At 32.0% G+C, this 142,913-nt stretch overlaps 16 protein-coding genes, 1 long non-coding RNA gene and 2 pseudogenes across 21 annotated transcripts in view; 7 read left to right on the top strand and 12 right to left on the bottom strand.

Annotated features, from left to right (window-relative positions):
- Positions 1–1,888, top strand: part of LOC124819725 (small nuclear ribonucleoprotein SmD1b) — a 2,448-nt gene extending 560 nt beyond the window's left edge. Inside the window, exons 4-5 of the mRNA XM_047291292.2 lie at positions 1,193–1,384; positions 1,498–1,888. Coding sequence (XP_047147248.1) covers positions 1,193–1,384; positions 1,498–1,559 — 254 coding nt within the window. The 3' untranslated portion in view covers positions 1,560–1,888. The remainder of the gene's footprint in view (positions 1–1,192; positions 1,385–1,497) is intronic.
- A 672-nt stretch (positions 1,889–2,560) lies between these two features.
- Positions 2,561–3,360, bottom strand: LOC124819724 (triphosphate tunnel metalloenzyme 3 pseudogene; annotated as a pseudogene).
- Positions 3,361–8,438: 5,078 nt separating this feature from the next.
- Positions 8,439–9,112, bottom strand: LOC124819728 (glutaredoxin-C1-like). The gene has a single exon (XM_047291296.2). The coding sequence runs from the start codon at positions 9,070–9,072 to the stop codon at positions 8,671–8,673; it is 402 nt and encodes a 133-aa protein (XP_047147252.1). The 5' UTR covers positions 9,073–9,112; the 3' UTR covers positions 8,439–8,670.
- A 2,490-nt stretch (positions 9,113–11,602) lies between these two features.
- LOC124819720 (uncharacterized) lies at positions 11,603–12,741 on the top strand. Its single transcript, XM_047291283.2, has one exon. The coding sequence runs from the start codon at positions 11,719–11,721 to the stop codon at positions 12,598–12,600; it is 882 nt and encodes a 293-aa protein (XP_047147239.2). The 5' UTR covers positions 11,603–11,718; the 3' UTR covers positions 12,601–12,741.
- A 1,056-nt stretch (positions 12,742–13,797) lies between these two features.
- Positions 13,798–15,099, top strand: LOC124819722 (uncharacterized). Its single transcript, XM_047291287.2, has one exon. The coding sequence runs from the start codon at positions 13,883–13,885 to the stop codon at positions 14,813–14,815; it is 933 nt and encodes a 310-aa protein (XP_047147243.2). The 5' UTR covers positions 13,798–13,882; the 3' UTR covers positions 14,816–15,099.
- A 1,457-nt stretch (positions 15,100–16,556) lies between these two features.
- On the bottom strand, positions 16,557–20,235 carry LOC124819730 (catalytic/ hydrolase). Of its 2 annotated transcripts, none has more exons than XM_088111502.1 (10): positions 19,925–20,235; positions 19,719–19,787; positions 19,382–19,479; positions 18,578–18,677; positions 18,445–18,498; positions 17,887–17,964; positions 17,643–17,740; positions 17,514–17,571; positions 17,054–17,175; positions 16,557–16,910 (listed from the first exon to the last, which is right to left on the bottom strand). In XM_088111502.1, the coding sequence occupies exons 1-10, from the start codon at positions 20,111–20,113 to the stop codon at positions 16,748–16,750; spliced, it is 1,029 nt and encodes a 342-aa protein (XP_087967628.1). In that variant the 5' UTR covers positions 20,114–20,235; the 3' UTR covers positions 16,557–16,747. The 2 variants fall into 2 exon arrangements, with proteins under 2 accessions (XP_087967628.1, XP_047147254.1); XM_047291298.2 differs by having other exon boundaries at positions 19,400–19,479; positions 19,925–20,225.
- Positions 20,236–21,460: 1,225 nt separating this feature from the next.
- LOC124819731 (ACT domain-containing protein ACR4-like) lies at positions 21,461–24,385 on the bottom strand. Its single transcript, XM_047291299.2, has 7 exons — positions 24,127–24,385; positions 23,977–24,022; positions 23,774–23,888; positions 23,600–23,667; positions 22,497–23,096; positions 22,151–22,255; positions 21,461–22,062 (listed from the first exon to the last, which is right to left on the bottom strand). The coding sequence occupies exons 1-7, from the start codon at positions 24,198–24,200 to the stop codon at positions 21,718–21,720; spliced, it is 1,353 nt and encodes a 450-aa protein (XP_047147255.1). The 5' UTR covers positions 24,201–24,385; the 3' UTR covers positions 21,461–21,717.
- An 11,504-nt stretch (positions 24,386–35,889) lies between these two features.
- LOC124819721 (glucose-6-phosphate 1-dehydrogenase, chloroplastic-like) lies at positions 35,890–40,559 on the bottom strand. The gene is made up of 10 exons (XM_047291284.2): positions 40,157–40,559; positions 39,183–39,415; positions 39,018–39,112; positions 38,820–38,934; positions 37,927–38,132; positions 37,701–37,850; positions 37,496–37,616; positions 37,173–37,402; positions 36,863–37,063; positions 35,890–36,553 (listed from the first exon to the last, which is right to left on the bottom strand). The coding sequence occupies exons 1-10, from the start codon at positions 40,359–40,361 to the stop codon at positions 36,298–36,300; spliced, it is 1,812 nt and encodes a 603-aa protein (XP_047147240.1). The 5' UTR covers positions 40,362–40,559; the 3' UTR covers positions 35,890–36,297.
- A 2,449-nt stretch (positions 40,560–43,008) lies between these two features.
- On the bottom strand, positions 43,009–46,000 carry LOC124819726 (Gap junction beta-4 protein). The gene is made up of 4 exons (XM_047291294.2): positions 45,184–46,000; positions 44,451–44,691; positions 43,704–43,821; positions 43,009–43,508 (listed from the first exon to the last, which is right to left on the bottom strand). Exons 1-4 carry the CDS (start codon positions 45,801–45,803, stop codon positions 43,417–43,419), a joined length of 1,071 nt encoding a protein of 356 aa, XP_047147250.1. The 5' UTR covers positions 45,804–46,000; the 3' UTR covers positions 43,009–43,416.
- Positions 46,001–61,574: 15,574 nt separating this feature from the next.
- On the bottom strand, positions 61,575–64,686 carry LOC148199265 (uncharacterized). Its single transcript, XR_015785793.1, has 2 exons — positions 63,884–64,686; positions 61,575–61,785 (listed from the first exon to the last, which is right to left on the bottom strand). It is a non-coding gene; the product is annotated as an uncharacterized LOC148199265 (long non-coding RNA).
- A 1,520-nt stretch (positions 64,687–66,206) lies between these two features.
- LOC124829836 (protein LAZY 1-like) lies at positions 66,207–69,572 on the bottom strand. 2 transcript variants are annotated; one of them, XM_047303413.2, is made up of 5 exons: positions 68,533–69,572; positions 68,395–68,461; positions 67,043–67,848; positions 66,631–66,823; positions 66,207–66,468 (listed from the first exon to the last, which is right to left on the bottom strand). In XM_047303413.2, exons 1-5 carry the CDS (start codon positions 68,536–68,538, stop codon positions 66,449–66,451), a joined length of 1,092 nt encoding a protein of 363 aa, XP_047159369.1. In that variant the 5' UTR covers positions 68,539–69,572; the 3' UTR covers positions 66,207–66,448. The 2 variants fall into 2 exon arrangements, with proteins under 2 accessions (XP_047159369.1, XP_047159368.1); XM_047303412.2 differs by having other exon boundaries at positions 67,043–67,872; positions 68,533–69,571.
- Positions 69,573–75,751: 6,179 nt separating this feature from the next.
- Positions 75,752–82,279, bottom strand: DPL1 (dihydrosphingosine phosphate lyase). Its single transcript, XM_047303407.2, has 15 exons — positions 81,987–82,279; positions 81,803–81,848; positions 80,824–80,975; positions 80,628–80,687; positions 79,848–80,072; positions 79,629–79,770; positions 79,501–79,551; positions 79,317–79,408; positions 78,674–78,800; positions 77,426–77,441; positions 77,057–77,164; positions 76,881–76,935; positions 76,643–76,789; positions 76,242–76,320; positions 75,752–76,029 (listed from the first exon to the last, which is right to left on the bottom strand). The coding sequence occupies exons 1-15, from the start codon at positions 82,181–82,183 to the stop codon at positions 75,907–75,909; spliced, it is 1,620 nt and encodes a 539-aa protein (XP_047159363.2). The 5' UTR covers positions 82,184–82,279; the 3' UTR covers positions 75,752–75,906.
- Positions 82,280–92,569: 10,290 nt separating this feature from the next.
- TIF3H1 (translation initiation factor 3 subunit H1) lies at positions 92,570–97,547 on the top strand. Its single transcript, XM_047303406.2, has 12 exons — positions 92,570–92,718; positions 92,821–92,900; positions 93,218–93,334; positions 93,436–93,539; positions 93,679–93,745; positions 94,459–94,592; positions 94,669–94,717; positions 94,956–95,027; positions 95,109–95,210; positions 95,286–95,353; positions 96,956–97,108; positions 97,265–97,547. The coding sequence occupies exons 1-12, from the start codon at positions 92,709–92,711 to the stop codon at positions 97,320–97,322; spliced, it is 1,014 nt and encodes a 337-aa protein (XP_047159362.1). The 5' UTR covers positions 92,570–92,708; the 3' UTR covers positions 97,323–97,547.
- Positions 97,548–98,064: 517 nt separating this feature from the next.
- LOC124829831 (Leucine-rich receptor-like protein kinase family protein) lies at positions 98,065–101,660 on the bottom strand. Its single transcript, XM_047303403.2, has 2 exons — positions 99,827–101,660; positions 98,065–99,741 (listed from the first exon to the last, which is right to left on the bottom strand). Exons 1-2 carry the CDS (start codon positions 101,371–101,373, stop codon positions 98,265–98,267), a joined length of 3,024 nt encoding a protein of 1,007 aa, XP_047159359.1. The 5' UTR covers positions 101,374–101,660; the 3' UTR covers positions 98,065–98,264.
- A 6,832-nt stretch (positions 101,661–108,492) lies between these two features.
- Positions 108,493–113,601, bottom strand: LOC148199264 (putative WD repeat-containing protein C2A9.03; annotated as a pseudogene). The gene is made up of 8 exons (XR_015786164.1): positions 113,467–113,601; positions 113,150–113,317; positions 112,911–112,997; positions 112,343–112,477; positions 111,901–112,011; positions 110,658–110,927; positions 109,677–109,770; positions 108,493–109,297 (listed from the first exon to the last, which is right to left on the bottom strand). The product of XR_015786164.1 is annotated as a putative WD repeat-containing protein C2A9.03 (transcript).
- A 7,611-nt stretch (positions 113,602–121,212) lies between these two features.
- LOC148199263 (auxin-induced protein PCNT115-like) lies at positions 121,213–123,441 on the top strand. Its single transcript, XM_088113512.1, has 5 exons — positions 121,213–121,540; positions 121,930–122,133; positions 122,356–122,528; positions 122,646–122,748; positions 122,860–123,441. Exons 1-5 carry the CDS (start codon positions 121,328–121,330, stop codon positions 123,193–123,195), a joined length of 1,029 nt encoding a protein of 342 aa, XP_087969638.1. The 5' UTR covers positions 121,213–121,327; the 3' UTR covers positions 123,196–123,441.
- A 352-nt stretch (positions 123,442–123,793) lies between these two features.
- LOC124830907 (putative xyloglucan galactosyltransferase GT15) lies at positions 123,794–125,562 on the bottom strand. The gene has a single exon (XM_047304773.2). The coding sequence runs from the start codon at positions 125,560–125,562 to the stop codon at positions 123,955–123,957; it is 1,608 nt and encodes a 535-aa protein (XP_047160729.2). The 3' UTR covers positions 123,794–123,954.
- Positions 125,563–131,843: 6,281 nt separating this feature from the next.
- Positions 131,844–133,301, top strand: LOC124830909 (CRIB domain-containing protein RIC4-like). Of its 2 annotated transcripts, none has more exons than XM_047304774.2 (3): positions 131,844–132,146; positions 132,258–132,395; positions 132,866–133,301. In XM_047304774.2, exons 1-3 carry the CDS (start codon positions 132,026–132,028, stop codon positions 133,114–133,116), a joined length of 510 nt encoding a protein of 169 aa, XP_047160730.2. In that variant the 5' UTR covers positions 131,844–132,025; the 3' UTR covers positions 133,117–133,301. The 2 variants fall into 2 exon arrangements, with proteins under 2 accessions (XP_047160730.2, XP_047160731.2); XM_047304775.2 differs by having other exon boundaries at positions 131,846–132,146; positions 132,261–132,395.
- A 1,832-nt stretch (positions 133,302–135,133) lies between these two features.
- LOC124830905 (chitinase-like protein 1) lies at positions 135,134–138,434 on the top strand. The gene is made up of 3 exons (XM_047304770.2): positions 135,134–135,663; positions 136,550–136,709; positions 137,733–138,434. The coding sequence occupies exons 1-3, from the start codon at positions 135,264–135,266 to the stop codon at positions 138,145–138,147; spliced, it is 975 nt and encodes a 324-aa protein (XP_047160726.1). The 5' UTR covers positions 135,134–135,263; the 3' UTR covers positions 138,148–138,434.
- The last annotated feature ends 4,479 nt before the right edge of the window (positions 138,435–142,913 follow it).

The following is a 142,913-nucleotide window of genomic DNA, read 5'->3' as shown; positions in this document are numbered from 1 at the left end:
TGCAGTGTACTAGGGTTGCACAGTCATTTACTAATAACATAAATTTTACTACTGAACTAGACTTCCTGACTCACTTGTGTACTAGAAGTGTAGAACCATTTGCAAACAACATACTAGAGTTGGATTGGAAGAGGGGGTTTGTTAGTTTCTAATTTGACTGTGAGGCATTTAATTATTTGCTCGGGTTCTCTGCTCTTTAGGTGATTGATTACTGATTGGATTGTACTCTTTCAAACCTGTTTGTCCACCTTCACTTTATTTCACTACCTTCGGCTTTTTCAGATTTTGATTCATTGAGTTAGACGAGGTAGAAAATTTTAGTGCATTTTCTTCGGTCTGGTACTGAGATGACCCTCTTATAGGGTTGGGTGGGAGATTTTTCTTAGCCTGTAAGTGGAGAGGACTGGGAATTTGGTTTCGTTCATTTTTGGCTGAATAATTACTTATGTTTCCTGTACAGAGTAGTTGATTGTGTGGTTAATTCGGAGTATAATTTAGACTGTGATATGTTGTGTTGGATGATAACATGAGAAACTGCAATTCCTTCTGGTACGGTGGTTTGACAGATGTTGCCTCTGGGGCTTGGATGATGGTTGTTTCTTGTATTAAGTCCTTTTTGTTTTTGGAATAATTGCGGGGAAATGATCCTGTTGTGGAAAATCTCGAGCCTTCAATCACCTGTCTTCTAAGCATAATTCTCACTCCCAAATTTATCTTTTCAGGGGGCTCTGTATATTCTTGGAATTTGCATTTTGGAGAAACTTTTCGGATAGTGAAACTAATAAACTAGGCTTACCTTGTGCTTTTAGTTGATTATAGTGATCTCTTCCTCAATTCAGACTGGAGAGAGTTTGAATCTTTTTCAAGTAGTAACAAGTGTCCTATGACATTTCAATTGTCTGATTTAAATTAATGCATCCTCTTCCGTTAAATTTTGTACTTGGTACCCATCTTATTGAGTTTGATCCAGTCACAAGGATGTGATATTCGGCATGTCATGAATAAGCGTCTCCCTTCACCTCCTTTTGTAGATAATAAGTGAACATGAAGTACATCGTTTATGAATTTTGGGTGTAGCGAGTTTTTCTACTTAAAGTACATATCTTGCTTCTTCCTGGTATAACTCCACAAATAGTTGTCTCTTGCCCAAAAATAGAACTTTGAGATACTGATTTTAAGACTTTTGCAACAGGTGTTGATATCAGTATGAACACTCATTTGAAAACAGTTAAACTAACACTGAAAGGGAAAAATCCAGTGACTCTGGATCATCTCAGTGTAAGGGGTAACAACATACGATACTATATTCTTCCTGACAGCTTGAATCTCGAAACCTTGCTTGTGGAAGAGACACCTAAGATCAAACCCAAGAAGCCAACTGCCGGTAATTTCTGTAGTTTGACTACAAATTTTTCATCCATACTCAGTACATTCTAATTATTTCTTGCCGGGTTCCTCCGGTTTTAATGTTAGCATATTTTTTTATTACTCTTCCAGGGAAACCTTTGGGCCGAGGACGAGGAAGGGGCCGTGGACGTGGACGTGGTCGTGGCCGTTGAGTTCTGTTCTCTAAAACTGTGGCAAGATTTTCTGGGTGTTTTCAGGAACTTCTGAAGAGCGTAATTATAAAGCTGTTTCTTCTCTTTTCTTGCAATGTTCTAGTGTACAATCATCTTCATGCTTAAACTGATGTAACCTGAATTAGCTATTGCCTTATAGTTGTTAGTATGGAATCCTCCATTCAGCAGTATGAAAAATTGCTCATGATGGTTATACATAACACAGTAAATAGGCCAACGAGTTGCCTTATGAGGTTTGAACTAAATGATCGATTTCCCGATGACAGATTCTTAATGTTTATTTAAATGTATGAATGATATTTGTGAGATGTCTTAGTGTTTGCTTGCTTCCATCGTCATACTGTCACATCCGTTGCAAGTTAGTCATGTAAATTTATTTAATAAACCAGGGATATACTAGTTGGATGCACTTGCTATTTGCACTTTGGGGCAGTCAGAGGATACCCGTTGAAGCTCTTTGAGACATTAGCAATTCTGGATATTTACTCTACTCCTGCAGTACTTTGAAATGTAGTATTTTAAAGTACTAAATCAATGCAGAGATTCTATTTCACTATACCATGCAGGCTCCTATCTGTTTTTACCTATAAGCTTGGAAAGAGATACATGCCTTCCTTTTCAGTAAAATCTGGATTTCAATTTACAATTGTGGTTGTGCGCGTGATTCACACAGAAACCTGCCACCGAAATTGTTAATTTGTGCCCTTAGTTTTTACTGCAGAAAATGGCATTAAGTCATGTTCCTTTGGAACACGCTTAATATTCTTGTGCCTCTATCATCTACAATCTTGTAAATATTATAAGTCACAGGTTCATGGCTTATGCTTATTGTAGGATTGGGTTACCTATTGAATTGCCTTCTATGGTCAGATTCCAAATAAGAGTGTAAAGAGTGTGCTTTTAACTTTGGTAAACACTAAATAGTTTTGTACGAAATAAAGAGCATTGTAATCTAGTTAATAGACCGCATTTGCACGAAGTAAAGAACAACGCCTTGCATTCAACAATAATAATTGCTAACGAGGTTTCTCAAAATTCTGGCAGCTTCCTGGACTGAAAATAAGCAAATTTCGAAACTTTAGAATAAGAATAACTGATCCCATTTTCTTGAAGAAACTCGAGTAGTTTCTTGTGTGACTCTGGATCAGCACTCACATTCCAACTCGTAGCTGGTCCCAAAATCATAGTTGGTTTCATCCAGTTCCAGTTTCAACCCTTCCCATTCATGCACAGCCCTCACATTCCTAAACCCACCTAAGCACACCACTCCATTTTCTCCAAGACCGTACTCATCCCTTACCCTCTTGATCACCGTGGAAGAATCCACTGATAAGAGCCTCCATGGTTCAGCAATGCATGCACGCCCAAGTGCAGGGTCAAATGGCTCTTCATGTTCCTCCATGCGGCTGATTCCGGCCGAGATCACTGGCTTGGCCTTCAAGGAGAGGACGCACCCTTCCAGGTTGTAGAAGCGGATTCGGAGAACGGCGAGGTTGGAAGTGAGTTCCTTGTTTGTGCCATCGAAGAAGATGTTTTCTTGGATTAAGGTTTTGGTGTGGAAAGGAGCAAGTAGGTTGGAGAGTTTTTGGTGAGTGGCTGAGTCTGGGAGACGAAGCTTGATCTCTACTTCCATATTCACCTTTTCAAAGTGCTCCAGATGAAGAATCAATCATTGTGCCATGCATACCACTGGTGTTCATGTTCCGCTTTTTTCTGCCTCAAGAAATGGATAAGAATTAGAACGTGGTGATTTTGAGTCATGATATACGTATATGCTCCCCTCCCACCTAGTTTTTTTTCGATAATATTATGTAATTGTAATGATATGAACCCCAAATATTTTAATAAATTTATTATAAAAATATATCAAATGACAGGGTGATAGAAAATACCGGACAGATATTTTATTGCCCTTTATATTATAATATTACTTATATTTATTATAATTTATTTTCAGTTTTAATATGTTATTTCTTAGCTAACTGCTGAAAATTCAAGTGGCCAAAGGTATTACACCATGAACTGTGACCAAACTACCTCAAATAATCATAGCATGCTATAAAAAGATCACATCACAGGTAAATTTTGTTAAAATCTGAGCCATTTTACAAAGTCCCACACCGGCTGAGTCAATTGCATAAGTCCCACATCGACTTCACAATCTGAGATAAGGTGCAGTTTATTTACCTTTTGGGACTAATGGGAATTTTAACCTTGTTTCCTTGGTCTGGTTTAACAGAGAAAAGGACTTTGCTGAAAGACATAGTATGTTAGCTTTATACAGAATTGAGAGGGATGGTCAAACTCAAGAGACTGATTTCATCTGTACTGTTCTAATGCTCATAAGTTTTTATTTTTTTTCAAATTAAAGTAATTTTTTTTTATTTCCCACTAAATTTAAATTTTATATAAATATTATACTGATATTTTTATTAAAATTTATATTTTTATTATATATATATATATATATATATATATATATATTAAACCAACTCTAACTATATTATTACAACAAATTATAGGGTTATAGTTGGTTTAAAAATAAAATAAAAATATTTCTTTTAATTTTAAACTAATTTTAACTCTATTTTTTTAACCAAGTCTAAACCTATTTCCTAATTCTATTTTGTTTATAAGTAGAAAAAAAGTCAAACATAAATTTAATAATTATGTTCTAATAATATAGTTAGAGTTAATTTGAAAATGATTTTAAAAATATTTAATAAAAATGTAAATTTTAATAAAAAATCAACATAATATATATATATATATATATATATATATATATATATATATTAAATTTGATCTTAAAAGATGAATTAAAAAAATGGATTGAATTGAATAAAGTTAATGAAATTTGAGACTGAATTGAATATAAAAGAGTGATATGTGACATTAACTTTAACATGTGACATTGACATAACACTCTTGTTGCAAGTGACACGATGTCTTGACTTGACACGTGCACTATTTTTTTAAAATTAAAAAATAATTAAAAAAATTTAGAAGAAAATAACAAAAACATCATGAACTGACATGTAACATATCTTGCTTACATGTTATTAACTATTTAAATGGAGTTACAAAAAAACTAAGTTGAATAAAATTAACAAAAATTGAAATTTCACATTTCGTTACTTGTATGTGCTTGGGCCACTTACCCTAGTCATTTATTAATTTTGGAGTAATCTCAATTTTCTCATGTTAATCGTGGATTATTATATCTAATTAATCTCATTGATGTAAATATGTCTCAGCTAAACATGTCTTAATCAAATACATGTCGACTTAGTAGACCAGACATGTATTCGGTCATAAACAAGTCATGTACCGCTATGGGAAATTGAAATAAAAGATATGTTTCCTTTAAGCGAGAAAGAAAAAGTGGTAGTAAAACCTAATTTCTCTTTAGGATCATAATATGTTAACAAATTTTTTTAACAATAGACTATGTGTCGCTGTTTTATTGGTTTGTATATTTGAAACAGACCAATTACGAATTACCATATAAATGGTTGTAAAAAATTATAAAAAATATTGTTAAAAAAACATGTTTCTTTTCTTTAAAATGTTTCTTATGTATAATTTTATTTTTCTCGTTCAATACTATGTCGTTTCACCGACAATAATCACATATAAACCATCAATTAAATAGTTTAAAAGTAAGTAAGTAAAAAATGAATTAATGTATTATATTTGTTTCTACAAACATATCCTTGGTATCATTAATAAAAAAATTTGTATAAAAGAGAGAAAACTAAAAATATATAGTTTTATATAAATTAAAATTAATTTTTGTACAAAAATTTAGAAATGATATAAGGAATTATTTGTAACTTAATTGATGAATAAAACAAATTCAACTTGTAAAATTACCACTTTTATTTTTCTCGCATAGAAAAAACTTGGTAGAAATTGATCTAAATATCTTAAATTTCAATTTAAAAAAAAAACTTGATTAATATATTCCCGTTGCATAAATCCAATATAATATATTTTATTATTCGTGACGCTTTAACATTTGATAGACCACACTAAGCTCAAAACAGTATATAGCTCTTCCAAAAGACTTTAGTGTGAATCATTACCTGCCCCCTCAATATCAGCTAAAAGTTATTTATATTAAGAAAATCTGAATACGTCAACCTCTCTCTCTCTCTCTCTCTCTCTCTCTCTATATATATATATATATATATATATATATATATATATATATATATATTGCTAGTATTAAATAAATTACTAGTATTATTTTTATTCAAAAAAACTAAACTTATAAATATTTTTAAATAGTACAAAATATCATTCAGTAGAGTATCATGCAGTATGAAAATATTCTTAAAAATCCATACGCAAATTATGTCAGAGATCTGATACTGATAACTAATAATTTATCTCTGAATGCTGATATTTAATAATAACTATTATTATGATTAATCTATATTAGCTAATATGTGTGTATATATATATATATATATATACATATATATATATACATATATATATATACATATATATATATACATATATATATATATACATATATATATATATACATATATATATATATAATGGCTATATTCTGATAATTTTTGAGGCCATTTGTTGTGTTGTGGAGAGAGAAAAAATGTTGAATGGCAGAGAAAAAATGGCGATTCTTGTGCTTTCTCTTTTCTTCAATCTTCTAATGGTTTGTTTCTGCTTCATTCTAATGATCCATTTCATAATGGAATTTGCAGCTGTGATGCATAACAGAGCTCGAAAACAGCAAGAAGTTCTGTGGGCAGCATTTATCATTGCTCTTTTCTTAATATTTTCCTTTGCTTTTGTTGTCTTTGCCATTTTTTCTGGTTGTGGTATGCTCTACATAGCTAATAGCAGCATCAAGGTTGCACCTTCACCCTCTCCTCTCGAATCAGAACACCACCCACCCATGGTTTAACACTTTCCATCTTCATCATCAAAACATGCTCATATTACTGTTCTTTACCATATTATATTCAATTATGCAGTTTCAAGATACTACTACGTACCCTAAGCTGCCTGTTATAGTTATATATATATATACTTTATTTTGAAGCAAAAGTAACCATTGCACACTTAATTTTTCTAGGAGTTGAACGATTTCAGATTCGTTTGAAAGCATAAGCTGTATGTTAATATCGTCATTGAAATTGCATGTTTTCTATTCTTTACATTGGAACATTCAAACCTTTAATTTGATACTGATAAATCACGTCATAAATTAACCTCCTTGAAAGGAAAAAGATTGATAGTGAGTATGAATAATGTGCATTTAAATGAACTGTGTTAGAAGATGGACTGTAATTATAACGGGTGTCATTTAGACCTTTTATTTTTCTGGCAAACTAGTTCAAATATTTGTTCATGATATCAATATTATTGTTTTTTAAGATGTAAACTTTTTAATCTAACTCATCCCAATAAAATTAGTAACAAAATTAGTTATAAAGTAAAGTTTATACTTATTTATATATTTTACTTTTAATTTATGTAAAATGTTTAATATAAATTTTTATGAAGTATATATATTTTGAGTGTGAAATATTATTAATGAATTAATAAATTATCTGCAAATAACATCATAAATTCAATAAATAATAAATTTTATTAAAATAAATTCTGGATAATTTTAATACCATATCAATAAATAAGTATTAAATTTAAATTCAGTAAAAACAGTTTGAAAGATAAAATTTATCATCATTTATATAATACAAGTTTATTTTTATCGTTAGTTAACATAAAATTTTCAATAGGATTAATCTACCTGCTTTTGGAGCAAATATTTTTCTTAAAGAAAAAGATGAATAAAACTTACTTTGAAAATAAAGGTTACCTAAATCTAACTAGCAAGTAGACATATATATGTATCCATTAGAGTTTGAATGCGAAAATAGGATTTCAAAGTTGCAAATGCGTGAGGTATAAGTTCTATTTTTGGTAAGGAAAAGAAAATGAAAGAGAAGAGTAACAGAGTGCTATCATAATTCATAAATGCAAAATACGGTCTTGAAGATACAATTTGATGTAGAGAGTCTAAAAATTGTCGAAATATGTCTGCTAAAAAATTGCTGCATTATTTCATGAAGAAAAAATAAAACTTTTTAAGCATGAAAAAGTATGTTTTAAACAGATGACATGACATGATGATTTGTGACATGCATATCGAGCTCAAGATATGATTCTGATACATTGGAGACTGAATATCCCTAGCCTACAAAAATAGTAGCACAAAGTACACAAAAGTAAGCCAAAGTTTATGTGTTTGCTCTAATGAGTGAATGTGGAAGAGTATCCCCAAATATCCGCCATGGACTCAGTCACAGCACAACATATGAAAATATGGTAATAAGATGTTCGAATTTCCTTGACAGGCAACCAAAATCACAAGTTAAAACAAACATCACAGTAATACTATAAAGCAGGTTATTACTCATTGAGCCATGATATCAGCTTATAAAAGACTTTATAAACATAAAAGTATATATTATATACACTCAGAAAGACATATATATTATTATACTTTGTACCGTCAATGATCATAATCTTTTCCCATCAATGAAGCAAAGTTAGATGGATAAAAAATCAGACCATCCACAGATGCTCTTTTCACTTCTTTCTCTGATAATGGTCTCGAAAGAGCAAACATCAAGGTACACTAGGGGAGATACTGTCGCGTGGCCTCAGATAAATTTTCATGTGACATGCACTTAAATTATCGATTAACTTTTCCCATAAATTGAAAGACCAGCTAGAAAACTGGCAAATCTGTCACGAGTTTACATTTATACCAAGATATATATAAAAAAGCTAAAGTCAAGGATAGTGTTTCACTACAACTTCTTGTTCATTTCCATAATCATGTGCTTCTTTATACAAACTACAACACAAACCACAAACTAGAAAAGGCAAATCAAGAAAATTGTTGATTTTCCCTACTTTTCTTGTTCCCTTGCAGGCAATCTTTTAACTAGTAAAAATTCTGATAAAATCTCATGTATGGATATAACAATGTCTTGAGTAATAAGAAACGAAGACAAGACAGTGCTGTTTTGTTTGAGAAGTTTCAAAGCCACAAAGCTCCAGCTTGTTTGAGAAGAGGGACAAGGGTGCCACTGATGTGGAAAGCCAAAACCCTGTCCATGGACCCAACAAGTTTTCCTCCAATGAACACGACAGGAACAACTGCAGCAGTGGTGTTGATTCCATTTCCAAGAAGCCTCATCAGTGCTCTCTCCATGTCTTTTCCTTTGGGGTCTTGGTCAAGCTCGTGAACGGTGGGGTTAACCCCCATGCCACAGAAGAGCCTCTTCATTGCATGGCACATGCAACAGCTACTCATACTGAAAATCACCACAGCACTCTGAGAGGCCAGCCTAACCACTCTCTCCATTTGATCCTCTTCCATGGTCCGAACCCTGATGAGGTAGTTCCATGCAGCAGCAGCAGGCTCCACTTGGTAATGCATTATTCTTGTAAGAAAACGAATCAAGTGTTTGTGGAAGGAACTAAAAGTGCAGTTGGATGAGAAAAGTGGGAAGAGGAAGCATGGTTTTATAAGGGTGGAGGAGGGTTGAAAAAAGTGGAAGAATTGAAGAGGTGTGCTTTATTTGTCTGTTGTTGTCGCAGGGCGTGTCTCTGATTCAGAGGGAGTGTTGTCTGTTGTGTCTACTGTTGTGTGATTTATACCTTCCATGATACATACATTGTAGCCGTAACGCTGCTTGCATTGCTTAGTCGATCGAGGAGAAGAATGCATGCATGTTTGTCACACAGTGTGAGGTGAAAAAAAGCAGTGTTATTGATAGAAACAGACGACAGTAGGCAGAAAAAACCAAAAAGCAAATGGCTAATCTACGTATAGCAGATGTGTGAGCATGTAAAGCCGGATGAATGTTTGTCCAAGATTGAGTGAGACCCAAAGAAAGAGAGAAGGGTGCGTCCTTGTTGTCGACCAAGCAACCTTTTTGGTGTTGTTTCTGACATAAGGCATTAGGTAATAATGTTAGTGTCTACGAGGAGTTTTGTTTTGCATGTATGCGAGGATGATGAGGATGATAGAGATGAGAAAAGAGAGAAGAGTAGGGATAGGAATAGGAGAGAGGGTGTTCACCTAAAGCAGTGACAAAGGTGCAGTTGGTGGTGTTGAAAACACAGTGGAAAAGGAGAGAGGAGAGAAGAGAAGAGAGAAGAAGAAGGCGTGGTGTTTCTTTTCTTTCCACCGCATGCTGTGCTGCTCATTCAGGCGGCGCAACCATGCTGACGTGCCCACGCTTTTTCATCAATTGTCGTTTTGGAATAATGACTGCATGCTTTGGAAATCACACTGCTTTTCTTCTTTTTCTCTCTCTTCTTTCTATTCTCTTCTCTTTCATTTAACACACAATATTATATTCATTTCTTTCTTAGAAATATTAAATTGAAAATACTAAAATAAAATTAAAAACATTATTGTAATATATTTATACGTTATCATTCCATTTCAAAGATTGTGCGACCTTGCCATGAAGTTAACCGAAAGTTTGACCGTTGTTTGCCAGGTCAAAAGGGTTCTCCCAATGTGACATATTGGCAAAAATAAATTATTATTTTAAGGTTTTTCTTATTTCATCTCCATGATTTTTATCTGCAAATTTGTAAATTTTAAAATAACAATTTTCGTCTTGTCAAAGATATTTCTGGGTTTTCTGTTCCAAAAAATTTTCAGAACAGTTTTTCTGGAATTTTCTGAAAAATATGAAAATTATCCCACAAGAAGTTTTTTAGAACATTATTTACAATTCCAGAATGAGCTTTTTGGAAGAGTTCTTTTTTACTTTTTTTTTCTTCTTCTCATATAGTGTACGAGTATGATGACCATGGTGGTGACATGGTACAATGAGAGAGGATATTTTAGTCTTTTTATGTAGAATGTAGTTAGCAATAATGAGGGTGCATAAAGAAAGACCCTGTTTTATAATCTTTTGTTGGGCTAGGTTTAACAGCCCAGTTAAAAGGTGACTTGACAATGTTTGGGCCACATTGTGAAATGGTCCGTTTTCAAAGTTCAGATTAAACTCCAAGAGGAGTAACGATTAACAGTAAGATTGGGCCAAAAATAGATAAAATTTATACTCTTTGCTGATGCATGCAATAAATATATACTCATCAAAGTCACTTGCACTAATTTTAATTAAAAATAGATAAAATTGTACTTATTTTTTAAAGGAATATACTAAATAGTACTCTTATATTTGTTAATTTTAAAATAAAATTATATCTTTAATAAAATAACATCTATTTCCCTTTAATTTTTTATATATACACATATCAGAGAAAGATATTAACCTTCTTAATATTCTTAAGATTTGAAGATATTTTCATTTCTAAACAGTATACTAACTTTGTATTTAGTGTTTGAAAAATATTTATTTATATGTCGTTTTTATTATATTAATTTTTTAAAGTCATTTTTAAAATATTTTTAGATTCCTTTTCTCAATTTTTTATCATGGCAATTTCTATGTTTTTCATTATGAAATAATGTCAATACATGAAATAATGTCAAGAATTTAAAAAGTAAGAAAATGTTAGAAACTAATGTAAAATTTCTAAATTTTCAAAACTAAAAATATTTTTAAATATTAGTAAGTGACATTTTAATCTTTTATTTTTATTTTTGAAATATTATATCGACTAGAACTTAAATAAAAACTTTTAAAAATAACTAGTATGTATTTTTTTTTAAATTACAAACAAAAACTACTTTTTATAAATAAAATATGAAAAATGAATATTATTCTATTAAAACATAAAACAATAAATATTATGTCATTAAAAGTACAATAGAGGTAATTCAAGTAGATAGGAGAGTATAATTAATATTATTTAAAATAAAATAGAAGTAAATAAAGTAAGTGCTATTTTGTGCAAAAGTAAAGATGACCTGTCGGAACACGAAATATTATTCGGGATTGTTCTACTTCTATGGTTATCTAGAAGTTATGGTTCTTCTCCTGAAACTTCTCGAACTTTCATCTTTTCTTCTGTCTTGTCCTTTCTGGTTATAAAATCCGGTTGTATGTTACCTTGTTCATCACAATCGAAAACAAAAACCTGAACATTCTCGAAATTGATGCAGATGAAGAACACCTCTTTCGAAAGAACTCCCTGGGGCGTGGTTGAGCCAAGCTATTACAAAGCACCATCTAAGGTGGTTTCCATTCCTGTTCGCTTCGTGAGTTCAGAGCGCAGCAGAGGCGATTCTGCCATAAAGATTCAAAGGGTATTGAGAGGGTTTCTGGTGAGGAAGACGTTGAAGAAGATCGCGGCCATGAGGGTGGAGTTGGCACGGATTGAGAGCGAGATTCGAGTTGAAGTGGTGAAGAGGGAAGCGAAAGAGAGGGTGAGGGTGATCGAGACCATCATGAACTTGCTTCTCAAGTTGGATTCGATTCGGGTATTGCACTACTCTGGCCTCAGGGAGTACAGAAAGTCTGTTATCAGAAAAGCTATTGCCCTTCAGGAAATGCTTGATCAAATGGGTGTCGCTGATTCTGATGAGGGCGTGAAAATGGAAGAGAAGGAGGAGGAATGTGCTGTGGAAGAATGGAATTGTTTGGTGAAGGAAGAAGAAGAAGAAGAAGATAGTGGAATGGAAAATTTGAGGAATGAGGAAGAGGAGGATGAAGTTGAATGTGAGGAAGGTGAGGAAATTGAAGGTTTGAGGAATGAGGAGGTGCAAGAGAAGGAAAGTGTTTTGGTGAAAGAAGAGGAAGGAGATAGGAAGAAGAAGAAGTTGTTGATGGAGACGATGGTGGAAGACAACCACAAGATGATAGAGATGATGACGCAACTGTTTCAGAGGAATGAGTTGCAGACTTCACTTCTCACCTCTCTATCACAGAGGGTGGAGAAGCTTGAGAGAGCCATGGATTCAGAGAAGTTGAGGAGGAAGAAAAAGAGAAAGACTGATAGAAAAAATAAACAAACTCATCTCAGAAATTGCTTCATCTGAGTTTCAAAAGAATCTTTCTACTTTTGTAATCTTGGTTTCTTTTTGTCTCTTGTAACTGGTTTTTGTTGAAGTTGATGTTCATTGTAATTCAATTTTCCTTCATAGTACCAATAAAGTGTTCTTTTAGGTTAGTTTTGGAAACTCAATTGCCTTCTTATTATCTATGCATTTGCTCTGTTCAAAAGAAATCCATACATACAGAACGATTTGATGCATTTCCAATTTCAATTCCTTCCAGAAATTTTGCCATAGAACTCATGCAGAAGACCTTGACTGAAGCATATGAAATTTGCATTGCAAATAAGAGGAATTTTATGTTGCTTTCAAAATTAAAGACATATATTAACTCTGATTTAAAATTAGAAGGACATTCTCATCTCAAGTTTTATGGTGTCTATAAAATAATATATCTATAGACAGTCAAATCAATTAGATCAAAAAATAAATTTTAATTTCGTAAATTTAATAAAAGATTGAAAAACCAACATTCATTGAAAAAAAAAATCATATTGCAACAAGATCACAAGACACAACATAGATATATTTATTTAAAAATTTCAAAAATAAACAAAATTTGTCAACTATATTTAGAATGCAGGCTCTTCTCATATTTACAAAATGAATAAATATAAAGTTAAATTATGTACACTTAAATTTGGATCATTTTTTTTGGCTCATAGTAATAATAAATAACATAGCTTTTTAGATATATCCAATTTTAAATTACATCGAAAAGAGAATTTAGCACCCTAAATTTTAATTCTTTGTATAAATATATTAAATCTTAATTTTGTCTTAATTCATGTTTAATTTTATCTCATTTACAATAGATATTTTAAACTTTAATTTAATCGATTTACTGTTTTTGTATTTGTCTATACACGCCTATATTTTCATTTTATTCTAATTAATCTTTAAAACTAAGATGGAAACCAGGGAAGTAAATTTTATTTTATTTTATTTCAAAACTAATAAAGAAAAATAAAATTTAGGTTTTCTATAATTACAACATATTAATAATAATTGAAAAAGTGTTATAAAGTGACCAGAAATGATGACGTGGTAGAAGAGGCGAGAAAGTAGAAGAAGAATCCACAGCTATCTAGAAAGAGAGCATAAATGACGCCACGTAAGCAAGCCGTTATTTCTTCCTTTCCTCCTGAAACTTCTGGACCTTTCCTTTCTTGGTCCCATCTTCTGTATAAATATCTTCCTCTGTTACCTTCTTCCTCAAAAACAAAAGCAAAATCCTTAAAATTCTCGAAATCGAACAGGACCCACAATGACGCAGATGAAGAACAGCCCTACTCATTGGAGCAAGGCTGAGCCTGATCATTTCAGAGTACCCTCTAAGGTGGTTTCCATTCCTGTTTACTTCGTGGGTTCAGAGCGCACCAGAACCGATTCTGCCATAAAGATTCAGAGGATGTTGAGAGGGTTCCTTGTGAGGAACGCGATGAAGAAGATCGCTGCAATGAGGGTGGAGTTGGAGCGGATCGAGAGCGGGATTCGAATGGAAGTGCTGAGGAGGGAGCAAAAGGAGAGGGTGAGGGTGATCGAAACCATCATGAACTTGCTTCTTAGACTGGATTCTGTTCGGGTGTTGCACTACTCTGGCCTCCGGGAATGCAGAAAGTCTGTCATAAAAAAAGCTATTGCCGTCCAAGAAATGCTTGACGAAATGTCTGTTCCGGCTTCAGAGAAAGAGGAGGAGGAAGAAGTGAAAAAAGAGAGGGAGGGTGATTGTGGGGTGGGAGAAGATGAAGGTAATGTAATGGAAAGTTTGCAGAATGAGAGTGGGTGCATGGAAGAAGAAAGCATTGAGTTGGAAACAAGTTTGGTTGAGGGAAAAGAGGGTGAAGTTATATGTGACGAGCAAGAGAAAATTGAAGGTTTGAGGAGTGAGGAGGTGGAAGATGGTGAAGAAGGAAAGAGTTTGGTGAAAGAGGAGAAAGGGGATTGTGAAAGAGAGGAAGGAGATGGGAAGAAGATGGAGTTGTTGTTAGAGAAGCTTGTGGAAGACAAGCAGAAAATGATGGAGATGATGGTGCAGCTTTTTCAGAGGAACGAAACACAGACTACACTTCTCACCTCTCTCTCGCAAAGGGTGGAGCAGCTTGAGAGAGCCTTTGTCAGTGAGAAGTTGAGGAGGAAGAAAAAGAGCAAGGCTGATGTCAAAAAGAAGTACTCTTGCCCTAAAAATGGCTTCCACTGACTTGTGCCACCTCTCAGAATGATCTCCATTGTTGTGATTTTGACTTCTTTCTGTCTTCCTCTTGTAACTGTGTTTGTTTTAGAAGTTGATGAGTTACTTTCTCAAGTAATTTTGGAAACTGCATTGTCTTTTATTACACATGAATCTTGATTCTACAATAGAAATCCAAATATGCATACTTACAATTTGGAGGCTTTTGTATTCTTGTCATAGTGTGGAAGAATGTAATTTGATTATTGTGATCAAGCATTTAAAAAGGTTAGGTGTTATGAATTTCAGATAAATTTCATCATGATTGAGCTTCTTTCAAGGTCTTCAGTATGAGTTCTAAAGCAAAATTGCAACAGATATTCCATTGAGCTTTTATACAGTTAAAAATGAGTATCAAAATTTTCTAACAGTGATATCTATCAGGGTAAGTGTGTCGAGATACAAGTGTGTCAATGACTTTGCATATTGAAAGGGTATAATTGATGGAGGAGACCATTTTAACTGTAAACAGAACACCACCACATGATTAAATATATGACAAAATATATTAGTTTTTTAATTTATTTAAACAGTTATTTTTATATTATTTATGTTGAGATACTAATTTTAACACTTTTACAGGTTAGAGTACAAATATTTAATAATTATTTATTTTAATAAATAAGGAATTTGTTTGTTTTCAAAATGATATTTTTATTCAAAACTTATAAGCATAATGATCGATTTTTTATTTATTTAAAAATAAAATACATTAATATGATAAATTAATTCATAATGACTTATAACTGAATCTAAAAATTGAAATACTCAATAATAACATTTTTAAAACCCATTTATATCTCTCGCAATGCTTAATAGTTGAAAAATGGAAAAGTAGGTTATTTTATAAAATGTAAAAAATTCACAATATATAAAATACCACAATAACTGCAGTTTATTAAATAAATAAAATGAAGGAATTGTCTAAATTTTTCCTAAGCTAGGAAAATTTTGGCTAATTTATAGTTATCATGAAGTACAACGTTAAATAAATTTAGTCATAAATAATGTAATGATTAAAATAAACAATACAGTATAAAATAAGAAAAAAAACAATAAATAGGAAGTAAAGTATTTTTATCAATCAGAATAAATTTAAGAGTGAAAAAAATGTATAAATTTTACATGGTGAAATTCATTTTATTTGTATTACTTTTTTTAAGTGTTTAAGAAAAATTATGCAAATAAATCTTAATTCTTTCTAACCACTGAACTTAAGGATTAATGACGTATAACTGTTGTCACTTAATCAGTAATTTTAACTTTCAAAATCTTGTAATTTTATCTTTTTATGTTGACCATACACTTGCCTTAAATATTTAAAAGATAATTTTATCAATCTCAAACTATATATTTATACCAAAAAATGATAAATAGACATGAAATAATTTCCAGTACCTTTTCTCGTATTCTTGTCCCTATCTTATGTAGTAGAGAATCTTCAGAAAGATTAGATCTAGGTGTTCCTAAATGAGAAGCTGAGACATAAATATACATAAATACAATAGATTTAGTATACTCATCATGTTTTTTTATAGTATAAAAAATATACATAAATACACCTAAAAAGAGTTTTTATAGATATAAATTTTCTATTTTGCATTTGTACAACATTAACATTCAAATTCAACACATCATCAGCTTCTGTGGACTATATATGTCATGGCTTTCTGATAAAATGCAGTTGAACCGAGCAAAAGCAACAATTAAGTTATCACCAACAAATGATTTACTTCTACCAGAAAAACCAAATCAATCTCAGTATTACAGTGTATTATAATGTTTGGTAAGACAATTAAAAAAACATAGCTTCAATGCTTTCACAGTTATGATTGATATTCAACATCTGAATTATGATATAACAGTTAAAAACTGTTAATAGAACTCAGAGCATCCCCACTCTCAGTTCTTGAGTGGAGTCAATTGGTTTTGGAAGAGTTGTGTAGCTGTCTTTCCCATGATCCACTCTAAATCTGATAAAGGCAAAGAGATCTCATTGGCAATATGATGCACTGCTTCTTTGGCTCCTTTGTAACCACATTCAGCAACAACAAATGGAAAATCACTGTAACAGCATGATTGGAAAAGAAAGAAAAAAAGTTACTTTGGTTGTTTATGGATAAGATTCTCTTACCCTTTTCCCCATTCTACTGTTTCCTCACTAAGTTGAGTTCTATTTTAGCTGAACACATGTATGATGGAAGTTACCTGCCCCACATTACACGGTTAGCACCAAAGTGAGAGACAACTTGGGATAAGAGAGCAGACAAATCCAGATAAGGAAACTGTCCTCTTGACACTCTGAAAAGGGCACTAAATTTCACATGTACCTGTCATAAATTCAAAATTTAGCATACTCATGCTGGAGGTTTCACTGATAAAGGAAAAAGAAAAAAACAAAAGACTGTCAATTATTTTGACAAAGGACTTCAACAAGTTAAATGAATTTTGATAACATCAATATCTCAGATTTCATCTTTTACCATTTGACTCGTTTAATTGAAAAGAGGATACTGATATTGGCAAAAATAGATTAAGCATCTACAAGAGTTAAAAATTTGTGCTTGTCATGGTCTTCAGCAGTATAGCAAAAGTGAAATTAATGAGAACTTTATGCGTGCTGTGCTTCCTTGAAGTCACGCTGATGAGGAAAGAATCAAACACTTACTTGTGGGAATCTAGACAGATTTAAAAGTTGAGAAAAGACAAGAGCTTCCTCATCATTTCTGCAACATAATATTCATATAAGGGAACTTGTCTGGGTCTTTCAGATTGTAAATATAATAATATGGCTTACATTGGTGGTTTACAAAAGGCCAAATGGTCAAGCAATACTACTGTTGAAGGAAATTCTGTGCACAGTTGCTCAATTTCAGAAATATGCAGACCAAGCCCCTGAAATTATTCAACTCAATGATTCTTAATTTCGTCAACTGCATACATGGAAGTGTCTCAACAACCGTATAAAAGGGTAGCCATACCATAAGCCAGAAGTAGGAATGTCACAGAAAAATTTGCAATACAAGGAAATGAAAAATCACCTTCATACACATGAAGCCCACTGCTACATTGAGTTCTCCAGCCCTTTGGAAAATTGCCTTTCCAACTTTATTTGTCATCTGCATTGTGATTATTCAATTATGATCCCATACAAAGTAAAAAAGATGTAGACTCTTAGTGTAACATATGATGCCACCACCTTTTTAAAAAGCAGAACTAATATTTTAGTAAAAGACCCTATTTACTACAGGTTTACACCTTACAATGATGCGACACTTTCCCTTATTTCTCAAAAGTGAGTCAAATTTAAATACTAAAAAGAATAACATTGAAAGAAACTGCCCCTGTAAGTAAATTTGCTAAACCCAATATTATTCACATCTTCTGTTTCTTGCAGCACATATTTATAGCAATTCTTTTAGGATATTGTTTAATTTCAGGAAAACTTAGGGGAAGTTAGTGTAATTTACTACCACTTCATTAATCTAAGTGAAAGAAATCAAACAATAGAAGAGTAGGGGTGAAAAAAGAATGACTTAATTATGTCTCCAGCCTAAATCATAAACAAGCAGATATGTGAGAGAAATCAGTTTGCATGCCTTTTCTCCGGTTGGCCACAAATACGGATTAAATCGAACAGCACGGTAACCATCCTATCACAGATAAAAAGAAAAATTCAATTGTTTTGTAATAAAATTAACTATCTTGATGAAAAGAAGTAATTTACTAAACCTTCAAAACAAGATCTTCAAATTGCTTAAGCCCACTTCCATCATCAGCTGGATTAGCAAGGCAACAACCAACAAATTTGGTAGGGTATTTCTTCAAAACGCTGTCCAATGAACAGAATGACAAGAGTGGCACAATATAATAACCCTATAAAAGTTAAAACAAAATCCATTACATGGAAGATGCGATTACTACAGTGAAATTAAGTCCTTGTGAAAGTTTTTCCTCCAGTACACTGTTTAACCAGAATACTGTTTGAATAAAAAATAGGGTAATCACAGCTGAGAAGCTCATGTTCATTGATGGATCATTCAGGCATCAACAGATAAACTCATCATGTATTGCTAAGTTCTCCACTTTAAGAAATAAAAACTTTGGATACATGTAGTGAGCATAAACTACTTCTTTGCATTTGGAAAACACCAATCTGCTTTATATCCCATAAATGAATGAATATACACATTTGATAGATCAAGCTTTTAAATTATTAGCTTAAGGAATTTCAAATTATCTTGGAGATCTTTCCTTTTGTTTCACTACTAGAAAAGGGTAGTTCCCTGTTTCTACATAAAGGTCCTTTTATAACAGAATGTCTAATCTTATCAAGCATTGCCATTATTGTGTTATCAGAATTTCTCCCTTTCTTCTACCCTATTTTCCTTTCCTTGGCAATTTTAGCATTGGAAAACACATCATTGCTGAGATCACACTTCCACTACACATTCCATCCTTGGCAATTCAAGCATTGCCATTATTGTGTTATCAAGCATTGTTTAATACGAAAACTCTAAATAACTCAGTTCTTACATCAAACAGGTAACAAACCTTGTGACGTAACTATGATCAAATTTATGATTAATTGGTTGCACAATGAGTGCACCATCTACTCCTGCCTCCTCCATACACTGAAAAAAGTGAGCATCAGCATCAATAATATACACACAAACTCAAATGCAAACACAATCTTTTACAGATGGGGAGCCGATATCACATTCTCAATGAATGAGTCAAAAATTGCAGGAAATACAAGAATAATGCATCTACAAACTGTTTACACAGAAATGTTAAAAAAATATACACACTATTGTCAAGTTAATTGACTCACAGGTAATAATGGGTAGAGAGATAATAAACAAAATCCTACCTGGAGCAAAAAATCAGCATTTCCTTGTAAAGTGGGTTCTTGACCAGGAAAATAAGGGAATCTACTAGCCTTCCTTTTCACAAAAAGAAAAGGTTAATCTCAATTTGGTGAGTGATCATAATAAAAGTCACCAACAACATTAACATTAATTAATAATATAAAAAGGAAAAAGGTGAAGAAATTGTAGTGTGGTGTGTTAATTTTACCTCTTGAGGTGAAGCCCACACGTGGAGATGGGAATCAATGACTTTGGAGGTTGAAGGGGTTTCAGTGAAGGCCATGTTGGTAACTGTAGCACAACAACCCCTTCTGATTCCGAACCTCAACTTTAACCTAGGTTTACTCGAATGTCTCGGACCAAAACCTGAAACCACAGTACTCAACCTCAGCGCCATTTCATGCGAATTATCACTAAGAAAGGTTTTTTTTTTATTATTGTTTCACAATAATCATGAGTAAATACATTATCTTTTTACTTTATTCTCAAAAAAATTGTATCTTTTGTTTTATTTATTGAAAACATGTAAATATAAAAACGACATAATAATAGTGTTTAAACCGAAGGAATATGTTGATTCATAATTGATGTAAACTTATCCTTTTCATACACAGTGTTCAACTTCTATTTGTAATAATAAATCAAAAACTACATAAACAAGAACAAAGAAACATTTTTTGTTTGAGTGAAATGTTAAAAGGGTTTTGTAGAATTTAGATGATGATATAAAGAAAGAGAAACCTTACAAATGTTACACTTTCAGCAAAAGGGAAAGAAAAAAAAACTTTCCTTTTCTTAGCCCCAGGTATAAATTTACATTGACATTTGTACTTTTTTCCCATTTGCAATGGTTTGTGTCAAAATCAAACGCGTTTTATATCTTACGCTTATAGCAGCTAAATAACAAGCATGTCCATGTTCATAAATGAAGAGTTTATGTTGTTTGCAATGAATTTTTCAGCTTAGAAATTTATAACTCTACCTATTATTTGGCTTTGGATTATATGTCAGAACTATAAGGTAAATGAGTGATTGTGGTTGAATCTGGCACACTTTTCCACACGCGTTTGCCAAAAAAGAAAGTGTTGTCTTCCCTTAAACCAGCTTGTGAAGGCCAAGAGAAACGTCTCAATCTAGCAGACACTATTTTGAAACTGCACCACCTCTTTAAGAAGGTACACGACACGTGCTATTACTAGTACATAAATGTGCCACATAGCACCTCTTTTTTCCAGGTTTTTTCTCTCTAACAAATCCCTATGATCTTTGGAGTATTATATGTAAATTGGTGTAGCTGTGTTTAACATGTGACGTGTTCTGGTTACAGAATTTATACATGCATGTTTCAAAATACGTTTTGGATTGAAGATGTGAATGCTACAAAAAATCATGTCATACACGTTCCAATACAATGATCAATTGATGATATATGAATAAACACGACATATGCATTAAATGAAATTATTACCAGTTAAAGTAGAATTAACGTTATAATGTGACTCATAAAGTGAAAACCACGTAAAGTTAATTGTCATAGATAATTCCAAAAAAGATGACAACATATACACGTTCTAAACCTTTTCATTTTATATTCTGGAAATTTTTGTTGTGGTAGAGTTTCAAAAAGGAAAATGTTTCAAAAATATTAATAGTAGGTTTGTGTTTATGTGTATTAACAAAGCTTCTGAGATCAGAAGAATGCAACAAAGGCAGAATATTCTACAATTCAACCAAGAAACATGCCTGAACCAAAACCCTATGAAATCTAATTTCGTTCTCAGAAATTAATATAACAGACATATTAATATACAATTCACTTAGAAACATGTCGAGATTGAACTCTACAATCTGACATCTAATTACAACTTTCACCAAATGTAGAAAAATCTACCACAAAAGCATTGCAATGGGATTAAAAGTAGTCTATCTAGGCTAAACTAAGCTACTGTTTACAATTTAGAACATTGCATATATCTCCTAATTTCTTGAAATACGGTAGGTTCAAGAATAAGACTTCATTAGACCCAAGTTGTAAAGAAACTTCTCAGAGCTTGATCGAAAGAGACCAGACAAAGAGAATTTTCCTCTCTCATGGGGTTGAGGTTTTGAGGAGACATCATCTTTGACCTGCAGTATGGCCAAACCAATCTCTTTTCGAACTGCTTCAATTGTTTCACTCTTAACTGGATTTCCAGTCACATCAGTCACATAGAAAACATTCACAGCTTGAGTGCCCCTGGTTGTAACTTCAGCACGGTTGACTGAAAGGCCATTTTCTCTAAAGATGCGGGTTACATCAGACAGAAGCCCAACCCTGTCCTCCCCACAAAGTTCTAGCTTTATACCCTACAAAATCAAATACAAAATAATTGTATCACTGATCAATATTTGGTAAGAACATGTGAATTAGCACACCAATCACGTGTGGTGGTACCTCAGAAGTTCGTCTCCTAATAGCGGCCTCCAAACAATGAATCACTCTTTGTCTTTCTGCTTCAGAACTGATAGGACAACCATCCACATGCCTTATATAATATTCCTGTAAAAGAAAGCAAAACAAAAACATATCAGTGAAGTTTAATGGTACAGTTAGTACCTCCAGTGATGAATTCCAATGGCAACCACAAACAAAAGCATATTGGTACTATTACCAATATGCATTTGCACTCAAAGTAACATGACATGTAATGTCATTAAAGTATGATAATTATAATTCATGTCTAAGTTGGTAAGATGTACGAGTACTGATCTGGTGTCAATTCCAAGAACATAAAACTAACCTGATATGCCTCTGGTCCTTCGGCAATGACAGTTCCATGGTACACAACATACTGCATGTCTGTGAGGGTGCATACCGTGTCAAACAGTAACTTAGGTCTATCTGGACACCTCAAGTTCACAACAGTATATCCCTTATCTATGCAATCATCAACAGTAACAAGGAGCTTGTTCCTGTCACTTGTTGATCCAGAATCTCCATCGTCTATGTCATAATCACGGTCGGCATACATCAACTGATGCAGCCTCCTATCCTTGTGAGTAGAACCAACAGAAACAGCAGTGTTGGCACTCTTCTTATCTATGTCTCCTTTCAGCACATACAGTAGAAGCTGCTTAATCTTAGCAAGGCGATCCGGGTTGTCGATGGACAATCCTGTCTCCTCATCTGTGATGTAAACAACAGATGCCATTCTTGAATTGTGTGTCCAGACTTCTGCTGCTACCACATTGCATTTGAGGTCTGCAAGAACAGCAAAAACTTCCGAAAGCAACCCTGGCCTGTCTCTTCCGGTTAATTCAATGGTTGTATGTTCTGCTTCAGCTTGAACCCCAACAGATCTTCTCAAGGATCGGAAACTGGAGGCTCTTGGACCCAGCGACTGCAACAAGAAACAGAAATTATCAGACTGAATTGGGTAATTCAGATGGATCCATACAGAGCAATAACATGCAAGAAGAAAATTGCTGATTCAAGTTCCAAAATGAAAGAAAACTAGTTCTTTTTCATTCTAGTTGTTAATTTGATGTGTTGAAAAGAAAGAACATAAACAGAAACATGCATTATTTTCTTTATTGGAGATATGTGCAGACCGAACAATCACTTATTTCAATTCCACAAACTGCCCCTTCACTCAAATAGTTGAATAGCAGATATTTAAGGTCATCAATTCACAAGCTTCAAGCTGAAAGTTTGAAAATTGAGCAGCATAAAGGACTTAAGAAACTACGATAACTCACAATTGAACATAGCTATTAGGGGGATGAAATGAAAAATATCAAACAAACTTAATCCTAATTTTGGAGTCAATTTATACAGGAAATTAAAAATTATAAAATACGTGAAAATAAAAATGGCTTCGGATTAGTTTTACAGATCTACTACCTGTTGAATACGGTCGGCTACATCATCTTGCACAAACTTTTTCCCATTCTGATCAGTGACATGAAAAACTGGGCAGTGACAAAAAACCACATAAAACAATATCACAAGAACTGAAAAAACAATTCACCAGAGCCATGGCAGATAGAAAATTGAGAACTCAGAAGTGAACCGTACCATCCATGAACCATTCTCCATCAGAGGAAATGTAAGCTCTTCTAACACTGAGATTCATGTCAGTGAGAACCTGAACCACCTCCAGCAAACTCCCGCGTCTGTTTGCGCTATCAACCTGCAACAAAACTCACGGAAAATGGTAACACAGAGAGACCCTTTTGCAATGCAGAAAAGACAAGGCCAATGGGAGGTGAATTTAGCACCTTTATCACAGTGTCTGTCCTGCTCGAAACGTTATCCACAGCAACTCTGCAGGGCAGCAAAACACAACATGAAAAACTACTATGCTACATAAACATCTCCCAGCAGTGCAAAGAAGCAAGAAGATGATTAGTGGCGGTAGAGTGGCGAACCTGGGAGGGTTCATTCGAATGACAAGCTTCTCGAATTCATCATGAAGAGGTAGAGGAGATGACCAGCAATCCATTTGGGGTGTGGTGGAAAACAGAACAGAACAGAGTAGAGAGTGGCTTTGTTTGGATAACGGAGAGTGAGTTTGTGTTGTGTCGTGTGTCTGATTTGATTCGTGTGTTGTTGGACTTTGATTGTACCTTGCAATTGGGATGTGTGTTGTGTTTGTGTTTCGTGTTTTGTGTTGTGTTGGGTCTTTGGAATGTGGTCAATTGGTAGAATGGCTCTTAAGCTGGACCAAACGTTCCCTAAGGACACACCACACAACACACTATCACAATTTCTTTTTTCTTCATCTCCTGAATAAATATTTATTATATTATTTAATTCTCAATAAATGTTTAATTACTCACTAAATAAATATATGCCTGTCCAAAAATTAACTTTCACTTTTCCATATTAACAGTAACAATAATTCTCTTTCTTAAAACCTGGGATATCAAAAGATACTTAATTTTGTGTTTTATTATTCATATATTATATTTTCTTACAAATTATGTATAATAAATTTCAAATTTTCTAGCCTTTTTTAAAATTTTCACACGTCACCTTGTTTGGAAAAGTTGAACATAATAATAATTAAATAATAAAATATACTATTGAACTAAAAAGTTATGATATTAATTTAAGAATTTACCTTTTTCTATTCGATTAATTTGAGAAAACTTATGATTTAGGGGAACTGTTTTTAGACCTACTTCCTCAGCTGTATTATTACCTTTTTAGCCTTGGAAAAATTAACTTCTTTTTTCGTTTGGTAAGAATTAACACGTTTGATAAATTGTATTAAATTTTATTAATGATTTTTATATTTTTTCAAGATTATTGGGACTTCATTTTTTAATTATATTTTCCCATATTAGTTGTTATATATTGAATTAAGTAATTACGTTTTGACCAGTAATCATCTTCTGTTCCCGTGGAAGGGAAAATAATTAAAGAATTAGTATATTGAATTTATTACTTTGACCAGAATATTTATTTATTAAGGAAAAAAATTGTAAAACAAATTAATACAGAAACAATTTGACTGAGGACTATAAAGAAGACTGAAGTCAACTGAATATATTTTTTTTAAAACGATCACAAACTAAATTAAAAAAAAATATTGTTACAGTTGCTTATTGAAAAATTAATAATTATTTATTTATTTTTCTTTAGGCTCTATAATTTTTTCTTTGCTTTTTTATCTCTGTAAAAGTTAAATAATTATTTATAGTCCTTATAAAATTAAGAATTTTAGTTTTAGTCCCTGTGAAATAGTTTTTTTGTTGTTTTTCTTCGTCTGTTTTTTTTTAAGTCACCAATTTTGTTCCTAATATCAATTTTAGAAAGAATTAATAGCATATTTTCTTTAATTTATTTTTAAAAGCTTTGTCTAGAAATATAGTAGGCCCCACTTAAATGTCACTTGATTTTTTTTATCACATACATATAACAACGAATTTCACATAATACTAGATATTACAAACAGGACTAAAAACAAATAAAGAAAGAAATTGTAAATATACTCAAGTTACAATTATAACCATCTTATAATTTTTATGATATCAAGTAACAGTTATGATAAATAATAAATTTGCTAGTTTATATACTGATTAATTCAAAATTGATATTAAAATATTTTTTAATCGACTAATTTTGTGTTATGAAATCAAGTATACTACTAAGACAGTATTAAATAGGATTATTTGAAATTTAGAATTTGATTATAATCTTATTCTTAAAAATATTTTAAAATGTAAGAAAAGAGAAATATATTTAAATAACTTTTAAGTATATTAGATTATTAAATATATTAAAAGATATTATAAATATATATATATATATAAAAGATTAAATATATTTTTTTCTCTAAATTAAATTATACATATTTAATTTTGTATTTTTGGAAGTCATGTAAAACATCATTTTTTAATAAATTATACTATAATTTTTTTTTTACTTTAAGCACAAAGTTTATCATAAATTATAATAAAATTATAATATAACTTCTTGGAGGTGATACTTTGTATGATTTTCCCAAAGTGTAATACAAAATATTTTATAATTTAATTTAAGAATAAAATATAACATTTTATAATAATTTAAGGAAAAATAATAATCTTTTAGAAAAGATGTTATGGAGTTGGTGGTGAGTGGTAAAACATGTGAAAGTTGGAATGCATGATAGAATGTCCTTTGTCATAAGAAACCGTTACTGATGAGCTGGCATTTGTAGTGTTAGTTTGAATGAACAAACTGCTTCAACATGAGTTGTCATCCACACTCTATCTTTCTTAGTCAACCCTTCTTTATTACTAATTACCACTCTTTCTCCATTCACATTATTCACCCTAATTAACGTTATAATTAAAAAAAATAATCAACTAATGAAGGACATTATATACACTATTATTCTTTTAAAATTTATACCACTCATTAAAAATATATATTTTTGAATTTTCAAATTTCTAAATTTGGCTCCTTAAAAGAAAAACATGTTGTTATTGTTGTTGATTATGTTTTAATAAATACTTAATAAATTTTTTCCTTTCTTCCTTTTAAAGGACATGAGCAAAAGACACTTTATGCAATTAAGAGGTAAAGCATGTGAATCCTTTCATGTTCTTTGAGTTGAAGTGGCATGTGAATGTATATGTTTTGGTTGTGTAAAAGGAAAATACTAAATGAATCATTCTTTTATTTTATTTTAGTTAATTTTTAGTTTTTTATATCAATGGACCACAGTAGATTTTTTTCATTTCTTTTGTATATTTCGTACGGCAAATACTTTTAACATATAAAGTATATAATTTCAAGTTAGATTATGAATTATTTCGTAAGTAGCTTATAAAAAAAAAAAGGAAAAAACGCGTTTATGATAGAAAATAAAGTTGTAAAATCCTAAACTCCAATTAATGCATGTCTACGGAACAAGGAACCGACAACATAGTTACTCTCAAAGAACGAAGTAAAACATTTACAGTAAATGTGTTGTAAATAAGTGTCACCACAGGGTGGACCTAAGTTCAGTTTTGTCGCACCGCTAACACTAGTATTTATTTTCATGTCTCAAAAATGTTATTTTTTGTTAATAAAATAACTCTTCTATTTTATTTGGCACAATAGCATAGATGCATTGGTTAATTAAAACTTCATACGGCTAGTGCTTCTCCAAACTCTTCTATTTCTATCTCATACATCCATTTTCAACTTATTTAATAATTCAAAAATTAAATTTTTACCATCGTAAAGAAAAATATGACTTTATTAATTGTTTTTAAATAAATGAAAAATAAATAAATACATGAAGTCAATAAACTCACTCTTAAGACGATAAAATATATGTCGTCATCATAAAATGCATACGAGATCGAGGTCAACTTTTTTTTCATAATCTATCTTTCTAATTGTAAATTTAAGTTAAAACTCGTCTTTTATTTAAATCGAATTAGAGAATTATTAGTAAAATTTGATAATATTAATAATAAATACGTATTAAATATAATCAATTTATAACAATATTTCAAACATTTATTTATAATTTTTGAAACGAGTTTCAAATTAACATCAACCTAATTACAGTTCATCTAATAATTATCATACTTGATTTTAATGTAATTTTAGTATTTATCTCCGATTAAGATTAATAATTCGATTTTTTTACAAAATTACGAATAGTATTTTAACATATATATATATATATCCTTTTTACTATCAGTTTACAATGAAAAACATTTGTATGAAAGACAAATTTTGGTACAAAGAAGTTTTAAACTTTAGAATTCTTTACTTAGTGTATGTTATACTTGTTCGTGTTAGAAATTTAAGTCTATGTCTAATACATTGAAAGTGCAAAAATTGAACACTGTATAAAGATTAATATCTATAAATTTATAGTAGAATAAATTTAGATATATTCAATTTCACTTTTATTGGAGTATTCCAAGGATATCTGTGGAGAGAGGTTTGTCATTCATATAGTTTTGATTGGGACAAAAAACAGTGAGCAGCAAAAGTTTGTAATATACGAGGAGTTTGGTGTTATATAATTAACATTGTCAGCTAAAATATGCCAAATAAAATTTAATTAGGAACAAAAATGTCTTATTGCAAAACTCAACAACCAATATCAAATACTCTATAAAAAAAATTACTAGAAAACATCCTGATGCATAAAATAAATAATTATCGTGGATTCGATTCTTTAAGATTAATTATAATAAGAAAAAGATGTATTCCTCTCCATTACATAATATATTTAAAAGAAAAATGTAAGTTGGTGTGAATTAAGCATAAGGGATGGAGCTGCAAAATCATGGCTTTGTCGTAAAGTGTTTTCTTTTTCAGTCCCCATACAAGATTGTGTTTAATATTTAGAATCAGTTAAATCAAGAATCTCTGTTCTTTTTCATAAAAAATGTAACATGATCACGTGGATATGCTTGCCTTTCCTTTTGCTCCCTTCGTTGCTTTCAATCTCTTTTTATCAATCTTTTTATTAGACTTTGTGTTTTATTAGAATTTCCCACAAGAACATTCTGATTTGAGAATATAGCAAGACAAAACGCTTTAGTATTTATTTTGTGAAGTAGATTTTAAATTTAGTCTAATTTATAAAATTAAGTTTAAAATTAATTTTATAAAATTTATGTTTAAGATGAGTTTTGTATTAACTTGTATGTAAATTTATTTTATTTTAATTTTACACCTTATATTTTGTATGGTCATTATAAAATTAGTTGATGGTTAAACATAACATTTTCACACAATTCTCTTCAAATTCAAACATTTCAATTAGAGATAAAAGCAATATATTTCGCAATTCATCACTCTCTCTTCTTTACCTATAAGTTGAAACGAATATCACAAATCTCTAAAATGTATCATTATTGTTTGTGAAGAACTGCAGTCACCAGCAATGATGGAGGCAGAGAAATAGTGGGAGAAGGGTTTCTTTTGTGGGGGAGAAGATGAGTAGCGAAAGAGTTTTCGTGATTTTTGCAATTTAAATAGGCTATTGTCTCAATTCTCCACTAAATCGAGGCAATAAAACCCTTACTATCTTAGCTCTCCACTTAACCGAAGCGTAAACCCCCAGAAAATTTAAAAAATAAAACCGTTATTAACTATATGTCTCGTTTAGCTTTAAACCCGAAGCATAAACAACATTTTGCTTCGGTTGGAAGGCAACCGGTGTTGTAGAGCCTGCGACAAAACGTCTTAAATTAGGGGTTGTCAGTGCATAGAACGTTCTACATACCTTTTGTCAACATCTACTGCCTCGATTGGTCAGAGAATCGAGGTAGTAACCCTATTTCAAAAAGCTTGACAAGTGAAAAGTCCGCTTTGTAGAGGGGTGACAGGGTTTTATGCCTCGGTTGTTCGCAGAACCGAGGTAGTAGCCCTATTTCAAAAAGCCTATCAGTTGAAAAGTCTGTTTGACAAGGTGGGTGAGAAGGTTTCTGCCTCGGTTGTTTACAGGACCGAGACAGTAACCCTCTTTAGACATCAGTTTCTGTATAACCAAGACATATACTTTCACTTAAAGTACGAAAATGTCACCGCATTTTTATACGTTTTGATTTCAGTAAAACCGAGACATATATAGTGCATATATTTTTTACTAGTGGTTAAATGTTAAAAGAAAAATATATAATATATCATATGGCTTTATGTATAAAGCTTGTGAATGACTTGGCGTCATGGTAAACCATGTGTTAATTTTAGGAGTGTTTAAGAAAGTCATAATTTATGTAACATTTTGTAAAGTATATAAGATATAAAGTTTTTTTAAAAGAAAAGTGAAAAGTTTGGGATTTGTTATGGGTATTTTTACTTATGGATATATAATAAAAGGGATGTGAAAGTGAAACCCTAGAAAAAAGTGTGGGAGACAGAGTACTGACAGGTACGGTAAGTAAGTGTATTGCCACATCATTATCTCCTTTTTGTCTCTCTTTACTTTTTTTGTCTGTCTCATCCAATCCAAACCTAGTAGACTCACATGACCTTCCATCGCACATCTCTCTCTAAGATATTTTTATTTTCTCTTCAGATACACGTGACCCATACTATAATTTTTTTTAGTTTTTTTACCTTTTATAAGTTCGGACCAATTTTTACATTTTTTAATAAAACTAAATATATTTTTAATTTTTAAATTTTAATACGAACTTCAAATTTTTCTCTCTTTCAAATTCTTTATACGAATTAATTTTAAAACTTTAACATATATAAATATAATCTTTTTAAACAATTAAATTTTTAACGTATTAGACAAAAATAAATATTGAACCTTTTTTATATGTTTTAACTCAAACATTATTTATATATTTTAACTCAGATATTAATTTAATTTTTCTTAACATAAACAAAATTATCATGTTGAATTAAGAAAGATATATTTATTTATTTTTAAAGTTTAGAAACTAATATTTATTAAAGTTTGCGGATTAAAATTTATAAACTTCGAAATTTTGATAAAGTTTAATTTTTAAACTTTAACATATATAAATATAATCTTTTTAGACAATTAAATTTTTAATGTATCAAATAAACATAAATGAATCGTTGATATATTTAATTTAAAATATTATTCAACATATAAAAAAAATTACATCTTGAATTAGAAATTAGAAAGATTATATTTATTTACTTTTAACATTTGGAAATTAAAATCTATTAAATATTTTAGAACTAAAATTTATCCAAATTTAAAATAAATACAAATCAGAATCTTGAATCTAAATTTAAGAATTATAAACATATTTAACATTTTTAATATTATAATAATTCAGAAAATTAATTTATATTTTTCAGATTGTATAAGTTAAATTGCCTTAAAAAGTGTTTTAACTTTCATCTTAATAAAATATTTGTAAAAAAAGAAAAACATTGTCATCCTTATGTTTCTTCTCTGCTTCTAAACAAGGGAATATTTTCTTGCCTCATCTGTGTTTCTCCCAATTTATCAAACTTTCTCACTTTCTCGTCTCTTTTAAGCCAAACACTGTATTAACAAAATTTGTATCCAATTTAAAATTACTTTTCACATGAATCAAACTATCGAAGTTTCAAAAGTTATCAAATCTCTTTGGTCTGATACTATTCTTTTATTTTTCTTTTAAAATTTATTAAAATTAAAAAATACTCTAACTCTGCAGTTTAACTTCAACACACATCAGTTCTAACAAAAAAAAATAGTAATACGTAATTTAAAAAAAAATGACAGGTTTAATTGACTACAAGTTGAATTAAAAATTAATTTATTCAATTTGGTTCCCTAATAATGTTGCCATAAAAATTTCAATACAATTCGGCCGTTGCGTGTTTATAAATTAAATGAGATGATTCACTAAATTTAAAAATAAAAAACTAGTAACATTTTTTCATTGATGGTGTGTATATATAAAACACTTAATATTTAAATAGTTAACTAATATTAAGACTTCGTATTATTTAAACTGTATTTTTTCAATAATATAAAAATTGGTCAATTCACTTAAACTTGATTCAAACTACTTGATTCATCAATCAAGTTAGCTGAATTAATTCTGACATGGAATGAAAATATCTTCAATATTTTCACTTCAGTATCAGGTTAAAATAATTTTACTTATATTTAATTTTTATAAGTGAAAATATAATTCAATATAATTAATTAAGAGCAACAAATATATTTCTTTTACATTTAAGTTACCTTATCTTATAAAAGATACAAATTTTATCTTTAAGAAATTCTGCATCTTATGCAGATTTTGTATACAAGAGGGAGCATTTCATAATTCTAATTAATCACAAAATATTTCCAACTTTCGAGCTTGATAAGAGATGAATAATCTCATTTACTTGTAATTATTGAGTTTACATGATTTTCCAAATCCCTTGGCAGAATCTGTACACAAATTGGATCAGTGGTATATAACATACACACTTATTCAGACTGAAATCATGTTCAGCTGCTTAGAATTTTTCACTGCTTCTGGTTCTCTTTCTGAAGCACATTAAAATTACCAGATAACTATGACAAATATCTTCAATTCTGGTTTTCTGTAATGAGAGAGAGATAGGCTTAGTTGATGTTGAAAAACTATGCAATTGCTTCATACAGTCTTTCCTCTCAAAAGGGGTTAAGAAGTGAATTTTGATCTTAATTCAATGTTATGTTGACGTAAATCTAATCATATAAGGAATTGATATGACTATATTAAGGGTTTAGATTAATTATGAAACTTAAATTAAAAATTAACATCATTTTAATCCAAAACTTTAAGATTACGAGTAAATAAGTTTTTTTTTTATAAATGATGTTTCATTTCCTCATTTTTATTCACGTGAGACTTAAATTTATATTTGAATTCTTAATACCGTGAAATTTTCAACAAAAGGTTCTAACACATATCCTTCCATCCCTCACTTTCAATCACAGGCTTTCATGGACAATATAGGTATATATATATATATATATATATATATATATATATATATATATATATATATATATATATATAGCTGTTTCAACATGTTCTTAAGAATTGATGCCACCACGCACACTCCAGTAGCTATGTTCAATGCCTATACATTGCAAAAGGATTTCATATTAACACAGAAGATATCATATTAACATTGTCAATTTGTTAGTTTCTGATAAAAGAAACTGTACACAATCTGATGCAGATTAGCTGCGAATAACTGAGCAAAGGACTTCAAATAGCAATGTACAGTATAACAATAACATCAAAAGAAATTGCATTCGTTCATAAACAAAATTGTACAACAAACAAAGGGTTACATGACTCCAGTGAACCTTCTCCTGATAAATCCAACAATAGGAGAGAAAGAATTTTTAAGCTTGAACCATGTTAGAAGATTTGAAATGGCTTTTTAATTACTCAAGAGGCCATCTAAACAAAAATTTGAAAGCAAGATCTGAAATGTCTGTTAGGTGAATTAATCTTGTAATTCAGATTATAAGAAGATAGTAATTTTTAAAATTTTCTGAGTTAACCTTGTTATTGACCACATACTAGGAGGGATTGAAAAGTGACATGAAGCAGTTGCAAAGTTTTTCAACCCCAATCCTACCTGACACTCATTACAGAATGCCAGAAACAGCCTAATTGATGCTATCAGTTCATATCAGTTAACTTGAAGCTGTGGTGAAAAACAAAACCAGATGTAAGTTGTAACCCCTTGTTTCATCATCAATACAATGCAGACATATTTTTTTGCTTTGATGCTTGAGCCATGTGTTAATTAAGAGATAAAATATCAGTTGATCAGACTCAAAAAACTGCCATGATTGATGCATAACTGAAATTCTTAAAGCATTCCCATTTTTCACATCACAATGATGTTGCCATAAAACGGTAATGCTTTAAGAATATTCAGTTATGCATCAAAAAGGGAAGGTGGAGCTGCTCTTTTCTTAGTGAGTGGTGAATAGAACACCGAACAACCAATAACAAGGAAGCAAGAAGTAAAGTGAGAAGAGTGGTGGGAACGAACGAATGAATAAAATTATGAAACTGAGGTTTTTGGCTGAGTCTTTTTATAGACAAGAACCAAAAAGAATGAGAACTGATTTACTTCATTTCACACAGATGCATGCATCAAGAAATTATCAATGCATTGGAGGTGTCAATTAAGTCAACTGAACGTGTAATGGATCTATCGAGGAAGAAGTTTGTCAAAGAAACACAATAATAATGAGATCTGAGCCAAGTCATATGAAAAATGACACTGTCTTTAACCCAAAATCTTAAGACAATAAGTTTATCAGTCTTTATCCTAATACGACGTCTGACTTTCTCATTTCTACTCAACACGAAACTTAGACTTGTACTTTCAGAGTCTTTATCCTTATACGATGTCTAACTTTTTCATTTCTATTCAACACGAAACTTAGACTCATAATTTGATAACGTGAGTTTAGTGTGTTCAATTACCACCAAATCAAATCTCACCCTTCAAAGAGAACCTTCCTGATAAAGTAGTATTTTCCAATGTTTTTCTTCTAGGTCATAGTACATGTGCATGCTCATTCATAGCAAAATGACGTAGTGCAGTGCATGTAGGATGAAAAACTGTGCTGTGTGGGTACTAATGAATTGATTAATCAACAAAGATGCATCATCATGATCATCAAGAAAGGCCATTTGATGCAATGTATCTGAACTTGAGCTTGGATGTGAGAGGGCCACTTAATTACCTTGTGGTTAATTGTGAACAAAGGACAATATCAACCTAGCTGTTATCACTTTCAATCGCTCTTAATTTGTACATTTTTCTGTGATTTTGTAATACTTAAGTGCTGCTTTCTTTTCTTATGTTGGGTCAATTTATAGCACTATAAATTGGCCACCACAGTTTGTAGTGAATGATATATCACATGGGTGGATCGTATACTGATGCAAGGTTTTGTAAACATTTAACAGGAAAAGGGACCACTTATGCAGAAATTAATAGCAGAAAAAATTGTAATCTTTCACAAACCAATGTTAAGGTTAATTTCTTCTGACATCTTTCACTTTATTCCTCACATTACCATTAACATCACATTAATCATTACTTTTTATCATACTCTTAGTTTCATTTAGTTCTTACTTATGTTACACCTTTATCATGAGTGAAAGAGAAATAGTAAAGAAGGTTGTATTAGGAAATGTACATCTTTTTAATGTAAATGATGATATCAATTACATTTATTGATTTTTATATTTTATTTTGGAAAATAAATAGATAAAAAGGGATAAAAGTGTTTGTTGGTTGACTTAAGTATGTTCATACAATTTTTTCAATCTTCTGAATAAATTTGCAGATAAAGTTGAATTGGGTGTGTTTACTAGTGTTCTACTTGTTGCTGGCTTTGGCAATTTTCTTACATGCACAAGAAAAGAAAATAAGAAAAATTAATAAACCCCTTTACAAATTTATGTCAAGTAACGCAGTCTTGTATTTTTTTTTTATGATATAAAAGATTGTTAATGCTTCCTGCACCTCACAATCACTAACTTTACTCCTATAATATTAAGAAAATAGTAAAATAGTCTTTACCACAATACTGCACAGTAACAAAAAGAGAAAAAAATGCAAAAAATAAAGGAAAAGAAGCTCATTCTAAGAAAGTCTTTTAGCATAACATATTTCATGTGTTGCGAAAAGCTTTTTTCAGAACATATTTTTCATGTATGAGTATTTCAAAAAAACTTATTCTGAAAGACATTTTGAGTTTCGGGATTTTTTTTTTTTGAAAATTTCATTCTGGAGAATTTATTTCAAAACACATTTAAGATGTTTCAAAAATTACATTTTGAAAATTTTGTTCCAAAAATTTTATTTCGAAAATCTTGTTCTAAAAATGCTTAAAAAATTGTTCCGAAAAGTTCAGTACATTTTCAAAATGGTTATTTCTGAAAATCACTTTTTTGAAAATGGTTATGGCAAAATTTCAGTACATTTTCTATAAAAAAACAAAAATCAATGTAATAATACTTAAGCATGCATTCAATGGGCCATATTAGTTCCAACTGTTATCTTTTAAATGCATATTTCCTCAGTCAAAGCAATCTGATTTTCTTTATTTAACCAAAAATATTACGTGTAAATATTATTTTCTGTTTATCCACAATTAGTATAGTCAATGTTATATCATTAAAAGCGAAAGTTCAGTCAGATACATGTAAAAAATCAATGATAAATTATAATGCAACACATTGATAAGTATGAAAAATCATCTCTTGTTATGATAACACAATCAAGGTTGCAAGAGAATAGGGTTGGGTTTAATACTAACTTGCTAGCTTTCTTCATTTTCCTCTTCAGAATCAAAATACATCATCACCTAACTATATTGGTAGGCAACTAAATGAAACATTCCCAATAGAACTCTCAAACAATAACAATAACTAAAAAAAAATCAATGATCTAAGAGCTTTATTACTATACTTTGAAACCAGATGCTTTATTGCTTTACATGATTTCAAGTGTGCCTGATATCTGCCTTCACCAGAGAAGTAACCATGCTGCTGAAGGAAAAAGAAAATGCAAGCAAAGCAGAAACCATAAAATAGCATGCATGCGCAATAGCTAACATCTGAGGCTGATTACTTGTGAACAAAATTTGAGAGTTAGCGGTCAATGTCTGAACCAAGGTCACCCCACCGTACGTTGTATCTGGCTGCAAGATAGTGAGCACCAACAGGACCCCTACTACCATAAGGATAGTACTCTGGAATTATCTTCTTCTCTTCTAGTTCCTTCAGTACAGGTGTAAAGAGTGACCAAGCCGCATCCAGTTCATCACTGCGTATGAAGAGTCTTCTTTCTCCTTCAATGGCATCCAACAGTAGCCTCTCATAAGCATCTGGAATCTCCTTTGAATATCTGAAATGAAGTAAAAATGAAAACTACTTTCAAAATCAAAATGATCATATAATATGTCATCCATAGATAGCACTTTACTACTTTCAAAATGTCCAATTTTTTCTATGGAGCAAGAAAAATCCTGCAATTATGGTGGCAGCATTCCACAGGCCCACAAAGATTATATCGACATTAGATCAATGTTGAACACTGCCACCAGTTTAAGAAAGTAAGAAACTAAGAATGAAGTGAATTTGTGAGATGATAATCTAATGAAGAGTGTATTTCAGGGTCCCATAAAGTTGATTTTTTAACAGTAAAAGGAAATACCTTGCTGCATAGTGAAGATTTAGATTACTGCGGTCCAACTTCATTCCCAGACCTGGAACTTTGTTGTTTATCTTCAAATAAATAGCCTCATCAGGCTGAACTCTGATAACAAGTTCATTGGTTGCCCGATCAAGATCTGCTCCAAAATTTCGATTGTACAGATTACCCGGCACATGCCTGAACTGTACCCGTATCTCAGCTCTGAATCCAAAAACAAAATAGCAGTTAAATATATCAAAAGTGGGCGTAGAGGCCTAGAAGTATATACAGATGGCTGACACTATAAAGTAAATTTATTTCCTCCCCTTACCCTTTGCTGTGTAATGCTTTCCCTGCCTTCATCAGAAAAGGTACCCCGTCCCATCTTGCATTATCTATAAAGAGGGCAGCCGCAGCAAATGTTGGAGTTAAGCTGCCTACTGGTACAGTTTTGTCATCAACATAGGCTGGATACGTAACACCTCCTCTTGTGTGGCTCTTATACTGGCCTATAACCACATCCTCAAGTTGCAGGGGTCTCATTGAACGAAGAACTTTGACCTGACATCCATTAGGCAATTGAAAATCAGGTGAAAAAGAAAAATTCACAATTATTTAGAACAACTGAATTCAAGGCATATAACCATTTGAGACCTTTTCATTTCTTATATCCTCTGCATCCAAACTAACAGGAGTTTCCATTGCAAAGAGAGCTAGTATTTGAAGTAAATGATTCTGCATAATGTCTCTTATGATACCATAATGGTCAAAATACCTATACATATAGCACAATGGAAATGGATAAGAATCCCCATCATATGAAAAGAAAATGTGAAAGTTGTGAAGGAACAAAAGTTACCCGCCACGTCCTTCAGTGCCAAAATCTTCCGAGAATATCAACTGTACATTTCTTATATACTGCCTTGACCATAATGGCTCAAAGATGAGATTTGAGAATCGGAGGACAGAAAGATTTTCCACAAGCTCTTTCCCAAGATAGTGGTCAATCCTGTATAATATTTCCCACTTTATAACAAGTACATTACAATCTTAATGTTGAAGATGATTAGTGTTAGTTGGAAAACCTGAAAATTTGATCCTCGGTCAGATACTGCTTGAGTGATTTTGTTAATGCAGCTGAAGATTCAGAATCACGACCAAAAGGCTTTTCAACAATGACCCTGGTCCAACCATTACCAGAAGAAGCCGACAAGCTTGCACATTTTACAGCATCTATAAATATATTAGGAGGAATTGAAAGATAAAACAGGCGATTAGAAGTTCTCCCACCCTACAAAAACAATTTTCATATTCAAAAAGAATGGTTAAAATCTGATTTTAAAAATGTTAAGATTAGCTTCAACTACTCAGACAAAAAGAAATACAATAAGTTCCTTCTTTGTTCGTACATCAAACTTGATGCAGATTAAAATTGCATGTCATAAAAAAACGCACAGAAAAATAATAAGTTCAGATTGGAGAGAAAAAAATTGAAAGATTACAAGCATGTCAAAGAAACAGAATAACCATACAATTAAACGTTGATTCTAATTGAAACATGAACAAATAGGTTTTTTCTTGATGATGTCATCTGTATTGTTATATTTGAAGAATTATAACATCAACGAAATTATGGCCAATTGGTCATGGAGCCAAAAGGAAAATGCCGTAATACAAAGTAGATACCAACTACAGAGATCTACAATAGACATAACCAGTGTACAATAGCTAATGTGTTAAAACTCTTTCTTGTTTTCTTTATTTATTTCCACCCTTTTTTCTCTTCTTCTTTTTTATTTGCTTCTGGGTAAGGGATTTTCCTTTCAAGTTGGAAAATGCATTCAGTCCAGTTATTAAATTTCTACTATTTCAGAAAACTATAATTAAAACAGTGCTCGCTTTTTACAGTAGGAATCCGAATCACATTTAAGCTATAGACTACAACTATATCATATTATCCCCTTTCCAATCCAACTACCTCATGTTCCTTCAGCTTCTTGTCTAGCACTGCAAAGTTTTCCTGAGAATCATATTGACCAGAATGATAGAAACATCTTTTTAGGAATTGCTCCATCTTCTCATTGCAGTTCTCTCTGAAATTTCACAGCATGAATTTCCAAACATTAAATATGTAGCCTAACCATAACCATGATAAACATTAAGATGTAATAATCACCTCTTATCAATTCTACAAGTGAGGGTCCTGCTAACCATATTTCTCAGTTCTGCATCAGTCATCTTACTCCGTGCGTAACCATAGATGGTGAAGTGCTGCCAAAAACCAATGCATTAGCTCAATCCAAACACACAAAAAAATAATACCATCCCATCAAAACCCAACCTTAGGGAGACAATCCTCATAGTAAAGTGCAAAGAGAGCTGGAAATATCTTCTTCTTAGCAAGGTCTCCAGACGCTCCAACAACAGTAATACTAACAGTGGACTCATTTTCATCCTTTTCAAAACCGTCTTCAACTAGAGACTCCTTTGGGGACTTAACAGACAATAATTCAGCATTCAGCTGCTTGTGAGAAGTGCCGTTTTCAACAGGTGTCACGGAAGCAGCTACTGCACCTACATGCAAAAATCACACGCCATGTATGACTAAGGATTTTCCAAAGCATATATCATAAGAATAAATAATACACGCAAAACCAGTGTAATTTTATAAATGGTCATCCAATCACAACCAATCAGACATAGTAAGCTTGGAATAAACCCTCAGTTTCATCCCTAGAGCATTATTCTCTCTCCTAAGTGGCCCCTAAAGAAGGAAAAATATACAAGTGATACTCCAAGCATTATGAATAATGAAAAATAGACCCTCAAGTACTGAAAAATCCACCAAATTGATCACTGAATGTTAGAAAAATATACCAAATTAGTGACTAAACTGGAATATATTTAACACATTAGCAGTTACTTACATAAGTTTCACTACTTTAAGGACAAAGGCTATGATTGGATTCCCATTTGGGGCGCTCCAAATACAGCTTGGTGAATAAACTCAGCATGGATTGAGTACATTCACACACACCAATATGTTGCAAGAAACAAAGTTTCCATAAAAGCAAGACTCGGTTCCTTTCGCAAACTCAACTTTCTTTTATGATTTCAAATTGATTAGTCCGTTAAAGTCATCTAATAACATACTAAACACCCATTTCCAATTCTCTCGTCTCTCCCCGACACATCCCAAATTGCATGTGTACTACAGCATAAAAAGAACGGAAAGGACCCATCAGAAAAAGATTCAAAATTTAAAAGAAACAAACAAAAGGGCACAAGAAGAAGAAAAAGAAGAAGAAGAAGAACCTTCCTGTTGCTGGGTGTGGACCGGAATCTGATACGACGGGGGTTGAGACTTGAGAGAGACCTTAGAAGCAAGAAAGCGATGCGAGAATGTGACGCGTTGAAGGTAAGCGAGGTTAGATGAGAAGGGAGAGGGCTGGAAGGAGGCGGAGGAAGAGGAGGAGGTGGCGAGTGAACGACAATGAGTTGAATAGAGCGAGGTAGCCATGAGGGAATGAAGAATAGGGGAAGAGAATTGAAAAAGAGGGAAATAAGAAGAGAAAGGGTGTGAGTTCGGAGGGTACGAGGGAAGGGCCCTTGAGATCTCCGAAGGGTTGCTTTGGTTGTCCCTTTCCCTTGCTGGGTGGCAGAGGACAATATACGACGGTAAGTGTTTTTGGTCTCTCCGATTTATTAGGTTTCCCTTTTTCTTTCAATTATGTTTGCAAATTGGGTTTTGCCTTTGCATTAATATGTCCCACCGCACTGCACCTAACCAAATTGCCATAAATTTAACTATTTCCAAGTATTTGACTCTTGAAAATATAAAATGATAAAACTATTTTCAATCTTTCTATATTTCAAACTCTTATAGCCCTCGTTCGTACTGCTTCCGTCAAAAGTGGCTCACTTGCGTCGACATATTTATGTGTCAACAACATTAATTTAACAATATTTTTCTCTAAGAAAAAAAACTAAGGTAACTTTTATTTACTGATGCTGTATGTTTTTCTTAATTTAAGAGACTGATTTATTTGGATTCGTCGCTGAATTCTAGTTTTGAAGTTAGTTATTCTAAAGTGTCATTTTTTTTTATTTAAGTTATAAGATACGATTTATATTAAAAGTTTCATATTAAAAAGCGGTAAATAATGATTAATTTTAATAATGTTACCACGATGGATTTAGGATGTGAATATTAATTTTATGTGGTAACGAAAATTCTTTAATCTTTAATCTTTAATTAGAGTTTAATTAGAGTTTGTTTAAGTATGTTATTTAATCGTTACTGTCAATAACTAATTTGAAAGTCTTTATAAACTTCTTTATCAAGATCATATCATCTCATTGAAAAGAACATCTTGAATGGAATAGTGAAGAAAGTGATCTTGGAGGAAGAATAAACTCTATGGTTACTTGATACATCTCGGTCTAAATAGATGATTTCTATCCCTATGCATATATCGCTACCCAACAAGAACAATACTATAACTTATAAAATAAACCCAAATGCATTATACATAAATCTTTCTGAAACTCACTTTGAGTGGTAAAATGAATGTATTATATGTTCGATTTTCCATACTCGTGTTGATATGAACTCAAGTCTCGGGTTCAAGACTCATAATTGTATATTTTAAAATAGTAAACTACAGGCCAATTTTACTAAACCACTGTGTTATGAGAACCAAAAATATAATTAAGGAGAACTATTAATATTCAGTTTTTGATTTGATCTTTAGCTATTCTTCCCTAGATTACTTATTGTATAATATATATATATATATATATAACTTTCCTCTTAAAGATTAAAATAGCGTCATGTTCATTTTTTGATGACGCCCCCAAGAGCAAGTCTTTGACAGTTTTCTCTGCTCCCCTTAACTTTCTTCCTGCATTTCCATGAATTTCTTTTTTCATTTTTTCCTTTCTGGTTTACTGAGTTATTTTTTTACTTTCGAAAATCCTCTTCTTTTTTTCTCACTTTTGAATTATACATTTTAAAAGGTAAAATAACTTTTAAATTATGTAATCTAGAAAAAAAAAATTTAAAAAAAATAGCTTCCGGACTTCTGAATGTTATTTAGTTTCTGAATTACATACCCTATAAAAGTCATTTTTAGTTTTTGAACTATATAATCTAGAAATCACTTTATAAAGGAAAAAAATGATTTCCGAATTTCATGATCTAAAAAAAGATCAAAAAGGGAAAAAAATCATGGGGATGTAGAAAAAAAGTAAGGAGGTGCAGGAAGAAACTGTTAAGTCTATATGCAAACCCAACACATCACGTTTGGACACAACAAATAACGAAGTGACTTTAAACCGTTTTCTTTCTTAGAAAATGTGTTGCTTGAAAGATCTATAATGTTTGCTTAAAAAATGAGGCCAAAAAAATTAAACAAACTTTGTAAAAAGTAGGCTATGTTTAATCCAAAATCACAAATTAAATTATAATTTGACTATATATAATCGACTTGGGATAGAAAAAAATATTTGATCGAATAGAAAAATAGAATAGAATCTTATTCTATGCTGCTTCATTGTTAGACATGCACAAGCAGAGAGAAACGATATTCCCCACTTACCCCACTCCCAAAGGTTTGAATTGCCTCCACATAACTGAGAAATGTCTACAAAACATGACACTGCACTTAGTTGAGGACTTTCCCCCTTAATTCGGTGACTCTGGTGTTTTTTGGCACACAAAATTCTCATACACCATTGCATTCAACAACAGCGAGCAAGGGGAAGAAAGCTTGGGCTCAAAGCCACATTGTGGAAAGATAGTGTACGTAAAAATAAAATTACTATTTTATTTGTTGCGTTAATCCAAATTTGACGTGTTGGGTTTTTGTCTTTTATTGGAATATTTAATTTCAATTCTAAATTTAAAATGACGTAATGTGTACCGGTAGGTGCTTTCCTGGTCTAATTCGTGCTGCGTAAATGTTGGTTCAGATGCATTACTGAGGAACCTTTTCCTGAAACAGCCAATTCCAATAAAAGCTTACTAAAATTGCATTAAGCATATGATTAATCACAGATTTATTAAAAAAACAAACACATCTAAGACCAAGACAGAGAACCAGCTTCTCGCATCTATTAATTTAGGAAAACTTGGTGGATCGCAGAGTAAAAATGACACATGCAGAAGCCCAGAAAAGAAGAAGCCACTTCATTACTGTGATGAAATTCACAGAGATACAACTCAACTATTCCAATTGAACAACACACTACTACCTATCGACGGTATGACCCTCTAATTAACTCAACAACAGGAACAACAAAACAGAAGCCGGTGAAACTAATACAAATATTCTAGGGTTGCTCAAACCGCAGGCAATGGCCTACCTGCTTGTCCAATGTCAAGAGTCAAAGATGATTGATTCTAAAGTCAGTAACAAAATAAATGCTACCCAATGAGGTTCTCCTTTGGGACAAGACATATGAGAACCGCCACAACGCAGAGCAAACACTTTTTGATAGTGGCCCATAAATAGGGTGAAGAAATTCTAATTCTACTCAATCTCTATTCCACAAAATTGCAGGTCGGGAAAACCTCACAGTACCACAGCAACCTTCTCTTGGGAAACAAAGGTGGAAGGATGAGCAATCAGGGGCTCATAGTGGTCAGCTCCAGCACCGCACCAGCCTGTATGTGGAAATTTACTCAGAAATTTCATTACAAAATGACAATAAAGGGAAAGATAATAGAAAATTGTCTCAACCTGCTGGTTAAACAACCTTTGCCCATAATGACAACAAACGGAAAATAAAGAAAACATCACTGCTTAAAGCTTGAACGAAAATGGTCATATCTATTAAAGAATTCTATTTTCTCCAGTACCTGTTCCTTTCATGAAAAGGAAGAATGGAGGTTCGGTAATTCGGCTCCTTGGACGATGTGGAAGGAAGAAAACACAATTTTCTTCCTCGACCATTGCATCTGAACCATGGGCTTGCACCTGAAAATAGTGAACAAATTCAGACGGAAGCATGGTGAATGACAATTGCTCACACATGTATAAAAACTAAACACCGCAAAAAGATGAACACCAATAAAATATCACACGTAAAATATATCAGTAGCAATTGCAATCAACACCCATATAAAAAGAACTCCCGTTCGCAAAAGATTCATAAGAAAAGTTGAAGGCATAATCGAGCCTACAAGGAGAGTTATCAAATTCCAGGATATATCTGCAATTGCAGGCCAAAACTCCAACTACCTAGAGTGGCTCTCGAGGTCCAATCAATCTTCCAATTAGTTCCTAGAATTCAATTGAAGAAAATCTCATATGATAACCTCTAAACAACAAAGTTTATGTAAATCCAATTTATATTTACTCGGTAGAACTGTCACGCAACAACACATAAATTAAGTTCTTATTTACTAAACACTGCAAAGTTAAAACAAGTATGAGTGTAAAAATAGTCGTCAAACAATAATAATGTTTAAACCATAACTTATTCCACCGAAGATAGGGATTGCACAGAGATAACAGAACAACCGGTGAAAAATCCAGAAAAAAATATAAACATACACCAAACACAACTCTAAGCTACGCTGAAAGCTCCTGAAATTGTTACTTACCACATATATCTCTCGCTTGAACTCTGTAGCAAGACATTCAATTGCAATATCGTCACCGAAAGCTGCAGCACGACCCTCTCTATTTTCGTCTACAGATAATAAACCCTCCTCGGTATATTGCAAAGTGATGATATCATACTCATCATCAGGAGAACCAGAGATCAACATGTATTTGGCCCAACTTGGACCATCATTCACGGGAATACATCTCTCTTTGTAAATAGACTCCGCCGCCATTTCTCTTCAAGCAGAAAAAGAACACACAGTAAAGAAACCAACCAAAACCATACGCAACAAACAGCAGTGTGATGAAACTTCCAAGCCCCATTTTCAACACTTTTCATATCAAAATACATTACAAAAACACAGATCTCTTGCGAACATCTCATTTAGCGTGAAAAAGAAATGCAGCTCAAACAAAACAACTTTCATTCTTAATTTCTTTCGTCTTCTATATAATTGTAGCTGTGAATCTTCTAATATAACTATTCTACGCATATTACCTCAACATTTCTCAAACCCTAAAAAACAGAAAACGAATGGATTAGTCCAAAATATCATTAAGTTAAACAATAAAAACAGAGAACAACTCATTCTTGAATTTCTTCTTTTCAACTTAAACAAGTAAAATTCATGTTTATATGAAATCAATGAATGAAACTTCCGGCAAGTCAAGAGGAAAGAAGCAAGCAAATAACAAAACGAAACAAAGAAACTTCAAGCGATTCAATACCTTTGCATGCCGAGGTGAACGAGCTCGTCTATGGCCGAATCAAGAGCAAATCGATCCTCCTTCTTTGCCAGCAACTTCACCTCCTGAACAACATGAATCCCCCAACCATTCTTCAGATCTGGCGAGTACATGTGTCGAATCGCGTCATCGATCGCCTCTCTTTCCACAAAACTCACAGATCGAAGATCCTCCGAGAACCGGTTCACCGTCCGTCGCCGCAGCTCGCGCGGGTCCACCTCCTCGACTCCCATCGCCTTCCGAGACGCCGTGAACAGACAGTTCCCGTCGGCCGACACCTCGCCGCCGTGTGAGAGCCGGAAAACGACGGATCTAAGATGGGAGGACGACGGCGGAGACGATGACGAGTCCTCTACCTCCTCTGGCGGCTTCCAGAGCACGCCTTTGGCGTGGAGCTTCTGGAGGTGGCGCCGCTGCTGCTCTTCCAGACCGACGACATCTTCCCAACCGCCGGCGAAGGTCGCACCACCAACGCTAGCCGGAACGACGAGATCTACGGCTGTAATTGACTCCGATTTGGGATCCCGCCATGGAAGCGCGGCCGGCGGCGAACCTTGGAATGGTTCGGCGACGGTGGTTGAATCACACAAAAGCTTCCCCATTGTGATAGATGAATGTGTGTGGATACAGATTTCTTCTCTTTTTTTATTTTTTTTATGATTATTCGAAAACAAAGAATTTGGGTTTTCTTGTGTCTGTGTTCAACGGGAAGAATTGCAGAAGAGAGAGAGTGGAAGAGAGAGACTAGGGTTAACGGATAGATGGACGGAGCGGGAGAATTAGACACGTGGATCCATGTGAACGTTAACATTATTATGACCTTTAACACCATATAAATATATTCTATTAGTATTTAATAGTATTATTTAATTTTTAAGTTACTATTGCTCTTAATTTATAGAAAATTTATTCCAAGCCATTCTCGAGGTGAAGTTACGATTACAAGAAGAGTATTAACATATTAAATTCTTTCATATATGTTGTATATTAATTATTTTAATACAATTTGGGTTGAATTGATGAGTCATGATAAAATTACAAATAAAAATTAATTATCACGATCTTATATAGAGACAGATAAATTATTTTAAAAGGTATATTATATTATAATGTTATAATATATTGATACATCAAAAAAAATTAAATATGATCATTTGGTTTGCAAATAAAAATATATAAACATTTTTTACACATAATATTATATGTGTGCTTCATTATTTTACATGAGAATTGAAAGAAAAAAATTGGGATTGACATACTTTTATTTTATAAAAATATTCATCCCTTAAAACTTTTTTTTAAACATTTTTTATCATCTCTTTCCATATTTGACTTCATTTCCAACCTCTTTTAAAATTTAGATGCATTGAATTTATATTAGATATTATGTATTTTAAAAACTATTTTTGATGATGTTTGACTGGATTACTAATCTAGTAAATGTGAAATTGGTATATCAATTAAGACCAAATGTTAGTCTTGAAATCAAAGTTGCTCAATTGATCCAAATATTAGTCAATTTTTTTAAATAAGTTTGATTTACTTGTAAATAAATTAGATTCTTTGTAAATAAACGAATTATTTTTTCGATCATAAAATTATAAAAGAAAAAATAGTAAATAGAATACTACACCTATCACATTTTGTAATTTTTAATAAACCTTAATCTACAAGAAAAGTGTGCAGAAGGTGCATAAAAGTATTAATCTTCTTAAAATATTTTAATAAAAAAAATTCGTGTATAACTCTTTTTAATTCTATACTTTAAGAAATAATCTTAGCTCACTGATATTATATTTCTAACACAGACTTTTAAAGATACTTTTTTAGGAGTACCTCATTAATTAGTTAAAAAATGTAATAAGTATATTTATTTAATTTTAATTATTTATTAACTTTAAAGATAACTATTACCATATATTTATAATGTTTTAAAGGAAAAAATAGTTGAAACCTGTTGACAGATATATGATTTTTAATTTAAAATCAAATTCACTTTTTAATATAAAATCATTTAAAGAAAAATAGTTATTCTTTAATTCATTTTAAAATGTTTAAAATTAAAGATAAAATTAATTATACCAAACAAGCTCAAATATTTACTTTTAAATTTTTTAAGATATTTTAAAATGAAATTATTCTATTTTGAAAATATAAAAATAATGATTGAAAAAAAAATGACTTGAAAGTAAAAGAGATAAAATATAATAATGGCATCTTCGTATTTGGGAATGACGTGGTTGTTGAGGAGAGAAATAATTAATTATTAAAAGTATATATATAGGAAGGTTATATGCACAATGCAATATTAACATTGGTGGTCCAAATGCAACGCAAAAGTTAAGAATTTATTATTTATGATTTATGGAATATTCTTATAAAATTCGGACAACTCATTTTTGTCACCTTTCAGCTCCTCCAGCCACAATTTTAACACTACATTCAAACTAATTTTTGTCTTCTCTTTATTTACATTTTATAGAACTATCATCACCATCTCCAGATTAAAAAAAAAACTCTAACTATTATCAATTTTCACTACTTTTTATGACTTAAATATTACAAGTAGAGTATATAACTTTATATAATCTAAAATAACTCTTAACTATGCCTTGGTGAAAATCTTATAGTTAACCAGTTCAAGAAAATGTCATAAAAATGGAAAGGTGAGGAAGAAGGTAATTTTAGAAGAGTTTAAAGTGTATCAATCTATATACTTTTAGTTTCATTAACGAATGGTATTCAATTCTGATTAGGATGTGAGATTAATGTTAACATTTTAGACTTGATGTTCAATTACTTTTTAGTGAGTGATTATATGTATATTTAAATGATATTATTTACAAAAGGTACTTCGATGTCAAAGTCAGTTTCATTAGTTCAACATTTGACAGATAATAATGAATGTAATAATTAATGCATATAACCTACATTCTTACCTTAAACATTTATTTACAAATTTCGTGATGGATTTTTTATTGATGTTGGTCTAATTATGGTTCAATTGTAAATAATCATATTTTAATATTAAATTAATCAATGTTAAGTGTAAAACCCTGTATAATTAGCAATAATAATTCTGTGTTAAATCAAATTAATGCACACTTCAAATCTGTTTTTCCCTCTGCTGTGCACTGAAAAACCGTGTCACATCATACTCTGAAACACGCACCACGTCACACACTCAGTGCATTAAAAACGCACCAAGCGCTGCATGCACGCCTGCCATCTGTCACGTTAGAAGCTTCTAAAAGCTGTAGTGGGATCCAGGTGGCAGTGCGGGAGTGCACGACCGTTTGACGAGGAAGAGAAAATAATTTCTCTGAAAACATTTCACTCCATTCTATGCATTCACCTTCTTCCTCACGAAACCCTGGCCATTTCTCTTCTCCAACTTCTCTCTAAGAACCTTCATCTTCTCTCTACCATTACTCACTTCTTTCAACTCCAATCAACTTTCTGAAACCGTAGAAACGTTCACGGGCCAGTAAGCTTCATTTTGAGCCGAACCTCTTTTGATCCTGTAACCGGTAAGTTTCCAGCCATAACCTAGTTCTGGAATTTCTAGGAACACTGTTTCAGTTGCATGCAAGGATAAAATCTGAGTTTCTGAGTTCTCTTTGGTTAAACCTAGTTGAGGAGCGTAAGAAAGAGCTTGTCGGGTAGAAATTCCTAGTTGGGAAGAATCAAGTTACACTGTTAAACGTTCACTGCTAGACCAGGTAAGGGAAGCTTATATGTTTAATTTATACTGTATGTTATATGTTCTGATTTGTATGTATGAGAAATCTGAAGTTTTAGCTGTTATGGAAGTTTTCTGATATCTGATATGATTTCTGGTTTTGATTGATCTGCTATGAACGAACACTGCTCGTATGTATTATATGATGTTGATTTTGATTTAAATGCATGATTGATCTGATTATGTGTGAATGGAGTATGGTTATTGTATAGTTGGAATGATTAAAATGTTGAAATCTGTATGATGATGATGTTTACAGTGAATTAAATCTGGAATGAAAGTTATGAAGTTTATAAAATTAGAAATCTGGAAAATTCTGTTAAGATTGAAAAATCTGAAATTTCAAATCATCCCTTCTGATAAATGACGCTCGTCACTGTACGGTCTTAGACCGTTCGGTTTTCAGTAAAATAACTTAGATTGGGATTCTTTCATTTGGAAGGAATTCTGCTCGAGAACGAGCGTCCCCAATTGAATTATCTGAGCGTTCGTCTAACTCAGCAGTATTTAAATATTTAAAACTTTATGAATAAGTAACGCTCGGTCTTATACCGAAGCGTTCGTCCTTAATATCGTTCGGCCTTATGTCGAACGTTCGTTCTACAGGGCGTTCGGTCTTATACCGAAGCGTTCGTCCCAAATAGCGCTCGGGTTTTGCCAAGCGTTCGTTCTGATTTATGCTCGGTCATACACCTAGCGTTCGTCCAAAGCAGGGTTTGGTTTTATAACTGAACGCTCGTCCTTATCATTGAATTCTGAGCAAACGTACTTGGCGTTCGTCCAAAGTTAATTATTGAACGTTCGGTCATTGACAGTAAGTGTTGTTTTCTGAATTAAACATACTCTGCTTATTTATCTAAGTTATCCTGTAAGGTATTTTTCCTCTTGATTCCACCTAAATTCTTTGTACTCAAATTTTTCTAAGTATTATTCTGATCTTCTAAACTCAATCCCATTTAAATTATTTAAGTATTCTTAACGTCCGTAAGTGGACAAAAGTTCGTTTCTTTTGGTCAGAAACATGTAGACAAAGGTGCGTTAATAATTTCGTTCTTATTTGATTAAGGAGGCATGTTGTTAATGTTACGAGAATGGAACACTGAATGAAAATGTGAATAAGAGAACTGGTTAATATGGGCGAATGATATTTTGAATAAATTAATGGAAGTGGATTTTAACGAGCGTTCCAAGGAGGAACGTCTCAGATGTGTTGATTGTGAAATTTGGTAAAGTATGAACCTGGATAAGTTAAGCCTCGCGGTCCATCCTGATATTCCGTGATACTCCTCTTCAAGTAGAAGGGGGTAGTCATACGTGGGAATGGCAGGAGGCCCTAGTCCATTGAGTACTTCGGGCAGATAGGGTTAACCTCGAGTGGCAGCTGGGAGATTGATCAGTTACTACACCACTCGGGTGCAAGGACGCTTGTAACTACATGGTTCATACAGTCCGGACGGTCTGTCTTATATATGTATTTCTATGCTTGATAATTGATGAGTTACATGTTATATGTTTGGATTTAACTGTAAACGTATGTGTTGATTGTATAAATTAAATATTATAAGCTTACCCTTGCATTTCCATTGTGTTGTCTTCTGTCCATGTACTTTCGTCTTGTCAAAATGCAATGATCATCCGTTGTGGATGTGAGCAGATGGTGGTGCATCCCTTGAGCAAATGCTGGAAGAAGAAAATTTGAATGAAGCTAATCTGGTGGACGTTGAAGTAAAGGCCGAGCCTTAGAGTGCTCGTTAGAATAGAATTGTAAATGTTAGTGTAGTGTGAACGTTCGGCCAAGTATTTTGAAAGGTCGTTCGTCTTAATCAGCTATCATTCTATTTTGACGTACGTTGTTTTATTTATCTAAGAACGTCTGTTCAAGGTTTTCCCTTGTATGCGCTATGAGCGTTCTTTTGTACTGATGCCGTTTGGTTTTTAATCCTGATTTAATGCAAAGACTGTTTATGTTACTGTTAATTGTAATTAATTCTCAATTATGGTAATTACTGTATTTTGGGATGTTACATTAGTGGTATCAGAGCAGTTTTGTTCTTTTAAGGAACACTGTAGGTTATGAGTGCACTACGTTTTTGCTGTGTGCTTATTATGTGTTAATGAGTTATTGTTTTAACTCTTGAACTTTACTAACGCTCGTTCTTCTCTGATCCAGAGAACTAATGGCGCCTAGACTTCCTCCTCCTCCCCAACCGAATGAGTCCGATACGTCCAGCAACACTAGGTTGTTGGAAACCGTAGTTGAACGGCTGCATCAACAGAACACCACGTTGCTGGAGCAGAACGCCACCCTGATGCAGCAAAACCAAGCTGCTATGCAAGGTTTGGAGGCCTCGCGTGTCAATTCTGAAAACACGCAAAGGCAGTTGATGGAGATCTTGGCTGCAACTAGAGGTGCGCCTGGAGCATCTTCTTCAAACGCTGTTCAACCGAACGCTGAATGGAGTCTAGAGAGTTTCCTCCAGCATCACCCTGCCAAGTTTAGTGGGAAGGGTCTACCGGACGAAGCTGATCAGTGGCTGAGGGATATGGAAAGAATTTTCAACGCCAAGAGATGTCCGGATGAAAACCGCTTGGCGTATACAGAGTACTTGCTAACTGGAGAGGCGAGCCACTGGTGGGCGAGCGTCAGAGCCATTTTAACGGACGCTCACCAGCAGATTACTTGGGAAGTATTTAGAAACAAGTTCTATGAGGAATATTTCCCGGACAGCGTCCGCTTTGCCAAGGAGGTTGAGTTTCTGCAGCTCGTCCAAGGAGGAATGTCAGTTTCTGAATATACAAACAAGTTCAAACACTTGATTCGCTTCAATACAATGGCCACTAGTGAGGAATGGCAGTGCAGAAAATTTGAGAACGGTCTACGCAGTGATCTAAAGGTTGTGATTTCCAGTTTGTGTATCAGAACGTTCCCTGCTATGGTTGAGAGGGCCAAGGTGTTGGAGAAGAACTTGGCAGAGGCGGAACGGCACAAGAAACAGCAAGCAGTAAGGGGGCCGATTGTCTCAAGGGGAAATATGAATCAGAGAGGATCCCCTTACGCTCGTCCAGCAACCAACACGGGTGGATCTCAAGCCTTGGTTCCTGCCGGACAGTCTGGGCAGCAAGGTAGAGTGGTATGTTACAAGTGTGGGGGGCCACATTACCGTTCGTCGTGTCCTCAACTTGTTGGAGAAAAATATTGCACTCGGTGTAGGCGAAATGGCCATCTGGAGAACGAGTGCAACATGGGCGGACGCGCAGTGATGAGACCGTCGAACGCAGGAAGAAATCAGCAAGGAAGGGGTGGTCGAGCCCAAGCTACTGGGCGTGTTTATGCAATCACGGGAGCGGAGGCAGCGAGCTCAGGTACGCTCGTCACTGGTACCTGTTTAGTGCATGGAATACCCTGCTGTGTATTGTTTGATTCTGGGGCGACGCACTCCTTCATCTCGAAGGCGTGTGTTGAAAGGCTGGGAATTGTGGAGAGAGATATGCAGTTCGACTTGGTGGTATCTACACCAGCGGCTGGAGAGCTTAGGACATCTACCGTGTGCATTAGATGTCCTATTGTGGTTGAGGGGCATAGATATAAGGTGAACTTAATCTGTTTACCTTTGAAGGACTTGGAAATAATTCTAGGGATGGATTGGTTGGCTGCCAACCACATTCTCATAGATTGTGGCAAGAAGGAGTTAGTATTTCCTGACGAAGATGAAGAATATGTAGGTGTGACGCTCGGTCAATTAAAAGAAGATATTATGGAGGGCGCGTCTTGCTTCTTGATCATGACGCATGAAGATCAAGAGTTGGGAGATTTGAGGCAAGAACGAACGTCTATTTTGGAAGAGTTTCAGGACGTTTTTCCAGAAGAAATACCTGGGTTGCCTCCTGTTCGGGAAGTTGAATTCACCATTGATTTGGTGACCACGGCAGCCCCTATATCTGTTCAACCATACCGTATGGCGCCTGCAGAGTTGGTTGAACTCAAGAAGCAGATTGAAGAACTTATGGATAAGCAATTCATCAGGCCGAGCGTATCACCCTGGGGAGCGCCTGTGCTCTTAGTGAAGAAGAAGGATGGCAGCTCTCGGTTATGTATAGATTACAGGCAATTGAACAAGCTGACCATCAAGAACAAATACCCGTTGCCAAGGATTGATGATTTGTTGGATCAACTGCATGGGGCAACGGTGTTCTCTAAGATTGATTTGCGTTCGGGATATCACCAAATCAGGGTGAAAGAGGACGACATCCAGAAGACTGCTTTCAGGTCGCGTTATGGACACTACGAGTATGTAGTGATGCCATTTGGAGTAACGAACGCTCCTGCAGTGTTCATGGATTATATGAACCGCATCTTCCGGCCATACTTGGACAAGTTTGTGGTCGTTTTTATAGATGATATTCTCATCTACTCTAAGACACAAGCTGAGCATGAAGAACACTTGAGGGCAGTGCTGAGCGTGCTGAGAGAAAAGGAATTATATGCCAAACTGTCCAAGTGTGAATTTTGGATGAAGGAGGTGCAGTTTTTGGGCCATGTGGTCTCGGCTGAAGGTATTTCAGTGGATCCAGCTAAGGTGCGAGCAGTGCTGGATTGGAAGAGCCCGCGTTCGGTCACGGAAGTGAGGAGTTTTGTTGGTCTTGCGGGTTACTATAGACGTTTCATTGAAGGTTTTTCTAAAATAGTAGCACCGCTGACACAGCTCACAAGGAAGGACAAACCGTTCGCGTGGACTGACTTGTGTGAGGAGCGCTTTCAAGAGTTGAAGAATAAGTTGACGAGCGCTCCAGTTTTAATTATTCCAGACACGTCCAGACCCTTTGAAGTGTACTGTGACGCTTCTCATCAAGGGTTGGGCTGTGTGCTTATGCAAGAGAGAAGAGCAGTAGCGTACGCGTCTCGCCAACTGAAGATTCATGAACGTAATTATCCAACGCACGACCTGGAATTGGCAGCGGTCGTTTTTGCACTGAAGATTTGGAGGCATTATCTATACGGATCCACATTCCAAGTCTTCAGTGATCACAAGAGCCTCAAGTACTTATTTGATCAGAAGGAATTAAACATGAGGCAGAGGCGTTGGTTAGAATTTTTGAAAGACTATGAGTTTGAGTTGCTCTATCATCCTGGGAAGGCCAATGTAGTGGCGGACGCTCTAAGCAGGAAGACAGTGCATGTCTCGTTAATGATGGTGAAGGAGCTGCACTTAGTGGAGAGTTTCAGGGATCTAAGGTTACAGTTTGAGTTGGAAACGAACAGCATCAAGTGCTGTAACCTTAGAATATCAAGCACTGTATTTGACCGTATCTGGATGAAGCAACGTGAGGATGAAGAGTTGGTGAAGATCTTTAGCGCGCTCGGTTCAGACAAAGCCAAGGAGTTTAATGCTGGGACGGACGGTATGCTACGTTACCTTGGTAGAACGTGCATCCCTAATGATGGAGAGCTGAAGCGGATTATTTTAGAAGAGGCACATCATAGTCGTCTTAGCATACATCCCGGTATGACTAAGATGTACCAAGATCTTAGGCGTTCGTTCTGGTGGCCTGGAATGAAGAGTGATGTCGCTCGTTTTGTGGCATCCTGTTTAACTTGTCAACGCGCTAAGGCCGAACACCAACGACCAGGAGGGTTGCTTCAACAGTTGGAAATTCCAGAATGGAAGTGGGACAGCATCTCCATGGACTTCGTGACTCATCTACCACGAACGGTTAGGAATCATGATTCAATTTGGGTGATCGTGGATAGATTGACTAAAAGCGCTCATTTCTTGGCCGTGAATCTGAAGATGTCCGTGACAAATTTGGCCAAGTTATATATCAAGGAGATCGTTCGTCTTCATGGAGTGCCTTCAAGCATCATTTCTGACCGAGACACGAGATTCACATCTCGGTTTTGGCAATCATTACAAGGCGAGTTGGGGAGCAAGCTGCAGATGAGTTCAGCATATCATCCGCAAACGGACGGCCAGTCCGAACGTACCATCCAGACGCTAGAAGATTTACTGAGGACGTGCGTCCTAGACCACTTAGGCGCATGGGATGAGGTCTTGCCTCTGGTGGAGTTCACGTACAACAATAGCTTCCAGTCTAGCATTGGAATGGCGCCGTTTGAAGCTCTCTATGGGAGGAAATGTCGAACGCCACTTTGCTGGTTCCAAGAGGGAGAGAACGTGCTAACTGGACCAGAACTCATCCAGCAAACAACCGAGAAAGTTAAATTGATCCAGGAGAGGTTGAAGACGTCCCTGAGCAGGCAGAAGTCCTATGCGGATAGAAGAAGAAGACCATTGGAGTTTGCTGCAGGAGACCACGTGTTTTTGAGACTAAATCCGATCACTGGAGTAGGGAGAGTGGTTCGTCCAAAGAAGTTGTCTCCCAAGTTCATAGGGTCGTACCAGATTCTGAAGAAGATTGGACCAGTAGCTTATGAACTTGCCTTGCCTCCTCAACTATCAAATCTGCATCCGGTCTTCCATGTGTCTCAACTTAGGAAGTATATAGCTAATCCCTCTCATGTCTTAGAACTGGAAGATATTCAACTGCGTCCAGACCGAACGTTGGAGTTACAACCAGTCCGCATTGAAGACGTTCGCACCAAGCTGCACAAAGGAAAAGACGTTCGTTTAGTGAAAGTGGTGTGGGACGCTAAAACTGAAGATTCAACGTGGGAGGTGGAGAGTGCAATGAAGGATTTGTATCCGCAATTATTTTCATGTAATTTCTGAATTTTCGAGGACGAAAATTTTTGTAGTTAGGGAGAATGTAAAACCCTGTATAATTAGCAATAATAATTCTGTGTTAAATCAAATTAATGCACACTTCAAATCTGTTTTTCCCTCTGCTGTGCACTGAAAAACCGTGTCACATCATACTCTGAAACACGCACCACGTCACACACTCAGTGCATTAAAAACGCACCAAGCGCTGCATGCACGCCTGCCATCTGTCACGTTAGAAGCTTCTAAAAGCTGTAGTGGGATCCAGGTGGCAGTGCGGGAGTGCACGACCGTTTGACGAGGAAGAGAAAATAATTTCTCTGAAAACATTTCACTCCATTCTATGCATTCACCTTCTTCCTCACGAAACCCTGGCCATTTCTCTTCTCCAACTTCTCTCTAAGAACCTTCATCTTCTCTCTACCATTACTCACTTCTTTCAACTCCAATCAACTTTCTGAAACCGTAGAAACGTTCACGGGCCAGTAAGCTTCATTTTGAGCCGAACCTCTTTTGATCCTGTAACCGGTAAGTTTCCAGCCATAACCTAGTTCTGGAATTTCTAGGAACACTGTTTCAGTTGCATGCAAGGATAAAATCTGAGTTTCTGAGTTCTCTTTGGTTAAACCTAGTTGAGGAGCGTAAGAAAGAGCTTGTCGGGTAGAAATTCCTAGTTGGGAAGAATCAAGTTACACTGTTAAACGTTCACTGCTAGACCAGGTAAGGGAAGCTTATATGTTTAATTTATACTGTATGTTATATGTTCTGATTTGTATGTATGAGAAATCTGAAGTTTTAGCTGTTATGGAAGTTTTCTGATATCTGATATGATTTCTGGTTTTGATTGATCTGCTATGAACGAACACTGCTCGTATGTATTATATGATGTTGATTTTGATTTAAATGCATGATTGATCTGATTATGTGTGAATGGAGTATGGTTATTGTATAGTTGGAATGATTAAAATGTTGAAATCTGTATGATGATGATGTTTACAGTGAATTAAATCTGGAATGAAAGTTATGAAGTTTATAAAATTAGAAATCTGGAAAATTCTGTTAAGATTGAAAAATCTGAAATTTCAAATCATCCCTTCTGATAAATGACGCTCGTCACTGTACGGTCTTAGACCGTTCAGTTTTCAGTAAAATAACTTAGATTGGGATTCTTTCATTTGGAAGGAATTCTGCTCGAGAACGAGCGTCCCCAATTGAATTATCTGAGCGTTCGTCTAACTCAGCAGTATTTAAATATTTAAAACTTTATGAATAAGTAACGCTCGGTCTTATACCGAAGCGTTCGTCCTTAATATCGTTCGGCCTTATGTCGAACGTTCGTTCTACAGGGCGTTCGGTCTTATACCGAAGCGTTCGTCCCAAATAGCGCTCGGGTTTTGCCAAGCGTTCGTTCTGATTTATGCTCGGTCATACACCTAGCGTTCGTCCAAAGCAGGGTTTGGTTTTATAACTGAACGCTCGTCCTTATCATTGAATTCTGAGCGAACATACTTGGCGTTCGTCCAAAGTTAATTATTGAACGTTCGGTCATTGACAGTAAGTGTTGTTTTCTGAATTAAACATACTCTGCTTATTTATCTAAGTTATCCTGTAAGGTATTTTTCCTCTTGATTCCACCTAAATTCTTTGTACTCAAATTTTTCTAAGTATTATTCTGATCTTCTAAACTCAATCCCATTTAAATTATTTAAGTATTCTTAACGTCCGTAAGTGGACAAAAGTTCGTTTCTTTTGGTCAGAAACATGTAGACAAATGTGCGTTAATAATTTCGTTCTTATTTGATTAAGGAGGCATGTTGTTAATGTTACGAGAATGGAACACTGAATGAAAATGTGAATAAGAGAACTGGTTAATATGGGCGAATGATATTTTGAATAAATTAATGGAAGTGGATTTTAACGAGCGTTCCAAGGAGGAACGTCTCAGATGTGTTGATTGTGAAATTTGGTAAAGTATGAACCTGGATAAGTTAAGCCTCGCGGTCCATCCTGATATTCCGTGATACTCCTCTTCAAGTAGAAGGGGGTAGTCATACGTGGGAATGGCAGGAGGCCCTAGTCCATTGAGTACTTCGGGCAGATAGGGTTAACCTCGAGTGGCAGCTGGGAGATTGATCAGTTACTACACCACTCGGGTGCAAGGACGCTTGTAACTACATGGTTCATACAGTCCGGACGGTCTGTCTTATATATGTATTTCTATGCTTGATAATTGATGAGTTACATGTTATATGTTTGGATTTAACTGTAAACGTATGTGTTGATTGTATAAATTAAATATTATAAGCTTACCCTTGCATTTCCATTGTGTTGTCTTCTGTCCATGTACTTTCGTCTTGTCAAAATGCAATGATCATCCGTTGTGGATGTGAGCAGATGGTGGTGCATCCCTTGAGCAAATGCTGGAAGAAGAAAATTTGAATGAAGCTAATCTGGTGGACGTTGAAGTAAAGGCCGAGCCTTAGAGTGCTCGTTAGAATAGAATTGTAAATGTTAGTGTAGTGTGAACGTTCGACCAAGTATTTTGAAAGGTCGTTCGTCTTAATCAGCTATCATTCTATTTTGACGTACGTTGTTTTATTTATCTAAGAACGTCTGTTCAAGGTTTTCCCTTGTATGCGCTATGAGCGTTCTTTTGTACTGATGCCGTTTGGTTTTTAATCCTGATTTAATGCAAAGACTGTTTATGTTACTGTTAATTGTAATTAATTCTCAATTATGGTAATTACTGTATTTTGGGATGTTACATTAAGGTTAATATATTTTGTTATCGTTCATTCTGATTGGTTCGTTTTAAGGTTAGATGGTGATCATTTAGGCTCAACAACTTACTCTCCAAGTCGGTGCTTGACTATCTGAGCTGGTATATGGTTAGTTGCTCTATTTGGTAGTCGATTAAGCTTGTTGGTTTACTCTCAGAATTAGGTTGACCATTCGGGTTGGTGCATGGTCGACCGGTCTTTTTAATTGTCAATCGAACTCGTTGGTTTGCTCTCTAAACTAGGAGTTGACCATCCAAACTAATATATGAGCGGTCAAACTTGCTGGTTTGTTCTTGAAACTAGGATTTAACTATAATTAATTATCCAATTTGTAGTTGATTGAACAATTATATTTACAAATCAAATTTCTTATTTTTTTATCCAAAAATTCAATTCTTACTCTTCTTATTAATAACCATAAATTAAATAGCTAATATAAAACATCAAAACTTGAATCCTTTAATTAAAAATCAATGTTCTATTAAAGATTTTATTGCTTTTGTATGACTTTTATACTTGCAACACTTTAAAAAAAATCATGTTTGTATATGTATTTATATTTCAATGGAAACACAAGGTATATACTTTCATTAATCATTATATATAGCAATCAACCTGTCCTAGATTTTGAGAAAACGTTAGAGATAAAGGAAATAAGAGGACGATCATTCATGTTTATATAATTTTTAGGATAATCTAGAAAGGTAATTGTTTGTTTCAAATGCAATGTAAGTATAAAAGAATAACATGACATGTGATTTCAGCCACAACATCAAGGTTTTTGTGATTATTTCAACCACGATCAAAGTCACCTTAAAGCAAAATTCACCAATATGATTGCAACAATAGTTAAAAAATATTGATTACATGCAAAAACATATTTTTACAAGTTTCTAATTGAAACCCCGAGTACGAATAAAGAAAAGTAGAGCTTTGAAATTTCTAAATCAAATTTTTACTATGATTGAAAAATGAAGCAAGATTTTAAGAGAACAAGAATCGAAAGATATAAAATAAAAAAAATGAAAAATAAAATAAAAATAAAAAATTATTATATTTTAGTTTAATTTTTTTTAAAATAACTGACACTTATTATCATGAGTTTATAAAACTCTAATACTTATGTTTCTTACCGAAAATTACTATAACTTAGATTAATAAATCCTATTAAAATTTAAAAAAGTTTTAGTGTGAGAAGTATAATATAACACGACACCAAAAGAAGATAGATAGAAAAAAAAAATGTTGAATGAATGGTTTTACCTGTTACGAGTTTAATGAATGTGTACTGAGAATATAAAATAATTTAATATTATTAATAAATTGAAAAACTATTAATGGTGTAAGTTTAGGTAATTAATGTAGAATTAAGAGATTTATTATACTTAACGATACTATTTATTTTTGTATTCCACTGTCTATGTAAATTCATAATGTGCAATTAAAATTTAATAGTTTATTTTTTATGGTCCTATAAATATATTTTGTTCATGATTTTTTTTTTGTTTTACTATTCATTGAAGGGCTAATCCCGAGATTAAAAGAAGGTAAAAGATTAGGTGAATAATTTGGCAAATAATATAAGGGTGATTAAGTTTGAAAGACGAGTCTTTCTTTGTGATTGACTTTAACATAGAAGTCGTATGGTTTTATATGAGAATCATATCAAATAATCGTGACATGATAGAGTCTTTATCTTTTGAAGAAATTTATCATTGAAAAAAGATTTGAATTAGATGTGAAAGATAGATGTAGATTTATCCAAAGGTGTGTTCAATGTTCTAGCTTTCAACTCCACCGTCTATTCTCTAGGTTTCATTCTATGTGTATAGATATGTAGCCACGTGGCTATAGTAAGGAACTAGAAACCTTTCAAAAGAAAATCAAAATGTCTCCATTGTTTAGACATTATGATGAGACATATTTTTGGTTAAATTTATAATTGTTAAAATGGGTTAAAGTGCATGAGTTTGGTCTACTATAAGTCTAAATTAGGTTAGGTTAAAAAGATATTGAAAATTTTGGCACGAGCTAAATTTAGTTTATTGAGAACCTGACTTATTCAGGTTAAATTTGTCATGGAGAGATTTGCTTATAACTCTTTAATAAGTTTTAAATATTAAATTACATTAAAAAGAATGAAAAATCTAAATGTTTTCTTATTTTTAAATGTATTTGAATTATATTGTATGTTTGTGATTTTGTATTTAGAGTTTGACATGATTTTATATTGTATTTAGATTGAATTTAAATTAAATTTCAATTAGAATAAATTTTTTTTTTTGAATTAAAGATTTCTTTTAATTGAGTCAACTCGTTTAACCCACCAATAACATATATGATGTGATAAATCGGATCAAATTGAGTGACCTATTTTAACCGTTTTAATTAAATTTAATGTTGTGATTTATTCATGAACCGGGTCAAACAGACTGAATTCTAGTTAAATTTAATATTATGATTTATTTCGTTTATTTTTAAATGTATTTTTGTCTAATATGTAATATTATTTCATTTTAAGAATTTTTTTAGTGATGAAGAAGGAAAGAAAATATAGGTAGTAATAGAGCGATTAATTAAATTTATTATATGTAATAAATTCTTAACTGTTATAATATATAATTATTGTGTAAATCATACCGGAAATAATTGTAATTAATAATCCTATAATTTTTTTTTCATAATTGTATTTATATTTATCAAATTTATGGTTAGAATAGAATAAAAGATTATATGTCATATTAGGCTAAGAATTGAATTTTAAAATTGTTTCAATTCTATAAAATTAGTTTATAAAGTGAATTTTAAAATTGTTTCAATTTTATAAAATTAGTCTAAAGATGAAATTTACCTCCATTTATATATTATGAAATTATTTCATCTTTAGTTTATGTAATATTTCTAATATATATATATATATATATATATATATATATATATATATATATATATATATATATATAAATTATTTAAATTTTTTTTTATAATTTGAAAAACACCACACATTTTAGTTTTTAGAAAAGAATGTTTTACTTAATTTCATAGAGTTGCATTGTGTAACACCCCGATTTAGGCGTTACAATTTATTTTCCACAAAATACATATGTAATTTTTTTTTTAACAAATTTCAGCACCCATAAAATATTAAGTTCTTTATTACAGCACAAGTCTTCTAAAAATAAAAGTCCACACAGTTCATAAACTTCTGAAATTTAAAATTTCACACAGTTCGGAAATTCAAACATAGATCTATTTTAGAAATTCCCCATGTCTCCTTTTCCCCGCAGATCTCTCATCTTCTAAGCATTTTCAGAACCATCTGCTAATTCATCTGAAATAGTTTCTGCTCCCGTATAATATCACACATTATACGATCATTGCATTCACATACACAAACACAAACAATAGGGTGAGCTAACCAATTCAAGAAATATACATCATCCACAATCTTACTAACATCACAAGTGTGGCAATCAGTCAAATACATGCATCTCAAACATACTCAAAAACCAACTATTACACTGATACTTTATAATATTTCTCCAGTCAAAATCATCAGTCGATTCACTAGAGTCAATACAACATATTATTAATCTGCCTACTTACCAAAGCACAGCAGTCAACAATCCTTCTGTCTACTTACCAAAGTAGTATAACCATGATATACTGATTACTTACCAAAGTAATCTAACAAGGTGATCTACTTACCAAAGTAGTATAACCATGTGATACTGACTACTTACCAAAGTAATCTAACGAGGTGATCTACTTACCAAAGTAGTATAACAAGGTGATATTGTCTACTTACCAAAGTAGCACAATAATGTAATATTATCTACTTACCAAAGTAGCATAGCGTGGAACACTCCGCCTACTTACCAAAGCAGTGCGGTTTATGTCAAATTCACCTCTCATTTTCCCACCTACTTACCAAAGTAGTGTCCGACTTCAAACCTCTCCTCTCCCGACTTACCAAAGTCGTAGGAAAATAAATAAAATTTCAGATTTACAATTATGGCAATAATGCCTATACCACCCATCCAAATTTACCATCAACTTATTTACAATTCATTATTTAACTCAAATAATTATTACAACTCAGAATGTTCAATATAATTAAATTTTCTAATATAGAATATATTATATTACTCATCCTCCAATCTCCAAAATACAACTACACATACAATTTAAGAATATAATTATCCAAGTTTTTACCCAATACAAATAAATTTACTATTTCGTGAAAATATTACTCTTCACTCATATCATTAATTACAGATCTGAACCAATCAAACTAATAAACAACATGTTTAACTCATATGGTAAAATTTTCAGTCCAATCCAACGGTTAATGAGGCGGAAATCATAATTTATGTATAAATGATCCAAAAACATAAATTAAGCAATATTAAGATCCCTGAGAAGATACGAAATTAATATCTATAAATCTGTATCTCCGATTTCAAATCGGAACGGTCCAAGTATGACACTATCGTTTAGAAACAACATATTAAAATTTCAGGGTAATCCAACGGTTAACTAAGTAGATATGGAGGTTTTACCGAGGTAACTCAGAGACAGAAACTTAAGTGGTTCTCGGTTAAACTCAAAATGCGGAATGAATTCCTCTAAGCACAGACATCTAATTCCAAATCTGAACGGTCAAGATCACCTAACATGTCTTATGAACTACATACTAAAGTTTGGGCTCAATCTAACGGTAAATGGAATATATATGAAATATTTACCATTATAACTTAAGAACAGAATTGCAGTGTTCATCAAATATTTCAAACTTTCGAAATTTCTTTCTCTAAACAGAGACCTTCAATTCCAAATCCGATCGGTCAAATTGTAATAATGTATTCTAAGAATCATATATCCAATTTTCAAGTTGATCTAACAGTCCCATAAGTCAGAATCTATACTTTACCAAGGGAACTCAGTAGTAGAACTGCAAGGGTAATTAATTCACTCAAACATGCAGGATATATATCTCCAAGTACAGACTACTAATTACAAATCCGAACGGTAAAAGTGTATTAATATGTCTTAGGGATCATATATCAAATTTTGAGGTTGATCTAACGGTCCAATAGGTCAGAATCTATATTATACCGAGACAACTCAGTAACAGAACTACAGGGGCAACTAATTTACTCAAACTTGCAGGATTTATTTCTCCAATTACAGACTTCTATTTTCAAATCCGAACGGTCAAAGTTTAGTAATAGGTCTTAGGATTCACATACTAAACTTTTAGCTAAATCCAACGGTGAAAACAATTAATAGAAATTTTTCACCACAGTAACTCGAAAATAAGAAATTATAATCATGAAAACCAAATTTTACACAAGTCAATATATAACTACCATTACCAAATTTTAACACATTCATACTCATATTCATGATCATAATCAAGAAAGGATTAGCTCCCCTACCTCTTCTCCTTGCAAGAAATTCTTCACTCTTGATACCTCTAGACCACCACCTTTGCTTGTTTTCACTTTCAATTTCAAGGAAAATTCTAACTTAAATCTCTCTTCTTCCAAGAGAGCAATTCTTCTCCTCCTTGCTAGACCAAGTGAGTCTCCACACTTAGAACACTTAGGATTTTCGTTCACCTCCCACCAAGGACCTCTCTACTCTCCCCCAAAACTCCAAATCTGATTTGGAATTAAAGAAGATGCCTTAGACAACAAAGGACCTATGCACTTGGTACTTAGCAATAATAAACAACCAATGAACCATCCTAAACCATTTTTTTTTCAGCCCTAAAACATGGTAGGAAAGTCTCCAAAGGTTCCAAAATGTTCTCCTAGTTCAGAACACAACCTACCCACTCCAAAAAAATCGCAACTTGTAAAAATGTACCTAAAATTAAGGTTGGACGCTAGCCCCTGGACAGCAACACTGTCACGTTTTCCCCAGCTCAGTTAGACACCTTCCCGAAGTCCAAAATATGCGTATGAGTAGTCAAATTGAAGCTCTTTGAGTCTAGTTTCCAATGAAACAAGAATCAACTCAATTGGAGTTCGGTAGAGAAAGTAATAAGCAAAACAGTCATCATAGGTCAAAACTGAACATACCTGAGCGTGATTAACGTTTCCGAGTTTTAATAATTTTACTGCAGCTAGCCCGGTAGTCCAAAAATTTATATTTATATGTCCAATTAAAGATATTTGAGTCTAGTTTCCAATAAAACAAGAATCAACTCAATTGATATTTTCTACAAAAAGTTATAATTAAAATAGTAAATCATGTCAAACCTGACAGCATTCCATTTTACATTATAACTTGAACTTTTTACAACTTGGTAAATTCTTGAGGTTCTAGGGTCTTACACATTGACCTATGGCTCAATTTTGGTATCATAGGTGTTTTTTGCAACGATTATAACAAACATATTTGACTTAAAGATACTTGTTTTATAACATACATAATTTATGCAATTTGTATAATCGGGAAGAAAAATTTATTGATTAACATTATCAAAATCAATAATATTAGTTCTAACATTATTGGTATTACTATTAGTATTAACATAATTGAAAATGTGTTCATGTGAGCTCATAAGCATTAATCTCAGTACAAAAACTGTGTTTTCTGGGACCTTTTGGTAACTTTTATCTTACAATTCTTTGTTCCTACCCTATAACAAACTGTTTGAAGATTTCCATATTTATATTCCAAAGTTTCATAATGCACTTCTTCTGCCATATTTAGTCTTACACATATTAATTAATAAAGAAATTTGACACACCAACAGGCAAAGAAAAATAATAATAATATTAAATTCGTCGCACGAGGAAGGATGCCATCCCTTTTCAATGATTATTTCTCTGACATGACATATTACACAAATGATCATAATATAAAAATATTATTTTATTTAATTTATAATTATAAAAGTTGTGTGGGATATATACAAAATCTCACATAAACTAAAATAAAATATAGATATAAATTTATATACACACAATACTTATATTGATAAGAGATTTTTTAGAACACTTTCGGAAACAAATTCATAAAGATTTAATTCAAAACAAATTACAAATCTATATATATATATATATATATATATATATGATCTCGCTTAGATAATGCTCTGTCTACAAGTGACTAGAATGATTTTACCTTTTTACATGAATTTGAGTTTATTTAATAACTCAATATAATATTTTTTTTGTCTTAAAATTACTTTAGATGAACTTATTATAATTTAACTTGTTTACTTTATATGAAACATAACGTTAATTTTTTATATAAAAAAAGGTTTTTTAAAATTTTAATTCGATTAATCCTAAATATCTTAAAACACTTTATCCTTTTCCTAATCTTTCTCGATCGAAAAAACAATTCAATTGAATTTTAACTTTTGCCAAATCCTTTATCCATCATGATATGATGTTTGATATTTATGAAAAGAAAAATATACTTTGACAACTAATTTTTTTAATATTCATTTGATATTATCATCTTTATTTTTTTTTTCAAAAAACGTTAACTTTTTTTTAAGAACTATTTTATCTTTATTAAATGTGTGAAATGAACGTGAACGTGTGTTATGTTAGCTAACTCTTATTATAATAGCCGCATTCAGAAAATCTAAGCATACTGTGTTTTTGATGAGATCGTGTTACTTATCCAATAATATTATTCAAATTACGGATGCAATACACCTACCTCCAGCACCGCACGATCTACATCTACACGGATTCATCGAATTTCCGCAGCTCAACTTGCATACCCTCATGATTTGACGGTGGATTCTGCCATCATGATTTATTCATAATTTATGTGTCAACTCAATCAATAGCTATATTTTTTTTTCATCTTTCATGATTATTACTGGACAAATCTTACATTTCACACTGACCACTGTGAGGTAGACACTGAAACTACCTCAATTATTCGTTTCTTACATATAAGTTTTCACAGTACAAACACAACATTAGTTATCACTAATAGAAAAAGATACACAACATTTTCTTCACTGTTCCTCACAGCTCTAGAACTAAGTCTGCAATAGAGAGAAAAAAAAAACTAAGTCAGGGTGAAAGAAGCAACACACAAAATTGATACTGAAAATAGACATGCTATGTTCATCAAGTGAATCATGAAATTTTGTAATTGAATTGGAATGCATAGATATAAGGGCTGTGAAAAATTGTTGCATGCTTACAATCTGCATCTGTTTTGATCCAGTACTCCCTGTTGGCAGATGAATCTTCATCCTCTGGATGCACCAGATCATTTTTGTTGTAGCCTCCATCATTGAGTATTTTCTTCTTCTTCATGTTCTTGTGGTGTTTGGCAGATTTTTGTGCAGCTGTTGAACTTTCGGGGTGAACTTTCTTTCGGAACATATGGAGAATCTATAAGCCACAAACATAACTGGAGTCATGACCAGAATAATGGCACATGCCAAGACTAAAGTGTTACTTAAGGCAATAAAAAGATGAAAAGAACATCAAAATGCAAAGCTATAAAACTCAATCTGAAGAATGCTGATTATGGTAATGCACAATAGTTATAAATTCATTGTATGTAGATAAACAAGAGAAGATGGTTAGTCATGGTTTTTAGTTGCTTACCTTATTCAGCTTTGTTTCTGCAGAAGCAGAATCGATTGGCCCTCCATTTATCGAAGTAGAATTTTTAGAATAAGCATGGAGCATTCTTTTTTTCAGCTTTTCTTTCATCAGGTTCATGGCAGATTTGTCCAGTTCCTTCTCGGTTCTTTTTTCCTCCTTTTCACATTTTGCACTGAAATTCTCCTCGGCTGATTTGCTTCTCTGGAACAGCTCTCCAAGTGAAGTCCTGTGTTCTTTCTTTGCTGCAGCCGTTGTTTCAGACAGTTCAATAGCTGTTCCAAAGAGATATCCCTGGAGTGGACAGATTGCAGCTCCATTTCCATTTGGTTCTGTGCCTTCTATTGGCTTTCCACTGAGTGTTATTATGCTGACATGGCTGCTTCTCCCAGTGCTGACATGGCTGCTTCTCCCAGTGCTGACATGGCTACTTCTCCCAGTGCTAACATGGCTGGTCCTCCTTGAAGAATCAAGGCTGACATCATCCTTGGTTTCAGCCCCCAGCACTTTCTCTAACTCATCATTGATAAGCTTGAGATCATTCTCAGTCACTTCATCTTCTTTTTCAGTGATGCTCTCAACAGAAACGGGAAAGGATGGTGTGGATGGGTCAGATACTTGTTCTGAACCAAGAGTTCCAATTGCCAGGAAACCAGGGAAGAATTCCCCTTCATACTCTTCATCCACTCTTGCAGCTTCTAGACCAGCAAAAGAGTTTCTAAGATTGTGGCCTTTTTGAGCATGTTTGGCAAGTCTGATTCCGAGGTTTGGTTTCGGATAGGCTTGTTCATCATCAAATGGTGGTTGCCCTGAAAGACAATTGCAAGAATTCCCTGAAACAAGCAAAATTTAAAGAATATAGATGCTAATTGATAATCTCATTAAAAAATTCAGTTACACTGCCTAATTCTGATGTTATGCTAGTCTTTCACAAATGACAGAATAAGCAATAGAAGAGATTTTAGGGGCCTTACTAGTTATTACCTTAAAGTTTTATGCAGTCTACCTTTTTTGCTCCAACTTCCATTTCTAGCCAGTCATTTAATTTATTTTTACAATATTTCAATTTTATGCATAGCCTTTAAATGGTTGGACCTAGTAGGCATTTTACTGCTGTGTCTTCATGGCCCTACATATTTGTGGTCAGATGTGCATGCAAGAGACTGTTTGAATTCTCCCTAACTACCTTCCATTATTCCAAGCTCATCAGAAATCAAATTATCTATTATCTAGTATGGCATATTTTGCTTTCATATATACTACCACTGGTTTTTTACTTGATGATCATCACATAGTTAATGCATGTTTGTAGGAACATGAATAAGTGGCTTGCTAGCAGCATATATATGACTTACCAATGACCAAGTCCTTGAATGGTTCACTGCTATTCTGGCGAAATTTCCTGTGCATCCAGCCTAGTAACTGCAGAAAAATACACGATGAAGCTCATTGAATAATTTGTTCTGCAAGGAATGATTGATAGTGGATCTTACCTTCATCTTTGGTATTCAGGAAAAAATCTTGATTGTTGGTTGCCTAACTTGGGAAGATAAGGTAATTGAAGAAAGTGTCTCTGGTACTTAAATGATATCTCAAAAAGAACATATAAAATATTGGTGAGAATCAGTGATGTCTTATAGAGAGGATGCAGCAAGAAAAACACAGAGATACTTACAAACATTGTTTGCTGTTATATCTCAGCATTAAATCAAGTGGGTCCAAAACACGCTAATCTGATCATGTGCAAGGTCGACTAACAGTAAGGCTTGCATGATTTGGTGTAGAAAATTTTACTTATCAGTATTCTTTTGTCCATTGTTAAGAGTTAAGATGCCATGCATCAACTGCCACACCCTTTCTGATTTGTACTTTAACATGCACACACACACACTCACACATTAACCATATATCAAACAGTTTTGCAATCGTGAGTACCACCACTTGTGTGTGCAACATTTTGTGCCTCGTGCATCTCATTAGTAGAGTTTGAGTTTGAGTGGTGCAGTGATGATGAACCATTGGTTCTTGTGATTGGAAAACACAAAATCATTGGTTGATGCCTATACAGCAGCACACAATTGACAAACAATTGACCAACAAGTGTATCTTTTCTTTTCTCCTTCAGACAGGAAGTTAGAATAGTCTAGACCATGGTAGAATCCAGGGCCCCATCAAAGTGTCTGGACACGTTACACTTTACACCCTTCTAAATGATATGCTATGTTTCCTATTCCCTATTTCCTTTTCAATTATTCTCTCCCTACGTGTTACAATTTTTATATCAGTTATTATGTTCAGTATTGCCATGTGTGTGAAGCTAATTGTCCATTGAGCAAAGTTGTTGCACATTAGATGAACAGTGTGGAATGGCACGTCAAAAGAGAAGAAAAAATTCATATCAAACAGTTTTCCCATGTTAGTTGGGTTTGGTAGAACACCAAGTTGGCACACTTGGCGATCATTCACACCGTGTTATTTTTGCAGCAGTGATGATAAAATTCATGATTCATGAAATCTGCACCAAATGGTAGGCCAGGGGACCCCCTCCCTCCGTAGAAGGAATATGGTGTGTTTTATGTGTCGTTAGCAATGTTGCCATATGGTGCTGCAAATTCACTAGCTACTCCTCTTTCCAGAAGAAAGTTGCATGTACTTTCTCTTTGTTGTAATTTTTATCCACATCTTTGACTCTTTCTGCCAACATGGTTACATAATGATTTGGTAACTGCTGTTGTATCACTCGGATAAACAAAAAATAAGAAGAAAAGAGAAAAAAAAAAGGTTCTATTGGTTTAGTGGCAATAAATGAATTGAATGTAAAGACATTTTTTTATGTGTGTGTGAATCTAGTTCTACTGAGATAGATCACATTTATTACTCCATGATTCATTGAATCTCAACTTGTTGGTGTTGCTCACTCTAACTATTTTTGGAATACTCAATTTGTTGCTTGCTTATTCATAGATCTTGCACTCGTGCCTATTTTGGAATAAGTGGAAATTATTAGGAGTCTTCTAGGGAGGACCCTAAATTCCTCTGTTTTCTCAGATCTGATATTTTTTCCTAACCCTAAATATTTCAGGGAGGACCCAGCTTAAGATGCAGAAGAGTTATAGACAAATTGATCATCAACTTTATTTGATTGAGGTCATTTTTAATTAATATTTATAAAAAATGCAAATTAAAAAGTAGAATGTATTAAACATGAGTCTAACCGTATAAAAAATTGATATAATTTTTTATCAAAAACTTTAACACAATGAATTAATCAATCTTCAACCTTATTCTGTGTTCTACTTTCTCGTTTCAATGTGAGACTTAGATTCACACTTAGAATTTTACGAGGAATAACCTTAAAAAACAACTAAAAGTCTTTTACATAAGAAGTATGTTAATGAAATATTACTAGCAAAAATGAATAACAACATCAGAGATCCTAAGACCATAAGTAAGAGAAATGTCAAACCTGGCAAATTTACCTTGAATAGCTTCCCTATAAACAAGTTTCAATACTCCTTGATCTGAATGAATAAACCTCTATGAAATTTGTATAGTTTTGCAAATTTTTTCACACTAATTTGAACTAACTAAGAAACAGTATCAGGATTAAGAAGGTGTAATTCAAACTCCTAAACTGTTGACAGTAACTTGGCTATCTTTTCTTATCAGAAACAGTGGTAGCTATTGGAATTCAAAGTATTGCAAATAGACCAAGATTGAGTCATGGCACAGTAGAATAAGAGTAACAGAAACAGATCAAAACAGTGTTCCTAGTGTTCTTTCTGCATGATTCTGTATGATCAAATAATTAAGCAACCTTTTACATCTTTAGGATTCGAATGAAACGATTGATATGTTTCTGTGACATGTGACAACTGTGTATGGGTAATTCAATAGTCAAAATTTGCTTCACTTAGACTTTTTTATTCAAACCAAAGTTGTCAAACCGTGTTAAGAGATATATCAGAATACTGTCATTTGACAGTGAGAGACAATAATTCCTCAACCGTGTAATGGAATTTCCTATCAGAAAAAATGGGTTATATTAGAAGAGTGAGACACTTTTATGTAATTATTTAATCATAAATTATCATATGATAAATTAGTTTCTTTTTATAATAATTGGTTAAACGTTGCACTAAAAGTAATCTTTAACAAATCTATTATTTAGGTTTCTTTTATACATCAATCATGGACATTGCAAATCTATTCAACTGAATTATTATTTCAAACATGTCTGGCAATGGTAAAAGTGGATAAGTAAAAGAACAAAGTAAAAGATGACATATTTTACTTTATTTTTCTATCTCATTCTTCTTCTGTTGTTCCCCCTTACAGTCATATCTCGAAAATACTTGTTGTAGTTAGTTTAAAACTCAAATTTCTAAAATACAATTTTATTTAGCAAGATTTGAGAATTTTATATATAAAACTTAAATATAATTTTGGAAAAAAATATGATACAAGACCTAATGACATAAGTGACAGTGGTTTAAAACTTTGTCACATGAGTTTTATTATTTTTAACACATATTTTTGTAAAAAATATTTTTTTAGAGTTATTTGACTTTTATCTAAGAGTTATTTCTCTTTGTTCGTTTTATTGAAAAATCGAGACGGTAAGATTAATCTTGTAATGAACTCTTCAATTCGGAGTGTTTCTCTATTTGTATAAGTTGAGTTTCAACTTCTTTTTTGTTTTTTGTTTGTTATATGTTGCATGTGAGTCTTCTTCCATTTGAAAACTTTTTTTATTCATCTATACGAGTCTCTATTGATCAGTGATTATAGTAGCATGTCTTGATCGTTTTTGTGATATTTCTATGTGTAGATAGAGCATCTTCCAAGTTGGGAGAAGTTTCGCTGGTTAGGATCTTGTGAGTTATTGGTCATGTGAGGAAAGCTAGTTGTTTTGGTGTGCTTGTGAGTTTGATAATTTGATGTTTTGCATAGAATTTAAATATATGAGAAATTAAGCAAATTGGTACTAGTCTTCATGTTTAAAACGGTTTTGAATCAATGCACTAAGAAAAAAGTATCAATTTGAATAACTGATCTGGTCAAAGTTCACTTAAAATCACAAAATTCATTTGTTGTCAAATGATATGGCATTGAGCAATAATAGCATTGAGTGTTTGTTTGTGCTATAGGTCTGGGAGTATTTTAGCTCCAAGGTGTTGAGCGACAAACTTTACCATTAAGCGCCACTTTTGTACGAATGTTTTGACACTTCTTAGGGGCATTTGTAGCCATTGAACTCTCATATACTGTGTAAATACTTTAATTATATATGTATATCTTCCATTAAATGATAATTTCTTGTTTCTACTCTTAATATTTTCTTGAAACGGGGACGTGAATAGCTTGATTTATGGATTTGTTAGATTTTGGGAAGAATCTAGTGAACCTTAGGCTTGAAACAAGAGATCTAGTGGGGATTTGTATCTAAAGATGGAACATAATTCGTTTGTTATCTTAAACCCTACATCTTAATGCAGGCTTTGCTTGTTGAGTGACTAGGATTGACGCTTGATGAGGAAACCTAGGCTCTTTCACCTAAGGGATTAGGACTAAAGTGTTTTAGTTGATTGACATTAATGTTTGATGGAGAGAAGATGATTCTGTGTGTGCACGAGAGTGAAGCTCGTGAATTTTACCCCTAGCAAATCCTATTTCTTATCTTTCCCCTCTTCTAAGGGCCTTCAACTATCAAAGTCCACATTTTATTGCTTTATTCATTTACTTTCTTACATATAATGTAGATTCATGTATTATTCTTTAGTTTAGATAAATTATTAATCATACAATTGTTTAGTATTACACAAGTCTCATGGGAAGCTATACTTAATCTTAAAATTTTATATTACTAGAACGATTTGATACACTTGCCGGAACAGTAAACAATAATAATTTCGATGACTCTGCAAAACAAAAATATTACTATAAATGCATGTCCACAATGAAGTTCAATATAAAAAACATGTATCTAGATAATTAAGTTTAGTATATATATATATATATATATATATATATATATATATATATATATATATATAATTTATTATATTTTATATATTTTATACATGATTAATTTATAATTGTTACAATTAAAATATCTTAGAATAATCTTTTAGTACTCTAATTTATTTGTGTGTTTTTTTTGTTTCTAAGTAATCTTCTTTAATTTTTAATAGTTATCACAATCTATTTTATTTTATAAATGTTAAACACTGCTATTTATTTTTCCTTATCAAGTAACAATTACTTTAAATATAAAAAATTATCAAAATTAATATATATATATATATATATATATATATATATATTAGTTTAGTACAATAAAATCTGACATAACTCATTTTTGTATAATAAAAAATCTATAATCTTTAAAATAATTAAATATATGTCTGATTTTTAATAATCATACAATAATATATATTTATTAATATAAAAATTAATGTTAATATATAATTAATTTTGAGTAGGTTTATATATTTTATATTTTTTAAAATTTAGAAAATTTATTTATTTATTCATTATTTTAATAATAAATACATGTTTACATATTCTAATTATTAACTGAATTTAAATGAAATTAATAAAATTAGAATTGTTATATTAAATTAAAATTCTTTTACTGTGAAAATAAAATAAAATGTCAATATTTATTATACTAAATAAATTATTTACATTTTTTTTTCTTTACAAATCAGAAAATCATAATATATTTTTAATGTCCTCAAGTTTGATTTGAAAATCCTATTTTCTTATAATAATTGTTTGATCACCTCTAGAACTATATGGTATGTTGTCGTTTTCAAGTTTAGTGGTTGACAAATGCACTGATTCATCTTTATAATTAGTATATAACTTATATTCTTAATAACAACCCGAATTCCCATTAATGGCATTTTTATAATTATATTTTAGTTTATATGACTGACATAAATGGTTAAAAATCAAGAATAACATCTATTTTTTCTGAGTGTTATTTGATTATCCCAATGTCACTTATCTTATCAAATTTGTTTTAAAAGGAAAAACATTATTTTGTGTTATGTTGGGAGATCAATTAAGAATCCCTTTAATAATATAATAGTATATATTTATAATTTTAAGATAAAAGTAAAATAAAAATGATTTAAAATATTATTATTTTAATAGTTAAGTAAGCATTTTTTATTTGGCGGGTGCTAAAATATCATAAAGTAAGTACTTCTATAATAGCTAAAATTGAATTTAAACTTAATTTTAGTTTTTTTTCAAATTTTTTAATCTGTAATCTTGACATCTTTATTGTAAAATAGAAACAACTTATTCCATATTTAAGACGAGTCACACATTTTCCTTTGGAAAAAGGAGAATTCACAATGTTTTTTCAATTTTTAATTTTATCTATATTGGTTTATTATACTTCAATTAATTAAATTACTTTTTTGACAATATGTTAAAATAATCTATATAACTTAATGTTTTTTTTTTTGTTGTTGATCATTTAAGGGAAAAAAAACAATATTTTAAGGATAAAATGAATGGTTCACTCATTTTATATTAAAATTAATTTATTTTTTGTGGCTAGGTCTAAGAAGTGTAAAGCCTGTTTGAATTGACAAATCAGCTCAAATTATTAGAAGGCGTGCTTGAAAACATTGATAAAGATACCTCACAATGAAAATGAAAACAAGTAACAAAATAGAATTGGTGTTAATCCTAATTATGATTGAACTCATTGTCTTGTTATTAATTATATTTTTCTTTCTTTTTGTGCCTTCTTTGTTTTTCTAGTTTCATTCAATGCCAAATAAAATGTGTCAATTTACATTATATAAGCATTAGTTTGGTTTAGCTAAAAAAAAGTGATTTACAGGAATGATAGTACTTGAAGGACTTCAAAGGTAAATTGACAATTTTTAAATTACAATTTGTACAAAAATTACTCAGGTGATAAGAGTATAATGTTAGTAGGTAAACAAGATATAAATAATAAAAAGTAATTTTTAAATATGACTCAAAGGGCAATTTGAACATTTCATAAAAAAAAACTTAATTATTTTTTACCTTCATAAAATCAATTATAAACTTACGAAATGTTCACTTTATCTCTATCTTATTTTTACTCATTTTTATTCTATTTTTATTTGTGAAAACAATCTTAATTTTTACACTCTCTATTTAGTCCTCTCTTTTTTCATTCGTTCACTTTCAATTATCACTATAAACACAAGTTTAGTGTAAGTTTAACTAAAATAGGTTAAGTGACCAACACCTTCTATAGTTGATAAAGAGACAAGGATTTACGAGGTCCTTAAATCTCAAAATCATTTCCAATTACACCATTAACTTGTTCATAATTAAAAAGGTAACTATAACACATTTTAACAATGATTACCAATCACACACACTTACATTTTGTTTCTGTAGCATCAATCACTCACATGTGCATTATTATTTTTTGTTCTTCCACATGACTTGCTCAGATAATATCAGTGTCTCTAATGTCAAAGTCAAAAGCAAGATTGCCAAAAAGGATAATATGCTCAAATGACACGGTGTTAAAAGGTATCAGTGTCACCAAACTTTTTACTTTCACCAAAATAAGAAAAATGAGAACTTGAAAAATTAGGCTTTGGAATAATTTTCTGGTTTCAACATTCCTGGGAATTACACTTTCAAAAATATAAATACAGAACTTGAAACAGATGTTCCAATATGTATAATAACAAACAAAAGGGCCTTCTTTTATTTTCATTTAAATTCAGCGTTTAAATCTATGATAAATAGGAAAAGAATAGACGATAAAATGGATATTATTAAGGTCCACTACAGTAGATGTTGCCTGAAAAATCTGAAACAAATGTTGAATGGCATTAGCAGGTACCGTCCATATAATCTACCAGCAATTCCTGGACCATGCCTCTATCTGGCATCTTCCCTGCGGCGCCATATATAGGTGCCAGGCCTCCACTTATTGGACCTGGATTTGCTTTCACCTGAAATTGGAAAGGAAGAAAAGAGTAAAACAGAAAATACAAATCATACTGAATGTGTTGTATTATCAGCCACTGAACTGTTAAATCAAATGTCATCCTGTTCTCTGCAACCACCCTCTGCTGCTGGTGTCCCGGAGAGAATATCTTAAATTTCATATAAATGTAATAAATGACTCATTTATTATGGGATTCCATATAAGTAAGCAGCTTACAGTTTTCACAGATTCCTTCAAATCATTCAGAAAGTCTTCAACAATTGGCACATGTTGTAGTGTAACACATATATGGATGCTGATTCAAACACAGGAAAAAAATTTTCAGTTTCTTCAAAAAGACACAATGTACTTGCAATTTAATGATGAAATTATAGGTAGTGCTTCCACTCTATATTAAGAATCCAAGTTAGAGTTAAAAGTCTCACATTTAGTATAAATGCAAAAGTTAGGTAGTATATAAGAAAAACAAGATCTACAAAATTTAAACCTTAAAGTTTTATGACAGAAGTGGTATCAGATATCTTGTATAAACAACTCATACTTCAGAGGTATTCAATCTTTCCAGTCCATCCCCTTAAAAAAATTTCAACACTCCACCCCAATTTTAAAGCCCCTACCTGTTGGGTCTCTGTAATGCATTCAAATGCCACCCTTTGGATGACATAACATCATTGACTTCAAATATATCCAGAACATCTGAACCAAAAGCCACGATTGTCATGTCAGGGTTTCCAACAATAAACAACTCAGCAATCTCCTCTATGCTGCAGATATAACACAATCATTACATTCAAAACTTATATAAAAGGCACAACATTAGAGTACATACAGAAAGAAAGAGAAGCGGTATCTCACCCTTTCTGTATTCTTATTGAGCCTTCCATAATTGCTTTTGTATTTTTCAAGTAACCTGAAGAACATAACACACCAGAATTTTTCCGTACATCATAAATTTGTGTGGATCAGAGTTAGCAGGAAAGGGAAATCAAATTATTATGTCGAAGCAGAACAGAGAGGTTGTGGACATTAACCTTCTTTCCCTAGAGAAATCATTGCTGCCCACGCACCCGCAATTAGACTTCCAGGCCTGCTTCCAGCTGTGGTTGGAGACACATACAACCCACCAGACCACTCGGTAACTGTGAGGTTGACAATTTGATAATAATTGGTAAGAAAACAGTAAGGGAATTATTCCAAGAGACAAAAAGATTTCCCCAGAAAGATAAATGACTATACTATCTATGACAAAAATATTGAAGACTAGCTCTTGTCTAAAGTTTATGTCACCATCTATCATCTTTCCCTTTCCTTGTAGGTTGTACACATGCACAAGCACATTATAAAAATAAAACCCCAATTGCCGAATACATAACATTAATCAGAATCAAATAGTAACTTACCGGCAACAAATTGATGCTGGTAGAATCCAGAAGACAAAGAAAATACATTAGTAATCAGCTGCAAGTAAATCAGCAACCAATTTTCCAATAATAGAAAGGCATGTTGTAGAGAAGGTAATCGATATAAGAGAAATACAGATAGAAGAGAATTAGGATATATTTATAGCGACTTTCTTTTTTAATAGAAAAAAAAAATGTTATTAGATAGAAAAGTGGAAAATACAACAAAGGGGAGAGGAAGTTATCCATACAACTAGAAACACAGGGAAAACAAAAACCTATAGAACGTGCTGCGTTTACCTTAGCACATAGTCTCTTTAATTACTAGAATAGAAACTCCCACGAAAACAGCCATGAGCCAAACCCACATGGTTAAATAGCTACTTTACGTTGCAAAAATAAGATGGTTTACACTTTTTTTAAATAGTTTTCTCATCACAAAATCAGAGAACTGTCCCACACAAACAACGCAATTATACGCTTTCCTATCAATGAAATTTCATATGTTCATAGGGGCTGTAAACTTGAAATAGTTTTGATTCTATTAAAATTTTAAGAATTGGACATGAGATGCACTATGACTCGAGAGGGGTGATTTTAAGGAATATCCATATGAAAAGTTATGTACTTGAATTTCAGTTAATTGGTAACTACTTTAATGTTCATGAGCCAAAGGGCTTGCCCTGTTATATAATTCGTCTTCTAACTCCTGTCTCTATAATTGTATTCAGAAAAATAAAGTTTTTTTCTCCAATATCCTTAAGTAAGAAGAAATGCAAAAATGTTTCATCTACCAACTCTTCATGATTTCCTAAGGAAGAGAAAGAGATAGAACTCTTGAAATGAGATCATTTGGCTTATGATGTCCACCATGCTATGACCAAGAGCCAAGAGAAATGATAAGTCAGATTCTATGATGCAACATATCGTCTGTCAAATGACCCTTTCACTAGAAAAAAACTTGAGTTTGAGGTAGAAACACCGATAACCAAATATGATACGCTAATTTCTTTTTTCATAGTATTGATGGATACCAACTCAAGGAAAGAGAAAAAAAAGTTTGAAATAAAGTACACTTTCCGAACATTAGGAGATGTCATATTCTGTGAGATGTTTCCAAAAAGTTGCACAAGTTAACAGTAAAAATATTGAATAACCAGTTTATAGTTCAGGTATAAACTAAAAAGACTACAAATAATTTCAGTTACTGCCCTAAGCATTTTTTAGTAAATCATTGCCTTGCCTTACCTTTCTGATTTCATGGTTTCTATAAAGAACTATACTTGTTCCTTTGGGAGCTAAACCATATTTATGTACATCCACTGATATTGAAGAAACTCCTTTAACAGAGAAATCAAAAGGTGGAATGGGGTACCTGGGAAAGAATAGATTGAACATGAGTCCCTTACATTAGTACTGAAAAGAAGTTGCAACAAGTGCTACATATAATTTTCAACATAACAGAGCCACTTTCCCCATTCTGTGTGGGTAGGGTGATTGGAAATGTTATACATTAATATAATCATAAAAAAATTAACCCAGGCCCAAGGGAAGTTGAAGAAGAGAATACTACGCTAAAACATAATCCAAAAACAATGAGACTTGCAGCTGCAAAATAAAGAAAAATAGGAAAGAGTCGTTTGTTGGGAGGGATGGGGTTGGGCGGGGGGGAAGGGCGGGGTTTGGAGGGGGATGGGCAGGGTGGTGGACTGTATTATCAAAGAAAGAAGAAAAGGCCTAATAAATTGATGGATTCTGTGCCAAAGATCTGATTCAAGAAGGAAAGTATATAATACCTAAAACAATGACAAGGTGAATATAAAAGCAAAGGTAACAGACAACAACACTGAATGATGGTTCAGTAATATAAAATAGGTCATGCCAACTATACCCAAGCTCACGAGCAAATGGTAATACAAAGCCACCAAGGCAAAGATCCACATGGAAACAAATACCAAAGCTTGATGCCAGACGACCAAGTTCCTACGGAAGAAATAGGCAAATTATATGCATTTTGTAATTGAGCAAGAAAGTTGAATATATATTCTTTTTCAGCATTAGATGAAAAAACTTACTTCGATGGGGTCAATTATTCCATGAGGAAACCCAGGAGCAGATCCAACAATCTGATTTATCATGATAGTCAGTTCATTTGGCAGTAAGAATTGAATATATTAGCAATAAGGAAAAGTAACCTTCATACCAGGATGGTATTTTTGTTAATATGGCGTCGAATCGCTTTCACATCCGCTTGAAAATTCTTGTCAACTGGTACACGCCATAGTTTGATATTAAAATACTGTGCAGCCTTGTCATATGCTGAGTGTCCAGACAAGGGAATAATCCTATAATTTGGTAGTTTAAAAATATATTAAAAATGATAATTTACCAAGTATATAATAATGCATTATTGGTGACATACATTTCAGGTCTTGTAATTCCTTTTTTAGATTTCATATAGTCACGAGATGTTTTCACAGCTAATAGTATACTTTCAGTCCCGCCTGATGTCATGTTGCCACATATTTGTCCTCCAGAACTATTTTCCTTACTTCCAAGAAGTGCCGCTGTCATTGCAACCACTTCTGCTTCAAAGCGTGCAACACTCTTGAATACATCCAAATGCAGGGGATTGGTATGTGCAAACCTGAAATCTCATCAATATGAATTGTTCAATGCATGCATATAGCTATATCAGCAACCAAGCTAATGGGCATGACTATAACCTTAAAGAATATCACAAATTCTAAATTATTTTGAAACTTGTCTATGAGACTCAGAAATCTATTGAACTAGTCCAGATTATGATGTAATCATGTAATGATCTGAGTAGCAAACAGGAATCATGCTCAGTGCTGATTTGCAAAACTGGAAGACTTAACCAAAAGCATGCTTTAAATATTTTCAACTTCAAACAATAAGGAAGCTTCCTACAGTGACCAGATCTGAGTCAGAAGCAAGATTGATGTTAAGGAAAAAAAATACATAAACTGATAATGCTCCCAGCTCCTAAAGCAAATAAACTAAGGTACTTTGGAGAAGGTATACAGAAACTTTAATCAGTTACAAAACCACTAATCTATGTAAAAATCCATCTATCTAGAAGAATATACAAAGTAGATAGTAATTGTCAAACAGAGTATTAAACAATCATATTAACACAAACATAAAATACAGCTGAAAACGCTGTAGTGTCACTAACATTGAACATGCCTCGTTTATCACAGAGAAATGTCCATCAGATTCACTTCCTCCAATGTAGCTGCAAGAAATAAACAATAAATACATTAAAAAAATACAGTACTCGCCAGTCTAAGTATTACGAACATACACTGTACCAGGGCATCCCAAGAACAAATTGCTCAGAATTTAACATTTTACCAAAATTACTAACATACACTGTACCGGAGCATTTGCCTTGCCAGACCGGATCATTATTTTTTTCCTCTCTCATTTTATCAAGGACAGACGTCCCTAATCCTGCGCTTGGCAACTCAGTATTCCAACCTTCTCTTTTAGATTTGCTATCAGATTGCAACTTATCCACAACCTGAGTTCAATGACCAGATTAATAAGTAAATCAGTTACCGATGATGATGATGATGATCCATGGTTTAAAAAAGCAGTAATTTTTTAAAACCAAAGTATACATGTACCACTTGAGGTGGCACAGATTGAATCTGTGTTTGGATAACATTGGAGAAACCCAAGCGGTTTCTTTACCTCATGCACATAAACCCACTGATTAGTTCTCAATACAATTTTGTTAATGAAGCATATTCACGAACTTGTTTATCACCATTTTTACCCCCATACCAAACTGACCCTAAGAATGAAGGTAAAGGCAACAAAGTTCTTATGAAAAACCATTTCAATCCCAAATTTAAGAGGATACCAAACTAAAAGTGCATAAAATATGTCATACCTAATTCTGCAGTGATATTTCATCGCAGGGAGATATGGAGTGAAAAGCATCGAATCCTTTTAAAAACTCAGTTTCGGTAATTATCATCTTATGTGTCTAAGCTTACCACTTTTCTCTTCCACTTCGTCATTGTAATATAATAAATCAATTCTAGATAACACATCCACCCAAACGGGCCTAGTAGTCAAAGTGGCATGGACTGATACGAAATTCTCCAACCTCGAAAAGTTTCGCAATCTCAAAACCACAAAAATTGAACTAACCACTAATCTAATAAAGGATTATGCAAAGTGAAAAACTCCAATGAAACTAAACTCATTGCCACTAAAATCACAAAAAACAAAACCAGAGCTCCAAACAGAGCGTCCATGCGAAGTTGACTCCTTACACAATACAAAACCAACACCAAAGCCCAATCGAATCTAATTCAATAGAATCATACAGAACCAAACCTTCTGTTTTTCGGCATCTATGTATCCCTTCACGCCAGGAACCAATCTGCCAATTGAAACACGGATCACCTATTAGATTAATTAAAACCATATGGAAACGAGTAATTGACATATATACAAGCGTGAATATTAATATTAAAGTTAATTGGTGAGATATAGCATTGCATGGAGTGGTGTTTTGTACTTGACGGCGTTCATGATAAACCCTAGGAGGGTGGCTTTGAGTCCGTTCTCGGATAGGAGGCGTGAGAAGGAGTGAAGCGAATGAGCGAGAAAGAGAGAAAGCAGTGGAACGAGAAGCAGAGCAAGCGGTTCGTATTGAGAGAGGAACGAATTCGCAAAGACTCTGAAGTGAGAGATCGAAGTAGAAGAAAAATCCATTGGAGTTGGTGAGAAGGAAGAAAGGTAGCAATGGAGAAGAAAGGAAAAACTATAGTAGAAGACAGAGAGGGAGAGAGAGAAGAGTCTATATTATATACTGTTCAGTGTATGTAGAGTTTGTTTGGTGAAAGAAAGAGATAACAAGGTGTCATGTTGCGTGGACAAATGGGCTATGAGTTGCGTAACGTCCCATGAAACAAGTTTTAAGGTAAAAATGTCTGATTCTCACTAATTTCAATCAAACATGTTTTAACTATCAACGTGATCATCTTGTTTGGTTTTTGCTTCACTAATTTGAATGGTGATTTTTTCTTTTTTAAATTATCAAAATAATCGTTTTAAAAAAATATATGAAATATAAGTTTAGTATGATTTTTTTTTGAATAAATTATGGTAATAAAGTATTTTTAAGTTAAAGTTGTATTAGTGTAACACAATTTTAATTCAATATATTTTAAGTTTAAATCAAATTAAGATATGATAAATTTATCTAGAATTGCAAATTTTTATTTGTTTTATATTTATATTTATATTTATAGTACAATTTATGAGTTTTGTTTTTTCTTTCTTTTCAATTTATTGAATATTTCAAATTATGTTCTTTAATCTAATATTTTAGTTAAATAGCATTAAAACGGAAAACAACAATGTATGCAAACTAAATTGATTTAAATAGTTTATATTGGGTTAATGATGATTTTAGTCATTAAACTTGAATTAGTTAATATATGAAAAATTTATATTTGATCTAATTAGTTAAATTTTAGAAGTGAATTAATATAATTTTTTTAATCTAATTACGTTAAATTGTTTTGAAGTATCACACGTGTTTTTTAACTAATATTAAATTAAGAATATATTAAATTGTATAAATAACTCATTCTAAGATAAAATGCATTTAACACAATAAAAAAATTGACTTAATTAAATTAAAATAATTATATTTATTAATTTTCAAAGTTTAAAAATTAAAATATATTAAAAAAATTTAACATACACAAATTACATTTCTTTAGTTACTAAAACATATTTAATCCATGAAATCATATTTAATCCGTTTATATTTTGTATCTTTTTGTTTTATACTTATTAAAATCATTTTAATTTGATGGAAAAAATAATCTTATAATTATTAATTACATTAATTAATTAAAAAATCATTATATATGCAAAAACAATCTATGTCTATTTGTATAAGATTTAGACAATTTTATTATATAAAAAAATATATTTTTGGGTACATATTTGTTTTTCATTCTTAATTTAAAAAAAACTGTTTTTTAAATTAAAATAATTATTTTGACAAATTTAACTTTTAAGTGACAATTTTATAAAATTGATATATTTTATTTGATAAATTTTTTAAATTTAATTATTGTTCTAAACTAAAATAATTGTCTATAATAAAATTATAAAAATTATTTATATTTATATTTATAATTATAGTAATATAATTTTTTCACCTTTTGTTATCATAAAATATACATATATTAGGTGCATGCATTTTTACTAGTGTTAATAATGTATTTATTTGTATGATAAAAAAAGTTACATATATAAATACGAAAATATTAAGAGTAAATGTTATATTCATATATACCTATAACTATTTATCCCTCAAATTTAATTAACTAAATATATATTTTACAAATTTTTAAAATATAAAGAACCGTTTGGTAATAATTGTGTAAGTTAATTTAGAATTAATTTTTTGTAAAAGTTTTAAATTATTTTCTTAATCTAGTATGATAATCAAATATTAATTAATTAATTTACTTAATCATATTATGTTTCCAATTTGTATAACTAACATTTTATATTGTATTAAAACACACACACACAAAAGTGTAATTAATGAAGTGTATCAAAATATATCTTAATAATAGTTATTATCATTGTATAAATTATATGTTCTTTTATATTTTTCACATTTTTTTGTATTAATTATTTTATTATTTATAAATTAAAATTATTATTTAACTTTAATTGATAAGTGTACATATTCTCTACTGAATTCTTCACCTTAAAGTACCACAAATGCTGAATGATTTAAAAGTGAATATGATCATTTTACATTATCAACAAACTTTCTTCCCCAGCTTTTCAAAATTATTATTACAAAAATTATTTTAAATTTTTTAGAAAAAGTATATAATTTTAAAGTTACTATTACACGTATTTTTACTGGTTATGATAAAATTATTAGCTTAATTTTTTGATTGAAAACACACTAAAATGTTATATCTTATTATAATAATTATCCAATTTAATTAGAGTACAACCTAATCTCATAAAATTCTTAATTTTCAGTTTATATATATTGTAAATTTGACTCTTTTTTTTAATATCTAATAGATTAAGAAATTTAAAACTTATTAATATTAATTAATTTAGAATTTATATTCTCTTCACTTTTACGCGTAGTATCAGATTCTTTCTTAACTAAAAGTATAATTACATGAGAATTATTAATTATATTTTTAAATAGTTGGTATTAAAGGGTAAATTCTGAATATTGTGTGAAAGGGTGAGTTTTAAATACTATTTGAATAAACTGAAAAATGAAAAGCTTCCATTTTTAGAAATAACTATTTCACAAAATTAAAATTTTTAAATTGTTACCATGTAATTTTTTTTCCCTATTTTTTAACATGAATGCATCCTTTGAAGATTAATAACCTTTTGAGAATACACTTTTAATATAGTGTCTGCGGTAATGAAAGTCATTAAAATATCTTTTTTTATATATAATTCACAAGGTAATCATTTTATTTAGGGTTAAATATGTTTTTAGTCCCTAAACTATTGGCCGTTTCTGGTTTTCGTCCCTCTTCCAAAGTAAGGTATAATTTGGTCCTCATTCTTTAGAAAAACTTTCGTTTTAGTCCTCAAAATTTTGTTTTTAGTCCTCGTTTTAGTCCTCAAAACGTTCGTTTTTTCGACTAAAACGAACGTTTTTTAAAGATTGAGGACTAAATTGTACCTTATTTTGGAGGAGGGACGAAAACCAGAAACGGTCAATAGTTTAGGGACTAAAAACATATTTAACCCTTTTATTTATGCATATCTTTATTTTTATGTAAATAAAAGTTTGAACCCCAAATGAAAAATTTAAATAATAATATATTAAAAATGTGTATGGGCAAAGAAGTTCGTAGTTTAAAAAAACAAAATACATTGCATTTTTAATTATGTTAATAATATTTAAATAACTTTTAAAATACCTTTTGTTTAAATAACAATGGGAAGTTATTCCATTTTATTTTTTTCTTATTATACAGTTGTTCTTCCCTAGTTGATAATTGTCATCTCAATTGATTAATTTGTTGAGAATTAGTCAGTTGATAATTGTCTCAATTGGTTAATATATTGAGAATTGGTTAGTTGATCAAAACATTTTCTTTTTCTGATGAAATGCTCAACACAAACATTGTAAGGACCAAAATGCCCCACGTTATATAAATGTTCATTGTACCTTCTTCTAGTACTTGTTAACAAACATTGTTTTGTAAGTTTCTACATTGTTCTTTCAACTTTTAATTGTTAAGAAACATTGTTTTCTAAGTTTGTCCTCTTTAGGTGAGAGAGAGAAGATTATATGCTACCTAATAAAAACTATTTCCAAAAGTTAAATATTATTTTTTAAATATATTACATAAATGGTCTTGAAAATAATAACACGCGTCCCTCCACAAAATCATTCACAAATAGACCAATATTGTTTTGTGTGATTTTATATAAAATAAAATAAAATCATCCATATTTTGACTTAAACAAAATATTCTCAACTAAAAAATTATAATACATAATTATTTAAATTATAAATTGGTAAAAATAAGTATGAAAGAGATTGTATTCATATTAAATTAATGAGATATTTGTGTTAATAAAATCACTTATTATGATGTATTGTATGATTATTCAGTTAGTCATAGACCTGATTAATTATTACTTGAATTATATAATGAACCACCAGTAAGATCAATTCATGAACATAATTAATTTTAATATTAATCAACTTAAAAGTAAAGTGTGATTATTCTCGATTGGATCGTAATTAGGTCGGTGTTGATCAAAAGTTCACTTTGAAACCTATAAATACAGGTTTGAGATAAAAAGATAGGTGATATGCGGGCTATTACTTTCTAACGGTTGCAAACATTCTCAAAATGGTTTGAACAAACTGTTAGACCTAGTACCTGACTTCAAATCATCTTCAAACTTTAAATGACTAATCAAACATTGGATTGTTGACTTAACAATATATCTCGAAAACAATATATAATAATTGAAGTTAGACATAAAAAAATTTGAAAATTTTATATTCAAAACATACACCACATAAGAATTTTTTATCATTTAATTACAGTAATAATTATGGATAAAATTAGAAAATTATAACGAGCTAAGTGTTTTCAATTTTATAAAAAAGAATGACCAAATTTCATCTTCGAAAGTTACACACATCCTTTGAAACAAAGGCGATTGAAGAGTATCTTTCAATTTATTTTTATGTCCCTTTCTCTCTATTTTTATAAATATAAAATCAAAATCAAGTCTAAATATTTTATATCATACAAACTTAATTTTAATATTTAATTTAAATTGTGAGTTTGTAAATAAAATGTAATTTTATCATTCGATGAAATCATAACTTTTGCGGTAGATTAAAACTTTTCAGTGTTTGAAAATATAAATAAAAATATAATTTTAATATATTTTGATTAATTTAATATGAAAATCATACAAAAAGAAGTTGATTCAACCTTTAAAAAACAAATAAGATTTTCAACAAACAATAATAGAACACTATGAATATAAAGATCCTTTTAACAATATTTGAATGATTTCTATCTAGATTTTCCATGAACTTATTAACCTCTTAATGTTTGTGCAAAGTCCAGTCATGTACAAATCAAAACATACATAAGACTACTCATAGGTGATACATATGGTACTTTAGACATCTCTAACCTCTTTGTTTAACTTTTAGGGTTCGTACTTGATAATAACTTACAATTGATAGGAAAAGGGACATAAATTGGTTTGCAATTTTGCATATCAAAGTGTCACAGTATTTTCAGTGAGTAATTCTTTTAAGAAAGTCAAATCTTCCTATCTTTTTTGTTTTGATAAATCTACACTCCTAAAATTTTATTTGTTGGTCTCAAGTTCTTCATATCAAACTCCATAACCAACTGTGTGTTCAATTATTGGATTTGAGCTTTATTGGGACCTACCACCAACATGTCATCCACATACAAAAATAAGATGAAAAAATTATTCTCACCAAACTCATTCTAATAAGTATAATGGACTGAACTCAGTCTATTGTAACCAAGGTTAATGATGAAGAAATCAAACTCATTCTAATAAGTATAATGGACTGAACTCAGTCTATTGTAACCAAGGTTAATGATGAAGAAATCAAATCTTTAGTATGAACACTTGGATGTCTTGTATAGAGATTTGTTCAACATGTAAACCAAATTTTATTTTTCTTCAAAGCCTTCTATCTGCAGCACCATTACATTCATGCTAACAAAGACCTTGTGGACAGTAGGACTCCATGGGCAATACCCATTCACATTGTCAGCATAACCTAAACACTTAATTCTTTTCATAGTTCGTGTTCTAAATTCCTTAAATAATGGAAATACATCTAACTTCCTCTTAATGAAAGTATACCCATAATCTCTTGGAGTAATACTCAATTTAACAAAAAAATTTTGCCTCTTAAGATAATATTTGTGATTTCGTACATGAGAAGGAACAAAGTATAATATATGTTTTCTTTTGGTTGTCACTATAACAAACATTAATTTATGTTGCTTATTTATCACACAGTGCTTACAAAAAGATAAATCAACCTTTTTGCACTTGGGGAAGAGATTATGTTCCGTAATAATTTGCAGACTTCGCTCTTACATATGCCTAAGTCTACGATGTCACATCATCACCACTTATTCTTTACTTGTTGATGAAATTGTTACATTAACTTTTTTCAATGTATCTTTCGTAAGCACGTACAAATTCACCATGATATTTTATGTTTCCATCACTACCAAATTACGTCTCACCACTTTTAATATTTCACTTTCATTATGGATCTTACACCCAAGGTAATCTAATTACCCAATAAACAATAAGTTTTTCTTCAAGTTCTTCACTTGTCATATCCCTTGAATTGTGGGAATAGTATCATCATGCATTTGTATTTTGATGGTACTAAACCCAATGATTTTTAAGGCATGATCATTCCCTATGAATCCATATCTACTTGAGATGGGTTTGTAAGTGTAAAACCAATTTCGGCTCGAAGTCATGTGCCAAGCTGCACCTAAATCCATTATTCATCTATCGTGTAGTCGTCTTCCATCACTACATCTAATTAGTGTTTCATTCACTGTAGTATCTTCGTCCTCCGAGGTACTTACCATACAACCTAGATCCATTATATTTTTTTTATTAAATAATATATCATTCCAAAATGTTATCAATGCACTAAGAATTGAGATGTAATCAATGAACCTTAGTTTCACTATATTTATCTTAAAATTTGGAATAATTAATCTGGTTAATTAAAATAATGTATTTAATTTCACTAATTGATTCCACCAATTATTCAAATTTGAAATAATTAACTCCACTAATTAATTTTTTATTTTATGTTTAACACTTTATCTATTAGTTGATAGTTGATAGTTTACTTCTTTTTTGTTATATTGTTTGTTGCTTTTTTTATTAGTTTAAGTCTTTTTTTTATATTTAATTATATTTTAATTTTTAACAATATTAAAATGAAAGATAAATAGCTCAAAAGTAAGAAAAACAGAACAATAAACATTAAAATTATTTTATTAATGGTTAGTGTAACATTCCAAAATATAGTATAAACTATAGCATAGAATCATCACATACATGATAAGGTAGAACAATTATCCATCTAAAATATAAAGTATTATCTTTACAGATATCCAAAAACAACTATAAATTTAAACTTTATATATGAAAAATAAGATACTCAAAACTATATACAATATTCAACTAAACTAACTACTCCACAACATCACTCCCATCCGATGCATGCTCCAGGGACACCTCTTCTCCTGCTGCTCATACCCAAAGGATGAGCATTGCAGAAGAAAGAGCACCAATACATACAAAACACAAGCACACACAACAGGGTAAGCTAGTTTAAACAAAGATTAATCATATACTCATTTACTAAGTTTCATACAATCATATTTATTCATTCACATCATATAAACTCTTCACACATGACACCACACTGACTTTGACTGTCCGGACTTAGAATGATTATCGAGCTATGACGAGTTGTGCACTCGTGGTGGTTTCTACTACTTTGCAAAGCCATTGCCAATGGGTTTCACCCTACCACACTCACGAGGTTAGTCTATACCACACCTTGGAGCATACTGGAAGCCTCAAAGACTAAGACCTCCTACTACTCCTCACGACATGGATCAATCCTCTCTACTTGAGAATGAAAGGCCATTGGAGTTTCAGGATAACCTCCAAGACTGAGCTCCTATAATCATTCTAAACATACTTGAATCTCAACAAGAGAATTCACTTTGAATCACAATATAGGACACCACCATGTAACCTCTCCTCGAGGTTCATGGAATTACGTCCATCAACCATACCTTAAACTTACAACTTTGAAAACACCAACTTTCACTTTGAAACACAACTTACAACAATAACCAATGATATAACATAATACAACTCAAACATACTTCATAAGGCACTCAAAAGTTCTTTTAAAACAACTTAAGACCACAAGAAAAAAGTGAACTAAACCTGAACCATTCGCACAGTGCACACATTCACAGAGCGAGACCAGAAGCTTCTCGCACAACGACCCAACTCGTTGTGCGAATCCTCAAACAGAGACCCACCCATCAAAACCATTCGTGCAGCGGTTAAACTCGCTATGCGAATAACCTCCGAATTGTATCAGACCCCAACCCCTCGCATAACGTCCCACCTCGCTATGCAAGAGCCCCAGATAGTGGCTCAAACTCCCTAAACACTCGCAAACGCACCTATTTGTTGTTTTTAATAAAATTAACAATAGTCCCAGACCCCAACCAGTCGCATAGCTTCCCGATTCGCCATGCAGATCATCAAACAGAGAGCAACCCTCTCAACCCATTCACACAACGCGTCGACTCACTGTGCGAATGTCCTGGCAGAGAGCATCTCGCCAAGGTGACTCACTATGCGAATCCATTTGCAGAGCGAGTCTACATAATTTGCAGAACGAAATACTGCATAATTATGCAACTCAACCAGCCATTACCAATTCTAACCATTTTTCCCAACTTCTAACACCCCTATATTGTTTTATATACTTAATTAGACTTGACTAGGTGATTATAAATCTTCTTAACCTCAATCTAAGTTGATTATGAACCAAATCCTACTTTAAAACATCAAATCTATCAACTTAGGGACCCAAAATCAAATGTACCACTTTGAACCTGTTTTTGACCACTTTGATGACTCTAACCAATCACAATTGACTTCCACAAGTTGTCCATACAGTCTAATTGAGTCCATAACCCCTAACTCTCAAATTCACTACTCCACTTCCTCCAAAAAGACTAAAAACAAACATAATTCACTAGACTTTCTATCTAATTAACAATACAATAGAATTCTTACATCAAATACCTCCAATATGTTCAATCGCAATAGTTAAATTCAGCTAAATCAGTTCATAATTATGACACTGCAGTTTCACAAATTAAACCTTTCAATACATATAATTCACTTCACTCTAAAAACCCAATTTTGTGCTTCAACAATAGAATAACACCACATTCAGCATATACACATGTTGTACAATAAGTTAAAACAGTAACTAGCTCCCCTTACCTCAGGGATAAACAACCTAGCTCACAGAGTTACTCTGACAAAGCCTTGCACCGTAAGGAATTTCTAGAAACACCTATAGATCACCAATTGGTGATGGAAAACAACCCTAGAACTTAAATTGAGCTAGAATTTGAAAGAAAATAACTCTGGATCCATGTAAGCAGAACCAATTTGTAAGATTAAGAACCCTAGACGCGCAAGAAAGGAATAATCACTTACTCGCTCAATTCACCCAATTGATCGGTCATATGTGTAGCCCTTGACGCCGTGATCATCAAACCGACAACCCAGAAGTGAGAGATGGTAGAGAGAAGTCAGAAGAACGGAAGGAAACAATGTTTTAGAGAGATAAAAAGTATTTAGATAATGAACCGAACTTTAAAAAATTCTATTTATATTATCAGATTATTTTTAAAGTAAAAAACTCGTCTCATTATTTTAATACACTTATCTACTCTAATACTCTATTTTCTAGGTTCTTACCGTTAGTTTTTATATGTATTAAATAAATTATCGATTATAATTATAAAATATTTATGAACAATTTAATTATTTAAATAAAATAAAACTGCGTTAATACTTGTAAAAGCTAAAATTCGTTTACAGTTAATTATAATTTTTTTATAAAATTTAATTGTTTAATTCTAGGTTTTTATTAAATAAATGTTTATTACTTCACCATTTTATTTATCCGATAAACTCATCTCACTTTTGTCACCGCTGTCCTTGCTTTGTTGCTGTAGACAACTTAACCCAATAGTCTAAATAAACCAATATTATATTTTCTTTACTGCACATAAAACAAAATTTTAAGTTTAAGAAAAAAAACCGATGTAATTATTTTATTTGTCAATACAGTTTTATGATTGATGCTAATACGAGGAAAAGTTGTAATCCTTTTTTTCAAGATCATCAAATTGTAAATACCAGATAACAGCCTGGTAATTTTCTTTTTCTTTTTTTAAAAACTTTATGCATCTGTAAAAATTTAATTGTCTAATTAAAATATATTTTCTAAATTGATAGATCTGTAAAATTTCTGTAACAATTATAAGACATGTGTGCATTAAAAAAATTAAAAACAATAAAAAAAAAGTTTCGTTAGAAGAGGAATATAATGTTTTCAAATGAATAGTTTTATCATAAAAAATAGTATTTGTGTATATTATTATTATTATTTTAAATACAATATAAAATAACTCATTAATATTTTTCGGGTGATTTATTATATAATTTATATAAATATGATGGTAACATATCAAAGTCTATTTATTTTTATTTTATCTTTAAAATATTATTAATTTGTATATATATCAAAATTTCTATTATATGTTATAGATATAGATTTTATATTAACATTTTAAATTATTACCAAAAAATAAAACGTGTAAACAGTTTGTAGAGATATTTGATATATATTAAGTTAATTAATGTTTATTTCATAACCAAAATTATAATGTCGTTTTTATTTAATTATTTTAAAAATTGGGCTAATAATTTTATTGTGGACTATTTGAACCCAATTGCAGGCAAAACCCCTTCTCTTGCTCTGGCGTGCGTTAGGGTTTCTTCCTCTTCCAAACTCTATCGCAGAGTCTTCCATCTTTCGATTCAAAACATGGCTACAAGTATGATTGCGCTCCCAACAATCTGTTCTACGTTAGGGTTTTTCTTTCACTTTTATTCGCTCATTTAATGCCATTGAGTGATGTCTCGTTTTACGCATGCAGCTACGACTAGATCTTTTCTCCAAGTCGCGGCGACGGAGGAGGCTGCGCCGCCTCTTAGAGTCGTCCAGATTGAAGGACTGGTATGGATTCTATGCTTTACAAACTTCAATGGCTCCACTGTTGTTCACTTTTTCCTTTGTATATACGGGGTTAATTTGGAAGGGTCTTTCGTTCAGCTTCAATTTGTTTCTTGTTTGTGTCTAACCTGTACTTGTTTTCTTCAATAATATGGATTTTGATATGACAACATTTATTATGTTGATGGGCATCTGGTAGTAGGATTCATGTTATATGCTTTTGTGGCAGGTCCTTGTACTGTAAGTGAATATTCATTAATTCTGTGCTCTGTGAAGAAATACTGACGCTAATCTGGTGCCATTGTGTCTTGGTTGAACAGGTTATTCTTAAGATAATTAAGCATTGTAAGGACCACTCGCCTTCTTTAGTCACTGGGCAACTTCTTGGGTTGGATGTTGGCAGTGTTCTTGAAGTTACCAACTGTTTCCCCTTTCCAGTATGATGTTTCCTTACTTTTTCCTTTTCGTTTCTCCATTTTTGAATCCTTCAGCATTGCCCTCCTAAATTCATCGCTGTTTCGGTTGCTAAAAATCGCAGATGAGGGAGGAGGATGAGGAAATTGAAGCTGATGGTGCTAATTACCAGCTGGAAATGATGAGATGCCTGAGGGAGGTTAATGTTGACAACAATACTGTTGGATGGTATGTATGATGAAGATGACACTTTTCGTATGTGATACCTGCGCTTTTAGTGGTTTGTTTAATGTGATGAAATTTTGGTTCAAGACGTTCTTTCTTTGTAATAATTTCTCCTACTTATGGGATAATTCTCCGTATCCAGGTACCAATCTACATTGCTCGGCTCCTTTCAGACTGTGGAACTTATTGAAACCTTTATGAATTACCAGGTAGCGAATGCTTGTCAATTTATTTATTTTTTCATAATTTTGCTTCAGCTGGGATTTCATGAAAATGACGTTATGCACAAATGCTCCCGTAGTTTGATATTTACAATAACACGCCTCTCATGACTATTCTACTTGGGTCAAATGAAGCCATTATTAGGAGGTTATTACTATATCATAATAACCTGTGAAACTATAAATTGATAATGCCCAACTGGCCAACACAGGATACGAGGTGCATCACCTAGGATTTGAACTTCTGAGTGGTTAACTATTATGAATTTATGATCATGTGGCACGATGCCATTCTTAACCAATTGTGTCAGATATGAAAGTTACCCTTTACGATTCATTGGGAATATTATGCATGCCTAACTGTATTATTATTACAAACATGCTTATCATACTGCTTCAAATTAGAATTAGTCTTTTCTGAAATCAGGGAAGTTGAGTGGAGTATGTAGAATGACAAACATACCCAATGTTTGTATATAACTAGATGACGTGAATGCCATGCATTTTCCAATGTTCAGGTTTCCTGTTACTTCAATTTATTGTAAAAATGGCTGCTAGTGAATTCTGATATTTAAAATAGAAAATTGTTTTTGATGCAGTCTGTTGTGCACTTTTTCTTTTCTTTTGGCTGAAGACAATATTTTCAACAGTATCAAGTCCGATGAGTGACCTTTTGTTTCAAACTTACCAATGTTTTTCAGGAGAATATTAGACGTTGTGTTTGCATAATATATGATCCATCAAGGTCTGATCAAGGTGTTCTGGCTCTGAAGGCCTTGAAGCTTTCTGACTCATTCATGGAACTCTATCGCAGCAATAATTTTACTGGGGAGAAGTATGAATTTTCTTCTGTGTCTTGTTGTCTAAAAGTTGAACCATTTGATTTCTCATTTTTCTGTCTTGTGAAATAGATTGAGGGAGAAGAATTTATCATGGGTGGATATATTTGAGGAAATACCGGTAAGTTTTTTCAGGAATTTGCCTTTCCTTTTTGGGTGGTTGGACCAATTGAATGTTAATAATCTTCTTCATATCTGTTAATGCAACAGTTAGGAATGAGCTAGAAATGCTACTGGCATTAAGATGAATACTATTGTTGCATATTTTATTGTATGGAAGTGTATTAATTTTGGTTTTGAATTATTTTTTGGTAGTTTTTTTTATTAATGTTGACCATCAATTTTTTTTAATATATCAGATCAAAGTTTCAAATTCTGCCCTTATCAGTGCTTTCATGACTGAGCTGGAACCTGATACTCCTGTCACCCAGGTGAACAATGATTTTTATTAGGGATTCTTTTGGTCATTTTAAATTTATTTTATGTTTACATCTGCTTTTGTGCCATTGCAGTGTGATTATGACCGTCTGCAATTGTCAACCAGTTCATTAATGGAGAGGAATACGGAGTTTTTGATAGAATGCATGGATGACTTGTCACTAGAACAACAAAAGGTTATTTTAGCTCTTTTTGTGCGTGGGTGTTTCGTTCTTTCACAATGTAACTAACTGAACTTTCTTCTATCTTAGTTCCAATTCTACTATAGGAGTTTGTCTCGTCAACAAGCTCAGCAGCAAGCATGGCTCCAAAAGAGAAGGTACGCTTAAGATTGCCCTTGAACTAGAATCTTCAAAAGTAATAACTTCATTATATTTTCTTTGTAAGACTAAGATTCATAGATCAGCAGTTAGTTTTTTATGTTCTTTGAAGATGGTCAGCGTTTGAATGGAGGATTTTTGTTCACTAATGATTTTGTTTTTGTTCAGATTCCATGTCTTTGAATATGGGTTTTCTAATTGTTTTAGATTCTGTTTATTCTCATGATTTATTGAATACTTTGTGAAATCTACATACATAGCCATTTAGTATCAGATTTCCATTTTAGGAAGTTACAATGTGCTTCATAGTGGGTGGCCAATCGGCATAATCCACCAATGATTTAAATATCGTTGTTAACAAATAAGAATATACCCACCTTTTTGGTTTTTTTATGAAAAAACCCTCTACCCACAAAATGGAAACTAAGGAATTAGTACCTTAGTTTTACACAATAACTTGTGATTACACCTATGATTAAACTGATTTAACAATGATTTTTGCAAATAAAAAGCTAGCACATGAATATGGGTTGTAAGCTTTACAGAATTTTTCAAATTAGACGTTTTAAATTTTGTACCAGGATATATTTTTGTTCGTTACTATAATTAAACTGTAATTTACATGAAAAACAAGCATTTTTGTATTTCTAAAATTGACTCGAGTTGAACAATGACAGCTGAAAAGATCCTATACTCGAAGCACTGGTTTTTACGTTTGATACATAAATACCTTGATATTTTTTTAACCATTTTCTGCTTTCTAGTCAAGAACTTTGTTAGACTATTATACCTTTCCAGAATTTCAGAAGTAAAGACCAGTCCGCAGAACCATTTAATTGGATTGGATGAATACTATACATTATGTTTTTCTCAGTGCATGTCATTAGACAACTTATAATCTCCATTGTTATCATAGTTGTGTGAATCTCAATTTTATCCACTGTTAATTTAGCACCGGAGGTAATAAGCACAATAGTTTATTGGGAAGAATTGTGACCTGTGATTCCTTTGAATTGCTACTGAATCAGCAGAATAGCAGTTTTCCTGTGTCATGCACTTTTTCTCTATTTCTTAGTTTTTGGTAAGTTTTAAATGAACTGTGGTTGAAAGGATAAACTTTTACACCTAATCATACAGATTCAAAATATAAGGACAAGAAACTCAATTATTATATTTTTGAAATGGTCCCCTCCCTCTACATCTCTCTCATTGCATGTGCTATGGGTATGATATGATGATCAATGTATTATATGTTAGGAAATAGTGATTTTCTGTTTTTTCTTTTGGAGGGGCTGGACCATTGCCATCGTAATACTTTGCTTTATGCTTTATCGTTTTTTATTTTCTCATATCCCATATCCAATCAATGATAAATGTATGTTTGGTAATTGTAGCACAATTTTTAACTTTTATTTTCAACCGAACATTATGGAAATCCAGCAGTGTTTGAATATTCACAGGCCTGATTAACAATTTTATCATTGGCTGTCTTTTTATATTTTAAGCACACCCATGAAAATTAATGGTAGCAATAGATAGCTTATCCCTTGTTTTCAAATATTGTTTATGCATATTATATATTTTTGTTTTTATAATAATAGGGCGGAGAACATGGCTCGTAAAGCTGCTGGAGAAGAGCCCTTGCCGGAAGAAGATCCTTCAAATCCCGTTTTCAAGCCCCTCCCCGAGCCATCACGGTTGGAGAGCTTCCTCATAACAAATCAAATTTCCAACTACTGTAATCAAATCAATGGGTACGTGATGATGACCGTGCTCCTCTTTTTTCATGTTTGAGGAGCAAATATACGAAGTTACCGATTTGAAGTTTCTGACTTTATTTTATTTCTTGTCATTGTCTTCTCTAGCCGATTGAGTTTAATCTTCCATACATTCTGTTGCATGTTCTGCAGGGTGTCAGGGCAGAGCTTTAACAGGCTGTATTTGATGAAGGCTTTGCATGAAGATTGAGAAGGCAATTTTTGTCTGCCATTCTTGTGGTTTAGTCCAATTTCTTTTCCATATAGTACCAAGACTTTTCTGGTGAATTTGGTAGTATATTAGAGGATTATGATTTTAAGGCGACGCAATTTTTGTTTATTTTTTAACCCATCCATTATATATGCCTGTATAATCTGTTCTTTGGAGATACATGCTGAGCCACGTGTTATTTGAGTTATGCCACAAAATTGAGCATCCAGTTGTATTTACCAGCTAATTCATTATTTTTGTGGAAAATATAACACCTTTAAGGAAAATAAGGAGGCTCCTTGAGTTGAAGTTAACAATGCTCGCACTTTCTTGTATTTAATGGCAGAAAATTACTTTTTTGAAAATCCAAGTGGGGTTACCTTGATTTGAATGGGGTAGTAATAGAAACATTTTACATTTTGTGGAAGTCTTCACGATTGGTTGGAAATTACTGATTTTATTGGGTATAGCTAAATCCTAACCATTCATAAAAACAAACACAAAAAAGAAAGTATAGCTAGCATTCTTCTTCTGCGTATGTTGCCGGATTAAAGTTACGTCTATAACAATGCGTAAGTTTTGGTTCCTCAATTCCATTTTCTTACCTGGTAAACTTTACTTTCCGAGAACTCACGCTGTCCTCTCCGATGAATAACGTGGCTAAATTGATGTTGTTTGTAACAGGATTAAAAGTTGGGTAAATGAAATCCGTAAAGCTTGTCATAAAAAGAGAAATCAAGAGTTGAGAATAACGGATTTATATAGCAATATTTCCATTTATACGAGGAAAATCTGCTTGTACTTAAAAGAACAATCAACATAAACCAAATGGCTACTAAGGAAAATGAAAAGGATACACAACATAAAGAGAAAAAAAAAATCTTAGTAGTTAACAGATATTTTTCTATATGACAAGCTAGTTCATCAGAGAAGCATATCGCATCAAAACACTTCCATCCTTTGAGGAACTGGTGTTTTAATGACCTGCAGTATTTGCACCACTTCAGCCATAGTTGGCCTGCTAGAAGGAATCTGAGAGGTGCATACCATTGCTAGCTTTAGAACAGGCAATACCTCATCTTCTGGGTACTCATTCATACTTTGATCCACACACTCCAACACATTACCTTGCTCAAGCAGCACCCTCACATGGTCATTCAGTATAAGCACATTGTCTTCACCATACTCCACTGGCCTCCTACCTGTCACCAGCTCAAGGATCATCACCCCAAAACCATACACATCACATTTCTCATTCACCCTTAGGCTCTGGCACGCCAATTCTGGTGCCACATATCCTAATGCACTCTGAAACCTATTGCTCATCACATGCCTGTCTAGCTTTGTCAGAAGCCGAGCTAACCCGAAATCTGAGATCTTGGGGTTGCAATTTTCATCTAGCAGAATGTTACTTGGCTTTATGTTGTAGTGGATGATTGGTGGACGGAAAGAATGGTGCAAATGAGCAATCCCTTTTGCTGTTCCAAGCAAAATTTTGAACCTCATAGGCCAAGAAAGAGGAGGACTAGAAGGAAGCCTCTCATGTAGCTTGGCTTGCAAGCTACCATTTGGTGCAAACTCAGTTACTAAAAGCTGTAATTGAGGAGTCCAATAATATCCTTTCAATGCTATTAGATTTGGGTGCCTTGCTTTCCCCAGGATTCTTACCTCCCTGTCAAAGTCTTCTGGATATTGGATTATGTTTGTGGATATAAGCTTCTTGATTGCGACCATTCTACCTTGTGATCCCAATGGAACCTTGTAGAGGGTTCCAAAGACTCCTTCTCCAATCTCTGATGCCTTGTTGAGCAAGGACTCAGGATTGCTGATCCAATCAGGTGAGGACTGGGAATCAAACAGGATTAGCTTTCCTGTGGCTGGACTCCCTGATCTTGAAGAGCTTGAGCACATGCTTTCCAAAGCATTATCCACAAATGATAGCCTTCTCCTCACAGAAACATTAAGCAGGCTAACAGCAATCACTCCTAATACAATCACAAAAGATGCAGATATCGCTACAATGGCAGATACGCTAAGAAACCTGTGCCGGTGGACCGATCCTGACTCAGATGATTCGTTTCTTTGCCTTTGAGGGCTTATTTGGTTGTTATATGCATTTGGGTCAAGCACCAGTGGCTTGGGGACATTCATCTTGCACGGACCCTGCAACAAGGGTGAGCATAGACCCAGGTTTCCTTCCAAGGAACTTTTGTCCAAGTTCTGAAATGTTCTACCTGTAGGAAGCCTGCCTGTGAGCCTGTTGTATGATATGTTCACAGCAAGTAGATTCTGAAGCATTCCAAGCTCCATTGGTATCTCTCCACTTAGTTCATTGAATTCCAGTTTCAGGATTTTTAGCTTGTTTATCTTTGACATGGACTTCGGAATTGAACCAGTCAAGTTATTGTGAGACAAACTCCTGCATAAAAGTAGAACAAATTAGTATCTTCCAAAAAAGACGTGCACCAAAACTAAAACTTGGGCTTCAGAAATAGGATGCTTACAGCAAGTAAAGAGAGCTGCAATTCCCAATCTCTTCTGGAATATTCCCTTGCAATGAATTTCCATCTAGTTGGAGGACAGCTAAATTGCCTGAGTCGCATATATCTGCTGGAACTGAACCACGCAAGCCACTGTTTCGAATATCCAAAACTGCTAGATTCTGAAGGAGGCCAAATTCTGGAGGCATCTGTGATTGAAGATCATTCCAAGACAGATTCAAATAGCTTAGTTTTGAAAGAAGACCAGTTTCTGCAGGGATATTCCCGTGGAGATGGTTATCTGAAAGATCCAAGCTGGTTAGAGTTTCCAAGAGCCTGCTAGATCCTGCTGGAATTGAGCCACTCAATTCATTGCGGGACAAGTCTATTTCCTCCAATCCTAGGCCAAACAAACCCTCTGGAATGCTGCCATTGAAACCATTGCCTCTGAGATGGATCACAGATAACTTCGTGCAGGAACTTAGTGATGATGGAATAGTTCCAACAAGCTTGTTACTTGAAACTCCCAGATGAGACAGTGACCCCAGTTCCCCTATTGACTGTGGGATGCTTCCAGTGAATTCATTGTTTGAAAGCTCTAGGTACTCCAGACTGGTAAGGTTACCAATCCATTGAGGGAATTCGCTGGTGAAAAAATTATTTGATGCTTTGAAATAGCTCAAAGAACTAAGCCTCCCAAGTGAATCAGGTAGTTCTCCACTGAACTGATTATCACTAAAATCCAACCTACTCAGATGCAGGCAGAATCCAATATCAGTGGATAAAGGACCTGAAAACTGGTTACCTTGTAATAGGATCTCCTTCAAGTTATGTATGGATGAAATTCCATTAGGTAAAGACCCAGATAAGGCATTGTTGGATAGATCCAAAGTTCTAAGCCTGGTCAGTGACCAAATCCCATTAAAGTCCACATTACCAGAGAAACGATTATTGGAAAGATTAAGGCTATTCAACGAGGAGCACCTAGACAGTGAACCAGGAACCGACCCATCGAACATGTTCCTAGCTAGAGAAATGTGATGAAGGGAAGAACAAGTATCAAAAAAATTCTCAGGGATTGATCCCGTGAATGAATTCTCAGAAAGATCAAGAAACTTTATTGAATTCATATTCACAAAAGAAGTAGGGACTGAACCAGAAAGAGAATTGTGACTAAGGTTGAGTCTCTCAAGAGTATTTGAAAGAGTAAGAGATGGACTGATACTCCCACTCAAGTTGTTATGAGAAAGGGACAGTACCGTAAGATGCTGCAACTTCTCAAGCCCTCTTCCAATCTTCCCAGATAATCCCAAGCCATCCAATGAGACCTCAGAAACTCTTCCGCTCTGAGGATTGCACTGCACGAACTGCCATGAACATGGACTGGCATCGTCTTCATTCCATGAAGCAAGATAAGAAGAAGGGTCTTGAAGGTCTGATTTGAACACAATCAAGCCAAGAACATCATCATTCAACTGGACAGGCACGTCATTGTTTCCTAAGCATGTCAGAAAACAGGAAACTGAAATCAGAAAACTCAAAACTCTAGATCGAAACTGAGAAATACTCATTCTTGTCCTTCTTCCTCTCGATGGGGCTGGTGGAGTTATCTTTCTATCTTTAGCAGTCAGCTATGATTATGGCTTATTTCTCTTTGGGATAGCATAGTATGTGAAAACTGTAATGACTGGTAGATGTTACACTACATTTGCGAAAACGATTTTACATGTGAGCTCACGAGAAGGAGAGAAGAATATTTTACAAAAATGGCTATTGAAGAAAGCAGAAAATGGGTGAATATGGTATTGTTAGTGTAGTCCGTGATCAAACAGTTTTGGTCCAACAAACGTGGCTAAGCTACTGACAAATTGCCACCCCATTACACCTTACAAGGCCTTTGTCCAAACAAGCCTTTGTCGTGTCCTACAACTTCTACCTCCTTGTGCCTTTCCTTTCTCTCGTTTTCGAATATTCAGTGAGTTAAATATGCAATTTTTTAGTGTAAATTCAAGAATAATTTTGTGAGCATGTATATATATGTTAACTGTTTCCTTGTGAGGTTTTGTAGTTTTACTATCATTCAAATGGGAACAGTTTTTTATTCGTGAGAATGGTGTTGTTGAATGATATGATGCATTGATCTTGATGCCTCTATAAGGAGGAACCACTTTTTAGTTTAAACTACTGATACTATGACACTTCCTTCTCTTGTCTCTGCAGAATGCTGTGTGGTTTGTTTTTCTCTGCTGATTTTAAATTTGAGAAAAGAAAAATAGTCACTCTTCAATCTAGAAAAAAGAATCTCGAATCTGCTACAATAAACTCTGATTTATTAGAGAGAGATTGTAGTTCAAATCAAAATAATATTCTATTTGGTATACATGCAATAAAAAAATAATATATATAGCAGCAACTAGATAACTAGAAAATGTTAATATAGCTTAAGCAAAAGTGTATAAAAAATAAGAAAGTGAATGATAAAATTATACAGAAGAAAATTAAATAATTGAAGTATGTCATGAGAATTTTTTGGTTGCAAATATTGTTTATCCTGAGTCATAGTCAGTCTATTATTATAAGAATGCGTTGCTGTAGATGATGAGATATCTTATAGCTATCTTATAGCTATAGCAGAAGGTGACAAAAACCATGTTGCTATCTTGTGAAATGAAAATCAGATTCAAATTTTCAGTGTATCACCTTTCTAAGTGAGGCAACACATGAAAGCTACCACTTTTACATCCATGGTAGCAGAATATGGAGATTTTTATGTGAATATCTTTACTTCAGGTACAATTTTCTTCTGCCAGATATGTAATTCAGGAAATATATATAAAAATCTGATATGTAAAACTTTGTGATTTGTGATAAATTTTAGTTAATATTGTTAATATTCTCTTATTTGTTACTATAATTGTTGTTTTAAGCTTATTATAAGATATAAAGTTTGAAAAGCAAGAGGAATAAATGTTCTTAACAATAATGTTACCATATAATCTCTTTAAATTTTTAATAACATGTTCAACTTACCTTTCCTGCAATGTTTCCAAAGTCTCTATTCTGACAACAAATAATGAATTGGAATGTAATTGATTCAAATAATGTCAAAGTAATTATATTTACTTTCATTTTTTTATATTATTAATGTTACTTGCTGGTTAGTAGTATGTTTCTTTGATGTAGTACATTTCTGATTTTTAAAACTTGGAACATAGTTAGAAATATATAATTAATGTGAAAATTTACATATAAATTTTTTTAAATGTTATGATCCACACCCACACAATTAAAACATAAGGAAAGTTATTGTAAATATCTTTCAAGGAGACATAAAAATACTAATGAATGAGATATATATATTTTTTAAATGAACATTTTTGTAATGTAGAAAATTCTTAAACTTTATAGAATTTTTACTTATTTTATATCATATTTATTCAAGTTGTTAGTAAGATCAACTAAATTCTGATACTACTGATATTTTTTACTAGAAAAGACACAAATTTTTATCATCAATTAAATATAAACAAACTATTCTTATAAATTTTATTCGTATTACTTATTTTTATCTAATACAAGATTTTTCACTTATCTTGAAGCAGTGAAGTTGTCGTTATTAATAACTTAAAATCTTCACAATAATATATATTATTTAATTTGACTACTCACAACAATATATACTCAAAATCTTCACAATAATTCATAAATTTTTTTATTATATATTATTCAATTTGTTTATTCCTACAGTAAAACTTATTATCTTATAGAAAAAAAAATGCATTGTGCTTCCGCAGTTCTTATTCAAAAATCCGTAAAATAAATGAATTTTAGCAAATAATAATATATTAACAGAAATCTTTTAATAATATTTTAATATATAACACTTATTATTTTTTATTAAATTTCGAATATGTTAATATAATAACAAATAAATAATATATTATATGAAAATATTGTAAATCGTTGTAAGATTTTCCATTTTGTTTTTCATTGTAAATGAATGTGTAGCAGAATCCATGAATGTACAGTAAAGTGTACCATGAAAAGACAGTGTGAGGATGAAGCAAAGTCGTTTATTAATTGTACTTTCTCACTGTAACTTTTTCATCACGTTAGTTCAGTTTAAGCTATCCTAAGAATCTTCTGCTTCCAATCACATCACATATTTTAAAGAAATGATATTTTCTACACACAAATTTTTTACATACTTTTTATTTATTTTTCTCAAAAATATATTTTCTTTCCTTTTATAACTATTTTATCATTACTATATTATATGTTAAATAAATATAAAAGTATGTTATTTTATCATTATTTCATATTTTACCATATTTTAAGACATTTATATATACAATCCTAAATGTTTTCATCCTGTTAATTTATAGATTAATAGGTTAAGTATAAAATAAAAATATATACATGCTTTTTACACTACCAATATGTATTATTTATCCTATTTTTTATATTTGACTGAAATTATATTTTATCTTTTTGTCAAATCAATACTTATTTAATAATAAATACAAGTTTATAGTTAAATGACGGAATAAAAAACTTTCACAATATTAGTAGATATATTGTCTATACAACTTTATTTTCATTCCGTCATCAGAGTTTTAGCAACATAGTATCTAATATGTTTCTTTTTTTTTTCTAATAAGATTTTTGGGTTTGTCCCACTAATTGAAAACTTAATTTTTTTTAAATGATTAATAATTTAAAAACAAAAAGTGTACTCTTGTTTGTTTTAACTTATTAAAAGATAAAGGAAAATTTCATTCTTTGAACGAATATGATGGATTTCTTTTGATGACAATATCTATATGATTAATTTCTATATTATTTGAATACTTTCTAAAAATATATAATCACCCATAAGAGTAATAGTAATGGTTGAATTTAATTTAATCAAAATATTACTTAAAAAAAGCTTTTCCCACACATTTTACAATACATTTTTAAATATTTGTAAATTGTACCTATTCATTAAATTTGTAATAAAATCCAAAGGTTGGAGTCTCAAGACACTTTTGTAAAACCCTGTAGGTCACCGTATTTAAATGTCATTAAGTTTGGCATTAGCATGATCATCAAATGCTAAATAGTATAATTATACAACATTAGAGCCAAGTTGGATGATAACTCACATATTCTCTTGTTTAGTCAGTTTATGTAATGGTTGAATAACTTATCATTAGATTAAAAAATTATAATTCAATTATGATTTTACTTATCTAATCTTTGTCATTAAAAAATAATCTCAATCAAATTAAAAAAATATTTCCGTTTTAATTTACTACTTTTCCTACTCAACTACTATTGATAATTACATTTATAACTATTTAGGATAAACATATATATGTAACAAAATATAACAAGATTTCATTACTTAGGGTATATTGTTTTTTTTCAAAATTATTTTTAATTATAACTATTTCTTTTATGTGAAATACATCCAACACAGTTATTTTTTTATTTTTTTCAATAAATACAAGAAAAAATATATATTTGTTTTGTTGGTGTGGTGTGGGTCCAACGAACATGGGTTGCGCGTGAATGTGGTCAGAAATCAGAACATAAGATCCAAAATTCATTCACGGGATTCTTCTGTCACACTTTCTCTTTCTCTGTCTCTTTGTCCCCATTTTTCCAATTGCCTCTATCAAATTCCAATTTCAACCAACCATCCCTTCAAAACCCTAATTTAATTTCCGTCTTCTAAATCATCTCCGTTCCCAAAGATTCAATCTTTATCATAAAATCTCTTCGTTATAACAGTTAAAACAAGTCAAACAGAAGAGACATTTTTTTCCCTTTTGCCTAAAAATTTTCCTTTGAAAATGTGCTGATTCAATACTTCTATATTAAATAAACAAAATCTCAAACTCTTTTGGTAGGGTTTTTATTATTTTAATAAAAATTAAAATCTCAATCACATGCTACATTGAAAAATCTAACTATATCAGTTAAAATATTTACAGTAGAATAACTTAAAATGTTGTGTGTTAGAAGAACAACTGATATCAGAAATATGATAAAATTTTTCTTTTGTGACAAGACACTTACATTTTTTAAAAATATACTTTAAAAATATATTTTTTATTTGATATTATTTTTATAATTTTTCTTAAAAAAATATAATAATTCAGTTTTTAGGATTATTTATCTTTATTTATAATATGTATTAAATGATATCGTTGTTCAATATTTAACTCTGCTGGGCGATGAAGGATGACGAAATTAATTTTATTACTCTGTTCTTCTTTTGTCCACCTTTATTGTTCAGAAATGGTGTATATTTTTTTTTTACTAAGGAAAATATTTTTATAATAGTTTTTAAACAATTTTTTTATAATTATTTACGTAATAGTTTGTGATTAGACTAATAAAATAGTAAGATCGTAGTCTATTATAAAAAAATTATTAATATAATACTAAATTTTTGTGCATTTTAATGTGATGTGATATGTCACTAGGTTGTTCTCAAAGAAAATGTATGCTATTGATCAAGCTTCCTAGTTATCAACATTAGCTCCTACCAAATCATCCATATTTCAATGTGTTTTTTTTAATCTATGCATGATTTGTTTTCTAAGCTTTATCTGAATTTGATGTAAAGACAGGAACAAAGTTTTAAATTCGATAAAATAAAAGATTGAATATGAATTTACATACATGTAAAATATATTTCTTTTGATAAAAAATTGTTTAAAAATAATATTGAAAATTAATTTATAAAAACAAACAATATCTTATCAGTATAAAAACGCGTCTCTTTTTTAACATTTCATATACCTTATCTCCTTGTTATCTGCACGGCAACACATTAAAACGAGGAATCTTCCCACTTTCCATTTTTGTCTGTTGTTCACATATTCTTTCCCTTATATCATACTCTACCATGTGTTTAGAGGAACAAAAATATACCACTAAAATGACTTCACACAATTTTTCAGTTTATTAAGTGTTCTTAAGTTTCACACATAATCTTATTTTATACAAAAATAAATAAATAAATGTTTCTTATCAGTTCAAGATGGTCATTATGTTCCCTTAGATGTACACAAGTTGAGTGTTATACCATTCAATTTCAAACCTTTCCTCCACACATAATTCCTTTGAAAACCTCAGTATAAAGTAATTTAGGTTTCAATTCATTTTTTATAAAATTAGTTTCTTCAATAAGCATTATCCTACTTGTATATTATAATTGATTTTTTAATTGGTATTAAATATATGACACACTCTTTTCACACTTATATATAAACTTATCGTGTATAAAACTAAATGAAATTAGATATTTATTAGTAATATGATAATAGTCTTATAAGAAATAGCACAAAAGACTCAATAAATTTTACAATAATAAATTTTGATAAAAAAAACCCTAAGTTTTAAGAAATTCATTGGTCAGATTAAATTTATCTAATAAAATTTGTTCAAAAATGAATTTCTAGTGGAAGACAATTGGCAGAGAAAATTGGATTTGCTAAACGAAAATTGAACATTAAATTTGGAAGAAACACGGTATAAAATTCAGTCAAATCATGAAGAAGACTTGAAGATGAAAAATTCATTTTTTTTAAAAATTTCACTAACAAAAAATCAAGTTCTCATATTTAAAAAATCGAATGATACAAATATGGTTTTAAAATAGGTTTAATCCTTTAGTACATCCCTATTTATGTACGAATGTCTCAATTGGGTCCTCGTTTTTTAAAGTGTATCAAAATGGTCCTTAATTTTGAAAATTCATATCAATTGAGTCCTTTCCGTTAAGTTGGCTGGACGGCGTTAAAAAAATTCATGAGTGGATGCTGAGATGACGGACGAGTGTTCGTCCGCTGGTGGACGAGCGTCCGTTCGTCATCTCAGCATCCACTCATCAATTTTTTTAACGCCGTCCACCCAACTTAACGGAAAGGACTCAATTGATATCAATTTTCAAAATTAAGGACCATTTTGATACACTTTAAAAAACGAGGACCCAATTGAGACATTCGTACATAAATAGGGATGTACTAAAGGATTAAACCTTTAAAATATTAAAGATACGTCTTGGAATAGAGGAACTAGCATGAACATCAAAATTCTATTGAAGTTATTGTTAACTTCTTAATAAATGCACTAGTAGGAATAGTATAATAGATAAATCAACTTGCCTCTACCATGATTAATACTAGTTAGACAATTTGTATTTTTACTCACTAATATTCAAGAACTTTAAATAAATAGAGAGAATAACTTTTATCCTTAAATATGATCAATAAATTAAACAAGATGTTTATAAATTTTCTAAAAGTATTGCCATAAAAAGAAAAACTACCAAGGAAAGGGGAAAATGTTGATGAAGAAGACAAAAGGTGATCTAGGAAAAGAGAAAATTATAAAAGAAATCACCATTTTTCTATCCATTTTTGTTTCCTTTCCACGTATAGAAGGACATTTTTTCACTTTCTTCTTACTATTATTCTCTTTACCTTGTGCCCTCTCCCTTCTTATAGATTTGAATTCAAATTAAGAAAAAACTTGATGCCCGAAGCAATCAATGACGTTTCCTTAATGAACAACATATAAACTATTTAGAAAAGGAGAGAAATGTTTTCAACATACCATTTTCATATAAACTACACTAATTAACATGCACTTGTTTTTTACTTAGTTAAGTCTACATAAAACTTACATACTAGTGAAGAATTTGTTCCAAGCATTTATCCAGAAAAAGGACATTCAACATGCCAAGGCACGGCCACATCTTATAAGTTGCTTAGCCGAACACCATTTGCTTTCCAAATAATATAAACCAAACTATAACCACTGTTGGATGCAGATGAAGACTATGTATATAACATTAAAACCATGCAATTGTGATTTCTGCAGGTGGCATTCACATGAAAAACTCAGAAAAAAAGGGAAGGTGAGGCATGATTTCATCGTACAACTATCTTATGATGCTGTGGTCTTGATTAATCAGACTGACCTACATCAAGTACTGAGAAAGGAGAAGGACCTAGAATATCAAACTGCTCTATAAATCAACATCAATGATTTTTCCTAAATCAACTGGCAGGAATAAAGATCAATAGTAGGCATCAATATATTGATATTGGTGCTTCCTATTATACTGTAGCAAGCTTGCATATGTCCTGTCCCAGATTCCAATATACATACACTCATCATCAGGACTCAGACAAACCCCAGAAATTTCCCCAAAGAAATCAATCTCTTGCCGTATTTTGTAGTCTGCCTTTGTGCTATAAACGTGCACAAAATCTGCAGGCTCAGCAACCACCATATATTGACCATCTGAAGAAAACCGAATAGAACGTGTTGCCCCTAGGTTACCTCTGACAATGGCAACAGGAGAAGATAAGTGTCTAACATCCCATACTCTGCAAGTCTTATCCTGATTCCCCGTTGCAAAGGTACACCCATTGGGATGCCATGCAGAAGCAAAAGAGTAATCTCGATGACCAACCACCAAAGTAGCAAAGTCTAAGAAATCAAACAAGTCACAAAGATGTTAGTGGAAGTTTCTTCAGCATGGTATGCTGTTTTTGGAAAGTATAAAACTACAAGGTAACTACATAATGCTTAATTAATTTCATTACATTCGTATCTTCATCTCCCTTTCCCAACACTTTTCATATCTAGCATGCATTCACTATCCCTTGGAGATGTTTAACAATGACTACCCGTATGACCACATCATATAACATATATGTTCAATGAAAGTTTTACTCGTTTCACATTCACTACCCATACAGCTCCATTAGCAAATGCATGAACTAAATCAAAGACTGCATTCATCGGGAAAAAGACAAAAAAATATACTTGAACAAAAGTTTCCAACAACTGTATGATCAAGTGAAACCAAGTACCTTCCCATTCTGAGGATCCACCAGCAGCCCATCTAGGTTATCTCCAACAACAGTCATAAGCTTACGGTCTGGACTGATTGATGTGTGCTGCATAAGGAATCAAGGCAGATCAAAACTGCATTTTCTTGGAAGTAGAAATGATGTAGAAAAAATAGTTGAAGTTCATACAAATTGTGAATGCAACTGCCATGCTCAAATCAAGAAAATCAGTTTAAGACAATCAAACAGTAGAAGAAAAAATTTAACATGGAAACTAGTTAACTTCAATCCATCTTTGGCTTTAATTGATTATGCTCTGTTTCCTTTTAATCAAGACATGCAATTTGGAATCTGAATTCCTGTGGTATTTTTCAAAATTTCAAACAAATCTTATTTCAATTTCTCACTTATCCTCCTACAAGGGAAAGACTATCTCCATATAAGTCCATTTGGAAATCAAAAGCTTCTTCAAAGGTCAACTTTTCGAGCAAGAAATGAGTTTGTCCAAGTGGCATGAATCAGTTTCTTCATGTCCCCTTTTAAGGGTTTGGAAATACAAAAAAAATGAAAATCAAAACAATATGGCTGGATAGTTAGTAAAGTGCATGTGAGTTGAAAGGAATGCTTGTATTTATGATTACAAGGGTACATCATATCCTTTAATGGAATCAACAAATAAGATATGCAAAGAGATTGGACAACACTCCTACACTAACTAGGTTTTACAGTTATAGGACTTCAGTATTTTGGTGTCTTTGTTTTGGTTTTCTTTTTAAGTTCTAAGAGTTCTTATCCTGAAACTTATGGTACTGTTTTCTTTTCACTTTCTAATATATTTTCTTCTAACCAACTGAAAAAAGAAAGAAGGAACTACAAGAAAGGGAAATCGGAATGAACCTGAGTGAGAGAATAATTAGCTAACAAGCAGCAATTGAAAAAGAAAATAAAATAAAAAAATATACTACATAAGTCAGATTTCTCTTAGAGGTGCTTACATTCACTGGCCAAGAGAACTGGAAGTTATTCAAAAGCTGAAACCTTTCTGTGTCATATTCTCTCACACCACAATCATTATTGGAAGCAATAATATGAGTTGCACCACTGCAAAAGTTTTCATGTCAAGCCGTGTTCATGTTCCAAACAGAGACAAATATAACTTGGTATGAAAAATATCTCAAGCTGTCATATATTTCAATTGCATTTGTTATGGCATTATCATCATGTGTGGTCCGTGTACAAAAGCTTACTCCCTTCTGATCCAAACGCTGCATTCAGAATAGACACTATAAGTTGCAGCACACAATCCTAATCTTAGTATGATAAAATTGAGAATTGGGGAGAGATAGTAGGCTTGCGTAGTAGCAATAATTCCTATCACATACCCAATAAAATGGAACAATTAATCTATATACTAAGTATATATTGCCAACCCAAATAGAAGGAAGCCCCAAGAAGAGAACAAAGGAGAAAAAGTAAAACACCACAATCATAGAATCCGAAATATCTAATAACGCAAGATGTGCAAACAAAGGAAGGTTTGACCCCCAAAAAACAAGGGTGATTAACTACAAGTTAATCCTAGTGATTAAGTTGAGCTTGATTGAGAAGTTATTGTGAATTATGATAGAAACAAGAGTATTAGAAATAAGGGAGACCAAGCTCCTCACAAGTAAAGGTAATCATTTTAAAGTGAAAATAGGACGGTATTCCTGCAATTATCAGTAAAATAAAAATGAATATCAAGAAACACCTTTTTGAGCCTAACTGATCCAAACAGATCTTTCGTTCACGAGCTTCACTAGTAAATCTATATACTAGTCCTCAAAGTCAAAGTTCAACAAAATTTAACAGGGAATCTAACAGAAAATGAAATCTAACAAAAATGTTTCCCTCTTTAGAACATATAAGAATCATATCAAAAGATGAAATTTTTGAACAATAAGAGTGAGTTAACACAAACTTTTAGTAACTTAATGCAAAGGACCACCTATCAACAAAACCCTACATAGCACTGATTCCATATAGATAACCTGCTATTCTTTTAAAGAACACGTAGCCCTTTATGACCACCTGCCTTATATTTTACATGGGAGAATTTATTCACAGCAACCCGCACATTCAAGAAAATTTAATGTCTCCCAATGGATAGATGTTCAAGCAATATATAAATATATCATTAATAATACAAAGTCATTCATCTTTAATAGAGTATCGGAAGCATAAATCATGCGGACTCACCTTACAAGTAAGCTCTCCTTGGAAGCCACCAGCAACAAGAAGTTTACCCTTGACAGCCAATGTGCTAATCTGGGTCTGAGAAAATCCTTCCAACAAATTTCCTACATGTCTCTACAAGACCAAAGAATGCACAGTTAAGTAAAGCAAAGAAATAAGATATGTATACTTAAATAAAGCAATGCTGAAGCCATTTAGATTGTGTTCTAGTATAAAATTCGTCATAATTTGCACTCTTAACTAAATCGTTTTCTCAAATGAACCATGATAACTTCTCTGATTCATTAACCACACATGTATACTTATCAACCGTAGGTTTCTCATGTTTAAAGAAATTATAGGTTCCGCATAAGACTTGCATTCATAAAGCACGGAAAAGACACAAGTAACATTTCAATTCCTCTATCTTTATAGATGAACAAGAATGTGTAAGAGACTGCATTACCTCCGTAGGGGCCACGTGCCCAGCAAAATTGATTATCTCAGACAAGGTACCACTTATAGATGACCAGTGATTAACTGAGTAGTTGGAGACAAGGTAGACATCATGCTTTGAGGTTGCCCATACCAAGTTTCTCAGCTGCATGTCACAAACAAATGTCACTAGGGTAGACTTTTTCCTTCATCAGTAAAATCCATTACATTAAGCTTGAATATCATTTAGATAAGGAATCCAAACCTACTTTTGTAAGACCACAAACCATACAGAGAAACAGAACCGCTGTGTCCAATGAAAATGGACACATGCTTGTTTTATTTTTATTTGATATATAATATAAAACAAACCCAATCCATCTTCTACAGAACTGTTGTTTCTCAATGTCCACGAAGAAAATCAATGTACAAGAAGTACAGCCACACACAATCAATAACATTTTGGTTAATTATATAACACAGGAAACCACCCAAACACTCAAGTTTCAACTTTCAAGTCATGTTAAAGCAAAGTTTATCAGCCATTCAAATCGCAGGAAAATAACTAGGTGCATCACCAAATGAAAAAGTCAACAAACCTGAAAATGAAGGATGGTAGGCTTAACCATTCTTGTGTAATAGAAGAACTCATAGTAACTGCCACCCTTCTCCATTTGCTTGGACTCCTGGGACCCGAAATAGGAGAAAAATAAATAAATAAATAAACTTTGAACATCAAAACATTTAGTCAAACGAATTCACTGCTATTTCCATCCTCCCAACAACCCTAAACAAAGGACAATAAAAAAGGGCAAAGAAGAAACAGAAAGGAAAAGACCTTGTCCACAGCATCTCCAGATGTAAGAATGTTCTCAAAATTCCTGTATTGCTCAAGCCTTGTCAACCTGTACCTTTCCCTTGATATGTTCAACCTCTCCCATGGAATTCCCTGAATGTCCTTTCCCTTTCTTGCCTGTGCAGCTGACGTATCAGTCACCTTAGTAAGCTGTTCCAATCACCAAACACACACAAACAAAAAAAAAGAAACAAACTCCCTCTCAGTTCAATGAATAGATACATAAAACAACTCAAAAAACAAAAAATTAAAAATAAAAATGCAAACCCGAAAAGAGAATAGGAAATGAAAAAACAAACCATTTCATATTCATCAAGAGCAGCATCCCCACCATGGTTTTGGTAATCAATTTCATCAAAGAAATCGTCTTCGTCCATTTGATCAAAAGGGTTCATGTCATCATGTTGGACATGGTGTCTTTCGTGCGTCCAAGTTCAACCCTTTTCAATAGATTATTGCAGTGTGTCCGTGCATTCGTTGTAGGAACAGAAAGAAGAACGAAGACACGAAAGAAACACGGTTACCTCTTCTCCTGCATCTTAATATATCAATTGATAGGTAAATAAAATGTAGTCATTAGTAGTTTAGTTTAGGCAATTTGCATGCATAATTATATTAATTGAATCATTTTATTAAGTATTATAGTTGTTTCGCATCATACAGTTAGATTTTGTGTTTTTTCTTGTTAATAGGTGTTTTGTGAGGGTTAAAATCACAAATAAAGAAAAATAAGTGCTTAAGATGTAAAGGTGAAACCAGAGAGCGTCACAACTGAACTATGGCTTTTTACCTAACATGTGGATTTGCTTGAGGAGATGTAAACTCAAAACCAGAGCGTTCCATAACTGAGCTGCGGTTTTTTCCACAACCTGTGGATTTAACTAAGGTCAGAGAGGTTCACACCCAGATTGTGGATTTTTTCATGAACTGTGGAAACGGTCAGAGCAGTAATCAACTTCTGATATTACGTGAATTAAAAATTAAAGAAAAAAACAGAAAAACAAAAAGGGACAGTTACTGAGAGAAGTAACGGACCAATTCCACTAATTTGGAGGGTGAACGCACGTAGGAGGCCAATATAATGCCACGACTTTGGAGGAAGACACGCAGAGGATCAGAACGCAAATTTCTTCTTCTTCTCCTTGGGATTTTGGTGATTTTTATTTCCAGTATGCAGAACTAATTTCCTTTTGTTAGAGAATTGATTTAGTACTTTGATTATAACTTCTGAACTTTACAGTTGATGTTTCGTTAATTTTAATTTATCTTAGTGTTCTATTTATGTTTTGAATGTCTTTCTCTATGAGCAGTTTCACAATTGGGAAATTGGGGATTGCTTGCGATTGTAAATAGAGCAGATTAGAAATTGTTACAATTGGGAAATTGGGCATAGCTAATTAGTTTGCAATTGAGATGGTAATTGTTCTTCATAACTTCATTAAATTTTATAACTGGCCTAAGGGATTGGGGGTTAGAATTTGATGAATATGTTGGGATTAGGGGTAAACAAGCTCTTAATAAACTCAATTAGATAATTATAATTTCCACATCAATTGGGAAGGGTTAAGAATTTATATGAAAGCGTACAAAAATTCAATTCTTTAATTACTACAATAACAATTGGTACACAAAGAATAAAGCAGTAAATGAGATTAAAGGGTTTCTTTCTGTACCTGTGCTTCCAAACAAAAACAATTAAAATATCTATATAAATATTTAATATCTCATTAAGAAGCGAGCAAGTTATTTTTCTTATTTTAATACGTAGGTCCAAAAGAAACGCTATAAACTCAATTAGATAATTAAAATAAGGGATTAGGGGTAAACAAGCTCTTAATAAACTCAATTAGATAATTATAATTTGCACATCAATTGGAAAGGGTTAAGAATTTATATGAAAGCGTACAAAAATTCAATTTTTAATTAAATTTTTGTCATTTGTTTATGTTCACTATTTTACTTGATTTTTGGTTGCTCAAAATTATACGAATTAGTAATCTAGTACTCAACTATTTCAATCTCAGAGGACCATATTTTATTACTACAATAACAATTGGTACACTTGCCAAATTGTTTAACATCAATATAAAATTCTGAGCGAAAGAATAAAGCAATAAATGAGATTAAAGGGTTTCTTTCTGTAGCCTGTGCTTCCAAACAAAAACAATTAAAATATCTATATAAATATTTAATGTCTCATTAAGAAGCCAGTTATTTTTCTTATTTTAATACGTAGGTCCAAGAGAAACGCTATAAATCCTGAGAAAAATACAATAAAAAATTAATATACAGTATAGTTTTAAGAATTAAATATATTGATAACGTAGGGTCAATAAATTTATTTTACCGTTTAAAAAGATTAACCATGTTAAGACATAATTATTAAATTTATGAGTCAAATACGTTTGTACTCTTAATTTTAGATATAAAATTGAAATTTGATACAAATTTCTCACACTTTCGTATATTTTTGTCTTTAAATTTTAAAAATAAATTTTAATTTAATTATATTAAGTTGATGATATAGAAGTAAAAAGGTGTGAAGATGATAAAAATATTAGTGGTGATAATTAGTAAGGAAGGAAAAGACAATGGGTAGTATGGATTGCATTGCGAACTGCGATGGCAATGTGGATATGGATTGAGTAAAGAGACATTGATTGATTGTGTAATGTGTTTTGTTGTGTCTGTATGGACAAAAAAGAAAGAGATGATGACAACCTCGTGCTCTTGGGATTGAGTAAAGAGATATATTGCAGAATCGTATTCTATGCAATGCATGACCGTTAATGGATATGAATAATAACATTTTAAAACAAATTATTCATCGTAAGTTGCTCTGTTCCAAACATTAGGCTAAATGCAAATTACCATTTTGGAGTTTTCAGAAGAGAATCAAGACAAACCAGATGATATATAGATAAGTACAAGTGGATTATGCATGTCCTGTTTAAAGATTGGGATGTAAAGAGGGTTAACACACATAATGGTGGTAATGGTAATGAATTATATAATGAGTCAACTTCTCGAGTTTGTTTTTGATGAAAGTCTTATGTGTCGATTCATTAAAAATAAAGTTAATTTATAGTATATGAGTTAGTACAAACTTCATCAAACTGATTTTGTGGAATAAGTTAAGTTTTTTAACATTTTAGGTTGAAAGTGGTGTTAATCTCTTAGGTAGTTGGACTCATGTATCTTTTCACTTAACTTTCTCCTTTATATAACAGTATGAACTGATTTGGTGGGAATGAGGTAGACTTCTTAAAATTTCAGGTAGGAGTGGTGTTAATTCTTTATGTAGTTAGACTCATATTTTATTGTTGGTGTTTGTATCTTACCAATAAACACTCTCCTTCGTAGAACAATGCCATTGAAAATGAAACTTTTTCATATTTTATTATTGGTGTTTGTATCTTACCAATGAACACTCTAGAACAGTGCCATTGAAAATGAAACTTTTGTTTATATCAAGAGTTATCTAATTTCTGATTATTTTCAATTTTAACATGTTCTTAATTTTTTTTATTACTATATGTGTAGTGAAGGGATTCCTCAAAATTGTCGTTGCCTTTTGTTGTGTATAATTGGGTCGATTGTAGGTACTTTAGATGATTCGTATTTGGCATATAAAAAAATAAAAAACTCAAAGAACATTGATAAACGCAAATAGCTAGAGACAAGTTTTTTCTTTCATTGGTTAAAAAAGTGTTAGAAGGTCAAGATTCTGACAGAATGATGCTTATTATTTGATCATTTTGAAATTGGGAGGCACTGATAAACGAAAGAGTGGTACATGATTCTCAAAAGTGTTGAATAATTGGGGTTTGTCAACTCCTATGATGATAGCAACAGTGAGTTAGTGTTGTTGAAGTGCCCACAAAAATCTCATATATGCCCTTTTGTTACTTCGTCTTTTACGTGGCAGACAGAGTTAATTCCCTAAGCCTAATTAACTTCTATATTTAATTATTACACTCTATAGTTTTTAAATTGCAGCTGAATCCAACAACACATTATCTGCTAAAGATACACTCTATATTTACTGATATGTCCTTCGTGATTTTCTTTTTCTCTCAATTGACGAAACGTTTGGTAGGAAATAAACCACTTATTTCAAGAAATTTTAATATGTAGATTAGTTAAAATTGCACTCATGGTAATTATATAGGCTTTTGAGTGTTCAGAGATAAATATGAATATAATTATCATTGGTTGAGTGGTTGGACTATGTATAATGTATTGAATTGGTATAACGTATATATTATTAAGAAATACTTGAGTTTTTATTTGTTAATATAATTGATAAAATTATTAATTTGTTGGTTGATAATAAATATATTTTTTATATAGCCAGACGTGGGAAGGTATAGCCTTTAAGCAACTTCAATATTTTGTTATACTTAGGAGTTACTCTACTTGCTAATCTAATCAAAAAAATTTAAGAGAAAAAGAGAAAAATAAGACAAAAATGATAAAAATATATGTTGGGTTAGGCTTATCGATAAATTGGTTTTATCTATGAGGATTAAAATAAGTTGCAATTTATTGTTCTCCAATTTTTCTCTAATTTTTCATTAGGAAAATGTTTTGTTTGGATAGGAATTTTTTATTAGTTTATAATTTGTAATAAATTTTTTTATCGCTGTTACCATTATTATTATAGTTAAAAAAATAGGAGATAAATATTTAATTTTTGGGTGTTTTTTAATTCCATTTTATATGTTTGTAATTTGTTATTATGCTTAAGATTATAATTAAGGTTGTTTTTAATATAGTATCTTATTTTTCTTTATTTAATTAATTATTTTGATTATTGTGTTGATTAAACCAAACTTAAAAATAATAACTCGAAGAAGGTCTTCAAACTCCACATGATCTGTCCTCTCCAAATAGTTTTATATTTTCATTTCATTCAATAAATCTGGGACAGAGACTAATAGTCAAATTAATAAAATGTCTACTACATGATTTTTCAGTTTTAAGTATATGATTGACAAAATTCAAGTGTATATTTCCTACATTAAAAAAATAAGAAAATATTTCATAAGAATTTCTTTTCTTAAAAGAAAGATTCATAAAGAAGTTACATGAAGTTACATGGAAGATTTATTTTCCTAAAGGAAACAATTTCTGATCTATGAAAAGCAGTCAAAATTATCTTTTTTATCATCTGACTGAAGTCAAGGTAATGTTCTTCAGAATAATCGTCTCCAAGCTTTTCCCACACTCGCAAGTCAAGGTCAAGGTAATGTTCGTGACCTTGAATTGTGACTGTGGGAAAAGCTTAGAGCGAGTTTTTCCTAACCAGACACTACCAAACGTTTCCAGTAATAATTTTTTTCTGATGCGGAAGATAGTAATAATTTTTTTCTGATGCGGAAGATCGGATTAAACCGCAACCACATAGCATACTCAGAATTTTACCAACATTATTCTAATGACAATAGCAGCGGAATACAAATCTATTTACATAACCTCTCTCTTTCTATACAAAAGAACTCAAAATTATGAAAATACAAGAAATAAGAAAATAGAAGAGAAAATGAGATGTGTAATAAAGGGGCAAGAAGTTTCTTTTATAGCCACCAAGCCATATCCCTTTACAAGTTCCCACCAATGTGGGACTTCATTCCTCACACTTTTCACATTACATGCCTTAAAACATTTAACATTTACTTAGTACATCATAATCCAGGTTAAATTATTTCCTAAAACATTTAACATTTATTATAGTGCAGCTCCCTCATGGGCTGGAAAAATCCATTTGGGCTGGGCCACCAATGCTCTCCTCATCCCTTGGTTTTATTTTTTGCACCTCCATGTTTGTTTGTTTTTATGCTGTTTCTTTCTCCAGCCCCATGGCCTAATTGAAATGACCTGACTATTTTTTTTTTAAATATAAAAAATCTTATTGAAAACACCTAACAGAAGCTGTTGCACATACATATAGTTTATGCCCCTCAGTTAGCGAAAGGCACACTTTCATTAATATTTATGGATTGTACAATCCGGTAACATTTTGGTTTGAAAACATTTTATGAATGCATAATGATACTTTAACAACATTTTAACATCATCTACGTGTCATTATGTGATTAATCCAAAATTATTTTACAATTAATAATAATAATCATAAACACCAACATACACAAATCACATAATGACACATAGATGATGTTAAAATGTTGTCAAAGTATTATTATCTTTATGAAATGTTTCACTTGCATATTCAATCATTACATTTTCAAAATTTTAAAAATCCAAAATTGTCCTTTATAATTTAAAAAGTTCTACATTTCACTTTTTTGTATTTCATTAGATTTCGAAATTCAATGAATATTTTTTTTATCATATTTCGGATGAAGGATTTTTTATTTTCTTGTCAAATTTTTAAATTTGATGAAAGATGTTTTTTTATCAAATTTAAATTTCAAAATTTGATAATGAATTTTTCATTTGTTTTTATTAGATTTCGAAATAAATAAACAAAATCCGTAAAATTATTTTTGAAAATTAGAGGTGTAGGATAAAATTTTTGGAGGTTTAAAGTGAAAGAACCTTTTATAAATTGTATAATTCATAACTAAACTAAAATATGTTAAGAATTTGAAAGTTCTTATTACATTCAAAATCTGAAACACATTGGCACTGATGACAATGGAGGTGTAACTGTGGCGCTTTTGTAACGAGAAGGAAAGGGGTTTATGTTAGGATTTCTATTATTTTTTCTATCAAGAAGAATTTAGTCATATGGTAGTACTGGAATTTTGAAGGTGCGGAAAGAAATAGTCTTGTTTTTATTACATTTTGGGCTGATTTTGTTTTATTCCATGCAGCCTCTACATGTATTAATCTCTGTGACGCTGAGATGTATGTTTATTAGGCAGATTAGATTTAAAAATAAAGTTGTTTATTGACTATAAACCTATAATAAACTTATAAAAGAACTTTAAAATCTGAGTAGGAATAAACAAATTGAAAATAAAGTCCACCATCTGATAAATAAAGTAAATAAAAGATATATTAAGTGGTAAATGTTTTTAATAAGTTGATAAAAGGAGAGAATTTAAAAAATTTGAGAAATAAGTTAAATTTTTTATATTAAAAATTGACATGTAATTCTGTTCCAAAATCACTCTAATACACGATACTTTTCTTATGTGTGAAGAGTGCATGAACACAAAATCACTCTGTGTAACATCAAGCACACATTATGCTTTCATAAAAAGTTACTTTATTTGCTCTTTTTATTATTCTATTCCATTAGCATCACAACATATATATAACATCAATGTCTAATAATAACATTTTGTCCGGACTCTACTTTCAACAATTTTTAAAATGACAAAATTATTGAGTTATAAATCCTTTTGACTTGTTCATTGTTTCAAAAGGTCACGTGTTTTTTTTTGTGTATGAGCTTTACCAAAACAATTTCTATACGTTTTTTCTCATCTCAAATATTAGAAAAAGTACTAACACATTTTTATCACAATATATCCGAAGTATATTTAAGTTTGTTACTATCAAATTTGAATCATCTTTCTATTTTAGAATTACTCTAATTTTTAAGGTGTGTATATTTTAAGTAGAACGTAATTCAAAGAGAAAAAAGATTGACTGCAAACATTTAAAACTTCTAAAAAGATGTTAATAATGTTAATTTAATAATAAGAACAACATTTAAAAAGAATATAAAGATTAAATTAAGTAAAAAAAATATGAAGCAAAACAAAAGACTTCATCGTAAAAATCAAATTAATAATTAAGGTTTCAATATTTGAAACACGACTGATATTTTAACAATTAATTATATATCATTATTTTATTTTATTGATTTGTATATTTGAAACATATTACTAAGCACGTGTTATTGTAAAAAAGTTGGTAAAAAATGAATTTGTTAAAAAACTTTTTCCTTCTGGTGTAAGTTGGAAATGTCCTGGACCACACATTACTCAGTCCTACGAGAAGGACAATGGAGGAGACAAGTGCGTGAAGCACAACCTTTCGTAGGATCCGTAGAATAATTTAATCTTCTGGATTGATCATTTAAAGGATTCCGCCATACTTAAAACCAACCCAAGTTCGTGAAGGCAAGCAGACACAGTGGAATTATAGTGTTTTGGTAGAGGAAGAAGAATCACTGAGAGCATCATGGCGAGAGTGGGTAGAATGAAGTTGGGTTCTCAAGGGTTGGAGGTGTCTGTGCAGGGATTGGGGTGCATGGGAATGTCTTCGAACTACGGTCCTGCTAAGCCAGAACCTGATATGATTGCTCTTATTCACCATGCTGTTCAAAGTGGTGTAACTTTTCTCGACAGTGCTGACATCTACGGTCCTTACACCAACGAAGTCCTGTTAGGAAAGGTTGATTCTTTGTGCTGTTTGATATCATATTTCTCGTGCTTTCACTTGATCATGCATATGTTTCTTCTGGGTCTAGCTAACCAGTGCTTTAAAGAGGAAAGATTGAGTCTTTTAGGAAAAAAAGAAACTGTTTTTTATTGGGTCAACTTTGTTCTGGTTTATGTTCTTTTCATGAATTAATTAGTCCTCTAACTTTTGAACATATGTGAGCTCAGTCAGCTTCTGATATCAAAGTAGCATCGGAAAGCACTGAAAGAGTTTATTATTACACTTCCTGATATTCCTTTTGTTGCTTTTGGTTCCTCCGAGAGCAGTGGTTACAGTTTTTCTTTCTTATTGTTGCTACGATATGATAAAACGATGTGTGCATACGTGTTTGTTTGTTGCAGGCTCTGAAGGGAGGGTGGAGAGATAAGGTTGAATTGGCTACCAAGTTTGCAATCAAAGTCACACCTGAAGGGAAAAGGGAGATACGAGGTGATCCAGAATATGTGAGGGCTGCTTGTGAGGACAGCTTGAAGAGACTTGAGATCGATTGCATTGATCTCTATTACCAACATCGTGTTGATACTCGTGTGCCTATTGAAGTCACGGTTTCACCCTTTCTCTGTGCTTTCCTCTGTTTGACTTTTCTTTGGTGACATATTTGGCTACACTGATAATATGCTTGTAGGAAATTTTAAACTCATTGATCACTCCTGTGTATTTTGACATCATGAAATTTGTGTTTGACATGAGATATGACCATTTGCTCACATATGAAAAAGGATAACCTATGATGACTTCAAGTTTTTGCCTTGCTTTTGCATTGTAAGGTTGGGGAGCTCAAAAAACTTGTTGAGGAGGGAAAGATAAAATATATTGGTCTGTCTGAGGCCTCAGCCTCAACAATCAGAAGAGCACATGCAGTTCATCCGATAACAGCAGTGCAGTTGGAGTGGTCGCTATGGTCAAGAGATGTTGAGGAAGAAATAGTTCCAACTTGCAGGTGTGATTTAACATACAAACATTATGTTTTATTATCAAACAGTTCTCTTTCTGAGGTTCAATAAAACTGCTATCATGTGAGGTATAATAACTTTATGACTCAATTTTCACTTATCAGGGAACTTGGCATTGGAATTGTTGCATATAGTCCTCTTGGGCGAGGGTTCTTGTCATCAGGATCAAAGCTGCTTGAGAATTTGGCACCGGATGATTCCCGGAAGGTTTGTGAAAATCATGCTATTACAGAAGTTCTGAAATCCATGTCAAATACTTGTAAATTTCATCACTGATACCTGAATATAATCTTCTATGTGTATTTAATTCTATTGCAGTTTCTGCCCAGATTCAAACCTGGAAATGTAGAGCACAATAATATTATATTTGAGAAGGTTAAGGAACTGGCTACAAAAAAGGGATGTACTACATCTCAACTTGCACTGGCATGGGTTCATCACCAAGGAAACGACGTGTGCCCAATACCTGGAACAACCAAAATTGAGAACTTTAATGATAACCTTGGCGCTTTGTCTGTCAAACTAACACCAGAAGAAATAGCAGAACTTGAGTCCTTTGCTGCTGAAGATATCAAGGGTGGTAGATACATGGATGGGGCTAATACATGGAAGACTGCTAATACTCCACAACTTTCTTCTTGGAAAGCTGCATGATCAAATCAAGTGCATTGCTTAATGCTTGTACCATTGTATGACTCTGCTAGTAGTACCATGTGCATTTGCTGCTTAAATAAATTTATCTGTTTTGAACTCTTCTAGTTTCTAGCAGCAGCTGGTGTCTTTTCAGGTGGTTTGAACTCTGTCAGATGATTCCATGTTGCTTCAGTTGTGTACACTTATAATTGAGTTCAGTGGAAATGAGTTCAGACAGATAAATGATTATGGCTTTGCGCTCTGAAATTCTTAGCAATTGATTCTAGAATCTAGAATTATTTCATACCAAATGTGGAGGACGAAATTTCTTATATATTTATATAAAGAAACATAATAAATGAGAACAATTTTTATTATAAGAAATGCATATGAATTTAACAAGTGATTATATGAACAATGACTGATTTTTAGTTTTGATCATTCATGTCTTGTTATACAACCAGATTTATCATTCCACATATTACAAGATAATATAAAATTGCGGAAAAGAAGTTGAGTTTGTTGTAAAATGAATCACTAAAATTTAACAAATATTTCTAGAAATGATAAAATGTAATCAAACACCTTTTTAAATGAATACACACACATACACAGAACATGACCATATTATTAGAGTTAAGATCGAACCTTTGCATTAAAAATGAATGAATAGCTGTGAAATATTGTACAAAGAGGATGTATCTATTCTAAAAATCAAAGTGAAACAAAAATGAGGCTAAACAGCAACATCTTCTGCCTGGAACACCTTCTTCCCACGCACTAGGAACTGGAATCATTGACTTTTATAATGTCCCTTTTTATTGCTTCTATTCTACCAAGAATTCCCTTAACTGCTATATCAAATGCATCTTCAACGGTCTCTAATCTAGAACTTGGATAACGATATATTATTCTTGGAATAAGCCTTATAATCTCCTTTTTCATAGCCAACACTTCACTTTTTGGAACTCTAGACAATGTCTCATTGATCATTACCCTCTTCTGCGTGACATCTGTTACTGGTATATATACAGAGTAGCTAGAACCATTTTTGGGTAAATGCCACAAATATTGGTTATAAGCTGAGTTTGGATCAAAGAAAACAGGAATGCAACCAGCTAGAATTGAGTCAAAAGTTGATCTCCTAGTGAATGAATCCCCTGGAGGCTGGATACAGAAAACTGAGCTTTGAAACACCTTTGTCACTTGCACAGGATCATTGCAATGGTTATGATGATGACTATCATGACAATTTAGAAATCTGCAACTCCTAGAAGATTGGCATTGTTTGATTATCTCATTTCTGATGGAAGATGATAATGAATTAGAATCAGGCCTTGGAGCACCTGCAAAAGAAAACAAGTAAGGCCTTTTCACATTTCTCATTTTCTTCTGCCACTGAAAAATCTCTCTCTCCTTAGTGGGATGAAAGTAAGTTGGATATGGGATAGGAAACTCATTTTCCTTTGAACCAGCAGATTCAATCAGCAAAATTGACATGTTTTTTGCTTCTGGCAAAAGCATTAGCTTGGTGCCCCAATCATCATTGGTATCTGTTACTCTCCTGAAGTCCCAACTAATTCTCCCTCCAACTATGAAATGATCCCTACCCCACATTCTTTTCCATTCTGGTTGTTGTGCCAGCCATTTCACTAGTTCTTTTGGTGAAGCATCTCTTGTTGAAACATTGAATCCACCCCAAAGGTACTGACCAACATCAAGGCCAGCATAATAGGGCACATATATAGCAGAAGCCAGAGAAGAATCCTTGGTTAAGCACTTGTAGTTCTTCATTGTGTTATGAAAAATAACTTCAAGTGAAAATTGGTTAGTTGCATACCAGTTTTCCTTCAGCAGAACCTTCTCCTTTGGTTTCTCAATAACCTTAGGTCCAAGGCCTAAGTTGGTCATGTAAGGGCACATATCAAACCACCTCATGAGAGAATGACAACCCTTCAGTAAATCCTCATTGAACCTCCTAGCAAGATCATGAACATAGATATATTTGCCTGAACAAGAATCCAAATTTCTTGAGGGAGGATCTGCAGCAACTCCAATATTGTTTCTCTTATGAACTTCACCTTGTGCTGCAGGAATTGCTGATACATCATTTTGATTTGCATGGATTTTTTTCTCAGGACAATGGGCAGTTTCATTAAAAATGGAAGAAGAATTTGAAGGTTCGGGCATGGTGTGCCTCTGAGCATGGTTGGTACCATTAATGTGGAAAAGTATAAACTCTATTCCATGATCACTGACAGCCACATAGTAATCCAAGAGAAGCAATGAGAAACAAAACATAAAGGATATTAAAAACACAAACCGTAGGCTATCAAAGAACTTCTTCAAGGGAGGCTTGTCCATGTTCTGTGCTTGGCCTTTTGACATTCAGTAAAAGAACATTTTTTCTGAGGGATTATGAAATACAAAGTTTATGTAGGAATGAATGCTAATATGGAAAGAAAAGAAGGAAAGAAAGGAAGGAAAGTAACTATTGGCCTGAAAAATCATTAATGAATATTAATTTTCCTTTTCTGCGTTAAAGGAAGAACTGACTAACAATGGAAAGTAATTAAAGGAATAAAATCATTCAACAGATCAAAAACCATAAACTTGTCATTCATGCATTGATGACAAAAAATGATGTGCAGAGTCACTGAAGTACACCATCATCATCAACCCTTTATACTGTAATCAAACAGCAAAAGATGATGTGCATTATTTGTGTTAATGGTGTGAAATACTGATACCAATATATATATATATATATATATATATATATGCATATATATACATACATACATGTGTGTATATATATATATATATATATATATATATATAAATAGTTATATAACAGATAGAATTTTTAATTGTATGCATATAATAAATTTCCTAATTTATCTCAGAATATTACTTATGGAGAAGCTTTCACAAACACACTTCCGACTACTGTAGTCAATCTTAGCTGTGTGAATATAAAGTCCTGGTTTACTATTTTCTCATTCAAATATGTCTTATATATGTTTAATTGTCAAATTAATATTTTGTACCTTTTAGGTAATTATTTAATTTTATTGACATATACCTTACACATTTTGATATCAAATCAATAACTGTTTACCTTGATTAACTAATTAATGTTAAATTAAAGGTAACGTAATATGATTAAGCAAATTAATATGTAATTTTGGCACTATATCAAAAAATAATCGAACATTTTTATTAAAAAGTTGATTCCAAATTAAAAAAATTGTTTGTTTTAGATATAAGATATGTCATTTAAAAAAATGTTATGAGAATTAATACAATTTAAGACATATATGTTCTCTATAATGCTTTTGTTTTATTTGTCATTATGTACATATTTCTGTTTTATCTTTTCTAATCCCTTGCTTTGTATATTATCTTTCTTGGATATTCTAAAAATATAAAACTTTTCAAAAAGATTTAAATAAATCTTAGCATTCCAATAATACACTTAGAATAATGATCGAGTTTAAGCACGAATAAAAGGAAGATTTTTTTATTATTATTTGTATGGATGAAATCATTTGAAATTTCTTAACGTCTTAGTAATTATTTCCATTATTTAGGATATTTTAAATATTAATTTTTCGACAAAAAACTTATTTAATTGGCATGATAATGATATAATATTCTATCACATGATATTTTGTGGAACAACTTGTTTCGTAATCTTACTTTGACTTTACTCCAGTTTAGGTCCCATTACTACTATTATTATTCTGTCGTAAATCTTGTTAAAATTCATTACTTTCTTTTAGTTAAATTTTTATAGACAATATTTTATTTTATTTTTGTCTAGGTATTAAAGAAAAATATAATTTCCTTATTTATTTTAGTAAATATTTTTTTGAAAGTATATTTTCTAGTTACTTAATATAATTCATTTGAGGGGTGAAGTTCTCATATTTGAAACTTTGGAACAAGGGGTGAAGATTTTCTTTGATGACTGGAATTTATTAAAATGTATTTCTAGTTCTTTATCCGGAGTTGGTAGGTTAAAATTGTAAAGTATTTTCTTAAAATTAAATGAAGTACATAAAGTTAAAAGGTAAATATATTTAAATAATTTCTACAAAGTTTTGAATTTAAACATTATAACAATATTTTTTAAATATTAATATGAAATTGTAATTTTTGTTTATTAATAAAACATAATTCGTAATTAACTTTGTTTAAATACTTTTACATGCAACTTAATTATTGAAGAAATGACCACATTAAAATGACGAAAACAAATTTGGTATTGTATATAGGAAGAGAGTCAAAATACTTTAAGAAGATGAATTTTATTGACTTTGTCTTTATCAATTAGTTTTCTTTCTATTTTTTCTATCTCCATAACGTGTTTATAAAAGATATTTTAATATTCAACTATGTTAGATAATAATTAATGTTATAATAATAAATATAAATTATTAATGCTATTTATAAGATAATTATATGGGTCGGTAACCTTAACCCATATACTGAGTGTTTTATCCTATATTTTATTAAATTTTTTCTGAATTTCTATATTTCAAAAATAACTTTTTTTTAATAAATTTTGAAATTTTTTGAAGCTTTAAAAAAAAATTTAACAAATTTCGAAATCTCTTGAAGAAAAAAAAGTGGAGTGTATGATTTTTTTAAATGTACGAAAAAGTTTTGAAATTTAAAAAAAAATTGAGAGTGCATGGATAAATGCAGAGAGAAACAAAGATAAACACTCATTTATTTTTTATTCAGATTATATTAAATCAGAAAATAATAATTTATTAAAGTAAGACTGATCAACTTTTGACTGAATAGAAACCGGTTAGTCTGTAACCAGATAGAAATTGACTGATATATATATATATATATGTATGTATATATATATATGTATGTATATATATATGTATGTATGTATATATATATGTATGTATGTATATATATATATGTATGTATGTATATATAGATATGTATGTATGTATATATAGATATGTATGTATGTATATATAGATATGTATGTATGTATATATAGATATGTATGTATGTATATATATATGTATGTATGTATATATATATGTATGTATATATATATATATATGTATATATATATGTATGTATATTTTACGTATTATATCAACAATTCTAAAAATAGCTGTTTAACAGATAGAATTTTTATAATTGTATGCATATATTTCCTAATTTCTCTCAGAATATTACTTATATGGAGAAGCTTTCACACATACACTTCCGACAACTGTAGTCAATCTTAGCTGTGTGAATATAATGTCCTGGTTTATTTTCTCATTTAAATGTGTCTTATATGTTTAATTATCAAATTAATATTTTCTATGTAATTATTTAATTTTATTGACATATAGCTCATAGGTTTTGATATCAAATCAATAATTGTTGACTTTAATTAACTATTTAATGTTAAATTAATAGGTAACATAATATGATTAAGCAGATTAATATGTAATTTTGGCATTATATCAAAAAATAATCTGAATATTTTTATTAAGGAGTTGATTCCAAGTTATAAAAATTGTTTGTTTTACATATAAGATATCTCATTTAAAAAAAATTATGTTGTGAGAATTAATACAATTTAAGATATGTTCTCTAGAATGATTTTGTTTTTATTTGTCATTATGTACACATTTCTACAAATATATAAAACTTTTCAAATAGATATAAATAAATCCTAGCATTCCAATAATACATTTAGAATAATGATCCAGTTTGAACAAGAGCAAAAGGAAGATTTTTATTTATTTTTATGGATGAAATAATTTGAAATTTCTTATATAATAACGTCTTAGTAATTATTGCCATTATTTAGGATTTTTAAATATTATTTTGTTGATAAAAAACTATTTAATTGGCGTATATGATAATGATATAATATTCGATCATATGATATTTTGTGGAATACTTGTAACTTTTCGTAATCTTACATGTGACTTTACTCTAGTGGCCCATTATTATTATTAGTTTTCTTAGTAAATCTTGTTAAAATTTATTACTTTTTTTATTTAATTTTTTATTGACAATATTTTGTTTTATTTTTTACTAGCTAGGTATCAAAGAAAACAAATAGTTTCCTTATTTATTTTTTAAAATATTTTTTTAAAAGTATATTTTCTAGTGTACTTAATTATAATTCATTTGAGGGTTGAAATTCTCATATTTGAAACTTTGGAACAAGGGGTAAAGATTTTCTTTGATGACTGGAATTTATTAAAATGCATTACTAGTTATTTATTCGGAGTTGGTGGGTTAAAATTGTAAAGTATTTTGTTAAAATTAAATGAAGACCATCAAGTTAAAAGGTAAATATATTTAAATAATTTCTACAAAGTTTTTAATTTAAACATTATAACAATATTTTTAAAAATATTAATATGAAATTGTAATTTTTTTATTAATAGAACACAATTTGTAGTTAACTGTCTAAATATTTTACTCGTTACATGCAACTTAATTATTGAAGAAATGACCTTGAAAATGCTATTGTATTTAGTGAGTGAACCAAAATACTCTAAAAAGATGAATTTTATTGATTTTTTCAGACAACTTATTTTCTTTCTGTCTTTCTGTAGTGCTTCTCCATGGATGGACGTTTGACATGTTTATAAAAAATACTTCAATGTTTGGGTGCTTAGTTAATGTAATATATGATAATAATTAATGTTATAACAATGTAAATTATTTACACTGTTCATAGATAATTATATGGGTTAATTGATTTAGTGATCCATTTACTTTTGATTCAGATTATACTAAACTAAAAAATAACATGTCACTAAAGTAAGACTAATCAGTCTGTGATCGAATAAAAACTGATTGGATTGTGGTCGAATAAGAATTGGTTGGTTTGTGACCAGATAAGAACTAACCAACTTATAACCAAATAACATATTAATTTTTGATTGAGTAAAAGTTTACCAGCTTATAATTGTTTTGTATATCATCTTAAAAATCATTTTACAAAAATAAAAGATAAATCTATTGAACAAACAAATAACATGTATAATATTAAGGCTTGTTCACTTGAATGGATTTGGGGGAGAGTGATTGAGGGGATTTGAGAGGATTTGAAAGTAAACTTTTTTGTTGTTTATTGGAGTGGATTTGGAGGTAAGTGAGAGTGAATTTGGAAGTAAAGTTTGTCAGAATTAGTGTAGGATTTGATTGACGTGACAGATTAAAAAAATTTACTTCCAAATCCACTCTAATTTACCTCCAAATTCACTCAAATAAACAACAAAAAAATTTTCCTTCAAATCCCCTCAATCACTCTCTCCCAAATCTATTCAAGTGAATAAAGCCTAAAAGTTGTACCTTAAATTTTGAATTTAATACATAAGTAATGGAATAATACATTGATACAAAACATCAAAGTTATTAACTTTAAATAATTTACTTTTTCGAGAGCATTTTGAATGAATGTGTTTTATTCATGATATTAAACTCAATTGGTTATTAGATTTAAGTCTTCCGTATATCAGATAACATTTTTACTCTCAAGAATTAAAAAAAAGTAATTATTATAATAATTAAATTAATTTTTAAAGTTATAAAAAATCGAATTGCAAATGAAAAAAATTATAAAAGTTTGTAATTTATAAATATCATAATAGTAAAAAAAACTCACAAGGTTATTAAAAAGAAAAGGATGAAAAGAAAACACACTCTTACACGTAGAAAAATGATAGACAGACAACCAACAAAATGTAGCACATTCAATATGAGAGACACACTCTTAAAAACTAAAAACACAAGCAATTTGACAACACTTGTCAGTTACTGATAATAGGAACCTTGCTTTAAGTTGATACTAAATCCTACGTGACATTAGTATGAGTGTGATATGGTGAGAAAATTATGCTTAATGCCATTGGAAACTTGGCTCTTGCTTCACACCATGCACTTGAAAATACTTCCAGTACTTTCTGCCTTGTGAGGATGGTAACTTTTTCTTAAGTAATTTTATCTTACCTTTCAATGCACACATGAAAATTTTGTTTTCATCCATCCCACAAAAAACCAGTAACCCAAACTCATTACTGAAAAATTGTCTTTGACCACACCACCCAACTAATGAAACTTGAAGCAAAAAAAGGTTAATTAAGTGTGTTTAGTTGAACAAAATCATGAAACAAGAACGAAAAAGAAGGGAGGGCACGTGCTTAAATATTACTTGCAGAGCTCCCTTGTGATTCACTCTACGATGTTGATATACACAAGTTAAGTAAGCTGAATGATAGAGTCTGATTAAGTTACCAAATGATTTCAAAACGAGACACTTATAAAGGAAATAAAGTGAAGGGAACAAAGGGTTGATTGACGATGATGCAAAGATGTGAAAAATCTGCAAAAGAATGCCTTAGTACACAAGTGATGCTAGTTAGGAGGAGCCCACTTTGGAATATATATGGTGATTATGATAATTATTTGGGAGCTTGTAGAAGAACAAAAGTTAGTTTTAGAACTCAGTACTAATCTAATCCCACTTATTATTAGCCTGACAAACTTAAAAGTATTTTCAATTTTGGTACAAATTCCTAAAGCAGGTTGAGTTGCACAGTTTAACCAACTACCCACTCTATTACTCTAACACACCCACTCCATTATCATTTATATATACTCTATACATCTTTTTCCCTCGTACCAAACTTGGATTCAAAATAATTTCTTTCCCCACGTAAATCATTCTTTCTTGCTCATAAAGACAAACAGCAACCTAAATATAACCACATTCTAGCCACCCTGTTCATAGATAGCTATCTAGGCCAAGCTTTGCAGCATAAGAAGTTGGTACACAAACATAAAAGTTTAGGTTTTCGGAGAGATGAGAAAACGTATGGAAAGAATAGTTGTTCCTTGCTCTTTCAGCTGTGCTTCCCATTCAAGTGTGGAGTTGGGTGTACCCAAAGGATCAAAAGAAGATTCAAAAGCCACTATTGTTTCAAGTAGTTTCTTCTCTCTGAATAATCTTACTGTCTCTCTGTTAATTTTTTTTTTTCTTCTTGCTCTTGAGTGATTGGAGTGTTATGAGTAATTTGAGATATTCGTTGTGCAAGAAGGACATGATAGATCGATAGTCAAAGCCAATATCAAGAGAGGCAAGCCTTCTGGATTTCTGTCTCTACCAAAGCCTAATGTAGCTGCTGGCATATACAGAATAATCAAGACCATCAAGAATTTTCCTCAATTATTTTGTGAGTTCAACAACTCTTAATCATTCTGTTTCTCATGAATTTTGTTGGTCTTAACTAAGTCAAATTTTAATCTCAATTATTTTCAAAATTACAGATAAGATCAATTTAGATTATATAATTGTGTTAACCTCATCTTACAAGCCGATTTTCCAATATTAAGGTGTGTTGAAAGTCTCATGTCGACTAAAAATAAGATTAATTTAAAATATATAAATAGATACAAATCTCATCTTACAATACGATTTTTTGGCATAAAGGAGTGTATTAAAAGTCCTGCGTCGACTAGAGATAGAATTAATTTAGAGTATATAAATGAATGCAAACCTTACCTTGTAACCTTCAAAGCTGATTTTGTGGATTTAAGTTAAACTTAAAATCTACTTCTTAATTTTTACTCTGAGCTTATAAATTTTAGATATTTAACTTTTTCACTTGAAATTTAGGCTCACATTTTATTGGCTTGAATGCAGTTTACAGAGAGAAGGAGGAGGAAATGGAAGCTGAGATGGAAATTGGGTTTCCAACAGATGTGAAGCATGTGACACATATTGGAATTGATGGGTCAAGCATTACAAATAATGTAAGGGGTTGGGACAATCTGAAGGCACCTGAATTGTTGTCTCTGTCTCCAATTTCATTCAAGCAATTTGAATTGGCCATGGCTACCCAAGCTCAATGTTCTCTCATTGATGATGCTAATTCCTCAAAAAAATGCTGTTAAAACAGTTCTGGGAACCCTTTCTAATTGTAGATTAATGGTGATGATTGATGACTATGTACCTAGGAGTTTATACACAACTGCACAGATTGAAAATTCATGAATGCTGGTTTGTTTTGTTCTGTTCTTGAGATTGCCCAAGCTTCATTACATTCTTTTCTTCAATATTGAAGTCTTTCCATTTTTAATTTGAGTTTTTTCTTTCCATTTATTTTCTTTATATATTTAATTAAGTTTCATTCACTTTCATTATTTTATTTTAAAGTATTATATTAACTATAACTTAAATAAAAAATTAAAAGTTAAAATTTTAACTTAAATAAAATTTCAAATTAAAAAATCCACCTTCTCTCTCTGTCATTCCTATCTTCGTAGTTTCTCATCCTCTTACCAGGCACAGCTATCTTCGTACAAATCATTAAAATCTGTTAGCTTGTGTTTTTATTTTCTGTTTTCTTATTTTAATTACCAATTCGTGATCTTATTTTCAGAGTGTTTCCCATTTCAAATTGTTGTACAAAAAATAAAGAAAATAAACAATGATAATTTCAGTATTTCTTGTACAAATAGTTAAATGTTATAAACAATTAAAAATAAAGCGACACAAAGAAATGAAACATAAGGATTCAGATCGTATTTTAAACGTAAATGAAAAATAAATAAATAAAACGGGTAAAATTTCAAATGTTGATAAGAAAAATTAACAGAACCTCATAAGATTCAAATAAAAAATTTTAAGTATACAAAAAAAGTTATACTAAAAAAATTTTAATAGAATATATGTTATACACAAAAATTTATAATCAGGAAAGAGGTTGAAAAAGACATAGAAGAATTATATAAAATAAGTGATATGATGACAATAATTAAAAATATAATAATTATGAGTGCTATAATCATTCTTCACACAAGTGTATATTTAATATTTGAGAAATTAAATTCATGCATTCAACTGAAATATTTATTCATATTACATCCAATAATCTCACGAGTTAAATCAGATACAATTTAAATATTTTTTCTTTTTCTATTCTCTAAATATTTTTTGAAAATAAAATCGTGATAGTTTTAGAATTCAAAACATTATACACCTTATATATAGAGAGAGAATAATGAAGAAAAAGTATAAATGATTAAACATGTAAAATCCAAATAATTTTCTTTTGAAATAATTTATCAAAAATGGAAAACAATGTTAAGCTCTTCTCATTCTCATTCTAGTTAAGTTTATGTTCTATATAAGAGTTTTATAATTTGGAGTGTACTCTTAATTATAATTATGAGAAGATAATTTGTTGCTAAGTTTGTGTCGGTTGTCGTTAATTATGTTATGTCTTTCTCTTTGTTCATTTATCATCACCGACACCTCTCTTCACTCTATTTTTTCACACTTAAACCTATTTTCAAATTATAGGGAGTTTCAATTTTAAATTAGCAAACTGTATAAATTAATTTGTAAATGGAAAACTCATCACAAAAACGAGTTAATAAAATAAATTAATAGCAAATACTTGGCCGTGAATTCTTTCTTATAATTTTCTTTAATCTTTGCTTATTTTTAATAGGTATGTATGCATGGAGTTACAAGCTGAGATGGTAATCTATTTTTTAATATTTCATAAACATGATTAATTACTTTTTGCTATTTTTAATTATGTTTATTTCACTCATAAATTCGGAATTTATGTTAACGATTTCATAATCAATATCGTTTTAATCGACAATGAAATTTTATTATTAAAAATCAATCTTATTATTCTTGAAATTAAGATACTTAAAATGTTTATAATTTATGCTTAGAAAAGACCCGCGAGAACGATACTAAAAAAAAGACGTACCAACTGACCAAGCAATGCTGTACCGAAGGGCAATATTGACATTTCACGTGTCCTGCTTGGGTGTCGGTGGAGAAATGCGGTTCTTTGCCTCAAAGCCAGTCTGTGATCACTTAAACATCGAACACTTTGTGTCCCACCAACGCATTATCCACCGTCGATTCCTCTAAAGTGTTCGATCTATAATCTCACACAGAGTAAGCACGCATAACGCCATAGGAGAAGGACCTTCTACCAGAAAAACTCGTAGTGTTATTATTATTTGGTCGATTCTCCCTCTTCTCTGTACGTCAAGAGAGAGAGAGAGAGAGAGAAATGGAGAGGGCGAAGCGAAACGCTGTTGCGGCAATCGCGTTGGTGGTGGTACTCGCGGTGGTGGCGGCGCGTGTGGAGGCGCAGCAGGACTCAAACGTGAAGACGCTGGTGAAGTACAAGCACGGGAAGAAGTACTGCGACAAAGGGTGGGAATGCAAGGGGTGGTCAATTTACTGTTGTAATCTCACTATAACCGACTATTTCCAGACCTACCAGTTCGAGAATCTGTTCTCCAAGCGGAACTCTCCGGTGGCGCACGCTGTCGGATTCTGGGACTACCACTCCTTCATCGCCGCCGCCTCTCTCTTCGAACCGGAAGGTTTCGGCACCACCGGCAACAAGACCATGCAGATGATGGAGATTGCCGCGTTCCTCGGACATGTCGGCAGCAAGACCTCTTGTGAGTTCTCTACCGTCCACATTTTGTGAATTTTATTTATGGATTGTGTGTGTTTGGTTTGGAGTGTGAAATTTTTTGTTTAAGTTGGAGCTTGCAGTTTTGAGATTGTGAGATCTGTGTGTGTTGTTGTGCTTGAGTTGAGACTTTGGATGATTTTAATTTGTTGCTGCGTGGTCTGGTTTGATTGCCATGCTGTAAAGCTTGATTTGTCTGGAACTGAGACAGTGCAGTCAATTTTTCACGCACTCTCGCAGTCTTCGCATTTGTAAGTGTTGGATGACGATTGGGCATCTCTGATTTTGAACGTGTTTTTTAAGTTTGATTTGTCGAAATGAATAGAGTGATCTGATCTTGTCTCTGTCTGATTTTTCTTTGACGGTTGACTTGTTGAATGTGCGAGTGTGGGATAGACATAATTAGGTCGAGCAAGCAATTTTGAGATTGTGTGATGTTTGTCGGTGGTGTTTGAAACTTTGAATGATTGTAGTTTCTTATTGTGTGTGATTTTATCACTATGCTGTAACCTTGATTTGTTTGGAACTGAGTCGGGGCTGTCAATTTTTTCATGCATTCACTCAGTTATCATATTTGAGTCTGGTTTATTGAATTAAAACATGCGTTGTCTCTGTCCGGCGGTTATATTTGTTGAAAGTGTGAATCTGTGGAAAGTTGAATGCGGGGAAGGGAATTGGATCTTTAGTTGGTTTGGCACATATTGTCTTTAGATGATTTGGTTTTTGATTGACATATGGTGTCTGATGTGTCGAATCGCATTTTAAGGTAGAGAGATGTTTGGCGAGAGTTGCACGTAGTAAGGTGATTGATTTAGTTGTGTTTTAATTGGACAACTGTGTGGTGTTGATTGGTCTTGTAATACTTGTACCAGGTGGTTATGGAGTGGCTACTGGAGGACCTTTGGCTTGGGGTCTTTGTTACAATCATGAAATGAGTCCTATGCAGTCATACTGCGATGAGTATTTCAAACTCACATACCCCTGTACTCCCGGTGCTGAGTACTATGGACGTGGTGCTATTCCCATTTTCTGGTATGTGTATGTTTGTTTAGCTGTACAGATAATTGAAGCATATCTTCCTGGTTTGGAATTCCCGGTGTTTTTTTCTTTGTTGGCTAAATAGCTTTTTAATCCATAAGAGATAACAAAAGGTACCTAAGCTAGGCTTAGTTTCTTTCTCATTCATGAAAATTGCCATTCGTCTCAAATGTAACCAGTGTTGTTAAAAGGTTTCTGCAATATCCTTGACCAATCTTTATCAAATCCATCACACTTGTTGAAGGGTTAACACACACCGCAAATTTATTTGTTAATTCATAGCTTCCTCTCTTGTCTGAAAAAAATGTAGTTCATGGATAGCAGTTAGGTTCTGGTGCTATCACCGATTAATTCATCCAAAGTACATCAATGATCATGATCATCACACTCACTTTAGCAACGAAACTAATTGTTTTAGCAATCTAAATGACACATTTCGTGGACAGAGAACTACTATAAGGTTAAGACAATTATAGTTCCTTCAAATCATAACAAAGTAAAGATAGAAGTTAAATGGACATTACGTTACCAAGTTTGAAGATTATAGTAATAAGAAAGAACCTATTGCAACAAGAGATAAAGTAGGATAAGAGTGAATAGAAAGAAAAAACGGTAATTTATCAGTAATTGGGAGACACAGAGCTGTATTTCTGGGTTTGTGCAGATGAATTTTTAAATTATCAGTGATATCAATGAAAATTATGAACAGTTATATGCATGTGCAGATTTTTCTGTGACACCAATAAAATCTTAAGCCTGATTCCTTACCTTTTATTGTTCTGATATACCAGTTCTGTTTGGTCTGAATAGGTAGATATTTGGCCATCTTATCAAATTAAGTAGCATCTAAGGCTACTTGTATTTTATGAAGGCAGTTCTGGTTATATTTTATTGGAGCATTTTTATTTGAAAGTTGAAAAATACAAATACTCAATAAGAAAAAGATTCATTAGGTTTTATCACCATCGCTGTGCTTGTTGAATGTGGAGGTTATACTTAATGACATGATCAATTCAGGAACTACAACTACGGTGCTGTTGGAGAAGCTTTGAAGGTGGATCTTCTAAGCCATCCAGAATACATAGAGCAGAATGCAACCCTTGCTTTCCAGGCTGCAATATGGAGATGGATGACACCAATAAGGAAGTATCAGCCCTCTGCTCATGATGCCTTCGTTGGCAACTGGAAGCCTACCAAGAATGACACTATGGAGAATCGCGTTCCTGGTTTTGGCACTACAATGAACATTCTCTATGGGGATGGTGTTTGTGGTCAAGGTGATGTGGATACGATGAACAATATCGTTTCCCATTACATGTACTATCTTGATCTTCTTGGAGTTGGTAGAGAACAGGCTGGACCCCATGAATACCTTACATGCGCTGAGCAGGTTCCTTTCAATCCATCTTCCAAAGCTGCCTCATCAACTTAGATTACATTTATTATACTGTTGTGCCAATCCCTTTGAAAGTGTAAGTTAATAAGGGTTCTTTAAATTATTGGTATGCAATAATTTTGAACTTTGTATGGCAGTGTGCGGATTCATTTAGCTTTTCTTCGTCATTGTTTAGTAGTTAAGTCATATTGTAATACCATACGTCGTGAAAAATTTGTATCTGGTATATATGTACGTTGTGAGGGCATTTTGTCGTTATCATTATTACATATACATTTCTTGGTTGCAATGTAAATTTGAATATCTTCATTTCTTGGAACTCATCTTGGTCTTCATTAATGACTAACCATATAAGTTATTTATGCCAGCTATATAAAATGACAAGTAAATAGAACTGTTGCGCATCCGTTATCAGACGACTGTGTAATTTAATTACTCTTTAAGTTTTATCATTCATTTATTTTATTTTATATGGTTCTTAGTTTTTTAAAAGTGTAATTATATGGTTATTAACAGTTTTAACTCATGTCTAATGTAATTTATGGTCAAAGTATACGACAATTTACAAGTAAATTGGTATATTATTGCATTTTTAAAGTTGAGAGACTTGGTTTTAAGGTTTTTCTTTTTTAATTAAAGAACTTTATTGAACTTTTATCAATAAAATATCTAAAGATTAATTTTGTGGGACTTACTTTTCGCGTTAACTTGGTTATATTCATGATTTTCTTTTAAACATTAATTGAGTTTCATAGCTTTTATAGAAGTGAATTCATTCAAGGAATAAGGTTCACATTTTGAACCAATTGAAAAAATACTAAAAATTGTGTTCTCAATTATCTCCATTTCAAGAACTAAATTGACTTAATTTATAAAATAAAAAGGCTAAAATGAATTTGAAAATAAGAGGCAAAAGTACAATTTAAATTCTTTCTTTTTAAACAACTATATTTTAATTTAAATAAGTAATGATAAACATACACCTTCATTTTATCTATATATCTCTCTTATCAATCTAACCTATAAATTTATCATTTGTATTCTGTCTAGGTCTATATTAAATGTTGATATTTTTTTGTATCCGTGAATATTTTTCAATCTAAATATTCAAACATTCTTTTTTTTTCAGACAGTTGTCTTGTGTTTATAAAATCTAATATAGCAAGCACGGGTCAGTATTACATTCGTCTGTGGATGTTATTTGTGGGCCAATTTTGAAAATGGATAGAAGTGCCCAGATATTGAAGGGGTGCAAAACGGAAAAAGTCCAAATATAAGGACTTGGTCATTCGCACTCATTGTTGTCTAAACTCCCAAAGTTGGTATTTTATAAATTCGAGAAAATGCCCTTTACAACTTCACGTTATATTGTTGGGTATTTATATATAACAAAAGCGTATTATACTTATGCAGAGGGGGTGATGATACTTAAGATTTTATTATTATTCTGGTAAATAATTTTAAAAAATAACTTTTGAAATATAGATAAATGCGATGACATAAAAGAAATTGTCAGAACCATTAAAAATCCACTCAGGATTCGCTTTAGTGGATTTCACGTGTCAAGAGGGGGGCTCGACACTCAGCTGGTGGAAGACAGGTGTTGGCAAATGAGCGGACGCTTGTTTTGACGTTGGAAGGAAAACTTGATTTTCAGAAATCCACGCCACTCACTGCATGCACCATTCTTCCCCAGATTCTGAAAATTTCATTTTCTCCTCCTTCTCACTACACCTCCTTCATCTTCTCTCTAAGAAATTTTCACTTTTGCTTCCTCCGATCACTATTCAGGCACCGTTACTACTCCTCCGGCGTCAATAGCTTCCAGTTAAACCGTTCCGTTTTGTGAAGCTGAGCTGGTAAGTTCTTCTCTTCACTCAGTCGTGTGTTTTCCTAGACATGCAAACCAAGTTCTGGTTTCATGTGTTGATCACCCTTCTCATAATGAGTGGTTCTGATAGTGTTGGGTTTTCACTTGGTGTAGTTTGGATTGTCGAGCGTTGAGGGTAGAAGAACTTGTAGTGGTGGAACTGTACTCTGTCTCTGTGAACGTTTGGTCACATTAGAGGTAAGGGAAGCTTATATAATTTAATTGTATGTTCGTTTTTACGTTCGCTGCTAATGAATGCATGTTTGTTGAGTGGCTGAATGTATATGAAGTATGATTGTTGATATGTGTTGACTATATGAAGTATGATTATTTACTATGATATGGATGTTTGACTTTATGATAATAGATGTTGAGAGATGAATTGATAGAAAGAATTCTAGTATGAAATTTCTCTATAAAAGTGTACGTTTGTCACTGAACGGTCCTTGACCGTTCGGTTTTTCTAGTGAACTTGGTTGGAATTGGATTCTTTCATTTGGGAAGAATCCTAGTTGAGGACGAGCATCTTCATTTTGTAATATTGTGCATGAGCGTTCGACCAAGCGTAGTTGTTCCTTGGTATTCGGTTATAAACTTAAGTTTATCTATATGTACTTGTATATTTTCGTTTGTTCTTAAACACTACTCAAAATGGTATCTTATTATATTTATCAAGCCTTTCTCCTATAAGTTTAGTAGTGCTCGGTCTTTCTCCAAGCGCTCGTACTGAGTAGTGCTCTGTCTTCCACCAAGCGCTCGTGCTGAGTAAGTGCTCGGTCTTACACCAGATATTCATTCTCTTTTCTGAAATATATATATATATATATATATATATATATATATATATATATATATATATATATATATATATATAAGAACGTTCGTTCAAACTCAATAGGGTTCGCCCTTTTCGGTGCTCGGTCTTCGACTGACATTCTGATTGTTCTTGATGTTTAACTCATTCAAAAGTTAAGTATATTATTGATGTTCGGTTTATTCACCTGATTCAATTCTTTACCCATATTTGAGGTTTTCACAGTGTCTGTCTTAAATTGGTTTCAACCTAGAGTCTTAGTATTCAGCCTAGGCATATTAGCGTTCGGTCTAACTCGGGAGTTAGTTCATTCAATTGGCTCACCTAGTAAATAAACGTTTGATTGCTAATCGTTCTCGAGAAATATTATGTTAATCACTCTCTTTCTTAAAACCAATGATTCCATCTCTCGATTTTGATCCGTTTGGAACTGGAGACCTTTGGTCTCACTCCAAGCGTTCGGTCCGGTTCAGGGTTGATGTTTAACGTTCGGTATTTGGTATCCTTAGTGATCTTTGTACGAAGGGTTTAATTAAGATTATTAATAATGAAAGATGAATAGAATATGATATATATGAAATGTTTTGGATTATGGATGAGCGTTCCGGGGAGGAATAACTCATGAATGTATATTGGAATTTGTAAAGTATGAATGTGGGCATGCTAAGCTGGCGGTTCATCCTGATGTTCCGTGATTACTCGTCCTCACGTAGAGGAGGGTAAGTCATGTGTGGGAACAGTAGGATGTCCTAGTCCTTATAGTTAATTTGGACAGATAGGACTAACCTCGGGTGGCAGCTGTTGAGGGGCCCCAGTTACTACATCACCCGGGTGCACGAACGTCGTAGCTACACAGAATTCATACAGTCCGGACAGTCAGTCTAGTATTAGGCTTTGCATGAACGAGTGATGAATTATCTTGTTTGGTTGATTGTGTGAAATATATGTTTATACATGAATTGAATTACATAAGCTTACCCTATGTTTCCTGTCTTGTCTGTTTTGTACGTTCGGTTTTTTTCCGTTGCAATGATCATCCATGTGGATGTGAGAAGAAGGAGACGAGTTATTGGAAGAAGCGCTGGAAGAAGAACATTTAGTTGAGGTAGAAATTAAGACCGAACAGTAGAACCGTTCGGTCAGTATTATTAGTTTAGTTTTAAGATGATCGTTCGATCATCTTTTCCCTCTTATTTCGTAGGACCGTTCGGTATAACCTTTTGTAAACTGTTCAGTCAGGTTTGCTTATGTTGTTCGGTTTTAGTTTTCTTATTTCTCTGTAAGGTTGTTCGGTCACAAGCATACGTTCTTTATTTTGTAAGACTGATCTGTAATTAATATGTGATTATTCTATTATATAGTTTTTACACTGTATTTTGAGATGTTACAGAAATCATACAAAATAAAAAAATTATGATAAATGCATAAATGAGATGTTCAATAACAAATATAAAATGAAAAAAAAAAGTACATAATTGAAAACAAAACATAAATCAACGACAATTATTGTTCTTTTTTATGTCTAGGTTGTCGTTTTGTTCTCTTGTTAATATCCATTTAAAATTCTCAAGTCTTATGGGTGGAATATGGTTTATTTAGAGATTTATATGTTATTAGATAAATACTTAAAATAAATCCAGAAACTTCTGAGATAAATAAGATTATTTAAAATTAAAATAAAAATTTAATTAAAAATAATTTAAAAATTTTATATTATTTTTTATCTCATATATGTATACCTTTTATTTTCATACCTTTTTTTTGACTTGATTCAATCTAGTTAACTGAATTTTAGTTAACAGTTTTTTTGCGAGATCTTCTTTTTTTCTGGATAACATCTACGCTGAAATTTTATTTTATTTTTATTAACATCTACGCAGGGTTATTTTTTTTCCTACGACAACTATTTTTTAATTAATGTCATTGGTGTTATTTTATTCTTCAATTTTTGGTAGACCCTGTTTTTTCTTATACTAATAATGTAGTTTTAAGCCAACCTTAACTATGGATTCTTTTTCAGGTTAGTTAAACAATCTTTCTCGTCAGTATTATTTGAAAATTGACTAAATAACAACAATATATTTTAATATATTTTAATTCTCTTAAAAGTTATAAATT

The sequence above is a fragment of the Vigna umbellata genome, chromosome 4 (genome assembly GCF_029865625.1).
Source record: "Vigna umbellata cultivar VRB3 chromosome 4, Vumbellata_1.0, whole genome shotgun sequence".
NCBI classification, from domain to species: domain Eukaryota; kingdom Viridiplantae; phylum Streptophyta; class Magnoliopsida; order Fabales; family Fabaceae; genus Vigna; species Vigna umbellata.
The sequence above is the reverse complement of the archived record's forward strand: the minus strand, read 5'-3'. Positions and strand labels throughout refer to the sequence as shown.

Excerpts from the sequence above, each read along its gene's own strand:
- LOC124819730 (XM_088111502.1), bottom strand. The coding sequence starts at position 20,113 with ATGGCGCTGAGGTTGAGTACTGTGGTTTCAGGTTTTGGTCCGAGACAT. Across the intron at positions 18,678-19,381 it reads AGGTTTGTTACCTGTTTGAT|CGTTTTGAAGAAATACCCTA; the intron begins GTAAGAACTGAG and ends TTCATTGGACAG. Across the intron at positions 17,572-17,642 it reads GCCTTTTGTAAACCACCAAT|AAATGATGAGGAAGCTCTTG; the intron begins GTAAGCCATATT and ends ATTATGTTGCAG.
- LOC124819731 (XM_047291299.2), bottom strand. The coding sequence starts at position 24,200 with ATGGATTGCTGGTCATCTCCTCTACCTCTTCATGATGAATTCGAGAAG. Across the intron at positions 22,256-22,496 it reads AAGGACCAGAGGCATATCAG|GAATATTATATAAGGCATGT; the intron begins GTTAGTTTTATG and ends TTTCTTTTACAG. Across the intron at positions 22,063-22,150 it reads TTAGGAGACGAACTTCTGAG|GGTATAAAGCTAGAACTTTG; the intron begins GTACCACCACAC and ends TTGATTTTGTAG.
- LOC124830909 (XM_047304774.2), top strand. The coding sequence starts at position 132,026 with ATGAGAAAACGTATGGAAAGAATAGTTGTTCCTTGCTCTTTCAGCTGT. Across the intron at positions 132,147-132,257 it reads AAAAGCCACTATTGTTTCAA|AAGGACATGATAGATCGATA; the intron begins GTAGTTTCTTCT and ends TCGTTGTGCAAG. Across the intron at positions 132,396-132,865 it reads GAATTTTCCTCAATTATTTT|TTTACAGAGAGAAGGAGGAG; the intron begins GTGAGTTCAACA and ends GCTTGAATGCAG.
- LOC124829836 (XM_047303412.2), bottom strand. Across the intron at positions 66,824-67,042 it reads CAGAAACAAAGCTGAATAAG|ATTCTCCATATGTTCCGAAA; the intron begins GTAAGCAACTAA and ends TGTGGCTTATAG. Across the intron at positions 66,469-66,630 it reads GATCAAAACAGATGCAGATT|ACTTAGTTCTAGAGCTGTGA; the intron begins GTAAGCATGCAA and ends TCTCTATTGCAG.
- TIF3H1 (XM_047303406.2), top strand. Across the intron at positions 93,746-94,458 it reads AAACCTTTATGAATTACCAG|GAGAATATTAGACGTTGTGT; the intron begins GTAGCGAATGCT and ends AATGTTTTTCAG. Across the intron at positions 95,354-96,955 it reads GCATGGCTCCAAAAGAGAAG|GGCGGAGAACATGGCTCGTA; the intron begins GTACGCTTAAGA and ends TTATAATAATAG.
- DPL1 (XM_047303407.2), bottom strand. The coding sequence starts at position 82,183 with ATGGATTTTTCTTCTACTTCGATCTCTCACTTCAGAGTCTTTGCGAAT. Across the intron at positions 80,976-81,802 it reads TAGATGCCGAAAAACAGAAG|GTTGTGGATAAGTTGCAATC; the intron begins GTTTGGTTCTGT and ends CATTGAACTCAG. Across the intron at positions 80,688-80,823 it reads GGCAAATGCTCCGGTACAGT|CTACATTGGAGGAAGTGAAT; the intron begins GTATGTTAGTAA and ends TATTTCTTGCAG.
- LOC124819722 (XM_047291287.2), top strand. The coding sequence starts at position 13,883 with ATGACGCAGATGAAGAACAGCCCTACTCATTGGAGCAAGGCTGAGCCT.
- LOC124819726 (XM_047291294.2), bottom strand. The coding sequence starts at position 45,803 with ATGGGGAAGCTTTTGTGTGATTCAACCACCGTCGCCGAACCATTCCAA. Across the intron at positions 44,692-45,183 it reads GTTCACCTCGGCATGCAAAG|AGAAATGGCGGCGGAGTCTA; the intron begins GTATTGAATCGC and ends TTCTGCTTGAAG. Across the intron at positions 43,509-43,703 it reads CCTTTTCATGAAAGGAACAG|GCTGGTGCGGTGCTGGAGCT; the intron begins GTACTGGAGAAA and ends TTCCACATACAG.
- LOC124819720 (XM_047291283.2), top strand. The coding sequence starts at position 11,719 with ATGCAGATGAAGAACACCTCTTTCGAAAGAACTCCCTGGGGCGTGGTT.
- LOC124819721 (XM_047291284.2), bottom strand. The coding sequence starts at position 40,361 with ATGGCTACCTCGCTCTATTCAACTCATTGTCGTTCACTCGCCACCTCC. Across the intron at positions 39,113-39,182 it reads ATGAGGATTGTCTCCCTAAG|CACTTCACCATCTATGGTTA; the intron begins GTTGGGTTTTGA and ends GGTTTTTGGCAG. Across the intron at positions 37,851-37,926 it reads ACCGAGGATCAAATTTTCAG|GATTGACCACTATCTTGGGA; the intron begins GTTTTCCAACTA and ends AATATTATACAG.
- LOC124830907 (XM_047304773.2), bottom strand. The coding sequence starts at position 125,562 with ATGTCAAAAGGCCAAGCACAGAACATGGACAAGCCTCCCTTGAAGAAG.
- LOC124819728 (XM_047291296.2), bottom strand. The coding sequence starts at position 9,072 with ATGCATTACCAAGTGGAGCCTGCTGCTGCTGCATGGAACTACCTCATC.
- LOC124830905 (XM_047304770.2), top strand. The coding sequence starts at position 135,264 with ATGGAGAGGGCGAAGCGAAACGCTGTTGCGGCAATCGCGTTGGTGGTG. Across the intron at positions 135,664-136,549 it reads TGTCGGCAGCAAGACCTCTT|GTGGTTATGGAGTGGCTACT; the intron begins GTGAGTTCTCTA and ends TACTTGTACCAG. Across the intron at positions 136,710-137,732 it reads GGTGCTATTCCCATTTTCTG|GAACTACAACTACGGTGCTG; the intron begins GTATGTGTATGT and ends TGATCAATTCAG.
- LOC124829831 (XM_047303403.2), bottom strand. The coding sequence starts at position 101,373 with ATGAGTATTTCTCAGTTTCGATCTAGAGTTTTGAGTTTTCTGATTTCA. Across the intron at positions 99,742-99,826 it reads TGCAGCTCTCTTTACTTGCT|GAGTTTGTCTCACAATAACT; the intron begins GTAAGCATCCTA and ends ACTTTTATGCAG.
- LOC148199263 (XM_088113512.1), top strand. The coding sequence starts at position 121,328 with ATGGCGAGAGTGGGTAGAATGAAGTTGGGTTCTCAAGGGTTGGAGGTG. Across the intron at positions 121,541-121,929 it reads ACGAAGTCCTGTTAGGAAAG|GCTCTGAAGGGAGGGTGGAG; the intron begins GTTGATTCTTTG and ends TGTTTGTTGCAG. Across the intron at positions 122,749-122,859 it reads CACCGGATGATTCCCGGAAG|TTTCTGCCCAGATTCAAACC; the intron begins GTTTGTGAAAAT and ends ATTCTATTGCAG.